We start from the raw sequence: 143,791 nt of genomic DNA on the forward strand, positions 1-143,791 counted from the left end.
GGTGGCAGAGGGCAGAGCGAGCCAGGGGGCACTGGCCCTGATGAGTTGGAGAGAGGCCAGACCCCCAGGTTCCCTGAGGAACAGGCTTCACAACCCCAGCACTGCAGGGCCATTTCCATGGGATGGGCCCCTTGCCTGTGACAGGGATGTGATGGTGGGCAGTGGCACAGTCCCCTTGCTGAATTCCTAAGGGCTGGCCACTGCTGGCATGGGCTGGGGACGTGTTCAGATAGGAAAAGCAAAGCCAGTGGGCCTGCAGTGTCCCAGTGTTTGTGAGCCCCAAATTCAAATGTTCGAAACTAGCCCACAATGCAATGGTGTTAGGAGGTGAAACCTTTGGGAGATGATTAGGTGATGAGGGTGGAGGCCTCATGAATGGGATTCGTGTCCTTAGAAAGAGACCCACAGAGCTGGCTAGTCCCTTCTTCCAGGTGAGAGCACAGGGATGTATCACCTATGAACCAGGAACAGGGGCCTCACCAGACACCGAATTTTGATTTTGGACTTTCCATGCTCAAGAACTGTGGGCAATACCTTTCTGTTGTATATAAGTCACCTAGTTTATGGTATTTTGTCAGAGGCTGGAACAGACAGAGGGTCCTCACCAGGAGACATTAGAGGAGGGCTGGAGGGACCCAGGACACCCATCCAGGGTTAAGCTACGGATTCTGGAGTCACGATTTATTTGGCAATCTTGGGCTTCATCAGAACCCAGAGATAACCCAGTCTCATCAGTGGTGATGCTGGCCAGCTCTGAGCCAGCACTTGAAGAAGATCAGATAAGAGAGTAAGTGGAGAAGCAGATGTGGGGGCTCCAAACTGGCCTGGGGGGCTTTGGCTTTGAAAGTTGCTTCTACCCAGAAGTGGCCCCAGGGGGGACACCCTCCCAGGCTACCTTGGGCACTCACTAATTTGCTTTCAAGGACACAGGGTTACAAGGCCATCCACGGATCTCAAAATGCACAGATTAGTTGTGTTTGGGCATGTGGACCTGAATGACCTTTAGCCAGAAACAGTAACTGGCAAACACTTTTCCAGCCTTCCCACTGTACAGGACACTCATTTCAGGCGTCTCTTCAGGATCCACACCCCTGGCTGCGTTTCCCTGTCGTCTTTCTACCTTGGTTTTCTGCTTCGAGTGAGAAGCAATATGTGAGTCATTTTGTTGTCGTTTAGCAAATGTGTTTTAAGCCCTGACTAAGTCCCAGGCCCCCTACCAGGTCTTAGGGTGGATGGCAGCGAATGGCTTAGAGTTGGTTGCTGCACTCCAGCAGGCCACAGTCTAGCGCAGCGCTTCCGGAAGAAACGGAACGTGAGCCTCATCTAGCTAATGGGGGCACGTGTGTGCCCGTTCCCCAGCCTCCACGGCCCCAGTCAGCCTGGGGAATAGGAGGCTCCTGAGCTTCCGGTGACCTCCTGCTCGTGGTGGCACGAGCATGTCACACAGGCAAGGTTTCTAAACATAAAGGACTCGCCTGCAGAAAACGGAAAGAAAGGGGACCCTCTGGACATTGACTAGGGTAGTCTCCTGGCTGCTGTTTATTTTTATGTGGGTGAAGCAATTAATGTCCTAAGTAAAGATTCAGCGGGTAACCATTTATTAGCTGAATGTCTTGCTATGGTGACCAGCAGTGACCTGCTTTTGTTAATGTGTATCAGACAATTAGCGTCACACTGTCATTACCCTAATACCATTCTACAAATGCTGTTCTGGTGTGCTGGAGAGCAATTTTGTGAGGGAATTCTATAGCAAGTAATAGAAAGTAAAGTTGAGAAGTACTCGTCTTTTTGACTGCGATTTGGAAAGATGCCTCTTTGTGGAATGAAACCATTTTTAGACTGGATTTTTTGTTTAATTAATAAAAATGGTTAAATTTGTATTAGTCAAGGTCTTTGCAGCGCAGAGCGGTTTGGTCTTTCGTTGGAGTAGCGTCGGTTTTTCGCTCCGCGCCTGTGGCCTCAAACTTCAGCACTGGGGAAAAAGAAATAGTCCGAACCAAGCCGACAGCTTGTAAATCCCCCAGGGAAAAGCCCTCCGCAAGGAGCTGGCCACGAAAGCCGCCAGGACAGCGCCCCTCTCCAGGGGCGGTGAAGAAGACTCATCGCTACAGGCCGGGGGCCGGGGCGCTGCGAGAGATTCGTGGTTATCAGAAGTCGGCCCAGCTGCTCATCCGGAAGCTGCCTTTGCAGAGCCAGGTGCAGGAGATCGCGCCCGATTTCAAAACCAACCTGAGGTTTCCCAGCGCAGCCATCCGTGCGCGGCAGGAGGCTAGGAAGCTACCCGGTGAGTCTGTTTGAAGATACTATCCATCCACGCTGAGAGACACTATCTCATCCATGAGAAGATACTATCTCATCCAAGCTGAGAGAGTCACCATCATGCCCAAAGACATCCAGTTGGCTCGCCGGATACCGGGAGAGAGAGCTTCAGTGAAGGCAGTTTTTATGGCGTTTTGTAGTAAATTCTGTAAAATACTTTGGTTTGTGACTTTTGTAAGAAATTGTTTATAATATGCTGCATTTGTACTTAAGTCATTCCATCTTTCACTCAGGAGGAATGTGGAAAGTGAGTGTCCACTGACCTCAGGGATGTGAGCACTGTCGCTCAGGAGTGACAAGCTGCTAATATGCGGAAGGGATGGATGATATTTCTTGCTTCTTACGATGCATGTTTCTGTATGTTAATGACTTGTCGGTTAGCTATTAAGGTACTAGAATTGATAAATGTGTACAGGGTCCTTTTGCAATAAAACCAGTTATGACTTGATCCAAGTGTTTAACAATTTGGGCTGTTAAGTCTGACCATACATCGCTGTGATAGAATGTGGGCTTTTTCAAGGGTGAAAGTACAAGTCTTAACCACAGTGTAACTTACAGTTTCCTTAAAAAAAAAAAAAAAAAAAAAAAAAAGTAAACTTGGCAGCTATAGAATACACTGTGTCCATTTATAACTATTTAATACATTGTAGTGTCAACATTTTTAAATTAAATGTTTTACCTTCACAAGTGAAAAAAAAAAAAAGGTTGATATAGTTTGGCTGTGTCCCCACCCATATCTCATCTTGAATTGTAGCTCCCACAATTCCCAGGTGTTGTGGGAGGGACCCAGTGCGAGGTAATTGAATCACGGGGGCGGTTCCCCCATACTGTTCTCACGGTAGTGAATAAGTCTCACGAGATCTCATGGTTTTATAAGCAGTTTCCGCTTTTATTTGGCTGTCATTCTCTGGTCAGACGTGTTTTCCGCCATGATTGTGAGGCCTTCTCAGCCACGTGGAATCATGAGTCCATTAAACCTCTTTTCTTTATAAATTAGCTAGTCTCAGGTATGTCTTTATCAGCAGCATGAAAACAGACTAACACAATCATATTCTTAGTTAATAATGTTTGCTTTTCTCTGATCAAATGGGTTTGAACTTTAACTGAAGAACAGGCTGTTTGAGCAAATGCATAGTTTCTAAGGAGTTTAAAACTATTTGAAGTAAATGTAACAATATTTAATGGAGGAAAATAAGTTATGGCTTACAAGTGTTATTGGGAAAATGTTCACATTTTGGGGACTATCATATGTAGAAGTGTTAAAGTAAATTAGAATGGAGACCAGACCTGAAGAATCCCTGGGCGGACAAAACCAGTTAGGCCTCATAAATGACATAACCCTTGCTTGCTTTGCAAACATAAGCAAAACTTAACTTGAGCTATTTGTTGTAAATACCTATACTGAAGAAAAACAGGATTTAAGCTCAACTGACCAGGACAGGCATCAAACTTATATAACCAGGGATCTTCCAAGAGAACAGACCAAATGAGGTAGCTGTGCAGCTGGAGCCACACACTGTGCTGCTTTCCTCTGTGTCCATCCTATGGAAGCCTTCTCCTTGCTCCCCCCAGTGGAGCTCCTTAACCATGTCTGGTTTGGAGCTGCCTAGTTCATGAATTGTTGTTTGATCAAATAAATTCTTTAAAATTTATCTGTGCCTCAGTTTACTGTTCAACAGAATGAGTTTTTATAGATTTCAGCATTCAAATCAGTTTTGTGAAAGGCTCATAGATGTGTACTGATATCTTATTAATGTTTCCCCAGTGACCAAAGACATTAAGCATCTTTGCATGTACTTATTTGCCACTGTATGTATTATTTGGTGAAGTGTCAGATCATTTGCCCATTTACAAAACATATGCTTTATTATTGAATTTTGATAGTTCTTCACATATTATGAATATTAAAACCTTTACCAGATATGTGATTTATAAATATTCATCAACAGTCCATTCCTTCACATTGCTGAGTAGTATTCCAGTATGTGATGTCCCACAGTGAGTGATGTCCATTCCTCTGTGGATGCTGAATCTCCCTGAAGTTACAATTTCTTTTTAAAAATTCCCTTTGATGCCTAGGATCATGTTTTCTTGAAGAGGCTTTCATTGTTCTTTCATGATGTAGATTTTTCTATGTACCAGGCGCTCCTTGCTCACTGGTTCACATTTTCTAAGAAGGACCAGAAAGGCTGAGCAGGAGAGTTCATTGCAGGGGCACCATGCCACCCCCAGCTTCCCTGCAGCTTGAGGCAGGAGGTAACCAGCCATTATGGGGCAGGATCCCTGAAGACCAAAATGTGGAGACTTTATTTTCTTTCCTGGGATGCCAACACCTAGTTCTCTGTTTTTCCCCATTTACTTAATTTTTGTGTTAGGACAGACCACCTCCTCAGCCTACCTTTCTCTTCCCCGGCAATGGGCACATGGCTCATTTCTGGGCTCTATGTGCTCTCTGTGGGGAGTGGGAGTGCAGAGGACACTGCTTTCTGCTGCGGGCACCATGTTTAGTTGGTCTCACTTTGAGGTGCTCATATCCCTCTGCCTTCTGTCAGCCCAGGTGTGAGGACCCAGGGTCTCGGCTGGGCGCGTGCTGTCATGGCCTCTCTGCTCTGCCACATCAGGCCCATCTCCACCTGTGCTGTGATCTGTCTGCAGTGTTGACTCTCTTTCACTCTCTTTATGGGGCCACTCCCCCACTTCAACTCCTTTTAGGTGATTTCAACTGGGGTCAGGATAGAGAGGGGAGAAGGAAAGGTGTATGTTCAGCTCATCAGATTTAACTGGAAGCTCTCAAGGCTACTTTAAAAATCATAAAAGCCATTCCCAATAAGCTTGTTTGTTTTAAAGGAAATCTCCTTTCCAAATCACTGTAGATAGTAAACAAAGAAGTTGAAAAAACCAAATAAAAACAGGAAACACGATGAAAGAATGTTTCGATGTAACAATTAGTAAAAGAATTTGAGCTACCTTGTTAAATGGCAAAGTGTATTTATTATGTTGTTAAAGACAACTAAAACAAATGGCATTTAAAAACTCCAGATGAGACGATAAAGCAAAGAAATGCCAGATGAATTCATCAAGATAAAAAGCAGTATGGCAATGTTTTTATCAAAGTAGAATTCAAGTCATGAAGCATTCAACAGGAAGATTATTTTATACTGATAACAGGTACAGGCTATGAGGGAAAAGCTTTGCAAAGCAGCAACAGCAAAACAGAAAGCAAAAAACTATTAGAAGATTAGCTATGGAAGAAAAATAAGGCTGTAGAGAATCTTAACAATATAATTATTATGTTTCAATCGACAAAGAACAGGATAAATCTTAAAAAGTGGTCTTATTATTGTTACAGAAGGTAATCATTCTTTACACTACAATGGAAAACTCAAAATCCACAAAGGAGAAATTTCACAGACAATAATCACTACTATATCCATACATGGAGAACAGAACAAAAAACTAGGTCTAGACTAGAGGACAAAGAGAAACCATGTCAGACCAGAGCATATTGATGGCTCATGGTGAGTGACCCATGGCCTAAAGGTGCCTGTTTAGGGCCCAGGAGCCACTTGCACAGGCAAAGCAACTTATTCCATCTAAACCACCACCAGCACCCCTCCCTGCCTGGTGATGTCACCTGGGGGGCTGGGCTGGAACAAGTCCAGATGCCTTTGCCCCGCCTTGGAAGGGCCACGAGGAGCTTCCTCCTCTATCCCCAAGTTCTCCACTTACACACAGCACCTGACAACGAAGGTTGGCAAGTTTCCCCTGGGCCATGACTGCACAATGGCTACCCCCGGCCTCTGTGGCCTCTGAGAGAGGGCTCCAAGACATATCCCAGCCCTACAGGGGGAGGAAAGCAACACTGCTGTTGACTTTGAAGGGATCACTGTAGGGGCTATAGAAGGGATTGTGACATTTATTGTTCTGAAAATGCCATCAAAGACAGTTGTAAACTCTAGTCTTAGACACACTTGGCAAGACATAGCCAAAAGAGGTAAATTCGAAATTAGAACAAATGTCAGCAGTTATGACCTGGAGTTTGAAATTCTGATCTGTTACACAGTAGGATACTTCAACCTCCATTTCAGTTTATTTAAGTACTTATTAGGTAGCTTGCAAAATTACTAGAAAAAATATTTCTAGAGGACATCTTGAAAATGATGAAGTAGCAGGAAAATTACAAAGATATAACTTATTTACAAAGTCCCTAGAGAAACACCATTGGAAAGCTTCAAGTTGAAGATAATTTCGTTGAAAATGCACTTAAAACAAAAATGGAATTAGAATTTTTCTGAACTTTGGATACTCTTCAAATTTCTGGAGGTACCACCTAAAAATAAGAAAAAAAAATTTAAAAAGGGAATAATTCTGTCACTTAGACATTTAACAGATGCTAACAAAAGTGACGATATTTTTCATGACAAAAGACTACTCAGTTTTTAAATGTAGTAACAAAAACTTTGGCATTTCATACTTATAGTTTAATTTTGCCTATATTATGAAGAATTAAATATATCTAATCATAAAGTGTGATTCAGAAGAAGTAGCCCATAGAATTCAGCTTTCTATCTGGAAGGAAAATTACTGACATTTGATGAAAATACTGAACAGCACATTGTGGAGCTGTCTTTTCAGTCCCTGGGGAAAGCATGCAGGCTGGAGGAGGGGCAGGACCAAGTAGGTGCTTCTGAATCGCTGCTGGTAGACTCTTAAGAGTTTTCTCCAGTCTGCAGTCGAGAACTACTGGCCTAGCCCAGGGTGTATAGAGTGGGCACCCAGCTGTGTACCAGGAGGCTCAGGAACAGCTCTTAGTAAGGATTCAGTGAAATCTGGGAAAATGTAGTACGGCGTTGTCCACAATTCAGCCTTGTGCTCAAAACAAACAGTATTTTCAGTTTTGATATAAATTGTATCAACAAAGGCATGCTCATTTGTTTTGGGGGTAATAGCCAGTTGGGAAAGGTGGCAACTAAGTGGATGGAGTAAAAATTAGAAATAATTTGACAAGATGGAGAAATAGTCATAAAAGGGAGTTTCTATAAACACGCAAAGATTAACAGACTAAAAATCATAAGAGAAAGCAATTAGCTCACTGTTCATGTGGTAGAAACATATGAGAATGAGAAACTGAGAGGCAGCTGGCAAAACCCTGCTGGTCTTAGCTAAGTTTAACACCGGAATCCACAAATAGAGAATTTGAACATACTGGGCGGCCACGTTTACTTTTTTATATTCTGTGTCCCCAAAAAGGCATGTAAAAAGAACAATTCTAAGAAGTTGGTCAGGACTTCCAGGTCAAGTATCACTTCCCCTGGCATGAGGCCTTGAGACTGCAGCCTTTCCAGCTATGCGGCTCAGTGGTGGCATATGGACCCAAGTGCCCAACACACAACATGGCCAAGCCCAACAGCTGGTGTGAAACCTGTGAAAGTGGACTGCAAACATGTTCGCTGGTTAGAGGCTGAAGGTTTTCACAGCTGGTGTGAAGCCTGTAGAAGTGGACTGCAAACATGTTCGCTGGTTAGAGGCTGAAGGTTTTCACAGCTGGTGTGAAGCCTGTGGAAGTGGATTGCAAACATGTTCGCTGGTTAGAGGCTGAAGGTTTTCACAGCTGGTGTGAAGCCTGTAGAAGTGGACTGCAAACATGTTCGCTGGTTAGAGGCTGAAGGTTTTCACCGCTGGTGTGAAGCCTGTAGAAGTGGATTGCAAACATGTACATGTTCGCTGGTTAGAGGCTGAAGGTTTTCAAAGCTGGTGTGAAGCCTGTAGAAGTGGATTGCAAACATGTTTGCTGGTTAGAAGCTGAAGGTTTTCACCGCTGGTGTGAAGCCTGTAGAAGTGGACTGCAAACATGTTCACTGGTTAGAGGCTGAAGGTTTTCACAGGCCTGCTGGGATCCAGGCCATCCACCCCTTGCAAGTGCCGAAGAGCTTCCCCACGGGCCAGTGGCACTGGATGCCGCACAGGGTCATAGCGGGTGAGCTCCTCTCTCCCAGAAACTGCCCGTGGAAGACGGGCACCCTGGCCCGAAAAGTCAAGGGCAGAGTGCATGACAGCAGGAGAGCCTGAAATGGGCAAACACGAGAGGGTAGGTGGGAGATAGGAGACACAGGACTGCCGCAGGACGCCGAGAAAACACTCCTTCCAGCCAGGCTGGGCAGCAAGGCTGGGCTCCGTGACATCAGAAAGAACATGTGTGAGGTCAGGATGTTCTCACGTAATGAAGGGATGTTGGCTGAAGAGGTTAAATGTATTTCACAGAAACCATTATATGGAAATAAAATATTTATTGTTAAATGATTAAATTTTTCTCACTCCTTAGAATACCTTTAAATTTTGCCTTTAAAGAGAATATTTGTTAGCAACCCAGCACAGTTGACTGTTTCTGACCTAGAGTTTAACTATCAATGTAATCATTTATGAATTTAAATACTAATTATTTTAGAAAGAATTTCACTGTAATACAGTTTTGTTTTTAGAACATTATAATCCAGCCAGGCGTAGTGGCTCACGCCTGTAATCCCAGACTTTGGGAGGCCAAGGCGGGTGGATCGTGAGCTCAGGAGATCAAGACCATCCTGGCTAATGCGGTGAAACCCCATCTCTACTAAAAATACAAAAAAATTAGCCAGGTGCCTGTAGTGCCAGCTACAGGGAGGCTGAGGCAGGAGAATGGCATGAACCTGGGAGGCGGAGCTTGCAGTGAGGCAAGATCGCGCCCCTGCACTCCAGCCTGGGAGACAGAGCGAGACTGTCTCAAAAAAAAAAAAAAAAAAAAAGAACATTATAATCCATCAAATGGAGTGCAAGGAATAGATCCTTGGCATGTTTTCTTTTGGAATACGTTTATTTGATGGCTTAATTAGTTGGGTTTATGAAAATATTTTTTAAAAAAGAGTTTTTATTTTATTCTCAGCTTGTAAGTCCTACATTTCTGAACATAATTCTGCAAAACTGAATTGATTAATTCTTCAGGACTTAAAACTGGTTTCACACTGACACCAATTTAAACAGCAAATGAATGACAAAGAGCTCTTTCAACTCATGAATTCTTCTGCAAAGAGTATCTTTGGGTTTTTGTTAGCAAAGACTTTTATTTAGATAACTGAATTACTTATTTTCCATTTCTATATGTTTCATATTCATATACTGAGAGGGGTTTTCCTGTTTCCTGATTTCATTTGAGAAAACATCTTTACCACTGACTTGGTGTGCCCGTGTTCAATCTTACGCTGATCCATGTTTTTTTAAATGTCAGTGTTATCTCATTTTTTTTTTTTTTAAGAGAAATGAGCCATTACTGCTTCTTTGCATCAAATATTAGGAATGGAGAAGGATGGCATCTTCACCAGGAAGCGTAGCCCAGGCCGGGTGCAGTGCTGGGAGCAGCGGGGGCAGAGGGGAGGAAGTCAGACTCTAGAATGTATATTTAGAGTGATGACGTAGTATCTCAACCGAACCTGTGACAACAAAGTCATCTGGCAAAGGAGAAAACAGAAGGGTTCACAAATCATACTCCTGCCCTTACTTTCCCAGTCAATTTTAAATGGCCGGAAGGCCAGTATATCAGTTCCCTGTGGCTGATAGAACAAAGTTACCCCACACTGGGTGGCTTATAATAACGGCCATCAATTCTCTCCCAGTTCTAGAAGCCAGAAGTTGGAAATCAAGGTGGCAGCAGGGCTCTGCTCCCTCTGGAGGTTCAGGGAAGGTTCCAGTCCCATCTCCCCCAGCTCTGGTGGTGCCACGTGTTGTTCCTGGGCTCGTGGCTGCATCGCCCCTGCCTCTCTGTCCAGCTTCCCGTGGCCTTCCCACTCTGTGTGATCACCTGGTGTATGTCTGTATCCACGTTTCCCCTTCTCATCTCAACTGAATATGTTCCCCCGTAAGGTTGCTTTCACAGGTACCAGGGCTTAGGACTCCCATATGACTTTTTGGCGAACACAGTTCCCAGCACAGAAGGCCCATTCCTGGCCCACAGTGTTTCTGCTATGCCTGGCATCGAGCCTCCTTCTCAAACCCTCTCTGCCTTCGGCACTCACTCAAGTTTCTGCAGACCCCGCTGTTTTTCTCAGCAGCTACAGGATTTAGGTAGGTCGTGGCTCTGATTTTGTTCTCCTCACTCTCTATGCATGAAAATACCAGGTCCCTGGCACAATGGAGTGTCTGGAAAGAATGAAGGGTGCTGCCCTGAGAGCTCTCATCAGCTCTCACATTTATGCTATCACTTCTTCAAGTATTAGACAAAGAGGCCAGCCACGTTGGCTCATGCCTCTAATCCTAGCACTTCAGGAGGCTGAGGTGCGAGGATTACTTGAGTCCAGGAGTTCAAGACCAGCTTGGGCCATATAGTGAGACCACAATTCTACAAAAAATATAAAAAATTAGCCAGGCCTGAGGCCGGGCGCGGTGGCTCAAGCCTGTAATCCCAGCACTTTGGGAGGCCGAGACGGGCGGATCACGAGGTCAGGAGATCGAGACCATCCTGGTTAACACAGTGAAACCCCGTCTCTACTAAAAAAATACAAAAAACTAGCCGGGCGAGGTGGCGGGTGCCTGTAGTCCCAGCTACTCGGGAGGCTGAGGCAGGAGAATGGCGGGAACCCGGGAGGCAGAGCTTGCAGTGAGCCGAGATCTGGCCACTGCACCCCAGCCTGGGCGACAGAGCGAGACTCCGCCTCAAAAAAAAAAAAAAAAAAAAAAATATTAGCCAGGCCTGGTGGTGTGTGCCTGCAATCCCAGCTACTCGGGAGGCTGAGGTGGGAAGATCGCTTGAGCCCAGGAGGCAGAGGTGGCAGTGAGCTGAGATTGTGCTACCGCATTCCAGCCTGGGTGACAGAGCAAGATGCTGTCTTTAAAAAAAAAAAAAAAACAAACAAACTAGACAAAGAGATACTTCAGATATGACCTTTCTTCTTCTTATCTCCAATAATCATCCTTTGCATCTGCAAACACGTGGTGAGGCTGGGAAGTACACCTAGGTACTTTTCCCACTATACCATGCTATCAATCTATTCTTCTTTTAGCTTTTTCTCTCTGTCCTCAGTCCCAAAAAAGATGATAAACTCCATGAAGAAGGACAGAGTTACACATTTTTGCACACCTCGTAGTACTGGCAGCTTTGGAGATTTTGGTTAGATGTTTTGAGTGGATGAAGCGAGTGGCTCAGGGCACACGGTAAATGTGCATACCAGGCTGGCCACTTGCTAAGCCCAGTCTCCATCATTTATTGTCAGGGACACACGCCCGTGTCAGGGCAGGTAAAGATTCCACGCTGTGGCTGAGATCTCTTCCTGTCAATGAGATGGGGCTCCTGGCAGGCCTCAGACTCTGCTCCTTGATCCTCAGTTTCCTCAACCATTGGGTTAGAAAGATGTTCTCTAAATTCACTTCAGCCTTGACATCCTTTGATTTCTTTCTTTCTTTTTGAGACTGAGTCTTACTCTATCAACCAGGCTAGAGTGCAGTGGCACGATATCAGCTCACTGCAACCTCCACCTCCCAGGTTCAAGTGATTCTTGTGCCTCAGCCTCCCGAGTAGCTGGGATTACAGGCGACTGCCACCACGCCTGGCTAATTTTTGTATTTTTAGTAGAGATGGGGTTTCACCATGTTGGCCAGGCCAGTCTTGAACTCCTGACCTCATGTGATCCACTGGCCTCGACCTCCCGAAGTGCTGGGATTACAGGTGTGAGTCACCGTGCCCGATCCCTTTGATTTCTTTATGAGTGTGTTGGTCAAATGGCTCACAAGCCCTTTGGGGGATCAGAGGAAAGGCAAGGACCTGGTCTCTGGAAAATGTCATTTTAGGGGGCACAGGGAGCCTCTGTAGCCCATCAAGGACCCCAGGTTCAGAGCCATGGCCTGAGTCACCACATAGCTAGAGAGCTCTGTGTGCACGAGTTCTGCCAGTGTTGCCGGGCTCTGGGCTTCACCTTTCTCTTCAGGGCTTCCTCAACCTGCAGCATTTACACGCTGGCCATTGGCTTTGCTCAGTCAGGGTTCTGTTTTAATCAATGTTTCCCACTCAGAGCCCTGAATCCCCTGCTTGGTGTCCAGCTGCACCACTGACTCCAGCAATGTCAATTCAGAGAGGCTAAGGACGTGGTATAGAGAACAACTCTGCTTATGTGGATCTGACAATTCCTTAGAGCTGGGTGATTCTACAGCTGTTGGTTTGGTTTTGTACTTGTTTGGCCAAAGCACAGAATAAACTGGAATTCAGCAATTTAAATGAACACTTCAAAAATCTATCCTGAAAAAGGGTAATAATATAGTCAAAGAACAAATTACAAATGGTAAAAGTGTTTCAAAACTTACTGATGATGCTCTTTTGCTCTACCAGATAAAAAACAAAATGTGAAGAAAGCAAAAGCCACGCCTTGGACAGACCAGCTGGCCAGGGCATAGCCACACCACTCCACGATTTCTCCAAAATAGTTGGCTGCAGTTACGTATTCAAATAAGCCTCCTAGAAGAAAACACGGACCAAAGTAGTACATTTACTACAAAATGAAATATGGACTTCAGAGATGCTAGTGAATACTTACCTGGAGAACATAAATTCAAGAACGGAAAAATATTTCCCTTATAGGATGTTAATCAATAAGACATATCCAGCGTTACATGGTTTACTAATTCATATCACAGCTTCTGATCATCAACTACATATATATATCAATACCCGTCTATGTGAATACATACATGTACAGTTACAGTGGAAGACAGCACTAAACCACTGCACCTGTTGATGGATCATGCAAGCAGAGAATACAGAGTAACAACTAACAATGAACTAGCAAGTAAAATGGACCTAAATAGAACCCTAGAGCAATGAGTGACGAAGATATTCACTTTCAAGCACAGATTCATTCATTCATTCATTCATCACATCTTCACAAATGCGCTGAGTCAGTATTATGGGCCAGGCCCTGCCCAGGCACTTGGACAGACCCCCTCCCCACATCTAGAACCATAAACCCCAGTGTCATGAACAAAGAGAGCATGCAGCACATGGAGGGGGAGGAGTAGTGAGAGGCAGGACACAGTAGTGAGGGGCCCTGGAACTGGGATGGGGTGGAGGAGGTCACCATCACAGAGTGACTGGGAACAAGCCTCACAGGGAAGGTGAGGGTCGATTCGAGGCTTGCAAGTGAGGGCCAGCCTGGCAGGTGCTGGGGGTGCTCTCAGGAGTGCTCCAGGCAAGAGAAGAGATGCAGCAAAGGCCCTGAGGCGGAGAGCAATGGCTGGCACACTCCAAGGACCGGACGAGGGGTGGGGAGAGGGGTCCTAGCAGAGAAGGAGGGCAGGAGGCCCCTCCTTGGGACTTGGGACTCACCCTCATGCTGTAGCTTTGTGGCTACTCAAGGGTGTTCTAGAGAGGCCTGATGTATTCTGCCCTGGGTTCCGGTTGGGCACTATGTCTGCAGAGCTGAGAAAATTCGGAAGGCATATAAGGACAGAGCATTTTTTAAAAAATTAGGCCGGGTGCGGTCGCTCACGCCTGTAATCCCAGAACTTTGGGAGGCTGAGGCAGGTGGATCATGTGAGGTCAGGAGTTCCAGATCAGCCTGGCCAACATGGTGAAACCTTATCTCTGCTGAAAATACAAAAATTAACTAGGTGTGATGGTGCCTGCCTATAGTCCCAGCTACTCGGGAAGCTGATGAATAAGACTCGCTTGAACCCAGGAGGCAGAGGTTGCAGTGAGCCGAGATCGTGCCATTCATTGCACTGCAGCCTGGGTGACAGAGTTAGACTCTGTCTCAAAAAAAAAAAAAAAAAAAAAAAAAAAAGACAAACCGATTACACCCTAAGTCATAAGACCAATTGCAACAAATACTGCAGCATAGGGTAGAGACTAGTTCTCTGAGCACACTGCAACTTACGTGCACGAGGGCTCTGGCTGGAGCTGAGATGATCTTTTTTTTTTTTTGGAGTTTTGTATTTTTAGTAGGGACGGGGTTTCACCATGTTGGCTAGGCTGGTGTCGAATTCCTGACCTCAGGTGATCCACCTGTCTCAGCCTCCCAAAGTGCTGGCATTACAGGCATGAGCGACGGCGCCCAGCCTGAGATGGTCTATTTTTTAAAAAGAAAAAATGGTTTTGCTGAGCCTAAGACCGCAAAGTGCTTTTCTTTTTCTTATTGAGGGAAGGTGGGGGTGTGTAGATGTTTGCAATATTGAGCTCTCTACTACTTTTCTGTAAGCTTGAAATAATTCATAATTGTAAAATAATACTGATACGGTTTGATTTTGTGTCCCCACCCAATCTCATCTTGAACTGTGATCCCCACAGGACAAGAGAGGAACCCAGTGGGAGGTGACTGGATCATGGGGGCGGTTTCTTGTGCTAGTGAATTCTCATGAGATGTAACTGTTTGAAAGTGTGAGGCAGGTCCCCCTTCGCTTGTTCTCTCTCCTGCCGCCATGTGAAGGTCTTTGCTTCCCCTTCGCTTTCTGCCATGATGGTAAGTTTCCTGAGTCCTCCCCAGCCATGCGGAACTGTGAGTCAATTAAACCTCTTTTCTTCATAAATGACCCAGACTCAGGTAGTTCTTTATAGCAGAGTGAAAACAGACTAATACAAATAGCAATATTCATTGACAAGTAAACTTTTTAATGACAATATAATACATAAAAATATCAAACTTAATGCCCAGTAAATAGAATGTCATTCACAATGTGTGGGCATATGCACCTGCAAGAATGGACCCAAACCATTCACAGCACTGTTCCCTCTGAACCGTGGAGCTTAGTCACTGTCACTTTCTTACTCACCCATTTCTGTAACTGCTTCAACTTTCTGCAAGATGACATTAACGATCATCTGTATTTCATCAGAGCCCTGGGCAGCTGAATCCCAGAAGTGGAAGGACCTTTGCACCCCGTCCTGCAGATGCCAGTCACCCAAAGGGCAGACAGCCTGTGGGGAGGGCTGGGGCCATGATGCCTTCCCGCATGCAGCCTGCTCAGTGAACCTTCTCTCGGAGGGTCCAGTGTGGGGCACATTATTTGGTGGAACCATATGGGTGGACCAGTAAGCATGTAATTAGACTGGAAAACCTGGAGATGCCAATCTGCCAAAAAATGTCGTCTTGAGACACAGGCTGCTTACAGATGCCGCATTACAAAACCACAAACTGGTCGTCACACACAGCCCACAACACTTGCCCTAAGCCCCAGTTCAGCCTGTATATACCGACTATGGGCATCCTATCTGTGCACCTCTCTTTATCTCTTTATTTGTTGATTTTGTCACTTGCTCCTTTGACGCTAACCAGTTACAGCACCATTATTAACAGAGTCCCGGGAAGCGTTTCTGAAAGACCTCACGTAATCACTGGATGTAGACGGCACACCTGTGTATTAGAAACCACGAGTGTGTCACATAAAAACACCATGCAAATTAAGAGTCTGCAGTGAGGGGGGCCAGTCACAAAGCCGACCATGGTGGAGTCCTCATGGGTCTCAGCACCCAGATTACCTATACCTGTAGTCTTCAAAACCTGACAGATTTTACACGAGGGACTCCAAAGCTAGGATAAAATTTTGGCTTCCACATTCCTTGGGCCTCTCATGGTGCTGCCTCTAAGGCCTTGGCACTGAATGTTGCCCTGAAGAATCTAACAAACTTTCCCTTATGAGCCACTCACGGCATGTGCAGATGATCATCACTGTTTCCTGTCGACTTTCCCTGGTAGAGGGTGTGCACTTGCAAACGGCAGACGCTCTTGCGTCTTGTTTTACTTCACAAAAGCTTTCTTGAATTAGTTTTAAAAATATGTTCTGTTCCAATGCTTTGGATTTCTTCATGGACTTCAGCACGCCTAAGATGGATATATTTTCCCTACTTCTCCAGCTATCACCAAAAACGTCATTCACAATAAGAATTTTTTTTTTTTTTGATAGGGTCTCCCTCTGGAGTGCAGTGGCATGATTGAGGTTCACTGTAGCCACGAACTCCTGGGTTCAAGTGATCCTCCCACCTCAGCCTCCTGAGTGGCTGGGACTACAAGTGTGCACCACCATGCCTGGCTAATTTTCTTTCATTTTTCTTGTAGAGATGGGGGTCTGGCTATGTTGCCTAGGCTGGTCTCAAACTCCTGGCCTCAAGTGATCCTCCTGCCTCAGCCTCCCAAAGTGTTGGGATTACAGGTATGAGCCACTGCACCCAGTCTAGGTATCATATTCTTTGCTTTTTCATTTCTATCTTCTGACATGCTTCTGTGGTGTTTTTTTTTTTTTTTTCCCCCTGGTCTTGTGGGCCTTTTAATTTAATGATTAGAAATAAAGAATTTTGATCTTGTCTGATCTTGAAAGCTAAGCAAGGTCGAGCCTAGTTAGTACTTGGATAGGAGGAATTATAAATTTTAGAAGCATTTTCTTCCCTAAGTCTCATGTGTCCCATGTCATCTGCACCGACGTCTGGTGCTACTTCCTGCTGGCTGAGAGTCGCAGCCAAGCTTCTACATCTCCTTTGGCCTATCTGTTCTCAGAGATGCCATTGATGGCCATAGGCCATCGGGAAGCTGGGTTGATTACTAGCTGCAGGAAGGAGGCTATGCACTGTAGGGAAATGTGGCAGGGAGGGGTCTCCCTTTACTGAGACAGAAAATAAGCTAAGTTTGTAGATTGCAGGTTTGTTGCAGGTGTTCTTCAGCTGATGGGTGTAGACCCTGCAACTGCTCCATTCACATTTTATTTTTATTTTTTACTTTTTTGAGACAGAGTCTCACTCTGTCACCCAGGCTGGAGTGCAGTGGCATGATCTTGGCTAACTGCACCCTCTGCCTCCCAGGTTCAAGCGATTCTCGTGTCTCAGCCTTGTCTCAGCCCCTTAAGTAGCTGGGATTACAGGCATGGGATGGGGTTTTACCATGTTGGCCAGGTTGGTCTTGAACTCCGGACCTCATGTGATCTGCCCACCTTGGCCTCTCAAAGTGCTGGGATTACAGGTGCAGCCACCATGCCTAGCCTCCATTCACATTTTAAAACTCATGTTGGAATTTTGATTACAATTTTCCTCTGCTTTGTGAAACACGTTTCTGCTCAGGTAAGTTTTGCTGCTTCTTTGCTGTCCCACTGTTTTGACTGCACAGATTTGGGGATTGTACCTTTTTTGTTCTTCAGGTTTCAATATGTTGGATTAGAAGAAGGATCAGACATGAGAGCAGGAAATGGAGGGAAAGAGGCTGAAAAGTTTTTTTGGCATCTCAACTACTGTGGGACAGTGGACAGGACCCTCTGTATGAGGCACGTCAGGCCTTTCCATGACCAGCCTGGCCCAGGAGGGCCCTCCCATGGGATCCTGCCGTCTCTGGGGATGCCCTTTCTTTTGGAAGTGGTGTTTCTCAAATCTGCCAGTCTGTGGCTTCTGGCATCTTCTGCACCTTTTCATTCTCCCTCCCCCAGGACTGTGCCCTTTCCCTTCTTTGTCTGGCTCATGGCAGCCCCTCCTTAGGACAGGGCCCTCTCCTTCAGGGGATGAACACTTGCCAATGAATCTGGAATCATGCTGTTTCCCATGCAAGGGTGCTAGGCATGAAGCAAGGGGGCCACCATCCAGCTTACATTGCACTCTCCCAGCCACTGTACCTGCCAGAGGAAGTGGCTCCTTGGGATGACCCCATGAGGGTGCAGTTTGCTTATAAGCCCAACACCAAAGAGGGGATTCTTCCCCAATCCGCCCAGGGGCTGAATGGGTGATCAGCAGCCTGTCTAGGACTCTGTCATGTTTTCTCTTCTCTGCCGCTTCTATCATACTACCATCACGTGTGGAGCTGGCTTTGCTGATTCCAGGTTCTCAGGGTCACAGTTTTAGTAATTTGGGATTTGGAGCGTTGTTTGCTTTTGTTGCTATTCTCATATGGTTTCTCGGAACATAAGTGGAAGAAGTTCAAACTAAGTGATGTCATGCCCTTTCTCCATTAAAGTTTTAGATTTCTGTACTTTACATTTTTTTTTTCTGAAACTCTATTGGTTTCTAGTCCTTTTTATGGTACATTGCTTCTTTACTCCTAATTGTAATTACTCGTTATAAAAAGCATTTAAAGTACTCACTTTATAATGTTTCTATTAATTCTAACATCTGAAATCTTTCACGTTGAATTACATTCTCCCTCATGGTGCTGTACTTCCTTGTGGGTTCTGTACCTCTTACTCTGTGGAGTGTGGCACATTGGGTTCTTTGAGACTCAGGTTGAATGCAGATCCCCTTGGGGATCTGGGCTTTTGCTGGCCAGGAGAGTCCACCACCACCCTAGGCCACGGAAATTAATTCACGGCTTGAGATTTTTCATACTATACAAGTAGTGCGAATCTGGGTTATAAACCAGCATGGGGGTTGGTGCCTCGTCACAAATTCTCAAAAGACACGCTCCAGATTCCATCATTCACCTAGATCTTGTCCTCTGATGATTACTTCCTTTCTTGATAGTATACTGATGCATTTAAGAAGATTTTCAAAATATTTCAACATTTTAAACTGTTTTCAGAGGAGGGTCAAAGTATCTATTCCATTATACTGCTAGGAACAGAAGTGTCAGACACTCCTTGTAAATCATACATTCTTCCTCATCCTCTCTTTCCAAGCACAGATATAACTGTAGTTTCTGCTTTGTTTAATAACTGTTCAGTTAGCCAGATTTGGTTCTTTTGTTATTCTAATAAGACAATAACAACAGCACTTGTTATTAATAATGATGACTTATACTGAAAACTTGTAGCTAATAAATACCATGCTACTACTTCTTAGAGCTGGCAACACTAAAATAGACAGGCACCATGGCACACAACCTTCACAGAAATTCTTCACTTTCAGTACGTACCCCTTGGTATTTTGTATCCAGTGTCTCCTGGTTTTCTGAGATTCCTTAGGATATGATCTGAATGGATGTTTATCAACATACCCGTTAACCACAAGCCAAAACCTAAAGGAAAAAAATTGCAAGATGACTGTGGCTAATAAACCATAAAATTTCACTACGAGCCCCAGCCTGACTGAACAGTATTATTGCAACCCTTCATATTACCATTGTTAATGCAACATATTAGCCGTAACTGATAGTAAAAACCATCAAGCACTGTTGTCAGGTATGCTAAGCAGGACTTTGTTTTTCTAATAATACAAATACATCATCTAATGTATTCAAAATATTTTGACCTGATCATCACAATGTACATTTTCAGGATGACAGGTATGGATAGAAATCTGACTTGGGCACAAGGCTCCTTTCCAGGGACCATCAAGGAGTCAGCCCACCAAACAGACTCATCCCACTTATTTCTCACAAAATCTGCATGAGGCAATGCTGCCATCTCCACCACATGGATCAGGAGGGGTGATGCTCCTGTGCTGCTCTGTCACCACTGGCTGTACACTGCCCCTTGAGGGGTGGCAGTTCCTAGGAGCCGATCTCTGGTCTTCTCTTATTTACGACCTCATTTGAACAAATTAATGCACATCCACGTTTCCCCTACCGCAGAATTCCTGCAGGCTCATCAATCAGCATTCCTCGGTCAGTCCTTCTTCCTCGGTTCCTGACAACAGTCTACCATGGCTGGCTGCACGGCTCTCCCCAGAATCCCACGGTATCCCCAGTTTTCTCTCCTATTCTAACAAATCTGCAGGGATTTTTCATCACTTAAAGGAGAGTTCTTAGTATTACATCAATTAATTCCATCAAGAAAAGGCAAAAGGCCAAAACAGTGCTTTATAAAAGAAATATTGATAAAAAGGGGTTAACTTGATGGTTCTGATATACTTTTTAAAAATGTGAAAGACAGATGCTGCATTAATGCTGGCATTTAGTTCAATATTAAATCAATGTACATGTGGGGCATCATTATTATTTGAGTCATCACATCAGTGACATTGAACACTTTTTCACAGTTAGAACAAGGATATGGAAAACCTTCTGGTCTATAGCAAGGGTTTCAAGATTTCTTCCTTCTGATTTTGCCACTGTAATCAGCTTTTTTTTTTTCCTAAGCAGTTCATACCACGTTTTATAATAGGTTTTGTAAGTCATTTATTGGATCCATACGTTTATAGTTGATTTGCTACCTTTTGGGGATTTTAGTATTTCACTCCTAGGTAATTGGGCTTCCAATACGAGGTTCTAGAAAGAAATCATGTTGTCTAAATAACATGGCTACTTTATGTTTCTTCTAGGAGACAAGCTCCCTTTATTGCTTAGATTGGAAGAAAACTAGTACTTGTGTTCATCTAAGCTAAATATTTAATTCCATGTATAAGAATCTTAAAATCTAGCTGGGCACAGTGGCTCACACCTATAATCCCAGCACTTTGGGAGGCCAAGATGGGTAGATCACTTCAGGCCAGGAGTTCAAGACCAGCCTGGCCAACATGGTGAAACCCCATCTCTACTGAAAATACATAAATCAGCCAGGTGCGATGGTGCACACCTGTAATCCCAGCCACTCCGAGGCTGAGGCACAAGAACTGCTTGAGCCTGGGAGGCACAGGTTGCCATGAGCCAAGATTGTGCCACTGCACTCCAGCCTGGATGACAGGCTGCCTCAAAAAAAAAAAAAAAAAAAAAAAAAAATCTTAAAATCTTTCTATAAAATAGTTTAGATTAACCACTTTTGCTGTTTTGGAAAACTTTTTGTTAGAAATTTGCTGGGCACGGTGGCTCACACCTGTAATCCCACCACTTTGGGAGGCCGAGGCAGGTGAATTACCTGAGGTCAGGAGTCCAAGACCAGTCTTGCCAACATGATAAAACCCTGTCTTTACTAAAAAAATACAAAAATTAGCTGGGCATAGTGACATGCACCTATAGTCCCAGCTAATCAGGAGGCTGAGGCAGGAGAATCTCTTGAACCCAGGAGGCAGAGGTTGCAGTGAGCCGAGATTGCACCACTGCACTCCAGCCTGGGCGATAGAGTGAGCCTCCATCTCAGAAAAAAAAAAAAAAAAAAAAAAAAAAAAAAAAAAAAAAAACAACAAAAGCAAAAGAAAAAGAAATTTATTATTATTTGGTTATTACTTCATAGTAACTACAGTAGGCATAATTACTTATTTATGTAATTTCATGTCTGTTCCCTCATAAAAACAACTCTAGGCAATAAATATAACACACGAAACATAACCTAGATTGTCTTCCAATTGGCATATTTTTTCCTTTTCAAATCCTTCTGTTTAATTGTAGAGAAGTCAAGAGGTCTGTATTTCTTGGTGTTTGGAATCTCTGACCAGCTTCACAGTCACCTCTACATGATGCGAACCATCCGCAGAGCTACTTTAAATAGGAGGGTTCTTTTGTTGTTGTTCATCATAGAAGTAAGTTCCACGAGACTCTCTAGTAAACATTTAAAATCTATATCTTCAGTTAAAAAGAAATTCCCTTTCCTCTTATTTCTTGTTGCCACTTGTGGACACTCAGCTTGGCGAGGCGGCAGAAATCACTACTCTGCCATTCACTGCGTCTAGATATCTTGGGCCCGCTGTGTAACTCTTCTGACCTTTCACGTCTTATGGGCATCCTTTCTGCCTCAGAGAACATGGGGAGGCATAAATCGTGTGATTTGCATAGGAACTCAAAAGCCTGTTCTTCCTCTTGACAGGTGGGGCAGAAGAAAATAAAGTCAAAAAGCAGGTAAACCAAGAAGATATTTGGGGGTACTGTACAACAATTTAGTACCAAACAATTTAGTCTAGCATTTCATAGAGGCACAGATTTCTGGGGCTAGAAAAGGATCTTGAAACGCCTTCTCAGCCAACCCTCCTTTTGTAGAGGAGGGACAGGTGTCTCACTGTAACGATCCTCAGGTATGGTGAAACCTTGGAATAAAATTCTAATTTGCTGACAAAAAACATGACTGAGAAATGTGAAAGGGACCTCTCAGGAACAAAGTGCTATCCAAGTGTTAGTTTATTTCTATGATTATAAATTAATACTCATGGAGAAGCAGAAAAATGCAATGTCAGGTTATTTTATGTAGCTTAAGGGGAAGCACTGCAGGGTAGTTTCCAAATCTGACAGACTAACTTTTAGCATGCTGCCATTGTGAGTAAGCTACACCTCAGCATGGTTTAATATCTAAATGCTAGGATAGACTGAACAAATACATAGAAGAACCTTTTTTATATACAAGACTCCCGAGTTTTTGTTTTGTTGTTGTTGTTACTTGAGACAGAGTCTCACTCTGTCACCCAGGCTGGAATGCAGTGGCACAATCATGGCTCACTGCAGCCTTGACCTCCTGACCTCAGGTGATCCTCCCACCTCAGTGCCTCTGAGTAAGCTGGGACCACAGGTGTGTGTCACCATGCCCGGCTACATTTTTGTATTTTCTGTAGAGATGCAGTTTTGCCACGTTGCCCAGGCTGGTCTTGAACTCCTGGATTCAAGTGATTCTGCTCACCTCAGCCTCCCAAAGTGCTAGGATTACAGTGGGAGCCACTGCATCCAGCCAGATTATGAATTTTTAATGCTCTTGCAAATATCGTTGATGGCTGTGTTATTTTCATTTTTGCTCAGAACTTATAAAGTTATAATTAGAGGTTGAAAATGTACATTAATTCACATTAACTGATACAAATAAAAAAATTCATCAACTTCATAAATCTAAAAGTTGATTCAAGTTCATAGAATCACAAAAGCTGCACTGTAGGAAGATAACCCAGGCTGGGTTTTTCTCATGTCACAGAAGGAACCGCAGGAGGTTTGGGTCCTGTCTTAGATTAAGTGGTCAATGAGTGGCCAAAGTGTCTCAATCTTTAGTTCCTGCTCATTCTGCTACAGTGCGCTGCTATTTTTGGGTTCTTGGCCTGACCAGGCACCTGTGCTTCAGTGCCTGCCCATGCGGGGGAAGGTTCCCATCACCTGCGTCACCTCCCTGCCCCGAGCTGTGCTGAGACAGCTGGGCTGTCCCATGGGGACTCCGGGGTCCTGCTGCTCTCTCTGCTGTGAGTCTTTGTTCTCACAGGAAGCTTGGACTTCTCATTAGAAACCACTGGGACATCAACATAAAAGCAGTGATGTGAACAAGGCGGAGTTCACTGCTGTGGACACTCACCTATTAGAAAACGGGGATCTGTTACCCAGTCATCAGCATACACTGCCCAATGGCTCAAGTATCTGCTTTGCAAATAGCCGTTAAAGGTACAGAACATAATCGCCATTGTACACGCCAACAGTGGCATAGGCTTTCCTCCTCGCATCAGAAATGGGTAAATTAAGCACCTTAGGAAACAAGAAACAGGCACAAATTTTTTAAAAATTAAAGATAATCATTTCTGTAATCCTGTCTTAAATGATTTGGGTTTTAAATCTTACTTTCTTGTACAAACGTCATCCTCAGTAACATTCATACTGATTTATTATATCTAAGCTAAAAGTGGATTTTGACTTTAATTTTATTTTTTGAGACAGGTTCTTGCTGTGTTGCCCAGGCTGCAGTGCAGTGGCATGATGATGGCTCACTGCACCCTTGAGCTCCAGGGTTTAAGCAATCTTCCTGTCCCAGCCTCTCGAGTAGCTGCGACTACAAGCATGTGCCACCACACTATTATTATTATTATTATTATTATTATTATTTTGTAGAGACCAGGTCTCACTCTGTTGCTCAGGCTGGTCTCAAATGCCTGCCTCAAGTGATCTTCCTGCCTTGTCCTCTCAAAATGCTGGGATTATAGGTGTGAGCCACTGTATCCAGCCAAAAAGCAGACTTTTAAATAAAGCATTACCACGTTTCAATTATGTTCATCACAGTGTATAAACTCCAGATTCTACTTACATACAATATAAAACAGAATACGTTGAATTTAGGAAAACTAGGGGCTTCAAGAGGCTTTCAAAATTTCCACTATCCTAAAACCATTAACTAGTCCTAGTCTGAGCAATAAGATTTGGAACACATCATCACATCATCCATCACCACTGCAATGGCTTCCATTCACTGAGCACTTTCACCTGCTAGCCCCGCCCCCCACTCCCCCTGCGACTCCCCGTCCCCCCACCCCCCTCAGCTAACCCAGCAGAGGCACTCTTATCCACATTTGACAGAGGATAAAATTAAGACTCAGAGTGGTTAAGTAAGCTGCTCGAGGCCACGGGCTAGTGAGTGGCTGAGATTAAACGTAAATTGGGGCAATTCAAATATCATGTTCTGTTGTACCACACTGGCTTAGATGCACTTTACTAAAGGTTTAATGAGTGAAAATAAAAGGACAAGAAATTAGAAAATTATAAAGAGAATGCAAAATGTTATTCTCTGTTTGAATTTTCTTTTTAATATCAGTGTATAACACACTGAAACAGGGGACATCACTACATATCCTACAGATCTTAAGAGGATAATAAGGAACTCTTTTTTTTTTTTTTTTCAAGACAGGGTCTTGTTCTGTCACCCAGGCTAGAGTGCAGTGGGGCAATCATGGCTCACTGCAGCCTCAACATCCTAGGCTCAAGTGATCCTCTTGCCTCAGCTTCCTGAGTAGCTGGGACCTCAGGCACATACCACCACACCTGGTTCATTTAAAAACTTTTTTTGTAGAGACAGGGTCTCTCTGTGTCTGGTCTCTAGTTCTGCTCTTGAACTCCTGGGCTCATGTGATCCACCCAGATAATAAGGAACTATTATGAACAACCTTATGCCAATAAATTTGACAACTTGATGAAACAGACAAAGTCCTTGAAAGACACAGATGACCAAAACTGACCCAAGAAGGAAGAAAGACAACATGAATAGCACTGTTACCAATGAAATAAATCCAGTTTAGATTTATGAAATTCTAGAAAAGGCAAAATGAGACTCAGGGGAGAGGATTAACTACAAAGATTAACTTTCCCTTTTTGGGTAATATTACTGCTCTCTATATATTAATAGATAGTGAAGGGTGGGCAGGCAAGATGGCTGAATAGGAACAGCTCCAGTCTGCAGTTCCCAGCGAGACTGACACAGAAGGTGTGTGATTCTTGCATTTCCAACTGAAGTACCTGGCTTATCTCACTGGGACTGGTTGGACAGTGATGCAGCCCAGGGAGGGTGAGCTGAAGCAGGGTGGGGCATCGCCTCACCCGGGAAGTGCAAGGAGTCAAGGGATTTCCTTTTCCTAGCCAAGGGAAGCCGTGAGAGACTGTACCAGGAGGAACGGTGCATTCTGGCCCAGATACTGCGCTTTTCCCACAGTCTTCACAACCAGCAGACCAGATTCTCTCCAGTGCCTGGCTCAGCAGGTCCCACCCTGATGGAGCCCAGCAAGCTAAGATCCACTGGCTTGAAATTCTTGCTGCTCCACAGCAGTTTGAGGTCTACCTGGGATGCTAGAGCTTGGTGGGGGGAAGGGCATCCACCATTGCTGAGGCTTGAGTAGACGGTTTTACCCTCACAGTGTAAACAAAGCCCCAGGAAGTTTAAACTGGGTGGAGCCAACCATAGCTCCCTGGAACAGAGCACCTGGGGGAGGAGGCAGCTGTGGGTGCAGCTTCAGCAGACTTAAACGTCCCTGCCTGACAACTCTGAAGAGAGCAGCGGTTCTCCCAGCACAGCGTTCGAACTCTGAGAAGTGACAGCCTCCTCAGGTGGGTCCCTGACCCCCTGTGTATCCACACTGGAAGACTCCTCCCAGTAGGGGCCAGACACCTCATACAGGAGAGCTCTGGCTGGCATCTGGCGGGTGCCCCTCTGGGATGAAGCTTCCAGAGGTAGGAACAGGCAGCAATCTTTGTTGTTCTGCAGCCTCCACTGGTGATACCCAGGCAAACAGGGTCTGGAGTGGACCTCCAGCAAACTCCAGCAGACCTGCAGCAGAGGGGCCTGACTGTTAGAAGGAAAACTAACAAACAGAAAAAAATAGTATCAGTATCAACAACATCAAAGACCAAAGGTAGATAAATCCAAAAGATGGGGAGAAACCAGTGCAAAAAGGCTGAAAATTCAAAAAACCAGAACGCCTCTTCTCTTCCAAAGGATCACAACTCCTTGCCAGCAAGAGAACAAAACTGGACAGAGAATTAGTTCGATGAATTGACAAAAGTAGGCTTCAGAAGGTGGGTAATAACAAACTCCTCTGAGCTAAAGGAGCATATTCTAACCCAATGCAAGGAAGCTAAGAACCTGGAAAAAAGGTTAGACGAATTGCTAACTACAATAACCTGCTTAGAGAAGAACATAAATGACCTGATGCAGCTGAAAAACACAGCACAAGAACTTCATGAAGCATACACAAGTATCAATAGCCAAATTGATCAAGTGGAAAAAGGATATCAGTGATTGAAGAGCAACTCAATGAAATAAAGCGAGAAGACAAGATTAGAGAAAAAAGAGTGAAAAGAAACAAACAAAGCTTCCAAGAAATATGGGACTATGTGAAAAGACCAAATCTACGTTTGATTGGTGTACCTGAAAGTGACGGGGAGAATGGAACCAAGTTGGAAAACACTCTTCAGGATATTATCCAGGAGAACTTCCCCAACCTAGCAAGGCAGGCCAAGATTCATTTTATGAGGCAAGCATCATTCTGATAGCAAAACCTGGCAGAGAAACAACACACAAAGAAAATTTCAGGGCAATATCTCTGATGAACATCGACGGGAAAATCCTCAATAAAATACTGGCAAACCGAATCCAGCAGCACATCAAAAAGCTTATCCACCACAATAAATCGGCTTCATCCCTGGGATGCAAGTCTGGTTCATCATGCACAAATCAATAAACATAATCCATCACATGAAGAGAATCAATGACAAAAACCACATGACTATCACAATAGATGCAGAAAAGGCCTTCGGCAAAATTCAACAGCTCTTCATGCTAAAAACTCTCAATAAACTAGGTATTGATGGAACGTATCTCAAAATAATAACACCTATTTATGACAAACCCACAGCCAATATAATACTGAATGAACAAAAACTGGAAGCATTCCCTTTGAAAACTGGCAGAAGACAAGGATGCCCTCTCTCACCACTCCTATTCAACGTAGTATTGGAAGTTCTGGCCAGGGCAATCAGGCAAGGGAAAGAAATAAAGGGCACTGAATTAGGAAAAGAGGAAGTCAAATTGTCTCTGTTTGCAGATGACATGAACGTATATTTAGAAAACCCCATCGTCTCAGCCCAAAATATTCTTAAGCAGATAAGCAAATTCAGCAGTCTCAGGATACAAAATCAATGTGCAGAAATAAAAAATCACAAGCATTCCTATACACCAATAACAGACAAACAGCCTAATCATGAGTGAATTCCCATTCACAATTGCTACAAAGAGAATAAAAAACCAAGGAATACAACTTACAAGGGATGTGAAAGACCTCTTCAAGGAGGACAACAAACCACTGCTAAAGGAAATCAGAGAGGACCAAACAAATGGATAAACATTCCATGCTCATGAGCAGGAAGAACCAATATTGTGAAAAATGGCCATACCACCCAAAGTAACTTATAGATTCAATGCTATCCCCATCAAGCTACTATTGACTTTCTTCACAGAATTGGAAAAAACTACTTTAAATTTCCTATGGAACCAAAAAAGAGCCCACATAGACAAGACAATCCTAAGCAAAAGGAACAAACCTGGAGGCATCATGCTACCTGACTTTGAACTATACTACAAGGCTACAGAAACCAAAACAGCATGGTACTGGTACCAAAACAGATATATAGACCAATGGAACAGAGCAGAGGCCTCAGAAATAACACCACACATCTACAACCATCTGATCTTTGACAAACGTGACAAAAACAAGCAATGGGGAAAGGATTCCCTATTTAATAAATGGTGTTGGGAAAATTGGCTAGCCATATGTAGAAAGCTGAAACTGGATCCCTTCCTTACACCTTCTACAAAAATTAACTCAAGATGGATTAAAGACTTAAACGTAAGACCTAAAACCATAAAAATCCTAGAAGAAAACATAGGTAATACCATTCAGGACATAGGCATGGGCAAATACTTCATGACTAAAACACAAAGACCAATGGCAACAAAAGCCAAAATTGACAAATGGGCTCTAATTAACTAAAGAACTTCTGCACAGAAAAGGAAACTATCATCAGAGTGAACAGGCAACCTATAGAATGGGAGAAAATTTTTACAATGTATCCATCTGACAAAGGGCTAATATCCAGAATCTACAAAGAACTTAAACAAATTTATAAGAAAAAAACAAACAAGCCCATCAAAAAGTGGGCAATGGATATGAACAGACACTTCTGAAAAGAAGACAGTTACGCAACCAACAAACATATGAAAAAATGCTCATCATCACTGGTCATTAGAGAAATGCAAATCAAAACCACAATGAGATAGCATCTCATGCCAGTTAGAATGGTGATCATTAAAAAGTCAGGAAACAACAGATGCTGGAGAGGATGTGGAGAAATACGAATGCATTTACACTGCTGGTGGGAGTGTAAATTAGTTCAACCATTGTGGAAGACAGTGTGGTAATTCCTCAAGGATCTAGAACTAGAAATACCATTTGCCCCAGCGATCTCATTACTGGGTATATACCCAAAGGATTATCAATCATTCTACTATAAGGACACATGCACATGTATGTTTATTGCAGCACTGTTCACAGTAGCAAAGACTTGGAACCAACCCAAATACCCATCAATGATAGTCTGGACAAAGAAAATGTGGCACATATACACCATGGAATACTATGCAGCCATAAAAAAGGATGAGTTCATGTCCTTTGCAGGGACATGGATGATGCTGGAAACCATCATTCTCAGCAAACTAACACAGGAACAGAAAACCAAATACCACATGTTCTCACTCATAAGTGGGAGCTGAACAATGAGATCACATGGACACAGGGAGGGGAACATCACACACCAGGGCCTGTCGGGAGGTGAGGGGTTGGGGGAGGGATAGCATTAGGAGAAATATCTAATGTAGACCATGGGTTGATGGGTGCAGCAAACCACCATGGCACGTGTATACCTATGTAACAAACCTGCACGTTCTGCACATATACCCTAGAACTTAAAGTATAATAATATAAAAAATTTTTTAAAATAGATTGTGAAACTGAATTGAGATTTATGAAATCTAGACAAGGCGAAAATAGAGTCAGGGTGGAGACTGGCTGCAAAGACACAAAGGGAGTTTTTTAGAGGAATACGACTGTTCTATCTCTTGATTTGCAGTGATGATTATACAACTATATGCAATCACCAAAATTCATCAAACTACAGACTTTTTTTTTTTTTGAGATGGAGTTTTGCTCCTGTCGTCCAGGCTGGAGTGCAGTGGCGTGATCTCGGCTCACTGCAACCTCCACCTCCCGGGTAGAAGTGATTCTCCTGCCTCAGCCTCCCGAGTAGCTGGGATTACAGGCATGCATTACTACACCCGGCTAATTTTGTATTTTTAGTAGAGATGGGGTTTTTCCATGTGGGTCAGGCTGGTCTCAAACTCCCGACCTCAGGTGATCCACCCGCCTCTACCTCCCAAAGTGTTGGGATTACAGGCCTGAGCCACCGCACCCAGCTCAAATTAGACTCAAAATGGGTGATTTTTATTATTTGTGAATTATACCTTAATAGAGCAGGAAAAAGTTTAAAGCTTGTTATTTGTTTCCATTCTGACCATTTGCGCCAGGGTAAAATCATAATTAGTCATTAGTTGCGGTTATGAACATCAACAGTAATCACGTGATAATAGTAGTGTAATGCTGGCTGTGCATCCTCAAGCCACTCTCTCCCCAGCACTCCTACTCAACTCCTGGGGAAGACATTCACATAAGTCAAAAGCAGCCTCCAAGGTTCTCATCTCATTCAGGCCAGGATCCCTAGGAAGACTTCATACTGATTTACAGCAAAGTACATGTTGGCCAGTAAGTGTGCATTCAGACGTTGTGTCGTCAGTGAGGTGGGTATTCTCCTGGAAGTTATAGTGTTGCCAAGCAACGAATAAGAACAAGGAATCCCAGCAATTTCTCTCTGCGTCTTGGAATCATGATTTAGATCCAGGCAGACAATGGGTACCATGGGCTGGCATGTGGGATGCAGGCACACTGCAAGTGCTTGCATACCAACATTTCCTGTAGAACAAGCAGAATTTGGTTTTGATGGAGATAAGTGTGTGCTTCTTGGACTGTCATAGGCTCCCTCAAAAATAGGAGGCAATCTTGACTTGTGATCAGACATCTTTCTTGCATCTGCCCATTTGTCAACCAGAACAGGAGGACTTGTGTTAGACCTGGATGGACAGAATTAATGGCAGAAGACACAGTGGCTCTCACTCTACCCCTCAGTGTACCAAGTTGAGAAGCACCAAGAGCTGGCAGCCCACTTCTGAAGTCAGCTTAGGAGATTCTCAATGTGGCAAAGAGCAGAAAGGACACCGGTATGCGAAAGTTGAGAGAAAACTTCCCTGACAATTAAGGCCTCAAGATATTTCCCCGTAGGCAAACTGCAGGACAGAGCTGAGAAAGTGTTCGAATTCTAAGTCTGAAGAAATACAGAAAAAAAGAGCAAGACATAAAAATTGTGGGGAATATAAGGCCTGGATTTGGTTTAGAAAAAAGTCTGTTGAAATAGACAGGACTCAGTTCATAAGAGGTCGGGCCTCTGGACCTGAAAAAAATCCATCCTAAATTCAATAATGGATAACAGGAAGGCAAGGTGAAAAAGAGGAAGAGAAAATATTAGCAAGCTTGAAATGCACGGAATTGAAAATGGTCTAAGACACTTCTGCATTGGATGTCACCCATTTAAACAATGGACAAATGCAGTGTGAGAGAAACAACGCCCAGGAAACATTCTGCGTATGTGCTGGACGTTCCCTCTGAGAACCTTGTGGGTTGAATACTGACCTGAAAAATGTCAGCTGGCAATGACACTAGAACTGTGTCAAAAGAATATAATAGAGGATAATATTACCAGACTCTGCACTCACCAGCCTATTCCCAACTCACAGAAAAGCACTGGTCAGAGACATTAGAACATTTAAGACAGGGAGGTCGAGGCAGCAGAATTTCTTCACAAAACAAAGGAAAATGAGGCTGCAACCAAAGTAGGTTATCGGGCGGTTCATGGGCTAGTGAAGGAAGGAAAGCTGCACATCGATGGTGAATTAATCAACACGGCAGCCAAAGAGGCGTGTCCAGAGAATACACACTTGTTTCTCACCATTAGCCTTTCGGGGAGAACACTTGCTAGAGGAGTTAAGGACACTGGGAGCAACCTCGATAGTCAATTTAAACAAGGCAAGACCAGGTGCTGTGGCTCATGCCTGTAATCCTTTGGGAGGCCAAGGCAGGCAGATTGCTCGAGTCCAGGAATTTGTGACTAGCCTGGCAACATGACAAAACCCCCTCTCTACAAAAAATATGAAAATTAGCTGCGTGTGGTGGGACATGCCTGTAGTCCCAGCTACTTGGGAGGCTGAGGTGGGAGGATCATCTGAGCCTGGGAGGTGGAGGCTGCAGTGAGCTGAGGATTATGCCACTGCACTCCAGCTTGGGTGACAGAGTGAGATCCTGTCTCAAAATAATAATTAAAAAAAAAAAAAAAAAGCACGGCAGATGATGAGCATTCTTTGTTGGCTCTGGGTGAGTCTACGGATGTTACTGACACAGCTCAGTTGTTTATTTGAGGAGTTCACATCAAGGCTGAAGTGAATGAAGGATTAGGCTCTTTAGATAGTCTGTGTAGAACAACTACCGGTGAGAATATTTTCAAAGATGTTGAGAAAACACAAATTCAGTAAAATCCAAAGTGCAATCTGCTAAGCCGTTACAATTGATGGTGATAAAAATGTATGGGACAAAAAAACAAACAAATTACAAACTTAGAAAGCTTGTAAAAATGTAAGGTGTTTCATGCTATTCTTTGTATCAGCAGGTCTTTTGCAGAAAATCTATTGTACGTGATTGAGCCCATAGTGTCAACAATGAATGACAATCCCTCTCATGGACTCAACCATCATCCGTTCTCTAACTTTTTGTCACAAATAAGCTGACTATGCTGATTTGTCCCACGTAAATACACCAGTTTGATGGCTTAATAAAGTTTTACCGCATTATTTTGAGCTCAGAGCTGAGACTGAAACTTTTCTGAACAAGAACTGCCCTCACCACCATTATTGAGTTGTGAAGGGCTTTGGAAAGTAACTTTTACTGAAGACTTGATAATAAATTCAACCTAAAGCTGCAAGGCAAAACAGCACTCGTGCAAAACTCATACTGTGTTAAAGTCATTTTGATGACAACTGACATTGTTCCAATCACAAGTCATATCAAACTGCGTTCTGTACTTTCCATGCTATTAAAATTAAAAGAAGTGAGATCTCCATGCTCACATACATTTGCAGAGAACATACATTCTAAGTTTAAATACAGTGTGTTTGTGAACCTGGATTTCCATATTTCAAAATCCATTCAGCTGTGCAGTGGAAGAGTTGCCATCTAATCTTCCACAGGAAGATATGAATCTGCAACGTAATACGATAAGGAAAGGCAAAGATCAAGAGAAGAATCTAACGGGATTCCATGAGTGCCTTCCAAGAGATGACCGTGCTCAGTGAAAATCATATACATGTGGACTGACGTCGACGCTTCCATTTACAGAGATAAAATACGTACAATCTCATTACAGATCAACACTATGAGAGGAACATTTACCATAGATGTTGATAATAGGAAACACTAACTTAGAATCCTAGTAAGTGAAATGCTATCCCTTACCAAAAGAATTCTATTCTTCTCATTAGACATATATTATTTTAAAAAATGCACTAAGATAATATATTTTGAATTTACCACTGAAACTTTTTGTGAAAATTTGTTTTCTCTCATCATAAATACCTACCCAGTATCTTGGCCCACAAAGCTTAAGATATGTACTACCTGGCTCTTTCCAGAAAAGCCTGCTGACAATTAGTCTGAATTAGCACACGTGTTATATTTTGGAGACATCAACTTGACTTCCTTAGAAAGTGCTCTCGCTCAGCGCACTGGTGCTACATGGCTGGAGCTGCTGCAGTCTAGGTTTGGCTGTGCCCTGGAAGTGTATCTGCATTTTTGAATGACTTCTGATCTAGCACATGCCTTGGATAAGACATTCACAAAGAATCTCAGTATAAGATTTATCCCTCTTTTTTGTCTCATGTGAATGTCTCAGAGCTGCAAGGACTGGAAACCAAGCCTTACAAAGATCAACACCAGTCTTTCCTGGTGTTCTCTGATTCCTGCCCTGGAAGAGGACACCAGTAACCCACGGATGCCTATAGGCCTGTCATAAAACCGCTGAAGTCAACAAAGCGGTGGACAGGGGAGGGGAGGGGAACGCTGCCTCTGCCTCCAACCGCTAGAAGGTGAGATCTTCTTCCCGACTTCCCTCTCTCTAGAGAGCTCTGACTTGGACCTAGGCACTCTGCTCCGAGGAAGCGCTCTGCCCCTCTCAGCACCTCCTGGAAGGCTTTTCTCGTTTTGGGCCATTCTCTTTAGCTTTACTCAGTTTCCTTCCTTGGAAATCCATTGTTGTCGGCAAAGATTTTCCTTTGACTGTGGCCAGTTTGGAACTCGCATGGGGTAGGGTCGGGAAGAAGGTGTCTGGGCATGGCTTTTACCTGAGTCTTTGTCTAGACTCTAAAGGGACAACAGCACTTCGGAGAGGGCAGTGGACTCCAAGCATAAATGACAGGGTCCTACTTAGGGCCATGGGGCCAATTTCAGATAGCAAGGAAGGTGGGCGCACCTGCCTGGATATAAATTACTCATGGAACTCACAGCACATCAGTGTGCGGCCCAGACTACCCCAGTTAGGACAGGCGTGGGCACTCACAGCCCTTTCTCCTACACCGTCCCATTCGCACACAAAGTCACCATTCCACAGAGGAACAATGGGAAACAACTATCCTCTCTCTTTGAGAAAATAAAGGATTGAACAAGGTGACAATCCCTTAGGATGGAAACCATATTAAAGAGAAACTATGAAGCACTTGGATTAAAAAGAACGTTAAGTAATGGGTTATAAATCTGTTTTCTGTTCTGATTACAAGCTAATGAATACAAAACAGTCAGGTCTGGGAAGCTACACAGAGATTCTGTTTGCTGATTCATCACAGTAAATGTAAGATTAAATCTGACACTTCGTTCTCCGTCATGTTAGTTTTCCTATTTTATCTGATCTCTTTCCATGTAAAGAACAAGACTTTGGCCTGGTGTGGTGGTAATGCCACCACTTAGAAGCCAAGGCAAGAGGACTGTTTGAGCCCAGAAGTTTGAGACCGGCCCAGGCAACACTGGGAGACCTCATCTCAATTTAAAAAAAAAAAAGAATGAGACTTGCGTTTCATCAAGTTGTTTTTATAACCCATGGAAACTGCAAACCTTGGTGTCTGTGAGGCCACCAGGAATGGGAGACATGTTTGATGATGGAGCTGAACTGACAGCATTAATGAGCCAGAATTTCTTTGGTGCTTCAATGGCCAGGATGATTTGCAGTTGCCTTTTGGTTGAGTTTACAAGCTTAGATATAATATAAAAGTGCATCTTATAGTTCCTTATAGAAGTGTTTCTATAATTCCTAATCCTATACTAAATGCCCCCTTTTTTTTTTAAACACTGCAAACCTGTGACTATTATCCCTATTTTACAGATCAGAACATGGAAGCTCGCAGGAATATGGTGACGTGGCCGGACAATATCACAGTGGCAGGGCTGGCTGGCAATGTCCCCTTCCCAGGGGCTCCAGCCACCACACCATGAGGACCCATTGAGACGTAGGAATGTCTGGTTCGAGCATATGAAATTGTCACTGTCAGTCATTTTCACTAAGTGTTTCTATTAAGTCAAAAGAAATACCAACTGCCAAAAGTAGGTTACAAGATGTTGTATGTGTTTGTATGTGTGCATTTCCACTGCTTAGAAAAAAACTTATTAAAAACAATGAAAGATATGGGAAAAAGATCATACCACAATATTGTCAGCTTTATCTCTAAGATGAAATTATAGGCACCTTTTATTTCTTTCCTTGAATTATTTTCTAAGTTTTCTACAACAAGCATGTGTTTCACCTGTAAGTCTGTTCACATACAATACTGACAAGTGTCCGAAGTCCTGGCACCTAGCACTCAGAACACATGGAATGAGAGACATGGAGAAATTCAGTTTCCTGGGCTAAATTCAATTTCCTAAAAAGGCTCAGAGAGAATCTGGCGAAATTAATAAACAAGCAAACACAGATTATCCATCTAGGGAAAAAGAAAGTACCCTATAAGCACCCAAGAAGAAAAATGGATTATCGAAAAGAACAAAATCATTGGGGCTGCTTCCCTGTCCATTCTTACTCTCCGGGAGGACTGTGGGGTGGCACCCACATAAGGGCACTGAGAACTCCGAGCTTCTCAAACGTCTACTCCTAAGCAGCACTCCAGTGATTTCTCCAGCTATTCAAACCAGCAGAATTACCCATACAGTATAAACCCAAGTAACTGGTAAATAACTGTTCATACTCATCTGCTCGACGTGATCTGCTCCAAAGGGGAAAGACTCAAAATATAATACAGTATGCATTCCGGGGATGAAAATGCAAACTTGGAATGACTATTCTTTCAAACGTTTAAAGTAAGATTCTTGGGTTTTGTCATCTTGGAAGCAAGTTCTATGCCTATTTAATTCACACAGTGAACTAAAAAAGTATGTCTTGAAATATCTTCCCAACAAACTGGGAATAATAATCCCTTGGTTGACTGGTAACCAATAGGCATTTATTCAGCAAATGATTTGACTTTCAGAGCAACTGGACGTCATCTTTCAGGACAACCTATAATGTTGTACCCCCAAGTTTGGTAACAATGAAATAGAGAATTTGGCTATATGGGAGTAATTTAGGCCATGGTGGACTTAATCATTTTTAAATGTTTCAAACTGAGAGTGGTTAATTTTAATAATTGACTTTATTGCTTTTTTCCCTCAAAAACTTGAGACCATTGAAATCTATAGCACTTCTTAGATTTGGGTCTGTTCCTTTCGCCTAGCCTTTCCTTCTGTAAAAGACTTTTGAAATGATGGCCAAATTGCACAGCTGCCAACAAAGCATGCTTAAAATAAGCACTTGACCATCACTATTTCACTTTTCATCATTCTACACTTTTGAATAGAAGTTTTTCTTTTCTCAGATTATTCCAATCTATGAGACAAGGGCGAAGGATTCAGTATGCCCTTATTAAAACAAATTAATTAGAAGGCCATTAGGCTGAGATGGTGTCTTGTGTCTTACATAAGCACATGGAAGCCTAACAGTGGAAGGAAACTTAAACCAATCAGAAACTGCAAAGTGACTTCTAATGAGAGATTGTGCCAATCAGAAACCACCCACTAATCTCTGGGACTTTCCACTCTGACCAATCAAATGCTTCCTTTGTCTTGCCTGTGCAAACACATCTTACAAAATCGCTTTCCTACATGCCTTCTAGGTGGAGCTTACACTGCTTGTGGTTTGGTGCTGATTCATGAATTGGTCTGCTCCAAAAAAATGCTACAACTTTTTTTTTTTTTTTTTAAGATGAGTTTCGCTCTTGTTGCCCAGGCTGGACTGCACCTCCACCTCCAGATTCAAGTGATTCTCCTGCCTCAGCCTGCCAAGTAGCTGGGATTACAGGTATGTGCCATGACACCCAGCTAAATTTTGTATTTTTAGTAGAGACAGGGTTCCAGCATGTTGGTCAGGCTGGTCTCAAACTCCTGACCTCGTGTGATCCACCTGCCTCAGCCTCCCAAAGTGCTGGGATTACAGGCATGAGCCACTCTGCCCAGCCTAAAAAAACTACAATTTTAATGCACCTGAGTTTATCTTTTAACATACTTCACCCTCAAAGTTCCCTGCTGTATTTTAACATTACCCACAACACATTTAAAAGTGAAGCTGGGCTAGGCTCCCCACAAGAGCCCATTAATAGAATTACATATGAGAAACAAGGAATAAAAGTAGGTGCAATTTTTTGAGGCACCATCGTCAGAGATAAAGACAGAAGCAAAGTCCCACAAGGTCATGGACCTGGCTGAGTACAGACCTGGTGCAGATGTCAGAAAGAGGAGACCTCAGGGCACCTAACTGTCTGCACTCTGGGCACCACTTGGCCACCAGTCCTAACAGAGGCAGTCACTGAGGGCTCCTGTGGCAAGCAGCACCTCCTGCTCAGGCTACTCGGAGTTATTTGTTAAACGAATGTGCAATGAAGAGACAATCCCCTAACTCACTGCTGATAGTGGCGAAGGAAAATCCATGAGCAAAGCAGCCTGGGTTCAGGGAACACTGAACAAACCTGCCTGGGTGGAGAGAAAGAGCCTGAGGTCAGGCAGCAGTCTGCAAAGCCACCCAGCAACTCCAACACAGTTCAGAGCTAACGCCCTTGACTCCAGGAGACTTTTGCTGTGTCTAGCAAAGCAGGATTTACAAACGATGGTAAAGAAAGACCAGTGGGGAAGAGTGAAAAAGCCCAGCAAGAACCTACAAAGGCAATGAGGACCTGGGTTACAGCACCAGCCCAGGGAAACAAAATAGAGGGCTAGAGAACAGGGTAGATGCAGTGGGGCGTCACCGTAACCACGGAGCGGAGGGCAAAGGTGACAGGAGTAAACACAGGCTTCGGAAGGCCCTAGGGAGGCCTGCCAGGAGGCTGGGGAAGGCACCTGCCTCCAGGGGCTGCCACCGTGCCAGACGCCACTCCATGCGCTGCATGACTAAGGCCCCAGTGAGACGCTGCTGCCCCTGCCCCCAAGAACCCAAGCACCCTGGGATCAGAAGGAGGAGGCCTCAGCACAGATAGGATGCAGGCAATCGTTGTTGCCACCGCGAGCCCTAAAGATGTTCCTGAAAATGTCCTTTGCCCTCCTGGGGGAACTGGTCAGGACCACAGCTCGTCCTGCGTCACGGCTATTGCCCCACCCCAGCCCTGTCCCCTTCCAGGCAGCCTGTCCTTCCTTCCCTGGTGTTTGTGTCCAAAAGACCCCATAGATTCTCCACAACCTGTCTTTTACTCCTCAACTAAAAGGCAATGTCTTGTCACTATATCCCCAGCACACCACCAGGTCCAGACATCCTCACTGGCACGTAGGTCCTCAGTGTTTGCTGAATAAATACATGAAAGTGCACTATTCCCTCTATCCTTTCCTGCACTTTTCCTCCCTCCTGAGCTGACTGTTCTGTACTCATTGTTCCTGGAACTGTCAGTTGCTCTGGCAAGAGCTGTAGCTCTGCTGCTGCCTTCAGGCCTCATGGACTGTGGAAAGTCCCTGGACTGGGCTCTGGTCCTCGCTACTCCCAAAAGAGGCTCCAGCTCCCCAGGGCAGGGCCCAACCTCACTCCTGCGAAATCTCACAGCTCAGCACAGGGCCTGTGTGCACACCTGTCAGGTTTTTTAAGGTGCTACTGGCTCTGCCTGGCCAGCGCCTCCTCAGGCTCCCCTTTCTCCTGCCTCTGAGTCATCCTTGTACCCACAGCCTCCTCTCACTGGGTCTGGTGTTCTCTGCAGGGCCCTGTGCACATAAGGGGCTCCAGGACGCTTCCAGGGGCTGCTGGGATGGTTTGTGCTCAGTGCTAAATGCTGTTTCCACTCTGGTTCTCTTCCAAGTGCTCATGACTTAGATCAAATGACTGTTTAATAAATTAGTTGCTTGGGTAGAATGGAAAATGTTTATCTCTTCTATTTGGAAAGCGTAATGTCCCCAAACCACACAGGCTATGTACACAATAACATGTACAACCCTGCCCCTTCCCCCCCCCCAAAAATAGCCTAGCAGTTTAAAAAAACTATACCTGACCCAGCCAATCCTCGTGGAGCAGCTTTTAAACTATTAGTATAGGAAGTGGGTTTTCGTCCTAGCAGCTCCTCATCCAACAGCCTCAGGGAAGACAGCAGCATGCTGTGTCTCCATGCTTTCCTCTGTATGAATGAGCTGTTCAAGTTCTATCATTCAAGGTGACCCTGGCCCTTTGGGAGGTTGCATTCATTTTTTTGCTTGAGTGAATGTAGGTACAATTAAACATGATGTCTCAAGTTAAAAAGCTTCCATTTGGGATGTCAGGCAAAACTTTGTAAAGTGCTCCTTCATTTCCAATGCCACAGTTTTGCTGGCACATGAGGCTGGCAGCAGTGTACATGAATGACACACAGAGTACATGTCTGGATGTGCATTCACACATGTGTAGCAATGGTTGATCCTATTCCAAAAAAAAATTCTTTGCTGGAATGCATGACACCAGGAAAAGAACAGAGGCTTATAAAGACACACTGAGTTCTTCCTATCTCGGTGGGAAGTGAGTGTTTTAAGGTGGGACCCCGCATCAGAAAGGTTGGGTAAACAGCCCATAGTCACATAGCCAGTGAATTCAACTTCCTTGGCTGCAGAGACATCCTTTTTAACGGTGAAGCTTTCCAGAGCCTGAATGAAAACATTTAAAATTTGATTCTGAACTTTTGACCTGCCGTTTGCTTTAGCTGTGTAAAAGCCAAAAGACCTGGAGAGAACCCCAACTTATTAGAAGACTTGAAGATTTCAGACACAGCCAGTTGTCAAATATTCAAAAAAAAAAAAAAAAAAAAAAAAACACCTTGAAAGATTTAGAAGTCATCTTTAAGACTTGATTTCTTTAAGGTTTAAGGTTGTTGCCTGGAAAGCCCCCCCCACAATCCTGGGGTCCCTTGCATAAGGTGGAGATGAAAGTGTGAAAGTGATCAAGCCTATATAGAGAAACTGCTAGGCTATTTTAGCATACCAGGTTTCCAGTTGCAGCTGATCACTTGGCTCAGAGAAAACAGCTCCACCATCACCAAAGATACCAAAGGGGGAACCGGCAGAAAGGAGTAGAAACCAGTAGCCCTCAAGACTGAAGACCATCAGCATTAGACTCTAGGTCACCCCCCCCCCCACGCCCCCGCAGACGTGATCTAAGGGAACAAAATCTAGTCTTCATTTTAATTTTATATTTTTACTTTTTAATTCTTTATTTTTATTTATTTAATTTTGAGACAGAGTCTCGCTCTGTCACTCAGGCTGGACGGCAGTCGCGAGATCTCGGCTCACTGTAACCTCCATCTCCCGGGGGTTCAAGCTATTCTCCCATCTCAGCCTCCGGAGTAACTGGGATTACAGACAGGCGCCACCGCACCCGGCTAAGGAAACCAAACCTAGGACCACCGAGTGGCTTTTTCCAGATCAGTTTCATCATGAATTTTTCCATCACTCCCTTCTAGTCCTTTGCTTCCCGCCCTTTCTAGACGAATCCCTTCTGGTTTCCAAACTCCCGGGGCCGGGGGACTCGGGGAGGGGACCCCAGGGGCGGCAGCAGAAGGGGACCCGTGCAGATGGGGGACGCCCCGGGGGTTGGCAAGGAGAGGGCATCTGGGTGGGGGAGGCTTCGGGGAGAGGGCACCGGGCAGTGAGGGGAGGGTCGGAGAGGACGCCGGGCCGGGGGTTGGGGGCCGGGGACGTTACCGATGCCCGTAGTGGACGAGGAACATGGCCAGGAGGATGCAGTTGGGCGCGCTGCGGAGGCGCGGGGCGGACTCGCTGGCGTACTGGTAGAGCGGCAGAGCCAGCGAGGGCAGCTCCTGTACCACCCAGGCGGCCCGCGCCGGCACTCGGACCCTAAAGCTGGGCGACGCGTGGCGGCCGTACGCCAAGTTCGTCTCACGATTCCGCGCTAAGACCGCGCAGCCCACGGCGCACTGCAGGTAGGCGAGCGCGGCCAGCATGCGCTCCTCGGCCAGCAGGCGCTCCTCCGCCACCGCCGTCGCCATCGCCGGGGCTGGGCAGCGTGCTCCATGCCCCAGAGGCCGCGGCAGGCAACATATAAGGCGGCGGCGCGGGGGCGGGACGGGCGGCTACCCGAGTTCGGCACTGCCGGGACACTGCAGACAGGGTTCTCAATCCAGGCTTCTCCAGGGCAGCCGGGGCTGTGGGCGCGGCCCCGGGGGCGGGGCGAGCACCTGCGCAGGGAGGGACCTGCAAGCGCCCCGCCCACGCCGGGCCGCCGTAACCCGGCGCCGCTCTGCGGACGGGCGGCCTCAGGCTGTCCGCGGAGGTCCCTGAGACCGCGTGGGAAACCCGGGCGCTTCGCTTGGAGACGCCTTCATGGCTGCTTCCTGGAGCCTTTTTCCGCCTCAGAGCTGTCCGCGGTTTTCCCTCTCTCGCTGCTTTTAGGGAAGACGGGTTGTGCGCTTTAGGCTTATTCTTGGACGGTCCCCAAAGGCCCCCGAAAGGACCAGGCCCGGACACGTGGGGCCTTGGTTTCCGGCCGGAAGTCCCGGGTGCTGTAGGGCTTGAGGTCTGGCCGTGGCCGGCAGGTTTTTGCGTGCTGCGTGTGCGGCCGCGTGGGCCATGGGGCGGCGGTCGCGGGGCCGGCGGCTCCAGCAACAGCAGCGGCCAGAGGATGCGGAGGATGGCGCCGAGGGCGGTGGAAAGCGCGGCGAGGCGGTAGGAGTCGGGACCCGGCGGGCGGGCCAGGGGCTCCTCGTGGGCCTCCCGGACCCCGAGGCCTCCGAAGCGGCGGCGAGGGGCAGCTCCTCGGGCCTCGGGGTAGACGTCGCTTTCCTTTCTCAGGGCTGGGAAGGAGGCTACCCCGAGATCGTCAAGGAGAACAAGCTGTTCGAGCACTACTACCAGGAACTCAAGATCGTGCCCGAGGGCGAGTGGGGCCAGTTCATGGACGCTCTCAGGGAGCCCCTCCCGGCCACTTTAAGAATTACTGGTTACAAAAGGTAGGGGGGCAGTGCCTGATTTTTTGGGAGTTGGGGCCAGGATGCTGGCGGTTAAAGGCGATGGTGTTTTCTCCAACAAGTGTTACAATGCCAGAGAACCGTGGCGTTTCAGCGGTTTGGATTCAGGAAGCATTGAGGTGGGAGCACAGGGTCCAATGAAATGGTCACGGAGGTATTGCAGGTGCAAGGTTAGAAGAGGAAATGAAAATGGGATCTGAGGAAGATTCGGTTCCTGGGGAATCTTCCAGGAGGGAAGCTGAGGGTCTTACCTTTTGGAACGTAAGAGAATTTATAGAGAATGCATAAAATCCCTTGGTCCTTCCCCCCTCCGGCCCCGCCCCCCGCCATCTTTGTAGTTACATCTGTCTAAATGAGTCGCAAGTAAAACTAAAACTGTAGGTATACTTAGGAGAGAAGGAATGCAGTGTTGCTTTTAGGGATCAAACAGTGTGGATTGCTTAAATTTTGAAGGGATACAGTGTAAAAGTAGTGACTGAAGAATGTGTATTCTCCATGCAAAAGTTGGTTTTAGTTTTAAAATACTTGCAGTCTTAAATTTAAAAAGATACAATGTATTAGCTTAGCTTTCCAGATCAATTTGAAACTTTCTTGTTTTTCAATAGCCATGCAAAAGAGATTCTCCATTGCTTAAAGAACAAATATTTTAAGGAATTGGAGGACCTGGAGGTGGACGGTCAGAAAGTTGAAGTTCCACAGCCACTGAGTTGGTAGGTACCACAATGCTTCATGCCGATTATTTGCTTGGGATATTAATCTCTATCACTTGAATTATATTTCTTGGTACTGCATTTGCTGTTAACATGAAAGAGCCTGGGTATACTTGGCAAACATCCTAATGTTTTAGTACCTGGTGCTTCTATCAACATTACATTGGTATCCAAGTTTTCAGGCGATTTGCAGCTTTGTGAGTCACTGAGTTCAGCCAACTCTTCCTAGTACATCCAACCTCTTCCTTTATGTCACCACTTCTGCCAGCTCCATGTTACAGCCCTTGTTTTCTCATCAGAACTGTTGCAGAGTGGCTTCTTTGCCTTCAGAGAAAGGACAGACTTAGCTTGACAGCAGTCTCCTGGTAGGTGGTCTCTCAGTGTTTTCCATTACAGACAGGTTGCTGTCTGCTGTCCTGTCTGCTGTCAGGTTGTCTCCTGGTACTTCCCAGTACAGACTGCACCAGCCAGTGTAGCATTTCCGAGTCTTGGCACCCATGCGTACTACTACTCCGGGAGCCACCTCTTTCTTGACTTGTCCTGCAGGTGCCCTCTGGGTTACTTATTCCTCATGGTTCAGTTCTAGTCTCAGTTGTGTGAAGGTGATCCCTTGTGCTGACAGCATCTTGTAAAGATGCTTGGAGAACTCCGGAGGCGCCAGTCCTTCGGTTAACTTGTAAGTGGAAAAGCCGGTATTATTAACTTTGAAGTATTGAGTTCTCAGAAAAGAAAAGTAATGCACGAAAAGGTGAATTAAGCCTTGTTTGTTTGTTTTGAGATGGAGTCTCACTCTGTCGCCTAGGTTGGAGTACAGTGGCATGATCTTGGCTCACTGCAAGTTCCACCTCCCGGGTTCATGCCATTCTCCTGCCTCAGCCTCCTGAGTAGCTGGGACTACAGGCGCCCGCCACCACACCAGGCTCATTTTTTGTATTTTTAGTAGAGACGGGGTTTCACCATGTTAGCCAGGATGGTCTCGATCTCCTGACCTCATGACCCACCCACCTCGGCCTCCCAAAGTGCTGGGATTACAGGCGTGAGCCACTGTGCCCTGCCGAATTAAGTGTTTTGCATCAACTTTTGAAGTTTTGACTCCTCCAGTACGTAGTGTTATCTTTCCTTTCAAGATAACCTTTAGTGTTCGCAAATCAAAGTCAGATTTTCATTAATCGTGGGGTACAGATTTGCTTGCTTTTCTTTCATTGGCTATTTGGATTTTCATTGTCTATCACAGATAAGCTTATACATTCACAGTGAATACTGACTGGCCAAACATTAAGTCAATATTCAACCAGTATCAAGACCAAATATCACCATCATGGAATGTATTTCTGGGATATAGGAATAAATATGACCAACATCGTGAAACCCTGTCTCTACTAAAAATACAAAAATTTGACCGTCATGGTGGCACACACCTACAATCCCAGCCACTAGGGAAACTGAGGCATGAGAATCACTTGAACCCAGGAGGTGGAGGTTGCAGTGAGCCAAGATCATGCCACTGCACTCCGGCCTGGGCCACAGAGCCAGACCCCATCTCAGAAAAGGAAAAAATAGTAGATATGCCACATCTCAGATTTTTAAAAGCTTGAAGGGTACAGTGTAGGAAAATGATTCAGGTGCTAGGTTGCTGTTAGTGGTCACTAATTGTCCACTGTAGTGAGGTCAGTGGAAAGGGTAGATATTTTTCAGCCTCTAGTTATGGCATTGCTGAGAAGAGGTAGCCTTCATGAGATCAAGCTTTTCTTCCTCCTAGTAACTAGTAACTAGGTTGTAGACTTTTCTCAAGTCGTTTGAAGATTACATTGACGACACTGATTATGTTCTGCTTGGAGTAGAGGTCTGATACTGTAGTAGTCCGTTTTCATGCTGTTATAAGGACATACCCGAGTAATGTGTATATAAAGGAAAGAGGCTTAATTGACTCGCATTTCCACATGGCTGGGGACTCCTCAGGAACCTTAAAATCATGGTGGAAGGTCTCTCTTCACAGGGTGGCAGGAGAGAGAATGAGTGCTGAGCAAAGGAAGAAGCCCTTTATAAACCATCAGATCACCCCCTGAAAACAAACTCACTGTCGTGAGAGTGACGGTTCACTGCAGCCTCACAACGTGAGGGAAACTGCCCCCGTGATTTAATTATCTCCACCTGGCCTTGCTCTTGACACTGGGGAATATTACAATTCAAGGTGAAATTGGGGTGGGAACACAGAGCCAAACCATATAAAATATTTTAAGAAGACAGGATTATGATTCTCCTTGGGCATGTTTGTATTTTTAGCAGTGATGGATGTATGTGCTGCTTCACACAATCACCTGGAAACGTTTGTTTCTAAAACCTTGTGTTTAGAAGCACAGAGATGGGGTAAGAAATGCTTTTAAGATGAAGTTCCTGTCCAGGAGGAGGGTTTCAGCATGCGTCTGTAGGGAAGAGGTGTGTTCTCAAGGCACGTCAATGTGGGCGTTTTCTTCTGCAGGCTCCAGCAAACTAGGAGAAACCATGCGATGTTAATAAGCCTTGCTAGTTTTTTATTACTCTCTGCAAACTACAGTTAAACTTTGATTGGATCAGCCCTTTTAACATTTAATAGCTGCTTTTCCACCTTGTTTGTTGAACAACGTGTCTGGGTATGTGACAAGGTAATTACCAAACTCTTAGAATCTGCAGGTTGTCTGTAGTTGAAGAATGAAAGTGAATCGCTTTCTGCCAACAGCCAGTTATGTGTTTGTTTGCTTTAATTTTCTGAACGCACAGCTGAAGGGTATGAACAAAACATTGTATGATTTGGGTTTCTAATACTTGGCTTTTTCCAAGTAATGTATGTATTAATGTATGTATCAATAAATTTCCAATGATAATGTATCAATGATGGTTTCTGTATTTTATTTTGAGACAGGGTCTCACTCTGTCACCCAGGCTGGAGTGCAGTGATGTCATGACGGTTCACTGCAGCCTTGACCTCCCAGGCTCAAGCGATCCTCCCACCTCAGCCTCCCGAGTAGCTCAGACTACAGGTGCATGCCACCATGCCTGGCTAATCTGTTTATTTTTTCTAGAGATGGAGTTTCACCGTGTTGCCCAGGCTGGTCTTGAATTCCAGGGCTCAAGCGATCCTCCTGCCTTGGTTTCCCAAAGTGCTGGGATTACAGACGTGAGCCACCATTCCTGGCCAATGCCAGTTTCTTGGCAGCTTTATTCTCTGAACATTTATTTATTCAAATTCACCTGTCAGTTTGAGGATACTAAATCTCTCAGCAAGCAAGTAAAGCAGAAGCTCTTCAGGACTTCTGGTAGTTTTCTGTATTGCTCAAGATGCAGAAATAGATCATGTAATACTCTTCCCAGTCCTCTGGTACATAGTGAAATATAATTTAGGAAAGTGTTTTTTGGAACTACGTTTTCTAGAAGGAAAGTTGTGTATAGTACCATAGCTTGGGCCAATTTCATTTTTTTTCTTATATTCGTAGACTCAGAACAATGAGAAATTATCCGAAAGCATTAAAAAAGCATTGTTTTGACAACCAATTGTTCAGAGTGCATCTTATTGTCATTCTATTTATGTGCTGTATATGTATTTATTTATTTTTTGAGATGGGTCTCTGTCGCCCAGGTTGGAGTGCAGTAGCATAATCTCAGCTCACTGCAAACCTCCACCTCCTGGGCTCAGGTGATCCTCCCACCTCAGCGTCCCAAGTAGCTGGGATTACAGGCCCATGTCACCACACCCAGCTGTTTTTTCATATTTTATGTAGAGATGGGGTTTTGCCATGTTGGACAGGCTGCTCTTGAACTCCTGACTTCAAGTGATGCACCCACCTTGGTCTCCCAAAGTGCTGGTATTATAGGCATGAGCCATTGCACCTGGCATATTTATGTGCTTTTTAATGTCTAGATTGAGGATGGTTTTCATAGGTGTTGTATATATTTACAGAGTTCTTACCACTTGAGAATTGTTGACGTGCAAAGATGACAGTGGTTCTTTTAATTTATCCTTTAAAAGGCCCAAATAAGATTTTTTCTTAAAAGATACGAACTAAATTTGAATTAAGTAACTAAAAAATATACCTCTTTAAGATCATTTTGTTTGATGTTAAAATCTATACAAAGATTCGATAAACCTTTTTTTTGGCTCATAAAAAGATGATGCTGTTCCTCAAGCTATATAAGAAACATAATTTAAAAAAATTTCTTGTAGAAACAGTGCCTCGCTTTGTTGCCCAGGCTGTTCTCTGTACCCAGAGGAAACGTACATTTATCTGTTAGTTTCTTATTTGCATTTAACTATTAAAGAGTTCCTGAGGCTGCTTTCCATTCATAAGATCAGCAGCCTTCACAATTATAAATACTGTAAAATTTTGATCTTGTTGTAGTACATTTACATTTTGACTATCAGAAATTTGACGAATAAGACATGTAAGGGTATATTTGTTCAAAGTGTGTCTAGACTGCTTATCTATATTTAAAAATGAAAATTCAGCTCTTTACAATAAATCTAAATGGCATGTGGTGTTCATATTGATATTTTGGTGGTTTGGTAAGGTAATAACTTACATGATCATACTAGCTTTGACACAGACAAGTTCAGGAAGACTAGATACTGTATGAGCTGGCATTCGGCTGTTTGCAAATAGAGGTTATAGTGGCACAGCAGATATTTGCCCAATACGACAGCAAATGCCAAATTTGCATGTAACCTACTATTTCGCCTCTAATGAGTCCAAAAGATTATTTAAAACAATTCTTTTTTTAAATTGCCTTACGAATATGATTTTATTTTGGCTTTATAGTTTTGAAACACATTAAACATCGAGGAGGGAACTGGGCTATATGAGATAGAATCAAGGCACCGGGGACCTTTGGAGGGTGGCCGTGGACAGATTCAGCCAGTTACATCTTCATTATTTGGTAGAAAATGCTTTTCAGAAATATCTTGTAATATTAGGACTTGAGCAGTGTCTTAGACTTTTAAGTTCCGAGTTTGTTTCCATCAGATAATTCAAAGTTTAAAAGCAGTCAAATATGTTTGTGTTTTCCAAACGTTCCAATCTGATTTTCATCGTTTTCACTCTGGCTACAGTTTGACACATGGAAACATTGTGAGCCCGCATTGTTACATTGAGTGTATTACTGCATCTCAGATTTAGTGAGAATTGCTGAAACTGTAGTAAGATTTATGGCCACGTGACATGTTACACTTGGTTTGGCACTGGATTGAGCATGGTGCGGTGTGACATCAGTGTGCTCGTTCGTACCGTGCAGATTCCTGTGTAGGTGCAGGCCAAGTTTAAAAGCACATCCCCGCTGGGTACAGTGGCTCACGCTGTGATCCCAACACTTTGGGAGGCTGATGTGGGCACATTACTTGAGGCCAGGAGTTGGAGACCAACCTGGCCAACACGGCAAAACCCCATCTCTACTGAAAATACACATCTGTGATCCCAGCTACTCAGGTGGCTGGCTGAGGCATGAGAATTGCTTGAATCTGGGAGGCAGAAGTTGCAGTGAGCTGAGATAACACCAGCCTAGGTGAGAGAGTGAGACTGTCTCAAAAAAGAAAAGGACAATGTCTTTAGTATCCCCCATTTCTCCCCCAATTAAAAAAAGTAATAATAATAATAAAAACATTGATGTCATCATTTATAGAAAGTTCAAATATATTCACAGAAATGATGGCAGGAAATGCTTTATTCTTAATTATATATAGGTAACAGCCTAGGAGCTCAAATTAATACATTAGTGGTTTCCAAGGTAGGGATTTTTTTGGTATGTAAAATATTTTAGTACATTATTGAACTGGTATTAGAAATAATGAAAAATATATTTTAAAAAAACTCTAATCAGATGTTTGTGGAACACTCTGACACTGCATCATTTTGATTCTGTGCGATCTGCACATTAAGTAAGTCATCTTGTATCTTTTTTTTCTGATGACCTTACTGTTGTTACCTTATACTGGTCAAGAGCAGAGGAGTGTCCACTTTCCATCTGATCTTGAACGTTTCATCATTATAATTTTGCAGTAATATGCATATATCTTATAATCCCCCATGACTCCTGTTTCTGATTGGCACATGGTGTAGCTAGAGCCATGTTCCTTATGCCTACAGGGACATCTCTGAATGTTGCTGACTGTCCTTAGAGGATTGTGAATAGGAACAGGGAGAACAACATTTGAAGTCTCTTTTGGCATGTGACTGATAGAAGCACAAAGTTGTCAACAGAGGACTTCACTGTTTATAATCCATAAATGTTTTGCTTCCTTTTTGGTCAGGTATCCCGAAGAACTTGCCTGGCACACAAATTTAAGTCGAAAAATCTTGAGAAAATCGCCACAGTTGGAAAAGTTTCATCAGTTTCTAGTTAGTGAAACTGAATCTGTAAGTTGATTTCTTTAGATTTGCTAGTTTCCTTAAAGCTGTGAATGCATAGATGTAGCATAGTTCTGTTTTTAGGTTCTTGTCACTAGAAGCAATAGGTGGACATCACAGTAAAGATATCTGCAGTGCTTGCACCACCTGTGATTTCTGACTATTTGTATATCCGTTGCCTTGTTTGATTTATCTAATCGTGAAATTTGGTAAGGATATCAATCCCAGCTAGTTAACTTCTTGTTTCCTCTTGCTCATGTATTTGGATGGCTCTAGGGTTGGGAATGGCTGTAGGGTTGGGGTGAGCACTGCACTGTCATTTCCTTCTTAGGTTCACATTTCAGATGCCTGTTGTCCATAAAAAGTAATATATTTTTAAGGCCATCTTGGTGGGGAATACGTTTTTGGTTTTGTTTTTTAAAATCAATCTATTTTACTAAAAATGAAGCTTTTGCTTTTACTTTTTGTACTATGTATTTTTTCTTAGCACACATTCTTCTTGGTAACCGCAAAACACCTAAGAACCACAAAACACCTAAGCCGAGCTTTGGTCCTCACAGGACGGCCTCTGTCTTCACATTCTCTGTTGCCACCCACATTCCTTGAGTGCAGTTCAGGTGCTGAGATTTTTACCTTTAGCGTCAGACCATCCCCGGCAAAACAGCTATTTGCTCTTGTAGTAAATAATTCAATGAATGCCCGTAAAGTTTGGGTATTTGTTTGTTTTTTTTGGAATTCTTACTCTCACATTTAAAATCAGAGGCTTCTTCCTTCCTATTTTCTAAACTACTACTTTCTAGTAAATCTGTGTGTCGCCAGATTATGGTTCTTTGTCACTTTGGCTTTCTGTCATTTAGGTAACCGGCTAAACTGGGCTTGTGTCTGCCCGGCTTTTCCTTCCTGAATAGTAACAAGAACCCGGAACTAAGTGCTGCCACACACCGCGTTCCATACTTGAGACCAGTGCAGGAGAGGATTCTCTTGCTCAACTTTTAATGTAGATGGAAGGCCAAGTAAAGATCAGTAAGCTGCTAGAGAACAGCCCAGGTTTGCACTTGGAAGAGAGCAGGGGGTTTGTGGGGTGTGATACACATGGATAGGTTGGAAGAGCCAGGTTTTGGCATGTTTGGAAGATGGAGGAGATGGGAATTTAGTGTGGGTAGCAGATGGAGGGAACTAGTGAAGGTTTTTGATTAGGAGTCAGCGTGATGAGAGTTCTTGAGATGAATGGCAGTAACCTCTGGGTTATGAAAAGCTGGCCACGAAACGTCTACACGGGGTGATCATGAATCCGGTGACTGTCTGCCGGGATGTCCCCGTCTTTCTTAATGCTTTAATTTAAACCTTGGATGGAAACAGAAGGCCACCATGTCGGGATCACACGCATAACTCAGAAGCTTGGAATCAGTGTGCCTAGTGAGTGAGTCATTACAGACTCATGCTGGCCAGAAACCCATGAGGTGAAAATTAGCAGCCATCAGTGTGAAAGCCTGTATTGACAGTCACAGCCTGAGTGATGGCTGCCTGGGTGGCTGTTCATTTCCAGAAGGCCCAGCTTTTGTAGGGTTGTGATGGAGCAAAGCCTTAGCTTCAAGGTGGTTAAAATAGAGGTGTGGTTGAGGCTAGTGCTGAGCCAGGGCAGGAGGATTTTGTCTGCACCTGAGCAGTTCTGCCTTGTAACAGATATCCTGGCCCACTGGAGAAGATGGGGGGCAGGGACTGTGGTGAGGGATTTTAGATATTGATGCTCTAAAGATGGAAAGATGGAAGCAGTGGTTGATGTCTTCATCTCTTTGAAGGGTAGTTGTGAGAAATAGAAAGTAGACATGGGCTATGTCTGGAAATAGTGGAGGACTAAGAAACAGAATTTTAGGCAAGAGGGAAAAACCATCTGACAGTCACTTTCTGTCCTAAGTGGATGCTGTCTGCTATCGAAGGTTTTTGTTTAAATATTTAATAGCATTTCTGTCTTTGAGAGCTGCCCCTGTAGCTTCTGTGCTCTCCTGTGACGGGGAGTTGGGATTCTGTAAGCTTCAAGTCCCTTTTCTTTCATAAAAGTTGGTATTTTACCTGAATTTCTAATACTTGAATGGTATAGCTACCATGTGTCCACTAGTATACAGGTCCATCCTCATTTAGTGTTCTGTGCGATAGTACGAGTTCTCTTGTTCTATGTAACATTTTGTGCTGTTTTCCTGTTGCCTTTGAAACAATGACAAAGATTGAAATTCTCTGCATTTTTTGTTTGTTTGTTTGTGTAATTGCTGCTACCTTTTTTTTCCTCAAGGGAAATATCAGTCGTCAAGAAGCTGTTAGCATGATCCCACCACTACTCCTCAACGTCCGGCCTCATCATAAGGTAGCGCACAGCAACTAGAAACGTGTGGGCGGCAGCTTGTTAACAGTGTCATGCCTGTTTGTTTTGTTGAAACCATTTTTTCTTAATATAATTAGTCCTTTTTTTCTCCTTTTCACTTTGGATAAAGAATGATATGTACATATCTTAGTTTCTTTTTTTTCGTTTTTGTCCTACTTAATTTTTATGGTTTAGAAAACTATTTTCTCCCCTTTAGTTTTATTGATTTGTTTACTATATGGATTGTCTTCGGTGATGGTGATTGGCTAAATTAGGTTGAAAATGATAGTGAACATGTATCAAGAGGTCATCGTATGGCAAGCATCGCTCGGTGCTCTTTTTTCTTTCCTTTTTTTTTTTTTTTTTGAGACAAAGTTTCACTCTCGTTGTCCAGGCTGGAGTGCGATGGCGCAATCTTGGCTCACCACAACCTCCGCCTTCCGAGTTCAAGCAATTCTGCCTCAGTCTCCCGAGTAGCCGGGATTACAGGTGCGCGCCACCACACCCGGCTAATTTTGTATTTTTAGTAGAGACGGGTTTCTCCATGTTGGTCAGGCTGATCTCTAACTCCCGACCTCAGGTAATCCGCCTGCCTAAGCCTCCCAAAGTGCTGGGATTACAGGCATGAGCCACTGCCTCTGGCCTTGCTCTGTGCTCTTTAGGTGAATTAGTTTGCTTTATCATTCACACAACCATCCAAGGGCGGATACTGTCACCATTTCCATTTTTCCAGATGAGGAAAAGGAAGCAAGGAGAAGTAATTGACCTGATGTTACGGAGCTGATAAGTGGCTGAGCTGAGATTTGAGCCTAGGTAGCTCTGTTCCTTAGCATTATATTCTCATGATTCTTACTCGTTCATCTCTATGTTTAGTCTCACTGGCTTCTAGTTCCATTCTGCTCCCATCCTCTTTGGAGACTGGACCTATATCATTCTGTGATTTTGGGGCAGTGTATATTATGGAATCCCTAAAAGTAAAATATGTCATTCTGTAGACTCTGTAAGGAAGTATATTTAGATCTGGGAATAGAAATTGAAAAGCTAGAATTGCTTTAAATTAAATGTAGAATATTTGGTTTTTTAAAAACATGAAACAGTTTCTTGCTTTGTTAATAGATCTTAGATATGTGTGCAGCACCTGGCTCAAAGACCACACAGTTAATTGAAATGCTACATGCCGACATGAATGTCCCCTTTCCAGGTATGCATTGGACTTGTGTTCAGAAGGGTAGGAATGCCACTTTGGCAGATTGTAGACAAGGAAAAGACTCTAACTTTGCCTGCTCATTTGGCCCTAAAGTCTCCTGTGACAAGCAGATAGATGTGTTTTCTGTCTACCGGAAGTAGAACTGGGCATCTTGCCTGCCACCGTCAGTAGTACTCAAACCAACACACTCATGCCTTGGGGGAGCTTTATTTCAGAATTATGTGTGTTTTCTATAAAAGCAAATGGTGTTTCTTTATCAAGCCTCCTTATGGAAGATAGATTTCCCTCTTTGAATTCTTAGTAACAACTTCCCCCTTCCCCCACCTTTGCTCATTGTTATTACTATTACTATTATTGTTATTATTATTACTTACTGCCTTACATTAAGGGTGGTAGTGTGTAGTTGTTGAAAGCTACTGTCAGACTCCCTGGGTTCAAATCCCAATCGGCAAGTTACTTACAGTGTTAGACATCCTATATGAAATGGGATGCATCAGTATGTAGCTTGCCAGGTGCTCAGGAAATGGCAGCTGTTACAGTGACACCGCGCCCCTTTCTATTGAGTGGAAACAAATACCTCTCGTGATGTTTTAGAGTCAGCTTTCTTCTCGTCCTACCTTTGTTCAGGCAAACTTCTCTAGTTCTGTTTTAATAGGCATATTTGTTAGGTCTGTTTTTTGAAGTCTTCTTTTTTACGTTATTTAAAGATAATGCCTTGGCTAAAAAACCTGCTTCACTTTTCCCTGTTTTTAGTTATTTTCTCCACATTGGCAGTAAAGAGCCTTGGTGTCCCAGCAGCAGCAGGTTTTCCTCTTTGTTTTGTGGATGTTTTGCGTTTTATACTGTTTTGAAGAGTGGCTTTGATGATAAATGTTGTCGGTATATTTGCCTTTTTGCTGGGGGTGTGAGAAGAACCAGAAATGAGCAGAGGCACACCCAGTAGAATTCTCAGCCTGCAGAGCCTCCCAGGAAGAGCTTCCGCGTTCAGGTGCTCGGGGCCCCACCCTGGGAGCCTGACTCACACTCAGAGCAGAGTCCCGGCTCATGTTCAGGATTTTAAAACATTTGTAAGGTGATTTTGTTGTTTCTCATCTTTTTTTGGTAATTAATTGTTACTAATAATAGAAAAGACATTTTTGGCGTGGTAATTGGCACAAGTGAATAATTGTTGAATAGATGACTTCTGAGGCTTTCAAAATTAAAATTCGAGTGTCCATAAAATCCATCCAGAGCCACCTGGTTCGTTTTTTTGAACCACTTAACATAATTCTAGAAAACCTTGACTGTGGGTCTTAAGTTTGGTGGATTGCTGCTTCTCACTGGCTGACCTTTAGAGGTCACATATTTCAGGATGTGACTCCATTAGGCTCTGTTTCACCTGACACTGCAATTCTGTGCCTCCAGAGGGATTTGTTATTGCTAATGATGTGGACAACAAGCGCTGCTACCTGCTCGTCCATCAAGCCAAGAGGCTGAGCAGCCCCTGCATCATGGTGGTCAACCATGATGCCTCCAGCATACCCAGGCTCCAGATAGATGTGGACGGCAGGAAAGAGATCCTCTTCTATGATCGAATTTTATGTGATGTCCCTTGCAGGTATTTCTCTTATTGGCCAGAAAGCCCAAATCCACTAAAGAAATCAAGTCAAATAGAGACTAAAATGAAGTTGTGCATGAACATGACACATTTGTACGTGAGTCTTGGGGTGAGGAGAAAAATAGCGTGAGCCAAAACCAAAAGATGGACACGTAGAGTCTTAATGAGAAGCAGCACAGCAGATGCTGGATAAAGAACAGAAAGGGGTGGTTGCGATAGCCTGCAGAAAGATAAAGAGAAAAAAAACAACTGAGAAAACACCTAAGAGGAAAATAGAATCTTAGACTCATTGTGGTGTGTTTTGGGATGTTATTGCTTAGAACAATTTGTGCACCCCAACTATTTTGTATTAGTTCTTCCAATGAGTACAGTATATAAAAAAAACTTTGTCATAGAATAATATGCAGTCACATTGGATTTTATGGTATTTAGTTCAATGAGAGAAATTTCGAGCAGGGTGCAGTGGCTCACGCCTGTAATCCCAGCACTTTGGGAGGCCGAGGCAGGTGGATCACGAGGTCAGGAGATCGAGACCATCCTGGCTAAGACGGTGAAATCCGGTCTCAACAAAATACAGAAAATTAGCCGGGTGTGGTGGTGGGTGCCTGTAGTCCCAGCTACTCGGGAGGCTGAGGTGTGAACCCAGGAGGTGGAGCTTGCAGTGAGCCAAGATGGTGCCACCACTCCAGCCTGGGCGACAGAGTGAGAGACCCCATCTTAAAAAAAAAAAAAGAAAGAAAGAAAAAAAAAAGACATTTTGGAGTTCAAGCCCTTAAGAAATTCATTTTACTTGTGTATGTATACCTTTCTTGAGATAATACGTCAACATTTTAGATATTTAGTTTATATTTATAAAATAGTTTATTATTTATTAAGCTAGTTTTATTAATAAACTAAAATAGTTTATTTAGTTTATTATTATAAAATAATACTCATGGTATAACTGAGTAACAGTTTTTTTTAAAAGGGAAGAAACACAAGTAAAGACGTCATCTGTTCCGTTCCCATAGGAGGTGCACAGATGATGATCCCAAGTGATAATGCCTTCTGAATGACATAAGTTTGTCAAGACCAGAGTCCAAAAGCTGCCACAAAACTTGTTAGCACAGAATGCAAGGTTTAAATACGATACCACATTATGGAAGAATGCCATTTTGTTTCAGTAAGTGGCAGAGTTACTGCTCATGGCAGAACTCAGTATGAAACTTGCAGCTGGTGGCTCTGAATATAGCCGAGTGTTAAAATATCTGGAAAAAGTCCTCTTGAAAGTAAAATTTAAAATAGGTCATGAACTGAAGTTTTATTTCCCCTAGGTTGCAATTTTTCAGTATTCCTTTGGGTCTCATGTTTTCCCACACCTGTTTTTTGATCAGAAAGATAAACTCGTTCCTTGTATCATATTCTGAGATCTGAGAACACAGTGACCTTATGAGCAAGAGGTTGCAAGCTGGGGAAATTTCTGAAATTGTGGTGGGATTTCTACCATGCAAGCCACTAGTGTACAGCCAGGAATGCCATTGTAAAATGGGGAGTACATCTCATGGGACACTTCCATCCTGCAGACCTAGTCCCTCCTGTACACGGGGCTAGACCACCAAGGAAAATCAGCATTTACAGAGGAAGCCAGCAGAAACGCGTTACCTTCTGGGGAAACAGGATAGATAAAATTAGGCACAGAAAGTAACAAATCCAGTCTTTATTATGAAATACACATGGAAGTAACTTCCATTAACAAAAACGTGAAAATAACTTCCATTAAATAAAAGTAGAAAGTCAGAAATGTTTAACTGTGATGGTAGGAAAAATTTAACTAATATATTAGCCTAACTGTGGAAAATTTCTTATTAGTCATTATTCATGTCATTCGGATTAAAATATCGTTGTTGATTAACTGAGGTTTTCAATAGTATTTTAGGGACTGTGTCCTAGGTCTGCAAATTAGTCTTGCCTAGTATTTTTTCCAAATGGAAGCACATTAATATCTCTTTAGATAGTGAAAGGAATTTGCTGTTCAAATCCATTATTTTCTGTTTGAAAATTGAGGTATAATTTAAAAGTATAATACATTAGAAAATCCCGAAAACAAAAACGGAAAGTTAATTGTAGTTGGTGAAAATGGAGATTGTTTCCTAATTGATATGTGTAATGCTTGTTTTGTCACTTAGCTTGAATGTGACCTATCTTTTAAAGTGCAGTCATCCACCTGTAGGGAGCTTTACACTCTTAAATACCTTTTTTTCCAGTGGAGACGGCACTATGAGAAAAAACATTGATGTGTGGAAAAAGTGGACCACCTTAAATAGCTTGCAGCTACATGGGTGAGTAAAACTTCATCACTGCTGACGCCGTGTGACAAGTAGATTAGCACAGATTTATTGTTATGCAACTGAGCATCCAATCTTTGATTATAGAGCTGTAAGCATCAGAGGATGGGCAATGGCCACCTTCAGCAGTTTGATCAGAAGTTATTTGAAAACCTTTCAGGAGCAGTAACTGCACATTGTAGACCTTTCAGATAACATGTTGATGAAAATTGCCTTCTGTAAAAATTTCCTGCAACAGGTCAAACATGTATTTTTCCATGAAATGACCATTTATCTCTTGATGTATGTGTTACTAATCTTTACTCTCTGTTTTTGTTCTCTTGTATCATTGTTTTGCTAAGAGACATTTTGATCTCTTAGAAGTATTTTTCGGTTGGTTTTTTATGATGGGGAACTCTTCATTGAAGAACATTTGGAACATTCTTAAAGAGAAATCTCATAACACAATGATCATGTCTGTTAATGTTTGGTATATTGTATTGTTTTTCTGTTTATGGGGATTTTTTACGTACTTTTTTCAAATACTTTTGATTATGCTGTCTATAGAGCTTTGTACATGACAAATGCCATGGTCTTGCATGTAGGGCTGTACTGTGCCTGAGCCAAAGAATACTAATTAGCATCCACCACCGCCAGTTATAGCAGGAGGCCTCACCTCCGTAAAATACTGTCTACTGTTTTGCGACACAGAGACAAGAGTTAGGACTGGAATGTATGATACCAATTTTTCATAGAAATACCACATATTTAGAAAGTATGGAGGTTTTTTAAATAGTGAAATTTCATCTGATACGTTCAATTCTGTTGTTACTGAACTTTATGCTTTGCTGGTTGACATATTGGGAAAGGTTAACAGACCAGTAAGAATATTTATATAATACATTTTTTTATTAACATGAAATACTTCATATAAGTTTACTCTAACTTCACTTAGATCCCTAGAAGATTTTTTTAAAGTATAATTGTGTTATAAAAACTTGTAATGAATATGTGACGTAAGTAGGTGCTTCTAATATGTGTGCTTCATGGATATGTTTGGCCTTACAGTCATCTGATATCTCCCCTTAGCTTACAGCTGCGGATTGCAACGCGCGGGGCTGAACAGCTGGCTGAAGGTGGAAGGATGGTGTATTCCACATGTTCGCTAAACCCTATTGAGGATGAAGCAGTCATAGCATCTTTACTGGAGAAAAGTGAAGGTAAGCACACTTGATGGATCTTTTATTAATAGCATATGCTTTTCAGAAACACTATTTTTCTTTGTGTTTTGTATTCACGTAGACCTTTTCCTGGGAATTTGTTTATATGATGAACCTCTAACTTATGGTTATGGGTTAAGGAGATGTCCTAGTTAAAAACACGTGGATATGTGGATTTGCTGTATTTTGTGAATTGATTGGAATTTGGAGGTTTGGAAACAAAAGGAGCTTTGGCTATTTTTTCCTAAGTTTGAAAAATTGTCAGATCCTTATCACTGTTTTTTTAAAATTTTTAATTGTGGTGTAATAGACATAACATGAGGTTTACCATCTTAATCATTTTTGAGCCTGCAGTTCAGTCCCGTTAGGTATATTCCCATTGTTAATCATCACCACCATCCATCTCCAGAAATCTTCACGTTGCAAAACTGAAACTCTGAACTCCTTTAAACCGTAGCTGCCGTCTCTCTTCCCTGCCCCTCATACCACCATTCTATTTTTTGTCTGTGTGAATTTGACTACTCTAGACCTCACAGAAGCGGAATCATACTGTATTTGTCTTCGTGACTGGGGGCTTATTTAACTGACTGCAGTGTCCTCAAGGCTCACCTGTGTTGTAGTGTGTGTCAAAATTGCATTTCTTATGAAGGCTGAGCACTATTCTGTTGTTGATGTAAACCGTGTTTTGTTTACCCATCCGTCTGTTGATGGACATCCGGGTTTCTTCCACTTTTTGGCGGTTGTGAGCAGTGCTGCTGTGAGCACGGTGTACAGATCTCTCTCCAAGACCCTGGGTATGATTCTTTGGATAGATGTCTGGAAGTCGAATGGCTGGGTCATAGGATCATATAGTAATTCTGTGTTTAATTCTGGGGGGACCCCACCATGCTCTTTTTCACAGTGGCTGCATCATTTTACGTTTCTGTCCCCAGTGCACAAGGGCTCCAATTTCTCTACACATTCAGGGACACTTCTTATCTGGGGCTCTTTGTTGTTAGTAGCCATCCTAGTGGGTGTGAGGTCACCTCATACAGTTTTATACTGAGGGACCGACAGATAATACACAATATTCTGAAACAGCAACGTATTTCTACAGTGTATTGATAGAAAATATTTCTCCTTTTATGTTTTGCCAAAATGTTAACTTTTTCCATCATATTCTCCTTAGAGTCAATAATGAGAAATTTCAAACTTACCGTGTTTCCTGTACCCATGTGTGTGAAGTCAGTTGGTGCGTAGCCAGTGAGACAGGCATTTCCTGGGCAGTGCCCACCCACTGCCATCTTTCCAGTGAGGCTCGCCTCGGTGACTGGCTGGTCTGGTTGTGGATGCAACCACAGTCGTTTAAGCTGGAATTTACTGTTGTGTTTATTTTCCTGTGCTTACGTAGACCTCTGTAAAGATGTCATTTCTGGGTGATGTGTTTTGCATGGTCATAATTGCCATGGTGTTGGTGATACTTTATTTCAAAAGGTGTGTGAAGGGAAGCGTGGAGGACATAATGGTTTAGTTGTAGTGAAATTACTCCTTCAAGTGTGATTTGGGATCGGTTGTTAGGACTGTTGAATCCTGCTCAGATTTTTGTGTTCATTAGCTAGGAATTTAGAAAACCATGATTCCAGGCACCTTGAACAGCACAAACACCTCCTATTTCCCTTGCCACAGTCTGCTTTCAGATCCCTGAGAAAGAAAATGGATTGCATTTATTAATTTGCATGCCTAGTTGCCATTTACAACTCAGACTTGAGGGCGAGCCCCAGTTCCTGGCGTTCTCACTGCATTCTTTGCTGGTGCGCCTTGTCTTTTTTAAAGACAGCTTCTCCCAGTTTCTCGGTGAGCAGCTTTCTTTACTTGGGGTGAGCGGTCACAGCCCATCTTGTGCTGCTTTACTTAAAATGTTTGTAGATTCTTTAAGCATTTGCTACTCTCCTAAGTCTCTGTTGCCTAGTTAAGTACTCTAGGTGGTTAATTTTTCCCCTTTTTCTGTTGTAAGCTTGTAGCTGGGACCAAAAGCCAGGTCTCCTAAGTTCTTAGGCGAGAGAGGCTCTTGTCCGCACAAGCCTGTCCTTACTCGTGGCTGGAGTCATCCTTTGCAGGCAGGACTTGCTGACCTGAGTCCACCAGGCTTTATTTTCCTCACATTTGAGATACTTGCCGTTTGCCTGTCTCATTACCACGAAATTGTCACCGTTCAGAGAACATGCTGTGTGCTCTTTGGGCTGGCTGTGCTGTAGGACTGGGTTACTTGCCTGGAGCTCTGGATGCTTTCTGCCACCCTCTCCTGTTTCCTGAACATGCCAGTGTTTGAAGGAGTGGCTTCGTGAGGGGTTGTCGTCTGAAAGCAGGTTGAATCCAAGTTCTAGTTCTCATTCCCATGGGTCTCTCTTTGCAGCAGCAGTGGGGAAGCATCATTCTCCTGAAAACCCACTGATCTCTAGTCGGGGAGGAGTGGACAGAACCTCACACACAGTGCACCGCATTTGAAAGTTAAGAGTGAGCAAGCGTGACCCAGGCACGGGGCAGTGAGGAAGAGCTGCAGGGTGAAAAAGAAAACGGGAATGCTGGTGATCAAGATTGTGAGGAGGGACGAGCAGATGTGGGATTGTCCTGGGGTACTGATGGGTTCGTCTTCATCCGATCTGAAGCCTTTCTTGCTTGTGGATTTTCATTGGTCTGTCTGATTTTCAGGCTGGCCAGATGGTTCCTTTTCTTGTATTTATAATGTTACTGCTGGTTTTCTGAGTGAATGCAGCTTTCTGCGTGTGGGGGGCTTCAGACCACATTGGAGATGCTTCCTTCCGTTCCTCTGTCAGAGGCGGTGTGCGTGGATATGGCTCTATCCAGGAAGGAGCAGACCTTGGCTGAGCCTTAGAGTAGGTGGTTGCTGGTGATTTTGACTGGAGTGGCGTGCATTCCCCACCTGAAAGTGCTCAACAGCTTTACTGGAGAAAGGGCAACATGGGGCAGCACTGGCAGCTTCCAACCCAGGTGCTGGGATGGGGAGGTAACACTTGATGCCTGCCCTGCTCGTTTATGAGGCCCCTGGACAGTGTTTGATGGAGAAGCCCGTCAGTGTTTGCCTGCACTGTCATTTAGTGTTAGCTTTTAAAAGCCAGAGAATGCAGAAATGATGGCAGCAGTCAGTCCAGCGCTTGCTTCAGAGGTTTCTTACTGCCGCTGTCCGTCTTGGGGATTCTTCTGCTTTGTTTTTGTCATTGTCCCATTTTCGTGTTTTCTGGGAGATTTGTTGAATTTTCCTCTGCTGAGAGGCTGTCACGTCAGTATCTGTGCTAGTAGCTGGTCTCACCAGTTTCCTGTAATGGCCTCACCTTATAGCTTCTTGTTGTGTCACTGGTATGGACACTTAAGGCCAGTGTGTGTTCACAGCTATTATTGCATTGTTTTTGAGATTGGGCTGACTGTATTCTGATGGGCAATTTTAGGAAACTTCCTGGGACCACAAACTTGAGGTTTAAAAATTCCCACAGTTCATTTTCAGCATTGCTCTGGGATGTTAGACATGCCTGCATGAAGACCCACAACATCGCCCTGGTGTGCACTGGAATGGGGAGATGGAGCAGGCGTCCTGCAGCCCAGCCTCCTGGTTATCTTCTTGTGGAGTTAGTCTCGCGTTCGTGGCAGGACTCCTCAATGCCCTGTCGTTGGAACAACTTAGATGTGTCATTTACATATTGGTAACGTTCGCTCGTTTTAAGTGTACGGTTCAGTGATTTTCAGTAAGTTTACCTAGTTGGCAGCCCCTTACCACAGTCCAGCTTTAGGCCATCCCTGTCACCCTAGCAGACCCTTCCTGCCCAACAGCACTTGCTCCCCGTTCCAGCCGAGCCACGTCAACCACTCATCCACTTTCTGTCGATAGGTTTGCCTTCCCTGGACATTTTCTGTACATGGAATCATAATATGTGATCTGTGTCTGGTTTTTTCACTGGGCATAGTATGTTATACTTTTTTGAAATACAAAAGACGTCCATGCTTTTGCTACACAGGTGCTTTGGAGCTTGCTGATGTGTCTGATGAACTGCCAGGGCTGAAGTGGATGCCTGGAATCACACAGTGGAAGGTAACCTTTCCTCGAGAACTTTCGTTCTAAAGGGTAGGTGCAGCATCACCGAAGTAGAGTCAAGTTTCAAAGCATTCACGTATGGGTAACTTGAATAAATACTACATCTGCTATGCCAATTAGAATCCATTTCAGAGTGTTATTTCATGACACATTTCATGACAAGTGGCATGTTTATTCCTGGCAGTGGAAAAGTTTTCTTTACTCCATGTACAAAAATAAACTCCTTTACTCTCATTCCTGTAAGGGTAGCTTTGCTTTATTTATTTATTTATTTATTTGTTTTTTTAAATTGGGCTGGGATTCAAGCCTTGTTTCCAATATGAAATAATTCATTACAGTTTTAGGCCAGAAACAGCCTGGGGCTTGTTTAAAAAGAAATCACTGGATGGAAAATGTTATTTTATCATGCTTGTACTGGTTTTTAGAATAAATGTATTTCATCTTTGTTTTTAACAGAATTTATGTATTAATAATTTGGGGATTTTCTGTAAAGATTGTTTTGTTTTGTCTTGGCAAATAATCTTGCTGTCTTTGGAGCAAATGAGAATGACCATTTGTTACCTTTGAGAGAATGGACACTCCTACCCTGTGATTTTTGTTGCTGGATAGTGCTAGTAATCTGGAATGTACCCTGTGGTTCTGCAGGTAATGACGAAAGATGGGCAGTGGTTTACAGACTGGGACACTGTTCCTCACAGCAGACATACCCAGATCCGACCCACCATGTTCCCTCCGAAAGACCCGGAAAAGCTGCAGGCCATGCACCTGGAGCGATGGTGAGTTGGTGGGGCCTCCAGGTGAGGGGAGGGGGAAGGTTAAGCCCCGTCCCTGGTGAGCTGGTGAGTCTTGTTGGGGTGAGTTGGAGGCAGCAGGTGACATTGCTGTGAGGCTTGGGCTATGCCAGGGTCACCCCCATGTGTGTGAACTTCCCCGCCAGTATGACTCTCTTGCCTGTTAGTTGCTGGCATTGAGCATTTAATAATAGTGGAATTGGCTGGAATGTAAATGGTAATGCTTAGAATACGTCAGGAACCTTTTTTTTTTTTTTGTAAGACAGAGTCTGACTGTCACCCAGGCCGGAGTATAGTGGCTCGATCTCGGCTCACTGCAACCTCCCTCCTGGGTTCAAGCAATTCTCGTGCCTCAGCCTCCCAAGTAGCTGAGATTACAGGTGCCCGCCGCCATGCCTGGCTGATTTTTGTATTTTTATTAGAAACGGATTTTCACCACATTGGCCAGGCTGGTCTCGAACTCACGACCTCTGGCGATCTGCCTGCTTCGGCCTCCCAAAGTGCTGAGATTACAGGCATGAGCCACCGTGCCCAGCCTTCATGAACTTTTTAAAGATTACAAAGTGGGCCGGGTGTAGTGGCCCATGCTTGTAATCCCCAGCACTTTGGGAGGCCAAGGCTGGTGGATCACTTGAGCTCAAAAGTTTGACACCAGCCTGGGCGATGTGGCAAGACCCCATCTCTACAGGAGAAAAACAAAAAAAACAAAAAAAACTGGCCAGGCAGAGTGTTGCATGTCTGTATGTAGTCCTAGCTCCTTGGGAGGCTGAGGCAGGAGGATCGCCCGAGCTCGGGAGGTGGAGGCTACAGTGAGCCGAGATCATGCCACTGCACTCCCACCTAGGCAACAGAGCCAGACCTTGTCTCAAAAAAAAAAAAATAATAAGTTTACATATTGGCCATTCTATGAGTGAGGGTTGAAGACATGGTTTTTCTCTTGCATCATCTTTGCAGTATTTGTCTTAATAGTAAAAGAATGCATTTTTGATTGGTTCAGAAGTGTGAATTTTGTATATATATATATATTTAGCCTTAGGATATTACCCCATCATCAGAATACTGGAGGGTTTTTTGTGGCAGTATTGGTGAAAAAATCTTCAATGCCGTGGAATAAACGTCAGCCAAAGGTGAGTTTTTCTTTTTCCAAAATGACATAACATTTGAGCTTGTACATTTAAGACAAAAACTAGCCGGAGTGTAGTAGAAGTGCAGAGGAAAGAAGAGCTTCTTCCTGTGGGCAGCAGGAGAGCTGAACCTGAATGAGGGGGAAATTCATTTAAATATCAAGTTTTCCAAAAAGCAGAAATTTCTCATAGGTGATAGTTACGTGGAGAAGTCAGTGTTTGGGGGAATGTATTCCTGCCACACTATAAATCCAGTTATTTAATAAAAGTTGAAAAGACGAAAAATTGCTCGGTAGCTCTGAATCGGAAGCCCCAGATGTCTGTGCTCCAGTCCTTGTGAGTGGCTCATTTCACCGATTACAGATAGCAGAGCTCTGCTGACCCCAAGCCAGCCCGGGTTCACCTTGGCTGCGAGGAATGGTGACAGCCTTGTCCAGACCTGGCTAGAAAGATGCAGTCCGGCCTGTTTGCAATGGATCTAAACTGCCTGCTGGTTGCTTTCCAAGGCGGGCCAGGAAGCAGAGTGGTGAAGAAAGAGTGTTGCCTTCATCCTAACACACAGTCCTTTGTAATGCATGCTGTCTCATCTGTATCACGCCAGCATTATTTATTCATAAATCTGCCTTCCATGATGATAGAACCTGACCTGGAATCAAAGTCTGGAAGTCTCTATTTTTTTAAAATCCATGCTTGAAAATTAGGACAAAAAAGCTCAGCCTATGGAGGAACAAAAAGGAAACAGTTCCACAAAGAGCTCCAGCCTTTTTCTGGGGCACAGTTTGTGCAGATTAACGTTGGAACATACAGCCTCAGACTGGCAAAGAGGGCGACTGCACTTCTCCTGCCGTCACCAGGGTTTTTCTGTCCGGGTAGAAAGTGTTTTACTTTGAGGCTGAAAGTCTCACAAGGTGTCTTAACTCTGATGGAATGTTATTTTCATGGAATCAGTCTAAGAAATTATATTGTAAAGTATTAGATACTTTGCATTCACTCATACTAGGTTTCAGTAGCTTGTGTTTTAGACTTTGCACTTGTCACATTTTAAGTGGTCAGTGCCCACAGGCTCGTGACTGCCAGCTGCACAGCACAGTGCGGTCACAGGAGCCTGTCCTGGAGACACATGCTTTAGGTTGGCCTGCATTGGGGATTACATTGACGTTTCTGACGTGTTAATACTTATGTAGAAAGGTTTTTGACATTTTTTTCAGTTCGTCCCTTATGTATAATCTTACTTTTTAGAACAACTTATTGTCATTTTCTCATTTAAGTAATATGAATACTTCTCTGTTTCTGTTACTATGTCAGTTTCTTATTCATTTAGTTCAACAGATCTAGTGCTAGCCTGGCCTGTGCTGCTGTTGGTCCTACTGGGAACGCAGGTAGAGTCCCCGTGGTCAGGACGCCGTGATCTTTTGCGGTGCTGAGGCCTGTGAGCACTCGGCTAGAAGTCAGGCCAGGGAAGCTGACACTGACCTTGGTATTTGAAGGTCCAAAATGAGGTGGTTGAGGTAGAACAGAGATGGGAGCACGTGCCCTTGAACTCAACAAGAACGCCCCTCTGGGAGAAACTAAGGTTGGACGGGAGGGGTGTGTGCCCTCACTGACCTGCTCACAGGCTTGGGGTTCATCTGTTTTGTTTTTTGCTTTTTTACATTATATTAACATGGAAATAAAATGTGTTCCCTGGGATGCTCCCGGCTTCTCTGCTTAGTAGCTTTGTGGCTCTGAATAAAATGAACTTGCCTGTGCTGAAATAATCCTATTTTTTAAACTTACTTCATAGGGACTGAGGAATTACGAGTTTTATCAATTTTGTGACTTGTTAAAAAGGACACGTATTTTTTAAAGATCTTTAATAAAAGTAAAACATTTTGCTCATTCCCAAAGCCAAATGTAAATTACACCATGGCCGTAATTCAGAAGTTCATTCTTTGGCAGGTGTTTCCTTGGAGCCTGGGGCACTCTGTCTTGTAGTTCCTGTGGCAGTTTGTCCAGGTGCCCAGGAACAGTTCCTACCCTCCTTTCTCGTTACATATATACTTGTCTTTTTGCCACGCCGGGTATTTTAGAAATCGTGCTTGGTGCACTTTGTGTGCTTCAGTGTGCCTTACCCAGAGCAGAATGCATGATAAGCATTTTTACACGACAACAAGCTGGTGGTGTAAGCCTCTGCTAAGGAACAGGCTATATATGCTCTTTGTGGGATAAAGGTAGAATCAGCTTTAACTCCAAAGAAACTGTCCATGAATTTTGTTTATAATAGCAAATAGATTTAAAATGACACTTTAAAAAAATTCTGTTGTCTTTCTCTACATATAATGTTGTAGGAAACATAGAACTGATGGATTTTGTGAGTTTGTTATTTTTAACTTTTCATAGCAGCACAAAGAATGCTGCTCTTTGTGTGTCAACGAAATTGTTCTCTATGACAGCTGCAGGGTAAATCTGCAGAGACCAGAGAAAGCACACAGCTGAGCCCTGCAGGTCCCGCAGAAGGGAAACCCGCAGATCTCTCTAAGCTGGAAAGTCCGTCATTCACAGGAACTGGTGACACAGAAATAGCTCATGCAGCTGAGGATTTAGAGAATAATGGCAATAAGAAAGATGGCGTGTGTGGGTAAGAAAGGGGGTTATGTCTTGATCTAACACTCTGGTGTCTTCACAGTCCTTTTGGATTAAATGGGATCCCAGAGCCACTTCTTGGTGGGTTTGAGGGGGCAGTGTATGTGTGGTATCAGGCTCATGCAGTGTGAGGGATGGACCCTGTGGAAGCTGGAAGGTGTCAGCATCTGCTGCCGCAAACCCCATGTTGCACAGAACTGACGGAAAGGAAGAATGTGCTTTTGGTATTGAAGGTTACCACCCATTACAGATTGATTTGTCTCCTCCTGATTCTCTTTTTAGTCCTCCTCCATCAAAGAAAATGAAGTTATTTGGATTTAAAGAAGACCCATTTGTATTTATTCCTGAAGATGACCCATTATTTCCACCTATTGAGTAAGGATTCAGCCTTTTTAATTATTCATTTAAAGAAATTTACTGTAGAGTATCAAATGCACAACTGATCACATGTAACCATTGTTTTGTATGTAGCTGTCTAGCTTTTTTTTAACCTTTTTAACTGCATATTAGAGTAGGATGAAACTTTAGAAGTTATTTACTCCACCTTTCAATTTAAGGAGAAAGTAAACTTTGTGAACATGATAGATTAAAAGAACTGATTATTTAGATTATGAATCTAAATTAGTTGTGATCCTGAACCTAAATTGCTGAGTTGACTATATAGACCAGTGGCCAAGGCTGTCTAGTTCATTTTCTGTAGAAAAATGAAAAGCCGCGTGTGTGGGGGCTAATTAGGGACGACATAGACAGAACATAGAGGAAAAGGGTTTAGGATAAGTCTGACATTCATTTCTTTCTTATTCATTGAATTTTAGAATCTATTTACCAGGGCGGTCACTTACTGTCTTTTGCATAACTGGTCCTTTGCATCCATTTGTAAAAGTCTTAAAAAGTAAGTCTCGGCCAGGCACGGTGGCTCACGCCTATAATCCCAGCACTTTGGGAGGCCGAGGCGGGCAGGTCACGAGGTCAGGAGTTCGAGACCAGCCTGACTAACCTGGTGAAACCCGTCTTTACTAAAAATACAAAAAAAAATTAGTCGGGTGTGGTGGTGTGTGCCTGTAATCACAGCTACTCAGGAGGCTGAGGCAGGAGAACCACTTCAACCCGGGAGGCAGAGGTTGCAGTGAGCTGAGAACACGCCACTGCACTCCAGTTTGGGTGACAGAGCAAGACTCCGTCTCAAAAAAAAAAAGTCTCAGAAGTAGTGTTATCAGGTCGTTGTCATTGGAGTAGCGGCCGAGGGAGAGAAGCTGCACTTGTTAATTTAGGTTTCTGATCAAGTCGTGCCCCAAATAAATGTTGCGTGAGGGTTTCAGGTGGAAGTGGATGAAGTTCAGAAGCTGGAGTCCAGAACAGAGCCCAGTGCCCTTGGACCGCACTGCAGTTTTAGGGATTGAATTCTAGAGGAGGAGAATAAGGTGTTTAGAAACAGTCTACCAGATGTTGAAATCCTTGTGTGTAAACAACACCGTTTTTGTGTGCAGGAAATTTTATGCTTTGGCGCCTTCATTCCCGAGGATGAATTTGCTGACTCGGACGACAGAAGGGAAGAAGAGGCAGCTCTACATGGTTTCTAAGGAGCTGCGGAATGTGCTGCTGAACAACAGCGAGAAGATGAAGGTGCCCGCCTCACAGACGCCGAGTGCTGTGTGATTCAGGATGCGTGTGGCTTCTCACAGCCGCTTAGGTTTCATTTGGAGCAGACCTTGGCATCTGCCCTCCCCACCTGTAGCGACGCCTGTGGGTCCCTGAGCCTGCCCTGGGGTTTCAGAGCTGTTGACTGGCACAGGGCTGAGTGGTTCCTGCCAGAGTCCCACATCTGGTGGCCTGTGTCTTTTCTGTGCCCCATTCCCACAGCCGGGTGAGCCTTGGTGTAGTTCTCACAGCCCGCCCTCCTGGGCAGAGAAGGTACCGAGGGCCTAGAGGCTGCGAGTACTGCTGCCTCGACCCTTGGGATTTGTCCTTTGAGACACTTCCCTTAGAATTTGGCCATTTAGGGGCCCTTCTTTCATTTGCTTTACTGCCCTCTAAACTACGTAAACACAAGTTGCGAGTATCTGTTGTCTCTTACTAGGGTTTCTCAGTGGGTTTCTGCTTCTCCTCTCCTTTCCCATTCCATGACGGCTGCTCCATGTGGCCCAGCGTCCTTACAGGAGATGGTCCTGTGTTCATCTCTGTGTGCTTCATCTTATATTTACTTACTCATCTTTTTTTTACTTAAAGGTTATTAACACAGGGATAAAAGTCTGGTGTCGAAATAACAGTGGTGAAGAGTTTGACTGTGCTTTCCGGTTGGCACAGGAGGTAATTTTGGAAGTGGATTTGAACAGCAGTAGCCACAGATGACTGAAGCAGTTGGGAGTAGATGGGCTTTCTGGTCAGCCAGATGGTCTGAGTGGCTCAGGGCTTGGCTGGCACCTACCAGCCACTTGACCCTCAGAGGTTATTGAGCTCACCCAGGGTGCTGGTTTCCCCTCGTAGGGGGCGGGTTCCACACCTGTCCAAGGGGAGGGGCCATAGTGAGGGCTCGATATGCCACCATAGCCGGAGAGCAGGCTGTTGTTGTTGGTGAATGACATCATGGTATCCCTTCTCTTTGTTCACACAGGGAATATATACATTGTATCCATTTATTAATTCAAGAATTATTACTGTATCAATGGAAGATGTTAAGATACTATTGACCCAGGAAAATCCCTTTTTTAGAAAACTCAGCAGTGAGACGTACAGTCAAGCGAAGGACCTGGGTGAGTAGTTTGAAATGCATAGACACATAGCTTGTATTCCCTTTTAAAAGGATGGCAGAAATACAGGTGGTGTACTCTGGGGCATATTTATCAGTCATATTTTTCAATTTGTTTATGGCTACATCAATTTCCAGAGGGCTCTGTAGATCCCTGATTGACAATTCAGAATGCTAAGGGTCAAAGCCATCTTGGGGTTGCTGTACTTCCCCAGGCCCTGGTGGCGCCCCGCTGCTGCCCAGCAGCCTGTGGTGTGTCTGTGTGGCGTGCGGGGCTGGCCTTCGCTCACCTTGCTGGGCCAGAGGTCTGGGGAGAGGAGGGGTCGGCCTGTGAGCAGCCCTAGCAAGGCCCGCAGCCAAGCTCTTGACCCACTTGCCTGTCAGCACGTCGGAGGTGAGTGGAAGTAGGTCTCTGTGCCTGGGTAAATTTGTTTTTGTTTTTGTTCCCCCCGCCCCAAGACGGAGTCTCACTCTGTCGCCCAGGCTGGAGTGCGGTGGTGCGATCTTGGCTCACTGCAAGCTCCGCCTCCCGGGTTCAGCCATTCTCCTGCCTCAGCCTCCCGAGTAGCTGGGACTACAGGCGCCCGCCACCACGCCCAGCTAATTTTTTGTATTTTTAGTAGAGACGGGATTTCACCGTGTTGGCCAGGATGGTCTCGATATCCTGACCTCGTGATTGTCCGCCTCAGCCTCCCAAAGTGCTGGGATGACAGACGTGAGCCACTGCGCCCAGCCGGTAGATTTGTTTTTTAACGTACACAGCCTCACAAGACTGGCTAACATGCGGATTTTAATCGCCTGTGTTAGAGCAAAGTCAGAGTCTTGCCAGCGGTTCTGACTTTTCTGCTAGCCAGCCGGAGTAGATTATTGGTCGTATTGCTGCTTTTATATTTCATCAACTTCCACTTCACATCACTCCAGTGACCTTTTCCCCTAAGCATAAAAATCATTTCTCCAAGCTCTTCTAATTTTGTTTTTCTGTTGTCTTCATTCTTGGTTTTTAAAATAATTTGCTGTTTAATAATTTTGGCTCAATTTGATCACAAGTACATGAATCACTTCTTGCAGTTATGTCTCTTACTTGCGTTTAAAACTTTGCGTTCCTTCAGGATATAAAACTTGCTCTGTGGAGTCTGTCTCCCTCTGCCCTCTCTAGGCAAGAACCACAATTTAAAGTAGAGATTCTTGTAAAGGATAAGGGAACTGTTTATACTGGTTTTCTTTTAATCCTGCACTTAGATGATTGCAGTATTGTTTTAGACAGTTTTTATGTATTTCATGCCATTCTGGGAGTTGGTGTTACATTTATTTAATCTTGAATTTTGAAGAATGAACCAGCAGTTAATCCCCGGCCTCCTTGCTTCTCAGAGTGGCTTGTCAGGTGACAACCCCTGAAGTCCCTGAATGGCTTTTGCCTCGGTCCTCTTCCAGATCGTCCCTACTGCGTCATTTGGACTTGGTTCATGTGTCCAGACGGCCTCTTCTCACCATCTAGATCCTTGAGGCCAAGAATGTAGATTATTTGTTGTTCTCTTTCTTCAGAATACCTAACACATCACTAGGTGCAGAAACGTGCTCAGCGCACACATCCACTACCTGGAAAACCTGGCAAATGTGCGTCTGTTTCTCTTGCAGCAAAGGGAAGCATCGTGCTGAAGTATGAACCAGATTCTGCGTAAGTCAGTACAAGCCCTGTCCTTAGATGCACACGCCTTGTCATTAGCTACAGTGTTCTCATTGGTGAGGAAAGTGACTTGGGAAGGTGGGGACCTTCTTCAGGCCTTTTATGATTGTTCCTCAGAAGTAGCCTTGTGAAAACTTCAGAACCAAAACATTCCTATAGGTCAGCATGAAGATACTGTTTCATAGAACACTCAGCTCAGGCTAAATGAAGTTTTACTTATAGAGAATAAAATGCATAGTACTTATTTTTTAAGCATTAGAAACCAGTGAAAATTTCTGTCTTGTACAGAGTAAGTGTAAAGATTGGACAGTTGAGTGAGGTTCCGTTCTTTCATCCTCATGGCTGGTTCAACCGTGTGTATTGCTGACATGTTATTGCATCAGGAGTGCTAGGGCTGGAGCATGGGATTTGCTCACGCTCGCACTCACGGTCCCCACGGGACCACTGCTCCATGCGGCTTGCATGTATTCACCCTGCATCCTCATGGGGGTCCTTGGGGGAGCAGGTGCTGGTTCTGGCAGCACTTGCCAGAGGAGGAAGCCGGGACAGAAAGTTAAGTGGCTTGCCCAGAGCTCCTCAGCTCATGAATGGCAGAATTAGGATCTCACCTGCAACAGCTCCTTCTTGGTGACATGAAACACCATTTCTGAGAGGAGGCAATAAAATGGGGTCCAGGGCTAACTGGGATTTGGGGGAGTGAATAGGTAGAAGCACTGTACAGATTTCTTTGGGAAGTTAGTGTTGGACCGGGGATCCAGTGCTAGCCTGAAGGAACCACCACGGTGCAGATCCTGAGTAGGAGCAAGCTGGGGGTCGGGGCGGGCCCAGCCAAGGAGGGAAGGAGGAGGGACAGGTAAGAGGTTGGCAGGGAGGCCGAGGGGCCGCATGTCCTCAGGGTTCAGGCTGTCAGGCTGCCATGTGGAGAGAGGACAGGTAGGGGCTGAGGTGGGAGGGGCAGGCACTTGGTGAGGGAGCAACAGATGGATGGGCTGTGGAGGTCAGTGAGGCCATGCGCATGGGCACCCTGGGGACCTGCTGGAGGCAGATGGTGTCTGGATGGTGAAGGGGCAGGAGCATCTAGTGATTGATGGCTTCTGGGTGTTTTTACAAGAGTTTGAGTAAAGACACAGAAATGGTTTTTAAAATAACAGTCCCATGTGGCCCACATAGAAAACATTGGGATATTTTAAGGTGTGGATTCACTTTTCCATATTCGAACTTTTTCTACTTGGTAAAATACACAGGTGAAAAGTCAACTTCAGGAATAATGATTTTTTTTTTTTTTTTTTTTTTTTTAAAGAAGATGGGAGTTGGGAATTTCTTGTATGTTCCTCTCACTTCTTGAAACCAACGTAGTGCCCCTGCTTTACATTAGGAAAAATGGAAAGGTGATTAAACATGGCCGTTAGGAACCTAAAATCTAGCTCAGAGTCCCGTATGAAAGAAATCAGGTAACTTGAGAGAGGTTGGAAATAGTGGCTTCCATCTCTGTTGGGGCATTGATGCCAACCGGCTGGACAGGTGGAGCCTGGAAGGTAGGGAGGGTCGGAGCAGGTTCAGAGAGGCGGGGATGTTTTTGACTGTGGGTAACACTGCATGCTGGGAACGGAAATGAGCACTGTGTGCCCAGCAGGGCTCAGATTGCCATGTGGGGTCCCTACAGAGCAAATCACGCAAAACGCTGAGCATCAAAAGGATGGGTGGTCCTGGGTCCTGCTCTGGCAGCCCTGCTAGGGGCCGAGTCTCCCAGCCTCTCAGGAGCCTCAATTCACTTAGGAAACTTAGAGGTGAGCTGCAAGGAGCCTGTCGAGAAACGCGTCTCATTTAGTGGGGTGAGGTGACACAGGGTGGGGGGACAGTAAGTTAAGTTTGAGCAGGAAGTATGTAGAAATTCCAGCACTGAAAGTGTGTGTGAAATCTGTAGATTTGGGGCCTACTCCATTGTGAACTTAGAGGCAAGGTGAAAGTGAGGGTGAGAATCTTTTCAGGACACGAAGAAGGAAGCTAATCTCCCTTTGAGAAAACCTGCCCCTTGGATCACAGATGAAAATGTCCTCCCAGTAGTTTTGGGAGTTTTGTGGGTATGGGTTTTCTGTGGTTTTCTTTTTTAAGCAGTTGCATGTTATATATCGTTCGATTTAGTTATGGGAATGTTTAATGTTCTACATGAAGCCACTTTCACTTGCAGGAATCCAGACGCTCTGCAGTGCCCCATCGTCTTATGTGGATGGCGGGGAAAGGCCTCCATTCGAACTTTTGTGCCCAAGAATGAGCGACTTCATTATCTCAGGATGATGGGGCTGGAGGTGTCGGGAGAAAAGAAGAAGGAAGGGGTTATCCTCACCCATGAGAGTGCAGCCAGCACCGGACAGCCAGAGAATGAGGTGCCTGAGGGACAGAGAGCAGGAGAGCCCAACAGCCCAGATGCAGAAGAGGCCAACAGTCCGGACGTGACAGCAGGCTGTGACCCTGCGGGCGTCCACCCACCCCGGTGAGCAGGCCGGAGGCAGTGGGGGCCCACATCCCTCACACGCAAAACTGGCCTCTTTGTGTCACTGGTGTCTGAAACCGAATCCAGAACAAGCCTGTGGCCTGTGCAGCATATATTTCTAATGACTGCAGACTGGTGGGACGATAGGAGCCTTCTGAATGACCAGGACTGCTTTCTTGTGGAGCGGATGAAAACATATTCTTTTAGCGTGTTAGAAATCACTCGTTTTACTTTGTTTCTTTGGCCAAGCTGGGTCTAGTCTTTCTGTTGCTGGGAATAGACTTTCAGAAGTCGTACTTTTATCAAGAAACAGAACTCCCCTTGCGGAAATTTCAGGTCTCTTGTTAAGCCTGTATTGGTCTTAAGGTCCAGTATTTTTTTAATTATTACTTATAGAAAGAATCTACAAATTCCTGGGGAAGTGTGTTATAAGCTTTAATAATTACATTGAGTTACACATTAGTGGTGTGACATTAACATGCGGTAGGGTTAATATCTGAGGCCTCAGATGACTGTGCCTTTTGGAATAAAGGGTAAAATAAACTCCAGAGTAAGAGCTGTATTGTGAATTGTCATACTTATTATTGAGGGGGACTTACGTGCTTTTATTGAACGGAGTGCTTTACAATTTTTATTTTTAAATGGGGTTGGGATCCTTGAAATATTTAAATAAAGTCATTAATGATAAAATATATACGTGTGATTCTTGTTTTCGCTCTTAGGAAGCAGAAAGAACAAACTGACTTTCGGCTAAATGGCAGTGTTAGAATACATCCTGGTTTTCTCCAGTGAAAGCAGTTTTACTGTGAAGGCTGCTGTCTCCCTGTCTGCCTCATTTTGTGTGTTGATCTGTACAAACACCGACCACACACTGCCTTTGGTGGATTTGTCTCTAGAGTCTCCACTCTGAAATACTTTGAAGCTCTGTGTCGTGAAGAGCTCCTGTTTCTTTTTCGCCCAAATTCTCCACTGAACATTTCTCTGCATTTGCATTTGCATCTTCTGGTGTGTTTGCATGTCACTCATTTTTTTCTGAACCCTTTGACAGTAAGTTGCAGACGTGTTCCGTTACCCCCTTGCTCCTATGTATTTCCTGGAAACAGAGGCCCTCTTTGCAGCTCGCAGCATAGGCGTCAGAAATGCAGATGCAGGTCAACCAGCAAGCTTGCTCCAGCGGCCCGGTAATGTCTTTTGCAGTCACAATGTCCAATTTTTGTCTGGGGTGACACCTGTTGCCTTTGGCGGTCTTGTCTCGAGTTCAGTCCGGTCTGAAACAGTTCCCAGTCTGTCTTTTATGACTGAGACAGTTTTGCAGGATACCGGTCAGGTAGTCTGAATGTGCTTCAGTTTGGGTTGGTCTAACGTGTCCCTGTGATTAGTGCATTTTTGACAGGAATACCACAGAGGCGGTGCTGTGTTCTTTTCGCTGCATCATGTCAGGAGGCTGATGATGTTGGTTTTTCTCTTTACAGTGGTGGTGAAGTTTTTTTGTTGTTGTGTTTTGTTTTATTAATATGGTGTCTGCCTGCTGAGTTTCTCCACTGAAAAATTTGTAAGTATTTTGCAAGGAGACATTTCAAGACTATATTCCTCTCTCTCATCAAACTTTTAGCTGCCAGCCTTAGTGTTTCTTGATAATTTGCCTTAGCCAGTTTTTACTGCGATAGCTACAAATGATTTTTCCCCGTTTTTCATCCTTCTACATCATTAGTTTTCATTCTACTTAGAATAAGTACTCCTCTGTCCTTCATTCATTTCTATCAGTGTGGATTCAAGGGTTCTATTTGATTCCATCATTTGTTTATTTTTACTGTCATTTGTTTTGGTTCTCAGGTTGTCCCGGAATTGGCCAGTGGGAAGTGTTTCCAATCAGTTTCAGTGTCCTTGTACCTGCCCCATTATCAATAAAGGATACTTGCTGGTCCAGGCCCTGGACTGGGGACACCGGGCACGGTGGGGACCTGGGGGCCACACAGGTGTGTGGGGATGGGGTTAGTGCTCTCGGCATCCTTGTCCTCCCTCAGCCCCCAGAACGTTTAGGGGAGTGAGATCTTGGTCTATAGAAGGAGATTGTTGGAAGATACTTCTCTGGGGAAACTGTCCAGCTCCAGAAAAGCCGTAAGACAGCAGCCTTAGGGTTCCTGGGAAATGGCCCACTCTTACCACCCTGTAGCTACGCTCAAAGCGAGGAGTCACTTCCGCACTCAGCACTGCCTGTGAGCACCTTGCCTTGTTAGAGTAGACAACCCCGGGTAACCAGACACTTGAGAGCAGCCTCCAGCATTGGACATAGAGGTCAAAGACAACAGAGCAGCAGCTAGCAAGTACAGACCACACAGGGAGAAGAAAACTTAAAACTTGATAAATAAGGTGGACAGTTACGGTGCATGGATAAGCCTGAGGAAACATTCAAGAGAAGACTGTTCCTAACATGAAGGGTTTTCTTTCTCTAACTTTAATCAACATTTTGGTAAGGGTCTTCCGATTCCCAGAGAGTGCACTGCAGAAGAAAAGACACGGGCTGAAGAAGGATTTTTTGCTTCCGCCCAGGCAGGCTTGTCTGTGATGAGGGCTTCTCTGAAGTAGCCAGCCCCATGGGCTGGGAATAGCGGTTGCCTTCTGGTGGGGGTGCTTAAATGGGAGAAAAACTTTTTACGGAAAATTCTTTGTTTCCTTTGAACTTTGACATACCTGTTGAGTAGATGAATAAAGTAAATTTCCTAAAAAAAAGGACAACTTTGAGCCAGCAAGTCCACTTCACAGGCCCGCAGATGAGTCAAATGCATCTATAGAGTCATTTGATGCAATGTTGTTGATAATAGCAGAAACCCAGAAGCCCTCAGCATCCACGACAAGGCACTGGGATACAAATGGTGCAAAGCCCCCAAGTGGACACTGTGGCCAGCAAAGGGGCTAAAGCAGCTCACTGTGTCCTGGAGTCCAGTGACCACGAAGAAAAAAAAGCGAGGTGTAGAGAAGAATGTGCATTCTGATGCCATTGTGTAAAGGGGGAAAATACGCAGGCTTAGAGACAGACGTGCTTTTGAATTTGCGTTAAGTAACTGGAAGGATACAGAAGAAATTGACAGTTGCCCCCCGTAGAGGAGGGGATCTATGTGGACTGGGGCCAACGTTAACAAGATTTTGAATACAGATGCTCTTCAACTGACAATGGGATTCAACTGACAATGGGATTATGTCTTGATAAGACCAGCATAAGTTGAAAATGTCCTACATCAAAGTGCATTAAGTACACCTAGACCACCTTCAGCATGCTCAGAACAGTTCATGCCACAGTTGGGAAAATCCCCTGCAGAGGGTCGGTTGTTGACCCTTGTGATCACGTGACTGATGGAGCAACCCAGGACCACTGCCCAATGTCACAAGGATATCGACTCCAGATCACCAGCCCAGGTAGAGATCAAAATCCAAAGTACAGTTTCCAATGAATATGTGTTGCTTTCCTACCACCATAAAGCCAAAAGGTCATGAGTTGAATTGTAAGGCAGGGGCCCTCTCTATTAAAACATGGTAATCTTAGATCTATTCAGTTAGGAAGTGAGTAATGATTAAGTGCTGCAAAAGAGATACCTGTGTCTCTGTGAGCCCAGAGGACAAAATTCTTACTGGGCATCCACAAGTCTGGGATTGTATATATACACGCTTCACCATGGCAAATGGCGCTCCATTGCCTAGCACTCCTCAGGAGTGGGTTTGGGATGTCTCTGTTCTTGCTCACTTTGGCGAATGCTGAGCAGCCTGGGGTGGAGGGTGAGGGGCTTGACTGCTGGCTCTGCTGCGGTGGACTGCGGGCCTCCACAACAGCCCCCTTGACCCACGCCTCCGGGGTTCATTTCTGGTGCATTCTCGTGTGTGTGTGGGCTGCAGCTTGTGACTTGCTTCTAATTCATAGAATGACGATGGGGTGTCACTTCCAATGAGACTATATAGAAGACTGCGACTTCTGTCTTGGTGGTGATACTCTTGTGCTGTGTTGGGGTCCCCAAGACCCACCCCTGGGTTTGGTGAGGACTTCCAGGACTCAGCGCATAGTCCTACTCTGCTATGATTGATTACACAAAAGGCTTGTGAATGAATGCAGCAAAGGGAAGGGCACATGGGGTAACATCTAGAAATAAACAGGTGCAGGCTTCCGAGAGTCCTCTCCCAGAGGAATCAAACAGGACACACTTGATTCCCCCAGTGAGTTGTGATTACACATGGAAAGTGTTGTCTTTTAGGGAAGTTCATTAGAGACCCAGTGCTCAGGGAGCTTACAGGGGTCATGTGGGCACCTTCTGTCTCGCACCTCCAACATTCCAGACTCTGGCAGGGAAAGCAGGCACTCAGCGTATTGTTTGCATAAACGGTTTAGGTACAGTGAACCACTTATCAGTTGGGATGGTGGGAACACTTCCCAAAATCCAAGTTCCCAGAGGCCAGCTAAGGTCCAGTCTTGCATTCAGGCCTTTTTAGGGAGCGTGGCCTTGGGCCTGCTGGAAAAAGTCCTCACACCTGCCTTACTGCGATGAAGTAAGGTGTGGCATTGGAAAAGCAAGGAACTGGGGCCCTTAGTCCAGCAACTGCCTTGGACCCTAATCCAGCCAACAACCCCTTACACGAGCTTGGAAACAGATCCTGCCCTAGTTGAGGCTTGAGTCGACCCCCTTCTTGAGAGATGTTAACTTTAAAAATACAAAACCACTGTATTAGTCTGTTCTCATGCTGCTAATAAAGACATACCCGAGACTGGTAGTTTATAAAGGAAAGAGGTTTAATTGACCCATGGTTCTACATAACTGGAGAGGCCTCACAATCATGGCAGAAGGTGAATGAGGAGCAAACTCACGTCTTACATGGTGGCAGGCAAGAGAGCTTGTTCAGGGGAACTCCCATTTATAAAACCATCAGACCTTGTGAGACTTATTCACCACCATGAGACCAGTGTAAGAAATCACCGCCCTCATGATTCAATTACCTCCCACCAAGCCCCACCCACAACACATGGGAATAATGGGAGCTACAATTCAAGATCAGATATGGTTGGAGACACAGCCAAACCATATCAACCACAATGAATACATTTAGAAAACAGAGGAGACTTTATTTCTCACAAAGGTTTCAGCCTGCCTGGGAAGCAGAGCCTCCAGCCAAGACCAGAGAGAAACATGTTGGAGGAGGAGAAGCTGGGACAGGAGCTTTAAGGTTGAACTGGTTGGCTAAACATGCATATTGAACAGGTGACAGGAGGAGCTATGAATATTCGTGATGGTCCTGGCACGTGTACGGGACAAACATTCGTGTAACATACCACCCATGTTCACTTTGGGATGGAGACTTAACATTTAAATGTACTACAGTTAGACCCTATATGTCAAAAGGTCTTTTCAGGACACGAAGGCGTCCAAGTGTGCGGCCAGCCAGGACCAGTTCATGGTCAGGAGAAAGTTACTGAAATCAGTCTCTTTGTACTACAGGCTCTTTGTAGTACTACAAAGAGATTTCAGTAAGTTCAAGTCAAAGCTGCAGTTATGGCCGGTGGAACGGGGTCAGTTAGTCAGTGTCTCCGAGCTGGATGAGCTGGAATTGTTTAATGTATCTCAAGGCCAGTGCTTGTTTAGTTGCTAGAGAAAAAGAAAAAGCCATGGTGGTTAGAAGAACGGGTAGGGATGTGTGACTTAACCCTTGCCTGGCATGGCTTTGGGTCCTGTTTACAATCTGGTCTCTTACTGCCACAGAGTCCATTTGCCAGTCTTACGTTCTCTATTTTAACATTAATGTTGGTCAGTTGTGTCTAAGCCACAAAAGGGAAGGGGTAGAATGAGGTGTGTCTGACCTCACATCTCATTATGGCTGGGAGCTGAGTTTTAAGGTTTTTCTGGGGTCCTCCTGACCAGAAGGAGTCCATTCAGTCAGCAAGGGGCTTAGAAGTTTATTTTAGTTTACAGAGACGTTGAAGCAGAAGACCTAGTTAAGCCCTGCCAGCATTCCTGACTACAGGAGTTGTGAGATATTAAATATTGTTTCAAGCCACTACATCCTGGGGTAATTTGTTACAAAACCATAGATGACTGATACAGTCCCTTCTTGACTGTATGGCCCTGGGCAAGTTTCTTAACATCTCTGGGCCTTTATTACCTCATTATAAAATGGGCAGATGGTAGCACCTACCCGAAAAGGTGTGCTGAGGCCTGAGTTAGTGAATATGTGTGTTGGGAAAAAGCTGAGTGTTGGAAGAAGCTGAGGCAGGACTTGCATGTCCGACATGATGTAAAAGAGTCTTGGAACATGTCTGGGGTCCAGGGTCTAAAACCCCTTTTGGCCTTTGGAACACCAAGCTCTGTGCTAAAGGGTGGAAGGCTACCCTGACGAACCGTAATCTAAGCCCAGGGCATAAAATCCCTGGTGGCTTGGATAGAATCCAGGGCTCATGGCTCTGGAATGTGTCTAGACTTGCTGGCTCCTTGCTCCTTGCTCTCCCAGGATTGATTGTATCTTGAGTTAAAAGAACGTGCTCTCCATTATCTCAAGTAGCAGAGCAAATGCTAAACCATCCACACCTGTAAATCATGTGCTTTATGCAACGCGCCCTTTGACCCCCACATTCTCGCTGCCTGTTTCTCTGTTGGATTACCAATAAAAAGCGTGGGCTCCCAGAGCTCGGGGCCTTCGCAGCCTCCACGATCGCGATGCCCCCCTGGTCCCAATTTACGTCTCAAACTTTTTCTCAATCCTTTGACTCTGCCAGACTTCGTCGCCCCCATGACCTGGTGTTGGATCTGATCACCCCAACATATGTGCAGTGCACTGAGAACGGCACCCGACAGCTCGTGTTTCAAGGTGGGGGCTGGCTGGCGTGCGAGGTGCTAAGATTGCACATTTACTGATAATCATTTATTTATTTGCTAGCAAATAAAACTTTTTGATTGGGGGATCCAAAGATGAGGTGGGTGAAGCATATAGAACTTACATGTCATCTTTGCTCACATATTCGGCTGCTGCAAAATCTTCAGTACTAGCAGAAACTAACATAGTCATTGAATCACAGCCCTGAGGACCAAGGAGCATCACATACTTCATATATTCTTGTTCTAATTTCCTTGTGTCGGTCTGGGAAGAGGTGCCTCATGCCCTTCTGTTGAGCTGTTAGTGGCAGGGCACCCCGGAGCTGGTTGCAGCAGGAAACACAGAATTGCATTACTGCTTTTTAATGCCAAACACGAATTTCTACTACCTACCTCTCACTTCCTCAATGCCAAGCTTCAACATCAAAGATTATGGTTAAAGTACCTTATGAAAAACTAATAAAAACTAGAAAACATTGGCCCTGTGCTCCAGGTATCCAGGCACCTGGCAATTGATGCAAATTTGTGTTCTAATTAGGTAATTAGGTTATTTATAAGATCCCTGTTGGTATCAAGAGAACGACTTCACTTTTTACAATTAAAATGGAAATATCTGTGGTATGCTTTTCCAGGTGGACTTTGGTTACAACAAATGACATTTTCCAGTATCAAGATCTCTAAAATTTCAACCCATTTTAAACGACTACTACAATATAAAGGGTCCAGAGAATGTACCAATGGGATATTACCAGAACCAATATACAGATAAGCCTCTTCATATCGCCTTTCACGAGCGGCACTGCCCATTTGTCTGTTATGGTGTGTGTTAGAACTTGTTAGAGAAATCAGTGTTTGGAAGCCAGGTTCCCTGGGAAACACTCTGCAGAAACAAATCTGCAGATTTGCGTGCAGGAAGTTTGGATCATTCCCGGCAGCCGAGTGAAAGACGCAGGGTTGGGTGGATGGGGCTCCAGGAGACACGGGGCTGTGCTGCAGGCATGACAGGCCCCAGCGGGTCCCATGGGGCGCTCTGGAGCTGCATGATTTGGCAGAGTTGGGGTGAGAGTTGACACCGCACCTCCAATATCAACCAGTCATTAGATGTGGGGTGTGGGCTGCCCTGGGAAAGATCACGACCTTAGGCAGGGAGACTTTCTGCAACTGGAGGAACTCTCAGAGTGTCTCAGCTCCCAGCTGACACTGTCTCAGCTCCCGGACAGCTCCAGCCCTGAATACCTCCTTATCTGCTGCACCACTTCAATACATCTGTTCACATGGTTGAGTAATGATGAGAAAGACAGAAACAGGAAGTATAACGTCCAAATCACTAGAAAAGAAAAGTTACAAAATTGCATCAGTCTAGGGAAAGAGAAGAAAGGGAGAAAAAAGGATCGAAGGCAGTGGGTGGGCGGTGGCTCACGCCTGTAATCCCAGCACTTTGGGAGGCTAAGGCGGGCAGATCACGAGGTCAAGAGATCGAGACGAGACCATCCCGGCTAACACAGTGAAACCCCGTCTCTACTAAAAATACAAAAAAAATTAGCCGGGCGTGGTGGCGGTCTCCTGTAGTCCCAGCTACTTGGGAGGCTGAAGCAGGAGGGCAAGAACGCAGGAGGCAGAGCTTGCAGTGAGCTGAGATCTCACCACTGCACTACTCCAGTCTGGGTGACAGAGCGAGACTCCTTCTAAAAAAACAGAAAAAAAAAAAAAAGGTTAGAAGGTTAGAAATAGCGAGAATGCATACTAAACAGAAAATGCAAAACAGCTCACAAAATGGAAATGAAACTGACATACATAGGCAAATGCTAATGCAAGATGCAGGTGTGGACACTTAATTTTAGTTATGTTTTGAATAGTTAAACACAGAGTTCAATATTTGAGAGATTCAGCTCTGTGAAATGCTCCCTCCTACCCCCTTCCTCAGCTGCATCCTCTGTGAGCAGCCAACAGTAACAGTGTCCCGTCCATCCCTCGAGATATTCTGTGCAGATAGGTAGATATGATTTACTCCTGTTAAAACTTTTTTTTTTTTTTTTTTTTTTGAGACAGGTTGTCACTCTGTCGCCCAGGCTGGAGTGCAGTGGCATGATCTTGGCTCACTGCAACCTCCGCCTCCCAAGTTCAAGTGACTATCCTGCCGCAGCCTCCCCAGTAACTGGCATTACAGGCATGCACCTCCACACCCAGCTATTTTTGTATTTTTCATAGACGTGGGGTTTCACCATGTTGGCCAGTCTGCTGTCAAACCCCTGACCTCAAGTGATCTGCCTGCATTGGCCTCCCAAAGTGCTGGGATTGTAGGCATGAGCCACCTTGCCCACCTCTGTTAAACAAATATTGACATCTGTTCAGAATGTTTTGTTCCTAGGATTTGTTTGTTTAATCATAGGTCTGACAGATCATTTCCTATTGGTACATAAGTAGTTTCATTCTTTCCAGAGTGGCAGAGGGTCCCTTGTTTATCCAGACCCCTGTGAATACATATGTGGATTTCTTCCAATCCTTTGTTATTACCTGCAAAGCCTGCAATGAATAACATTGTACCTTTCATTTCAAATATTGCACATGTGTGTGCATTTGAATAAATTCCTAGGAGTCATATTTATTGGTCAAGGAGTATGTGTGTTTTAAATTATGATAGGTATTAGGTATGTCAATATATCAAAAAACCATACTTCATCGCAAGCCACAGTAAATGGGAGAACAGGGAAACTTTCTACATTTGATATTTATAAAAGGAATAACCTGTCAAGAACACGTGACAGCACTTAACCTTAAAGCACCTTACAACAATCACCACAAATACAAAATAATTCACGAAGAACGTAAAAAAGCACCGTACAACAATCACCACAAATACAAAATAATTCACAAAGAACGTAAAAAAGCACCATACAACAATCACCACAAATACAAAATAATTCAAAAAGAACTTAAGAAAGCACCGTACAACAATCACCAAATACGAAATAATTCAAAAATAACTTAAGAAAGCACCTTACAACAATAACCAAAAAATACAAAATAATTAAAAAAGAACTTAAGAAAGTACCTTACAACAATAACCAAAAAACACAGAATAATTCAAAAAGAACTTTAAAAAGCACCGTACAACAATAACCAAAAAATACAAAATAATCCAAAAAGAACTTAGAAAAGTACCTTACAACAATAACCAAAAAATGCAAAATAATTCAAGAACTTAAAACAACACCTTGCAACAAAATATTGGAAAAAGCAAAAACTGTTACCTATAAAATAAGAAATAGACAAATCTATGATTATATAAAGAAATTTTAATACTAGCATCTAACAGAAATTGACAAAATACAGAGATCTGAGTATCAATTAACAAGCTTGAGTAAACAGAATAATGAGATAGAACACACAGTATGGATGATCAACCTCAGAAGCTTATTCTTTTGAAAAGACCAATAAAATAGAGAAATCTTTGTTAATTGCTCAAGGAAAACAAAAAGAAAGTTCATTACACTAATGGAGAGACTCTTACACTTGCAAGAACATACTGAGTCCACTTGCACACCAATGGATTTGAAAACATACAAGAAGTAGAAATATCCAAGTAAGCACAAGTTAGCAGCGTTGTTCCAAGAAGAGAAAAGCCTGAGTAGGAATAATAATCATAGAAAAACAGAAAAAGCATTTGGAGATCTACCCATTTTCATACCATTTATCCCCTAGAAAAGAGGCACTAGGCCAGGGAGGTTTCCAGGTAAGTGTTACCAAATTTTCAAGGAAGATCTAGTTTCTATGTTAAACTCATTCTATAGAAAAAGCTGGAAATGTCCCCCTGCCATTCTGTGATGCTAGCATATCCAGGAGACTCATGGTAGATGAAGGTACCCACAGTGGAAACGCTAACACTCTTACCATCGCCGACATAAACAGGCCTCATAAAACATCAGTGGCACAAATTGAGCAGTGATTAAAACAATGAGCCTGTCACGATGCCTTCATGAAACATAAGGAAGTATACTCTCATATGATGACATGCTTATACATTTATGAATCATTTGTATGATAAAATAAATAGGAATTTACATCTTTAATATGACATAAGGAATTATAAGGAATATTATGCAGTTAAAGAAGAACTAAAATATAATTATTGATACACTAAAATCCAAGATTCATTCCTTATTTTTAAAAATAACGAACAACAGCCTGTAATCCCAGCACTTTGGGAGGCCAAGGTGGGAGGATCACGAAGTCAGCAGATCGAGACCATCCTGGCTAATAAGGTGAAACCCCATCTCTACTAAAAATACAAAAATTAGCTGGATGTGGTGGCGGGTGCCTGTAGTCCCAGCTACTCGGGAGGCTGAGGCGGAAGAATGGCATGAACCCAGGAGGCAGAGCTTGCAGTGAGCCGAGATCGCACCACTGCACCCCAGTCTGGGTGACAGAGCGAGACTCTGTCTCAAAAAACCAAAAGAACAAACAAAACACAAAACAATAAACAAGAGTAAAAGGAAACCTATTTAACTTGATATCTAAGAGTATGTACCGGAAATCCTTTATCAAGCATCATACTAATGGTAAAATGTTTTAATTGTTAATATTTTAAATGTATTTAAAAATAGAGACAGGGTTTCTCCATGTTGGCCAGGCTGGTCTCGAACTTCTAGCTCCAAATGATCCACCCACTTTGGCCTCCCAAAGTGCTGGGATTACAGGCGTGAGCACTATGCCTGGCCTTAACAGTGAAATCTTAAAAACAGGAACAAGGTAACAGATATTGCTGTCAACATTCCACGTCTGAGGTGCAGCCTTGGGAAGATAAGACTAACACTGTCCCTATTTGCACGTCAGATAATTATCTATGTAAGAAAATAAACTGAAAAGGCATAAAAGCTCCCAATAGCTTAATAATCTTATAAGGATGAAAGACATCGTAAGGAATTTTTTAAAACAGTGACACACTGGGAGAAAGTATTTGCTGTGTATGTTAGACACTCCACATCCATAATATGTAAATAGCTTCTGCAAATCAATAAGAAAAAGATGAGTCTTTTGAGAGAAAATTTGGCAAAGGAGTAATTTGCAAAAAAAAAAAGGACATACAAACGGCCAATAAACAGCTCCACTTATACTAAAAACTAAAAAATGATAATATGAATGAATTTAAACTTTTACTCTTCAAAGTGGTACAAGTTTAAGGAGTAGTGACATCCAGCCAAGAGGAGGCTACAGGGATATGGGTACTTTTGGATTAGCTGGGTCTTCTTGGAAAGTGGGCTTTCCATGTGCTTCTGATCCAGAGAGGTGGCGGTGTTTGTGTTTGATCAAGCTGCTGACACTGCTGTGCTGACATCCGGCGAAGTGAAGGTCTGAGTACAGAGAAGGTGGCTACTCTTAAGACTTCAACCGCAGTAGTGACAAAAAGCCAGCAAATCAGATGGATGACGACCTTCACTTACAGCAGCTGGTCCTCCCATGGTGCTGCTGGATGATGGCCAAGTTCATACCTGGTCACGGCTGTGCTGGCTGTGACGTCTCCAGAGGTGGCAGTCATGGCAGAATCTTTCACTAGTGCAAGATGCACAAAGAATCAGAACAAAAACTGCAACTCTGTTCTTAAGCAACACCTGAAAGTCCGAGACCAGGTTTTTTACCTGCACTCTTTCACCAGCTGAAATTAATTCTTGGAACAATATCTTCTGCTTGTTCTAAACTCACGCAAGAGAGTGGCATCACACCTTTTCTGCACCATGCTTTATATTGACTTGATTGTTTTGTTTACTGTCTGCCTCCTTCCCTTTTGAAAGCAAGCTCCGTGAGGACAGGGAAGTTCGTCTCCATTCCCGGTGTTAGCCTCAGTAAGTGTTTGTTGAATGAATGTTGGTGAACAAATCCCCAGCATCTAGTGTTCTGTGTGATCCCAGACTAGTCCCAGCTAGTGCTGATCTGCGTTGCAGTTTGGAAGGAAAGAGGTGGGACCAGCGCTCTGGCCATCCATGCAGGATGTGCGTGGGGGGTCTTTGATTTGCCTCCCTCCCTCCCTCAGTGGTCAGGGAAGGGCTTTTGACCAATCCGCCGGGGACACCTGCGTAACCAGAGTAGCTTCAGGCAATGCTTGTTCACCGTCTTCTACCTGAACCACAGGTCCCGTCTTGGAGCCCCCTTTTTTCTTAGCCAACATTTGCCAAGGGCTTAGTGTCTCAATTCAACATGGAAACATGCTCCCTGGTGGTATCATGACCTGGCTCGTCTTCCGTGAAGACGCTGAGGTGCAGGCAGAGGGGCTTGCTGGGGGATGGAGCTGGAGTTTCTCTCTTGCCTCACAAGGGCAGCATCTGGAGTGGCCATCACTCTCCTTGGATGGCACTGTGGCTTTCCCAACGGCTTTCCGGCTCATCCTTTAATGTTCACACAAGATCTGTGAGGCGCTTCGGGAAAGGAGTTTTCATCTGCCCCAAGAAATTAGGGTCACTTAAAAAGATTTGCATTTAGGGGCAGCCCAGTGGGAAACCCAGGTTTCCTGATTTGGAGTCCACATTTTTCTACCAAAACGTGGTGAAGCGATTTTTTAAAGATGAGGACATTCCAAGCAAGCTCAGGCTCCTTGCTGTGGCCAGGAAGCCCCCACCCCGACCCCAGCGCCAGCGATGGCCCTACCCACACGACTGGCCCCGCCCACTCTTCTGGTGCCACGCCCCCGGGTCGGTCACAGGAGGGGTCCTTCTGACTCCCAACCAGGGACTTTGCACATGCTGTTCCTGTGCGTGGAAGGATCTCATCCCCTCGCTCCACCCCTTGCATCCCCAAAATCACTTTGCCAAGCCTCTAGTCGCTCAGGTCTCAGTTTCAATTTCCCTTCCCCCAGGGGCCATTGCTTAACCTGTCCACACTGAGCTCCTCTGGTTCTTTCCATTTGGCAACTTGTTGGTTTCATTCATGGGACTTACCGCAACTTGCAGTCCAAAGTCCCTGTGTGTGATGACCTTCTAAGGCATCTGTCCTGTTAATGGAACACCAGCTCCATGAGCACGTTCTGTCCACGGAGGCTTCCGGGTGCCTTGTGCCTGGTGAGGTCGGCACGAGGTGTTCAGGAAATACTACATAGTAAAGAAGGGGGTCCCTGAGGGCTCCCACATGGATGTGATGAACGCTGTGCTATTGCTGACAGTTTCTACGGGAGTGAACGAAGGCGGCCGAACGCCGAAGTAAAAGACAAGAGGATCTGTTTTAAAAGAAGGGGTCGGGGGCTCCTCGCTTCTAGTGAGCAAAGGCAGCTCTGAGCTTCCACAGCCCTTCGCATTTATTAGGGAGAAAGAGCAGGGAGGGAGAGGTAATGGTTGGTCAGTTGCTTAATTAATCACAGGTGCACATAATTGCGTTCTTCATACAACAGGCTTCAGATGTTCCTCTAGGTAATCAAAAGGAACAGGGCCTGACTGCCCTCAGCCCTCCCTCTGGGGGCAGATGCAGTTGTCAGTTTTCCAACATCCTGCTTTCATGAGAACATTTTTCCATTCACTGATAGAGCCTCCAGTGGTATACTGAGTTGGTCATGACCCCCATTTTCTTGGCCTGTAACACTCTGTAGGCTGGGGGTTAGCTGCTGGGCTGGGAGCCTGGCCAGGCTGGTTGTGATGCTGGCTGGTGGCAAGCAAGGAGGAAGTGTTCGTGCGCCCAGCAGATGTATTTATGTGGCCCCTGCTGTGCACCAGGCACTCTGGGGTGCAATGCTGAATCCATCTTACCTGGTGAATACAACGTCTCCAAGAGGCCAGCATTAGATGGCGCTCAGTGCTCTGAAGGACAGAGCCTTGTCCTAAGGGAGCCACAGCACCTAAGGGAGCTGACGAAGCTGAGGCGCTGCCTGGGGAGGGAGGTAGAGAGTAGAGGAGCAAGGCTGAGTGCCAGGGAGGAGGAAGGAGGGGGTGGAAGAGAAGACACGGGTCTGCCTGAGGGCTGAGGCCAGGTCTGAGGGAGAGGGAGGGCTGGGTAGCAAGCAGGGGCGGAACACCCACTACCCACGCCCTAGCTCCACTCCGCTGAGTCTACACTAGGACGCTCACCCACTCTAACCCTGCACACCTGTGGATGTCTTAGAGGCACTTTTCATGCTGTTCACATGTGAGGAACTTGGGATTCAGGATGGGCCCCGTGTACTGCAGCCACCTCAGCCAGCCCAGTGGCAGAGCTGGAGTGAGCTGCGTGTAAATACCTCCAAAGTCACCACACGCTGATCTGGGACATCATATTCTGTCTTCACCACCCAAAGCAAGGTTTGGCCAAACAAGCTTCTCTAGAGTGAACTTTCTGGATTTCCTACGAGTTGTAAAAAGTAAAAAAATAAAACCTCACTAGCACTGTCTGAAATCATTCCTTTTTACATTCTGCTTAAAATCCACATTTTTAAGCAATTCCAAATGGAACTGGCTTGATTGCATCCCCTTTCAGGACGCTCCTAAGGTAAGTGGGTGCCGAGTGGTTGCCTTCCCTGTGAATTTCAGGGATGGATGGCTTTTCTCCCATGCCCTTTGGGGACTGGCCAGTACTTGGGCACGGTGTCTGGTGTGAGCTGGGGCAGCAGGCGAAGGTGGCCACCTCTCAGGAAAGGAGAGGGGAAGATGACTCACTTTGAAGCTGGCCTGGGGTGGGCCTGCCCTTTTCATTGCCTGCTGGCTCATTGTTTCGGTTTCCTGGGGCTGCAATCACAAAGCAGCACAAATTAGAGGCTTACACAACCGAGATGGATTGTTTCTCTGTTCCGGAGGTGGGAAGTCCAAAGTAAAGGTGTGGGCAGGGCTGGTCCTCTCTGAGGGCTGGGTGGGGAGGAACAGTTCAGGCCTCTCTCCTTGGCTTGTCCATGGCTGTGTCCATGGTCACACTGTGTTCTCCTTGTGTGTGTCTCTGTCACCACATTTCCTTTTTTCTGTAGGGACACCAGTCACATGGGCTGATGCCTCACCCTAACGACTCGATTTAATTTGGTAAAGACCCTCCCTCCACATGAGCTCCCATTCTGAGGTACTCGGGGTTAGGATTTTAGCACAGGCACTTCAAGAGGGACACAGTTCAGCCTACTGCACACATCCTGGGGCCAGGTGCAGGGAGCACACATTGTCAGATGGAGGATGGACCTGGCCATCCTGAGCAGCTGGGCGGGGTGCTGTGGAGAGCCCAAAGGCCAGGCTGATGGCCTCTGGTCCAGCACAACTGCATGGGGCTGACGGGGATTTGTGATGCTGACTGTTGTGATGCTTTGTTCACAGGAGGCTGGGTGATGGCAGTGAGGGGAAAAGACAAGGTTAGCTATGAGCCCAGCACCTCAAGAAGGAACTGACCCAGGGATTTTTTTTTTTTTTTCATCATCTCAAAGAAGAAATTGCTTATCATGATGTAGCAGGACGAGCCACAGACAAAGCTCCTCAGACACCGGATTAAAGAAGGAAGAGGTTTTTTATTTGGCCGGGAGCTTCAGCAGACTCGTGTCTTAAGAGCCGAGCTCCCCGAAGAAGAAATTCTTGGCCTTTTTAAAGGCTTACAACTTTAAGGGGTCCACATGAAAGGCTCGTGATACATCAAACAAGCGTGGGAAATGTGACTGGGGGGCTATATGCATCAGCTAACAGAACAAAAAGTTTTACAATGCTTTTTTAAATACAGTGTCTGGAATTTACAGATAACACAAGTAGTTTAGGTCAGGGGTTGATGTTATTATGATTACTTTTTTTTAACTCCTAGGGCCGGGTGGTGGTGCCGAGGTTGTCTGGCTATTTATCTTACTTTTCTTTCTCTCTTTTTGCTTTCTCTTTTTCTTCCTGTCTTGTGAACTAAGCAAGGTAGGGGGAGGAGGGCAGCAGGAGTAGTAGTGGTCTCCTTCCTTAATGAGGGCCGGGTGCTGGGTTACCTTGTCTCTTGACCTTCCAGATCCTCACTGCGACCTGGAAATAGAGACACTCACTGTTGCCATACCCTTGGCCTTCCCATCATCAAGGCTGGGCAGAGTGGTTTGGCCTAAAGTTTTGATACTTAGGACAAAATTAAAGCCCCAGCTCATCTTCTCATCTTCCCCTTCCAGGGAGAACACGGAGAGGATTGGACCTGGAGAGAAGAAGCCAACCAAGCATGTTCCAGGGTACTGGCCATAGCACCCCAGGGCTCACCAACCAAGGGGAACTGGAGGGTAACAGCTTCGTGGAAAAACTTCCTCCCTCTTCCTTTTTCCCCTCCTTCTCTCCCTCGGTCCTTCCCTCCAGTCTACCACTGCTCTCTTTTGCAGCACACAGTCTGGATACTGGCAACATCCTTAAATACAGGGCTTGTCCTGGAGTGGCTCCCTGGGTAATCAGACTAATTCTCAAATCAATATGTATCATGTGCATACTATACCACATATGACATGTGTGATGTATATGTATATGTGTTAGGTAACATCCAAGATACCATGGAAAGACAAGTCCCTCACTCCCTGCTGAAATTTTTAGCTGCGATGTGACCTCAGGAGTGGGGACTGTGCGGCGGGGTCGAATTCCTCAGGGGAGAGACTGCCTTGTACTTTTATTAGGGGGTAGAGTTTAAAAGCATATGTATTTAGCATTATGAATATAAATTCTAGTTCTATGAATATAAATTCTACGTTTGGAAGAGGAAATTACAAACTTAGAAAAAATAACATAAACTGCAGCAAATTAAACTTAACAGATTTTTTTGTCTTGTGGAGCATAGAAAACCCACCTCCAGCGGTGACGGCACCCCTTACCCTCATTTACCCCCATCCAGAGTCTATGGGGGAGGTCAGCGTGGGGAAAGAGGTGCTCAGCTTCGTCCAAAGCGGTTTCCAAAGGTCCCAGAACCCCGGGCTGTAGACGCAGAAGGCGGGGGCGGCGTCCACACTCGCGCACCGCAGCCCATTGGCTCTCAGGGCCCCACCAGGCGGGACCCTTCCCTCTCCTCTGCCACCTAGAAGGGACGGAGCACCTGACGCGCGCATCGGGGGCAAACGTCGCAAGTTTCTGTGACGTGAGGTCTTTGCAAGCTGCCGGGGCTTTCCACCCACAGGGACACGCGGCCTGCGCCCTCCTAGGCGTGCAAGTGGGGCAGGGAACTGGCGCCCTTCGAAGCCCCAGTGGCCCGGAGCCGACAGCGCGCAGGAGGAGGAGCCGCAGAAAGGGGCCCACGCCGCAGAGGCGCTGTTGTCGAGGACCCCGCGGGGTTCCACGGCTGGAGCTGGCGAGCCCCGCCGCGCCGCCCCATCTCTAACGCGCACCCCGGCCGCTCCGCTCCCTCTGCCGCTCACTCCGGCCAGCCCGGCCCCCGCGGCCCCGCGTTCCCAGCTTCCCGCGGCTCCTCCGTCCAGCAGCCAGCAGGGGGTGCTGCCGGGCTCCGAGGCCCGGGCCCTGGGCGGCGCCGCGGGGAGAGACGCGAGTCCCGGGCTGGGCGCTGTCGTAGGTCGGGAGGGTGTGCAGCGTGACTGCGGCGAGCCCCGACGCCTGAGAAGCCGGGACCTGCTCTCCGGGGAGCGGGAAGGGGGCGGGGCGGAATTCTTTGGAGACGGGCCTGGGCGCTGGGGAATCCAGCGGGTCCGGAGGACCCAGCTTGGCCCTTGAGGCGCTCGGGCCTAGTCCAGGCCATACAGGTGTGCAGGGCAGGGACCAGCTATAGGCCACATGCACCTTAATATGCAGTGAATAAAAAAGACCAGTCGGACCCGGGGTTCATGACTCCATCTGAACAAACCGTCCCCGCCCCACATAGCATTCGCCCCTCCTGGGTCCGTCCTGTCCCGTTGGTGGGAGCAGAGGCAGGGAGGATCATAAGGACTCTCCCCTCCAAGGCGAGGACTTGCCTGACCTGCTTAGGCAGCACCAGCCTCCCAGGTGCAAGTGGCTTCGCCCTCCCCTAGCTGGAGTTAGAGTGTGTGTCCATGCTCCGAGTGCTGGACACCGGGAGGTACCCACCGTGTCAGCAGAAGGACGCGTGAATCTATTTGAGATAAGGTACCAAAGAGCTGCAGAGCATGGCTCCTTGATGCAGAGGCATTAGGAAGCGAGTTGTTTCCTTGCGATGGATGATGAAGGACTCCATTTTACAGAGGAAGAAAGAAAACCCCTTGCCAGTAAATCAGCCGCCTTCCAAGTCCAACCTAATTGACCAAAGTTAGGTTATTGATGAGGTTATTGATGGACTGGACACCAGTGAGCTGAGAACAGGCAGTAGTTAATCCCCAGTGTCCACAAAGAACCTGACGGCCACTGTCCCTCCATGTCCCCTCCCAGCCCAGGAGCCAGCCAGGCACCTGGGCACCGTTCACGGGGTTTCCCAGCAGGGCTGTGTAGGGGTGAGCACAGGGTGGCCCCTCTCCTTCACGAGGCCTTAATTTCTTATTGTAACATGTGTCCTTCTCACAGGGAAAACTGAACCCAGGGTGAGCTTATTCAAAAATGTGTTTTTCTATTCCCCTCAAAAGAAATTGGCAGTAAATGTGTTTCTCTTTTTTACTCTCTGGAATTTTATCTGTATTTTGAAATTCCTGCCAAAACCCAGTCTTAGGCGATGCATTATTTAAAAATCAATTGACTTTCAACTAGAAATGGAATGTGAACATTATAAAGCAGAGGCTACTCTTCAACTCTTTTCCTGGTTTCCCGGAGAAACTAGGCAAAGAGATGATGTGGCGGTTGGTCAGAATCTGGGGGAGACAAAGGGTGGGTTTCCTGGGGCCTGTGCTTCCTAGGGCCAGGTGGCTGGGTGACCTCAGGAGACACCCGACGGTGTCTCAATTCTCTCACTGCTGAAACAGGAGGGTGGGACCTATGGATTGTCCATATCCCTTCCAGCTTGGATCTGTCATTCCACGGGTAGGTGCTGAGAGCCTGCAGGTCCCACTTGGCAGCCTTCTGAGTTATCTGCTTGGGGAAGGTTTCGTGATACATGGTTTGTATCCTGTCCTTGAGTAAAGGGTCTTCTCGTGAATCCCTCAACTCTTCTCGTAACCTCATCCTACTGTCAACATACAGATCAGTATGAAAAAGGACACTGATTTATTTCTGTTTTATTTATTTTTATTTTTTGGAAACGGGCTTTGATCTGTGGCCCAGGTTGGAGTGTAGTGGCATGATCATAGCTCGCTGTAACCTCAAACTTCTGGCCTCAAGGGATCCCCCACCTCAGCCTCAAAAAACTCTGGGATTACAGGCATGAACCAGTGCACCAGGCCCTGATTTGTCTCTGAATCATGAAGTTTTGCCAGTTGTCTTGCAGATAGAATGCTTTAGCCTGTGTTTGTGTTGTAATCTGAAGCTAATGATTGTAACCTCTTCGGGACATCCTGGTACTCTCCGATGGAAAGGACAACTCCAATGTAAGGAGTGCCCTCCCCTCCCTGCTCCTAAACTTTCTCATAGAACTATTTCGACCCTGGAACAATCCTCACATTTGGCTTCCAGTAAAACTTTCTCAAATTATTTCTGCCTCAATAGCCTTAATTTTGGCTGACAGTATTTAGCAGTTTAGCTGCAGTACAGTTAAATTTTATACAGTGTGTGTGAGAAGGGAAAGTGTGGGGATTTCAAGTCAGCAGACTTGCAATCTTGGAGTGGGGAAGGCTTTTAAAATTTTGACCCCAAATCCAGATGTGTATATATATACATTTATATATATATATAAAAAATAAAATCAACCACACAAAAATCTTCTGAATGAAAAAAGACCCAAAAAATAGTAATGACCAAAAAAAAAAAAAAAAAGGAAAGTTATCCCAAATCAAGGGACTAATTTCTTCTTTAATAAACAAAGAGTGCCTCCAAATCAAACAGAAAAAGATCAACAGAGAAAGAGGTAAAAATATATATCTCTATATATACACTAATGGCCATTAAACATGTTGAAATATGCCCCATTTCATTAGAGGGTGCAAAGTTGAACAATGAGCTTCCTCCCATAGCTGTATTGACCAGGTACCCTCATATATTGCAGATGAGGGAATGCATTGATTAAACCTACTGGCTGGCAATAATTATCGAATTAAAAACACTCATACCTTTTGACGTAGGAATTGTACTTCCAGGAATTTATCCAACACATCTTTTGGTAAGTGTTTGAGGCAGACTTGCAAAGTTAATCACACAGCATCACAAGAGTGAAGGATGGGAAACCACCTGCTAATAGGGAACTGATTGAAGAAATTACCACGTATCCACAAAAGGGAATGGCATCACGCACTTTCTGAAAGAGTTAGGCAGCTCTGTATTTGCTGATGCGTGTTTCTAATACATCTCGGTGAACACAGAAAAGCAAGGTGCAGATGGGCAGAATCTCTGGTGTCTGTCTACTTTACACGGATGTCTCTGGAGAGACATGCAGGGAACCTGATCCAGGACTCCTCTCTCGAGAGGAGACTGAGTGCCTCGTGGATGGCAATTAGAGGGGAACACATTGTATACCTTTAAATTTTGTTCCACATCTGTGTATTACTTGTTAAAAATAAATAGGGCACTTAAAAACAGTAAAGTTAACTCCTATGGGAGAACATTTGTGTGGTCAGAATGAAAACGGGTGGCTTTTGCACAAGAATTGGAGTAGATTTCCTTCTCTAAGTCAGTCTCTGATGAAGGAGTGGCTTGTGGTGAGGAAACCCGTCCTCAAACTCTGGCTGGGAACCGAGACTGCCCGTGCACAGCAGCAGAGGTTGCCCATGCCACGCTCACCACGGAGCCCTGCTCATGAGTCGCATGGTAGAGGGAATTGCCTGCTCTGTGGAACTGGTTCCCATGCCTTTTAGAGGGATGTTGAATGTACACAGAAAATTCACGTCCTGTGTATCTACGACGCCATCTGGGCCTCACCAAGTTCGCCTGAGGAACCGACCTCCCGGCCACTGGGGCCTGGCTTGCAGCACAGATGCTCATATGGTTTGACTGTGTCGCCACCCACATCTCATCTTGAATTGTAGTTCCCATAATTCCCAAGAGTTGTGGGAGGGAGCTGGTGGGAGATAATTGAATCATGGGGTGGTTTCCCTCATACCGTTCTCATAGTAGTGAATAAATCTCATGAGACCTGATAGTTTTATAGGGGGGAAACCCCTTTTTCTTGATTCTCATTCTCTTCTCTTGTCTGCTACCATGTGAGACGTGCCTTTCACCTTCTGCTATGATTGTTGTGAGTCCTCCCCAGCCACGTGGAACTATGAGTCCATTAAATCTCTCTCTCTTTTTTTTTTTTGTAAATTGTCCACTTCCGGGTACATCTTTATTAGCAGCATGAAAATGCACGAATACAGCTGCCTAAATTTATCCACATGCTTCAGGGATCCTCTGAGTTCCCTGTACAGCCCCGGCAGGAGGTGTCATCCACAAAAAGTGGAGGTGGTGCCTGCCCACTGAGACTGTAGGCTGGTAACACACTGTCCTGAAGAGAAAAATGTGGATGGAGGCCACTGGAGAGACATTAGAACCTGCACATTCCAAAGCATGGCCTCCACTTCGGCCCACTTAGGTGATTCCCGCAATCTCCTGTCGATGGTCACCACCAGCCCTTGCACAATATCTCCGCTTGTGCCATGTACCCGGTACTTTCAGGAGACTTTCCTTCCTACGGTGGGAGATAACTTTGGCCGGAATTTGCATTTCTCCAAAGAAAGAACACATTCCAATATTCTAAAAGCCTCCGAGACACGCGGGAAGTACCAAGAGGATTGATTTCTTTGGAAGCGAGTGCAGTGGTTTATGAGATGTGCTTGCAAATATATGGAATGCCCCCTTTGGTCACCCCACCTCCCCACCGTGGCATCTGTGGTGACATGGAGGTGACTCGGAGGCAGTGTAACTTTGGGGCCTTTCTTTCTCCGGCCTTTCTACACCTCTGCACCTTCAGGACTGTAGCTTTAGGAAGCCACGGGTGGCAGAGAGCTCTCAGATGATCCTCCCGACAATCACAGAAGCTCTTTCACCAGGCGACAAGGACGGATGAGGGCACCGACACCACAGGCATTGTGCAACGCATTTCTAAAAACTGCTTTGGAAAGCAGGCAACATTTTCCCAAAGGAACAATGGAAGTAATGGATGGTATAAAGTGATGGGGGATCGCCTGTCACACCAAGGACGTGGCAGCAAATAAGTCATGGCTAAAACCAACGAGATGTCATGGACAGAAAAATATAACAACTATAAACTTCCGTAGTCACAGAAGAATATCATTATCTGCCAACACTCAGAATTTTAGGGCTCAATTAGCCCTCCCTGTTCATTTTAGAGGATGGATGGGGAAGGGCGTTCATTCTGAGTCACAGAGCTGGGACTGCACGGCAGCAGCCCATACTTCGGTCGCCTTCCAAAGCTCATGGTACCTGGCTCCCCAGTGAAGGGTGGGGCACAGCAGATCCGGGGGCCCTTGTGCCACTCCCCTATACACCCCACCTATGCACAGAGACACTGTTCCTGAGGACTGCAAATCTCAGCTTCTCTGAAATCAATACCCTGCTATAACACATGAGAAACGTCCAATGGATCTTTTTTTTCTTGATATGATATGGACAGGTTTTGAGGTGAAGGGAGCTGGGGGATTATTTGAATAATCCTTGTCCCTTCTAACTGAACCAGGGTAAAGAGGAACTGGTGGCTCTGGTCATGTGGGGTTTGTAGTCACGTGGACAGCAGCGTTTTCAAATACAATACATGAGGTGGGCCTGACGGCCAGTCCTGCATCCTCTGCTACTTGGGAGAGTCACATGGACACCTGTTCAGGCCTCCGTTTCCCAGCCATACATGGTGTTGGACAGGGAGCGAGAAGAGCTGAAACCATCTCTTGAGTTCTAAACCTGTGGTCTCTTACTTTGGTTGGGAGTTTTGGAGGACAGAGTTCTCATTTTTGTCCGCGTATATTCAGAGGGCCCATGGGCAGAAGGTTGAGAGCTCACTATGTGTGTCTTGCTGTCTGGGGATGACTCAAGCACCATTGCCCTGTGTCTCTTGAGATGCCAGTCAGTGTCACCTGTCTGGGCAGCCCAAAATGGCAGGAAGAATGATGCACACTCTAGTTGGAAGGTTAATTTTTCCTTTTCTATTTTTTGAGACAGGATCTCACTCTGTTGCCCAGGCTGGAGTGCCATGGTGCAGTCACAACTCACTGCAGCCTTGACCTCATCGGCGCAAGAAATCATCCCCACTCAGCCTCCCAAGTAGCTGGTACTACAGGTGCGCACCACCATGCTGGAAGGTTAATTCTGTATTTTGTGATCATCAGTTTCATGGGTCAACTTGACTAAGTTCTCACATCCACTTATTTAATCCAACACTAATTCAGGTGTTGCCTCGAAGGTATTTTGTAGCTGAAGTTAACATCAATCAATTAACATCTGCAATCAATTGGTTTTTAAGTCAGGAAGGCTACCCTAGAAAATGTGGGTGGGTCTCATCTCATCAATGGAAGACCTTAAGAATAAAACAGGTTTCCCAGAGAAAGAAGAAATTCTGCCTCAAGGTGGCAGCAACAGCTCCTGCCCTGGAGTTTCCAGCCTGCATTCCGGATGGCCTGCCCTATGGATTTGAACTTGCCAGCCCTGATAATCTAGTAAACTAATGCCTTTAAACAAAGCTCTCTGTCTCTGTCTCTCTGTCTCTCTCTCTCTCTACATGTCTTAGGGGTTCTGTCTTGTGTTTCGCCACTGCAACCCTGGATCATAGAGTGTACCCAAACTGGTGAGCATTCAATATCCACTTGTAGTTTAAGGTACATCCTGTTTATTTCTTTTCTTTTTTCTTTTCTTTTCTTTCTTTCTTTTTCTTTGTGTAGCATTTGGCATCATTTAGGAGGAGAGAGATACAGGAAGGGCAAATGTTTTTTCTTTTCTTGTTGCCATGAGTCACAAGAAATTTTGCTCAAGGAGGAAGTGAGTGTAGAGAAAAAGAAACATTGCAGGGCATGCTGGCCCTTGAAGGATGCCAGGGGTGGAAGAGATGAAGCGACTGGGTGAGGCTTTGAGAAAAAACTTTACTCTTGAGTGCTGGGTGGCTAAGATCTGTGAGAAACCAGGACTTTCTTGGAACACTGTTGGGCTCTTTGACTAATGGTTTTGAGGGACAACACGGCTTTGCTTCTAGGAATTGTGCAATAGACTCTCCCCCACAGCTGGGTCTTACAGGTCCCCTATCCACCTGCTTTGCTATTGAGGGAGGGCTGAAGTGAGGCTGGAGCCCAGGTCCCCTGCATACTCCATGAGATGACTGCCTGGCTTTCCCTCACATTGGGTCCCCCCTGGAGACACTCCTGTGGGCTGCCTCCTTTCCTGTCCAAATTAGGGTTACCTGAGAGGACCTGCTGCCATGGCTACTCCCCAGAATAGCGCTGACTCCTCTGGGTTTTATAGATATGGAAATGGCACTGTCACTGGACTTGAAATGTGAAACACGCCCCCAGTCAGCCTGGTGGTGTCGCTCAGAACACCAAAGCTGATGGTAGCCTTCCCAGAGGGCGGGGTTCCAGTGGCTACTGCCTTGATGCTGGATGCTGTTCTAACAAGCTGTTTCCTTCCTTCCTTCCTTCCTTCCTTCCTTCCTTCCTTCCTTCCTTCCTTCCTTCCTTCCTTCCTTCCTTCCTTCCTTTCCTTCTTTTCTTTTTTTTTTTTTTTTTTGTTTGAGACAGAGTCTTGCTCTGTCACCCAGGCTGGAGTGCAGTGGTACAATCTCGGCTCACTGCAACATTTGCCTCCCGGGTTCAAGTAGTTCTCCTGCCTCAGCCTCCCGAGTAGCTGGGATTACGGGTGCGCACCACCATGCCTGGCTAATATTTTGTATTTTTAGTAAAGACAGGGTTTCACCATGCTGGCCAGGCTGATCTCAAACTCCTGACCTCATGATTTGCCTGCCTCAGCCTCCCAAAATGCTGGGATTACAGGCATGAGCCACCATGCTCAGCCTACTTTCTTTTTTAAGACATAATGTTGGTATTAGAGGACAAGACACATATTAGTCTATAGATAAATCATAATGCCAGACTTTTACTGAATAATATTTTTTTTTTAACATGACTTGATTTGCAGTGTATGCAGAACATGGTAAACACAAGCATGCTATTACGGGACCTGAGTATGATTTTAAAATATAGTGAAGTGTGGCCAATGATTCATTGAAGATTCATTTCACTCAGCAACGAGGGGAGCAGCAGGATGGTGGAGCTGGTTTAACGGGCATTTGATTTATGCAGCCCATCAGAAAAGAGACGCTGGGATATCTTGGCTGTGGACATGCAAAATTGGGCCATCACCTACTGAGCGTAACAGCATGGCCTCTGGGGTCATCCTTTCTCCTGGACAAATGTATTTGCAGTTTATCAAGTTAATAGCTGTCATCACAGAGGGTGGGCTCTGATCAAGTCAAAAGCATTCCTTGAGCACAAAAGTTGTTGGCAGGTGTGCCCAGCAACACTCAGCGTGTTCCAGCCTGGGGTCACTCTCAGCAGGTCCCTCCCTGACTTCTCAGCTCATAGCCCTTGATGCCTCAGGACAGGAGAGGGGAGAGAGTCACTTGCTGTCTGTAATTGACTCAGTCTGCCATACAAGGGGAACACCCAACCAAACGATGTGGCAACAGCACGGGTCCAGCCCGGCTGTGTGTCCTCAGCTTCCCATCTGAAATGAGGAGGAAAGGGGAGCACACGATGTTGCTATGAGAATCTGATTCATGAGATGTATGTGACCGTGGGGCCCTTCAGCAGTGGTCAGGGCACCTGTCTCCAGCTGCGGTGGCTTTTGGAGAGCACAGATGTGGTGCACATTTCCTGCCAGCTTCTTGAGCTGGGTCTGCCTTGGGACCCCTCCTTTGGCGGCCCGTGGTGCGTGTGCGCCCTGAGCACTGCAGCAGCTCCCTGACCCTCCACTCCCCCTTTGACATCTTGGGGATAGTGGCCCTGCTGCCAGGAGCTATTCTTTCATCATCCCTGGCCTGTGGGTGAACAATGGCTCTTAACATGCCTACGAGGAAACCAGGGGAGCGCCAGGAGGAGTGACTGTGAGTGACGCGCAGAGAAGGCTGGGCCAGAAATGCTGACAAGAGGAGTCTGGATGTGGCAAACGTTCAGCTGGGGAAGCCAGGGGTTGCCAAATTTAGCAAATACAAATGCAGGGTCCGCAGTTCCGTGTGAATGGCAGATCAGCAATGCAAATACAGCTTTAAAGCATAATATGTCCCATGCAATATTCTGGGCACACTTTTGCTAAAAAAGTATTCATTATCTGAAATTCAAATGTAATGCCCAGCCTGCCTGTGTCTTATCCGACATCCCCACCTGGAGAACAAGTAAGGGCAGAAAGAGGAGTAGAGCCACGGAGCAGGGAGGGGAGAAAGGGACAGAAGTGCTTTGAGAGGATTCCCCAGGGTGGGGACGTGGGGCACAGGGTCAAAGGACAGTGTGACCTTCAGAAGAGCAGCAAGGAGGGCAGAACAGAGCAGTGTCAGCCAGGCCGCCCCCTGGAATGTGCAAGGCTGGAGGAGAGCAGTCCGAGAGGCATAGTTGTAGAAATAAATGAAGACCAGCCATAAGAGAGGAGCTCAGGCTACTGACACAGAGCTCGCTGTTGATAGAGCTCAGCCACCACCGCTTGTGTTTTAGCAGACACGCCAGGGATCCTGTGGACTCACGTCTCGCTCTGCATCGCACGTGCCACACGAGGCACTGTGGGACTTGCTGGGGACACCAGCAGAGAAGCCCATCAGTCAGGGTGGAGACACCTGCAGCTATCTCAAGCTTTCAGCTTTCATAGACCAACACAGTTCTCAAAGGCCATCGTAGGGACCAAAACGTGATTGCCAAGAAGGATCGTGAAACACACCTTTTCTGGATCATCAAGATCTTCAAGAGAGAAAGGGCCGTTTAACACCAAGAGAATCAGAAGTACTTAACCTGGAAATCCAGGGCAGACCTTCGCCCAAAAAGGACAGTGGGCAGCCCTCCTCCTCACCTATCTCGGTCTTTATTTATCTGGTCCACATCAAAGGCAGTGAGTGGTTCCCCACCAGGGACGATTTTGCCTCATGTAATGTCTGGAAACATTTTGGTTGCTACAACTTGTGGGTGAGGGTACTCTTGGTATCAGGTGGGCGAAGGCCAGGGATGCCCCTGAATGTCCTCAGTGCACACAGCAGACCTGTGGCAGCAGTACCCAGGGTGAGAAACCTGCTCCGAGGCCAGGAATTGGGAACCCCGGCTCCATTCATGCCCGGTCTCAAAATGTGACGCCCTTAGCCAGCCACCCAGGCTGTTTCTCCAAGGCCTTTGGAGCCCTTACGAGCAGAAGCCGTGTGCAGCAAAGTAGGATTGCAATGAGCATCGCTAAATAAAAAGAATGTGGGACGGTCACCTGCCCAGAGCCAGGGACGCTGCCCTCACGTACTCAACTGTGGCAGAACTTGGTGGAGCGCAGGAGTGACAGGTCAGTGCGGTGACCCAGGACCTCAGCCGCTGAGGTCAGCTTAGGCCCACGGATCCCCCGATTTAGTGGCTCTCAGTCAGACTTCCACGAGAGAAGCTGACCGTGAGTAGGGATTTGCTGCAGGGACTGAGCCTATGCCATTTGAGAGGCTGGTGATGAAGCCCACAGGGAGGCGGTCAGGAAGGGAACCCCCTAAACACAAGGGGAGACTCCACGAAGATGAGCTGGGCCCCCGCAAGCCAGGACCTCCTGAGGATGGACTGGGACCCGCATCCGTCCTCACTGCCTCTGACCTCGGTGAGAGGGTGTCCTGCAGAGGCTGGGCCTTCATCCCGGGGTTCACACAGCCTGCTGCGGGTGTGGGAGAACCGCAGGCCGACGGGGAGGGGCGCCGAGTATGGAGCAGATGTAGATCCGGCTGCTGCTTCATGCAGCAGACCCTCCAGGCTACAGAGAGGTTGACTCCCTCCCCTAAAATTCTCAGGAGAGAATATCCTTTGCTGTCCGCCCCACCAGGACCACAGGGGACGGAGCATTTTGGGCAGTGTAGTTCAGCCCAGCCAGCTTGCTCCCCGCAGAGCCATCACCCCAGGCTTCTCCTGTGCGGGGTCGCACACACTGGGGGCTGTTGGAGGCCGATACCTGTTTCCCTGTGAGACCAGGAAGCCGGCACTGTATAGCCCAGTCGCGAAGCGTGGAACTGCCACCTCGGGGTCTTGGCATCCCGCTTCAAGGCTCGGGTCCTCCCCGCTGATCTGAGTCCTGCGTTTTCAATGTTGCAATTCAATGTTCCAAATCCCAAAAGGCTTTGTGTTTTCTTTTAAAAGTTTCCTGTGAGGATCTCTTGAGCTCAGGAGTTCGAAACCAGCCTAGGCAACATAGCGAGGCTCTGCCCCTGAGATGTGTACTCAGGATGGCTGGTGAGAAAACAGGCAGGACCTGGGCCTGTGAAGATGTCACTCAGCAGGGGTCTTCAGTGCATCTCTAATGTGGTTTATCCCCTGTTTCCAGAAGAGAAACCCACTTGTCCTCCATTGGGTGTGCTGTGGAGAAGCAGCTCGGGCCTGTACTGTTCCGCCTACCCTGGCCTGTGCCTCTGCTGGTAGCCTTGGCTAAGGCCTTTCTTCTTGACTCTGTCCAATGTGTTCTTTGGAAACGTGGATCCCCAAACAGGAAACATTTTCCACAGGGGCTTGACCAGACTTGATACAGGGAGAAACTGAGTGCTTGTGTTGATTCATTTCCATTCTGTAAGTAACCGTTGATTTTTCAAGCCCTCTCTGGGCTGCACACTGTACTGAGGGCTGGGGGTTCAGGCCTGTGGGCCCTGAGGCTGCTCCCCACGCATGCTCTAAGGGAGGCAAACACCACAACAGACAATTTCCATGTCATCAGTCAACAGGCTGTGGCTGGGCTTGCAGCCTGAAATGGGGTTTTGCAGAAGTCTGCTTTCTAGACTTGTATGTGTGCCAGGTAGTAACGTGCAGAGTTTGAAAAGTTCAGTATTGCTAAGGGTTTTATACAACAGCTCTGCTCCACTTTGAACTCTCAGCTTTTTTTTTTTTTTTAATACACCTTTAAAATTTTAATTGATATGTGTATTAGGGTTCTCTAGAGGGATAGAACTAATAGGATATATATATACACACACATATTATATACATACATATAAATATAAAAGGGGGAGTTTATTAAGTATTAACTCACATGATCACAAGGTCCCACAATAGGCCGTCCACAAGCTTGAGGAGCAAGAGAGCCAGTCCAAGTCCGAAAACTGCAGAACTTGGAGTCCGATGTTCCAGGGCAGGAAGCATCCAGCACCGGAGGAAGATGTGGCCTGGGAGCCTAGGCCGGTCTCGCCTTTTCACATTTTTCTGCCTGCTTAATATTTTAGCCACCCTGGCAGCTGATCAGATGGTGCCCACCAAGATTAAGGGTGGGTCTGCCTTCCCCAGCCCACTGAGTCAAATGTTAATCTCCTTTGGCAACACCCTCACAGACACACCCAGAAGCAGCACTTTGCATCCTTCAATCCAATCAAGTTGACACTCAGTATTAACCATCGCAATATGTTATTCTTTTGTCTCTTGATTTATTAATTTAATTTAGTTAAGTTTCTGTTATGGAAAATTTCAAGCATACAAAAGTGGGGAGAATGGCACAATGACCCTTCCTCATGCAGCTGTCACCCAACTCCAACAAGTGACAACTTTGGCTAATCTAGTTATGCCTATGCGGACAGGTCCCCTGAGGCGCACACACACACACACACACACACGACACTATCATTTTCAGGATGTGTTTTATCTTAACACAACTGTGATGTGATTTCTCTCACCTAAAGGAAACTGCAAGGCAGAGTTGAATTCTGCTGTGCTCCAGTTTAAAAACAAGTTCAGGATCTTAGCAGCTTTAAGGACACATTGTGTTGCTAATGTACATTTCCAGGAGACTATCAGCTCCAGGAGGCAGGAGCTCGTGCACAACTGTCTGTGTCTTAGCACCCTGCGCTTAGGAGTACTCCATGAGCACTCATAGAATGCGTCTGGATGTCCTGAAACAAGCCATTTCCTCCCCATTTGCACGAAACCAATTTCTTTCCAAAATGCATTCCACTCCCTGCAGGGCTCTACTTCTTGCTCTAATAAACTGAATCCCCTTCAACAAAGTCAACTGCTATTTTAATTTTCAACCTGTGAAAAGTTGTTTCCCAAATGATTATCCAATCTAGTGGTTCTCCACCCTGGCTGGCCATTAGAATCACCCGAGTGGCTTTGAGAAAACCTTGGGCCCATCTTAGAGAACCTGAGATGATAGGTCTGGGTGGGTGGGTCCCTGGGTGGTCTTGATGGGCAGCTGTGGTGAAGAAACTACAGCCCAGCCCATTCTCAAAGCACTGACAGTATCCAGAGGGCAGACAGGCTGGTTAGTGGAAAAAATGGCTCTGGATGCCTGAAATCATTTGCTTGACCCAGTTTTCTTTCTTTCAAGCCCAGGCAACAGCTGGGGCTGGACTGTTAAGCCAGTGAGCTCAGCCTAATTGGAAATCACCAGGGGCCTCATTGTCCAGCGAGGTGGAGCAGCTCGTGCTGGCCCTTCCAAATGCGTGTGTCTTACAAGTGATGCTCCCCAGGTGTTACGCACACCCAGGGCCCTCCGGAAAAGTCAAGACTCATCTTTATTCCTTCAGCACCCCAGACTAAAACCTTCTTTCCCCCAAGGCTCCACAAGTGAAGTGGAGTGCCTCAGTGTGCACCGGTCATCACCCGGGTACTTTCGGGTACATGAGATGGTGTGAGACGTCTCATGTGCAGGGGAAGGTGTGATGGGCAGAGTACTAAGATGGCCTTCAGGATTCCCGTTCCCTGGTGGGTATGCCCTGGGTAATCCCCTTCCCCGGGTGGCAGGCAGCCCTGCAGAATGTGATGGGACATCACGCCCATGAAAAGGCTGCCAGTCAGTTGACTTTAAGTTATCAAAAGCAAGACTACCCCGGAGATCCCAACCTGATCAGGTGAGTCCTTACAAGGGACAGTCCCTTCCTGGAGCCAGAGATGGCACATGTGAGGGACCCTTGCCAGGGGCCACATGGCAGGGGCCTGCAGGTGGCCTTTAGAAGCTGAGAGTGGTCCCTGGCTGGTAGCTAGAAAGACAACAGAGACCTCCATCCTGCTAAATTCCCTATAATCACAAAAAGATGGAAGGTGGATCTTTCCCGGTGAAGCCTCCAGATGAGGACAATTTACTCAAACCTTCCTTTCAGCCTGGTGAGCCCCTGAGTCCCAGGCTCCACAGACACCATGAGATAATAAATTTGTGGGATTTTTTGTTCGTTTTAGTTTTATTATTGTAGTAATATATATACACACATATATTTTATATAAAATTTATCAGTTTAATCTTTTTTTTTTTTTTTCTGGAATGCAGGGGTGTAATCTCGACTCACTGCAACTTCTGCCTCCCATGTTCAAGTGATTCTCCTGCCTCAGCCTCCTAAGTAGCTGAGATTATAGGCATGCGCCACCATGCCTGGCTAATTTTTGTATTTTTAGTAGAGATGGGATTTCACCATGTTGGCCAGTCTGGTCTCGAACTCCTGACCTCAGGTGACCTGCCTGTCTCAGCCTCCCAAAGTACTTGGATTACAGGTGCAAGCCACCATGCCCAGAGCAGTTTAATCATTTTGAATGTACAATTCTGTGGGATTAAGTACATTCATGATGTGCAACTATCATTACTGTTTCAAAATATTTTCATCATCCTAAACCAAAACTCTAGGCTATTAAACAATAACTCCCCATTCCCATCTTTGCCCAGCCCTGGTCACTGCTATTCTACTTCCTGTCTCCATGAATTTGCCTATTCTAGGTCTCATATAAGTGGAGTCACCATATTTGATTTTTGTTTGTGTGATTGGCTTATTTCACTTAGCATAATGTCCTCAAGGTTCATTCATGTTGTCGCATGTGTTGGAATTTGATTTCTTTTTATGGCTAGGTAATATTCTATTGCATGCTGCCCTCGACCCAGAACGACTCTGCAGGTCCACAGGCACCATTCATGCCCAGGTGGGCCGTGGTCCTGGGCTCCCTGGGCCCTCGTGCCGTGGACATGCTGAAGCTTGGTTGCCCATCTTCAACAAGTAAGGACACAAACATTTTATAGTGAACATTTGGGGAAAGTTTTTGATGCAACAGGTACTTTGCTAGAAATATCATTCTCAAACATATATTTGAGGTTGTTCTATTATATCTTTATTTGTATGTGACAAACTAAGTCTTGGGAAGATGGAGCAACTTGCCTAAAGGGACGGGCACTGTATCAAAAGATCATGTTGCCATGGCGACAGTCTGGGTCACCCCACGGCAAGTTACACTCTCAAGCTAACTAGACTTCTAGGGAGACTGAAGAAGGAGCAGGCTCTTGAAGAGAGGAGCCCAGTGAAGGCGCTACACCTGAGTTTCTGGGTTCTAGTTCTAGGCTAACTGGACTTTGTTCAGTTCTTAATGTGAAAGTTCCATATAAAACCCCTGCTCCTCAGCGCTAGAGCCAAAAGGAGCAAAATTTTTCTTGTAACAAAAATGACTTAAATAAAATAAACCACCTTGTAACTCTCTCTTGCTATATTTTGCATTTTTTTATTGCATAAGAAATTCCAATGCATTGCAAAGAGGCTGGGAAAAAATAAAAGCAAAACGAAATAATTCCTATTTTCTTATTTTATTTTAAATTGACAAATAATAATTGTATATATATGGGATTCAGTGTGATGTTATAATATATGTATACATTGTAGAGTAAATAAATCAAGCTAATTAACGTATCCATCACCTCACATACTTACCTTTTTTTGTGACGAGAACATTTAGCGATTTTGAAATATGCAATATATTATTATTAATAGATCACAAAAACTTATTCCTCCTGCCTAAAACTTTGTACCCTTTGAACAATTCTTCTTTTTAAACACAGGGCAATTAATACTGTTATTTGTTCCTTATTCATTTAACTTTTTTAATATCAAGATATGTTACAAAATGTGATTATTAGCACCTACAGTTTTGTTATCTGCGTGAACACTAGTTCATTAACATCTTTTTGTAGTTGACTAGGTTTCATTGAATAAATGAGCCATAATTTATTCATTAGCATATTGTCAACTGTCTGTGTTTATGCTGTGATCAGCTTCATTGTTAACGCACAGATTGTTTTAATAGATTGTTCTCTAATGGAAACCCAGGTGGTCACTCTTTCTTCCCAGTGCGCCTGTACATGGAGAAAAGAACCATATCATACCAATTCAGTTAAGCCTGTTGTGTTTCCAGAAATATGTCAGCAGTTGGCAAATGCTCGTTGGTTGATAAACTGATGGACCAGTTCACTATAAGGTGCATCATGCTGCTACAAAGACACATGCACACATATGTTTACTGTGGCACTATTCACAATAGCAAAGACTTGGAATCAACCCAAATGTTCATCAGTGATAGACTGGATTAAGAAAATATGGCACATATACACCATGGAATACTATGCAGCCATAAAAAAGGATGAGTTCGTGTCCTTTGTAGGGACATGGATGCAGCTGGAAACCATCATTCTCAGCAAACTATTGCAAGAACCGAAAACCAAACACTGCATGTTCTCACTCATAGGTGGGAATTGAACAATGAGATCACTTGGACACAGGAAGGGGAACATCACACATCGGGGCCTATTGTGGGAGGGGGGAGGGAGGAGGGATAGCATTAGGAGATATACCTAATGTAAATGACAAATTAATGGGTGCAGCACACCAACATGGCACATGTATACATATGTAACAAACCTGCACGTTGTGCACATGTACCCTAGAACTTAAAGTATTAAAAAAAAAAAAAAAAAAAGATGACAGAGAGTACGTGAGATTGCCACATGGAAAAACGTTTCTAACCCTGGCTACAGATTAGACTTATTCAAGGCGGCTCTTCATAATTACAATGGCTTGGCCCAACACCCCTAAGATTCAAATTTAATTGGGCTGATAGGTCCCTCATAAGCATTTTTATAAAAGATCCCTAAAAGATTTTAATTTGTGTCCCAGCTGAGGAACACTGACATACTCAGTCTCCAAAAAACATTGCTTGTGTATATATTAACAACTATAAAGTGCCCCTCTTGTCACATTTTGAATTCCTTCCCATCTTGCTCACTGGGATGAACAAGTTTGTTTGAGGAGGCCAATAAGTTGATTTAGAAAAGTTAGTTTATTTGAGAGAATTTTCCTCCCTCATTTGATGAGACAGGTCTCACCTTAAAACCAAAACTAAACAAAGACAGTACAAGAAAACCGAATTGTAAGCCCACCTCATTTATGAAGATGTATGGAAGGATCCTAACAAAATAGCAAGCTGCACCCTTCAGTGTAGAAAATTGAAAATTAATATCTAGAAATTGCCTAGAAATTCAAAGATGATTTAATATTGGAAAATGTAAAAATCGTTACTGTTTTGAAGGAGGAAATCATCTCAGTAGATATAGAAAAAGCATGTGATAAAATTACCCAATTGAAATGAGAAATAAAAACCTTCTTTTAAGACTAGGAGTAACAAACAGTAAATGTTCCTAACCTGACCAAGAATTATCTAAACATACACACAAAGAATCATTGTAATGATAAAATATTGGAAGCACTTACTTTAAAAATAGCAAGATACTGATGTCCTATATTACTGTGCTTCTCTTTGACATTATATAGGAAAAGGAATTAATAGCATATGATGGAAAAAGAGAGAAATTTGTCATTATTTGCAGGTGATATAATTATCTATAGAGATTACCCAAAATTCTATACATTATTATAAATAAAATATGTTTAGCAAGGTGGCTGGATATAAAATCAATATACAAAAGTCAATAGCAAAAAAGTTACAGAAAAAATTATAGAATAAAATGCTGCAGATTGTCTTGAAATAAATCTAAGAAACCATTTGTAAGACCCACACAGAAAATCCGTATACACAAAGACTTTGAAGAAGAACCAAATAAATGGATATATATCCTGTGCTTATGAGTAGGGAAACTTAATATCATAAAGATAATTCTCTTCCAACAGATCTCTAGATTTAACGCAGTGTCAATAAAAATCACAACAGTGTTGGATTTTAACATGTGTAGAGAAGATCAAAAGGATGAGAATAGCCTTGAATCTTCTAAAAATGAAATACGGAGGAGGATTTGCCTATCAAAGTTAAGACCTATTTATTAAGCTGCATTAGTTAAGACGGTGTGGTGGTGTATAAGGATAACAAATTGAGCAGTGACTCAGAATAGAATACTAGAGACAGAACCACAGAGTAGAACTACTTGATATATGACATCAGTGGGATGAAAGATCTTTGGCTGAAGGGGAGACTGTGTAGCCAACTGTGTGGGAAAAGTTAGTTTTCCATTGCTTATGTAGAAAAAAGTAAACTGGATCTCTACCTCACAACATATACAATAAAAATTTGAAACAACAAAAGCAAAACATAAAATTTTTAGAGGCAAATAGAGGTGGTTATTTTCCTGAGCCTGGGATAGGAAAATATTTCTTAAAAGAGGCACAAAAAGCCTAAACTCTGAAACATTGATGAATTTTGCGAGTTAAAGAAAACACATTTCCCGCAGAAAGTACCAACACAAACTATATGAAACAGACTTCTAAAAATTAATAAAAAAAGACAATTGAATTTTTAAAAATCTGGTAAAAAATATGAACAAGTATTTCTAAGAAGAAATACAGCGAGCCAATAAGCTATGAAGAGATGATACATATCACTGGTAATCAGGGACATTCTAGTGACACACTAATATAGCATGGCATACCAATTTTGATTGGCAAAACCAAGAAATCTGATAGTACCGAGTATTGAAGAAGAATGGATCAAGAGTATATTTTATACTTTACTGGTGGGAACTTCAATTAGCACAACCATTTTGCAAATCAATCTTGTAAATTTGAATATTAGCATACCCTGCAATCTGGCAATTCCATTTCTAGGTATGTGTACCTAAGAGAAATGCTTGCAAATGCATGTAAGCTATGAAGAAGAATGCTTGTGGCAGCTCTGATTTTAATAGCAAAAACCTGGAAACATCCCAAAGGTCCATACAGATTTGAGTCTATTCATATAATAAACTATTATACAGAATTGGAAAGGAATGAACTACAGCCAGATTCAACACATGGATGCATCATAGTAACATAATGTTGCATGAGAAAGCAGGTCTCAGAAGACTCATATAATATGATATTCTTTTATATAGTTTTAAAAATTGTGATAAGAACACAACATGAGATCTATTCTCTTAACAAATTCTTAAATATACAATACAATGTTGTTAACTATAGGCACAATTCTATACTGCAGATCTCTAGAACTTAGCCATCGTGTATAACTCAAATTTCATACCCATCACATAGCAATTTCCCATTTCCCTCTTCCCCCAGCCCCTGGGGGTTGCCATTTGTCTTAGAACATTTTCTGTTGCTTGTAACAGAATACCTGAAACTAGGTAGTTTATAAAGAAAAAAATATACTTCTCAGAGTTAAGGAGGCTGAGAAGTCCAAAGTCCAGGGGTCGTATCTGGTAAGAGCTTCTTGCTGGAGAGGGCTCTGCAGAGTCCCGAAGCAGCACAGGGAATCCCATGGCGAGGGGCTGAGTGTGCTATCTCAGGTCTTTCTTCCTCTTGTTTTAAAGCTACCAGTTTCCCTCACATGGTAACTCATTAACCCATAAATCCATTCATTCATGAATGGGTTAATCCTTCATGAGGGCCAAGCCCTCATGATCCAATTGCCTTTAAAGGCCCCACCTCTCAATATTAAGTTTCAGCATGAGTTTCGGAGGGGATGTTCAAACCATAGCACCATTCTACTGTAATCGTCTATGTGTTTGACTATTTTAGATACATTAAATAAATAGAATCATGCAGTATTTGTCCTTCTGTGACTGACTTATTTCACTTAGCATAAAGTCATCAAGTTTCTTTCATGTTGCCTCATATGACAAGATTTGTTTTTCAAAAGGCTGACTAATATTCCATTGTGTGTATGTGTATACATATAATTTCTTTTTGATAAACATTTAGGTTGCTTCTACATCTTCGCTATTGTGAGTAATGCTGCAGTGAATGTGAAAACGTAAATATCTCTCTGAGATCCTGATTTCATTTCTTCTGGATACACACTCAATCGAGGAATTTCATATGGTAGTTCTGTTTTTCTGTTTTTAACTTTTTGAGAAACCTCCCTGCTATTTCCCTCAGTGGCTGCACCATTTTACATTCCCATCAACAGGGCACAAAGTTTCGAATTTCTCCATATTCTCATCAACACTTGTAATCTTTCATTTTTTAAAAATGACAGCCATTCAAACAGGTGTAAGGTGATATCTCATAGTGGTTTTGATTTGCATATTCCTGATGATTAATGACATTAAGCATCTTTTCATATACCTGTTGGCCATTTGTATATGTGCTTTGGAGAAATGTCTATTCAAGTCCTTTGCCGGTTTTAAATTGGATTATTTGTGTTTTCGCTATTGAGTTGAAGGAGTTTTTTATATATTTTTGATGTTAATCTTTATCATATATAACTGTTTACAAATACATTCTCTAATTCCATAGGCTGCCTTCTTACTCTCTAATTGTTTCCTTAGCTATGCAGAAACTTCTAGTTTGATGTAGTCCCATTTGTCTATTTTTGCTTTTGTTGCTTGTACTTTTGGTGTCATACCCATGAAATTATTGCCAAGACAAAGGTAATAAAGATTTTAAGCACTGCACACTGTCACCAGGCTGGAGTGTAGTGGCATGATCTCAGCTGACTGCAACCTCCATCTCCCGGGTTCAAGCAATTCTCCTACCTCAGCCTCTTGAGTAGCTGGGACTACAGGCACAGGCCACCATACCCAACAATTTTTCCTGTTTTCTTCTAGGAGTTTTATAATTCCATGTCTTACATTTAAGTCTTAAGTTCATTTTGAATTGATTTTTTTAATGGAGTAAGACAATGGTCTAATTTCATTCTTCTTCATTGAGTTACGCAGTTTTCCCAACACCATTTATTGAAGAGGCTATCCTTTCTCCATTGTATGGACACTCTCGACAAAGATCAGTTGACTGTATAGGTGGAGTTTATTTGGGGTTCTGTACTTTGTTCCACTGATTTACATGTCTGTCTTTATGCCAGTACTATAGTGTTTTAACTACTGTAACTTGATAATATATTTTGAAATTAGGAAGTGTGATGCCAGCTTTTTTCTTTCTCAAGATTGTTTTGGCTATTCAAGATCCTTTGTTGCTCCAAATGAATTTATAATTTTTTTCTACTTCTGTAAAAATACCATTGGTATGTCCATAGGGTTGCACTGAATTTGTAGATTGCTTTGGGTAGTATACATGTTTTAGCAATATTAAACCTTTCAACCCATGAACATGAAATTCCTGACCATTTATTTTGTCTTTTCTTTAATTTCTTTCATCAGTGTTTTGTAGTTTTCAATGTACAAGACTTTTACCTTCTTGGTTATGGTAATTTTAAGTATTATATTCCTTTTTGGTGCTATTGTAAATGGAATTTTCTAAATTTTCTTTTCAGATAGTTTACTGTAAGTGTATAGACATTCAACTGATTTTTGTATGTTGATTATATATTCTGTAATAAATTTGTTTCTTAGTACTAGCAGTTTGTGTGTGTGTGTGCACACACACGTCTGTGCTTGTGTGCACACAGTCATTAGAGTTTTCTTCATATAAGATTGTGCCATTTGCAAAAACATATAACTTTACTTCTTTCTTTCTGATGTGGATGCCTTTTATTTCTTTTTCTTGCCTAAATGCTCTGGCTAGGATACATGTTTTTGAAAATGCACAGCTAAACAAAATATGCTTAAGCATATTTACATATATCATAATGCTTTTTTTTAAAGCAAAGAAATAATAATCCCCAAATTCAAGATAGTGGTTGCCTCTGGGGAAATAGGTTAAGTGATCAATGGGAAAAATGCACATAGGTGTGAATTATCTGCAGTGTTCTCATTCTTGAATTGGCTGGTGGGTTCAAGAACGTTCATTATACAATACAGATAGACAGATGCACATACCAAAGAGAATAATAATGAACCAATGATGATATCATAACCTGAATTAAAGATTATGTCAACCTAATTCTGTGCATCTGAGGTCCAATTAAAAAAAAAGAAGAAAAAAGAGAAAAAAAGCCCCTTATTTTAATAGAGCTGTCAAGAAGTTTAGGAGTAAATGATGCACTGTTTATTAATCCAGTGAACTGCCTTTACTTTCAAAATCCATCTTCCAAGATTGACAGCCACTCTTGATTCAAGAGGTGTATGACAAAAGCTTTAAAGGTCTTGCAATATAATGCTACGTAAGTCTTTTAAACAATCTTGATTATCCCCACCCCAAGCAAATACATCTTTTGTTCCATGCTACTCCTAAGTTTAGATAGAGAATCTAGATAAAGCATGCAGCTGTCTACAACTTCCTTGAAACTCTTGTAGTTTTGTCTTTCTGGCAACAAGAAGGAATATTGCATTCTCCAGGGCTTGGTATAGTTGAGGCCCAGTACTCTTGCTCTGTAAATGCTCACCGTTTGAAGAAGAGACTGCTGACATGCAAAGAAGTTCTTCCTTTCCATACAATAAAGCTGTGCTTTGCCTGTTCCCTGGTATTGGGTGACATGTTCTGACCCCTCTTTAAGGGGTTTCGAGGTGACTGACTTCTTGCCATGGAAACATTAACCTTCTTGGTATCAGGAAGTCTTTTCCACAGTGATGCTATTAACCTAGTTCGTTTGTATTCGTGTGTGCATGTTTCATTCTGACTTACATTCTGTATTGAAGTTATTTCATGATTAATTATTAAAGTAACCCTGTTCATGCTCAAATATTGGGTCCTTGAGCAAACAGTTTTATGTTGCTCGAACAAAGAATCTGGCAGAAAATACTGCATTAATGAACAAAGTGAATAGACTCACTTAGATATTTATTATGAGTGATTTGCAAATGGACATTTTAAAATTTAAAGACTCTTTAAATGGTCTAACTTTTTTCCACTCTAGCACACAATATTGGTGATACCTAGTGGTATCTCTCAAAAGAGATTCAAAGTGATTTGTCAAAAAAGAGTAGAGTGGTTTTCCTAAGAAGAGGTACAACCTATTTCTATGAAAGTGGAATGCTTGAGTAGTCTTATTCAAAGACGGATAAGTGGTGAACTCTATTTCAGTTTAAACAACGCTTATTAGTGTACCATTTGTACCACTTCTTATTGCTGAATATCTCATCACCCCAAACTTTGTGGCTTAAAGCAAAAGATTAATTTTATCATTATTTTTACTCATATTATTCCCCCTCCTCCTCCTTTAGGGAGTTTACTGAGCTCAGCTGGTTGGGCCTTGCTTGGGGTCTCTTGTGTGATTACAGTTGCATGATAATTAGGGGCAAGCATCATCTCAAACGTGTCCTCACTTGCACGTCTGGTGGCTGGTGCTGGCTGTTAGGCCTCAGCTGAGGCTGTTGGCCAGAGAACTTCCGCGTGGCCTCTCCATGTAGCCTGGGCTTTTTCACAGCATGGCTGCTGGGTCCCAAGGTACAGGAAATGGAATCTTGTTTTCTTCAAGTCCTAGTCTTAAAAACTGGCCCAGAGGTCATGCCATGGCTCCCTTGACAGGAAGTGAACACAGAAGGAAGGGAACAAGTGCACTCCAGGGAATGAACATTTCCACGAGTTCTCAGGTGGGAAGTGGCTTTGAAGTGGGCAGTGAGGGGGCCTCTGCTTCTGTCTGCTGAGTAACTTGAATGCCTGACATGGGGGTCAACTGCTACACCTGCCCTTTTTGAGGCTGATTCCTAGTCACCTTCTCTCCAGCTCTCTCACCTGTCTGCTGCTGAGAGGTCAGAGGCCCCCAGTTGACAGTAGGAACAAGGAGACTGTCATGCAATTGGGTGTTGAGGGGGTCAGTTAGGACAATGAGCCACACTGAAAGTGACCACCAATCCTTTATGCACTTACTCTGACAGGCATCGGCTCCTGGGGTTCATTCCTTTTCCCCAAGAAATGCACCAGGTGAGGGTCAAGGGGACCAGCACCGATGGGAAAGTTTTCTCACAACCCAGGGACCCAACACTGAGGACTTCTCCCTCTTTATGGACCTGGTGGCGGGAGAGGGGAGGGGAAGGGGCTAGGAGTGGAAAAGTTCCGAGTCAGCTTGGAGAAAGTGCCTCAGCCAAGGTCTCTGAGGAGGAGGTTTTGGGTGGAGCAGCTCGGTCAAGGAATTTGGGTCTGTATGTGAGTATGTCTGGCCCCGGAGGACTTGAGTCCTTGGCTGCTGTGACCCCCAGGAGAGTGCAATGCACTTACTGTGCACCAAGCTCCACAAGGGGAGGGCAGCTGCCCCCAGGAGAGTGCAATGCACTCACTGTGCACCAAGCTCCACAACAGGAGGGCAGCTGCCCCCAGGAGGCTCCTGGTGAAGCCGTGTCACTGCCTGTGGTTGGGCCTGAAAGAGCACACGTAGGGTTTTGGCCTGAAGCTGGACTCCTCAGGGCCCAGAACAAGCCCCACCAAGCTGAGGTTGCACAGGACAGACCGGGAAGGGGCTCCAGCTCCGAGTGACTCAGCAGCACTCACCCCTTCCTCAGGCAGGAACTGGAGGCAGGTGGGCCACACCCTCGGTCCTCGCCAGCCACCCACTGTCTTCTGGGGTGTGGGCTTAACAGCCCCGCTATGCTCAGGATTTTACTCACAATGTTCCACCTCCCCAAACCCTTTTGAAGGATCTTCCCCCAGCTTCCTCCCCTCACCAAGTTACAGTGTCCACTCCTCACCATCCTAAGAAGACAAATGCTGCTCCCAGTCCTCGAGCTCTTGGTCTTCCTCCCCTGGCAACATGAGAGCGTCACCTGCTTTTCCACCCACCCTTCCTGGCCACATTCACTCCTTAGCTCATGGAGCCCAGCGCCCCTGGCCTCCATTGCAGTATCAAGGGTCCCCAGCTCCTTCTGATGGGGCGTCTTCATGGGCAGGGCAGACACTGCCTCAAGCCTATGCAGTATGCACTTCCCTGCCTTACAAATGGACACCCAACCTCATCGGAGGCAGCACTATGTCCTGTGAAAAAGTGAGTGTTTCTGGTGCCCCTGCAGCTGGGAGGGAAGGGTGCTGACTCCATCATGAGCAGCTCCTTGGAGGAGCAACAAGGTTTGCCAGGTTCCCCCATGAATGCCACCTGGTGCCTGCTCAAGCTATCACAGGTTGGGAGCTTCAGCCCAAGGGCCCTGATGCAGCTGATGCCTCCTGAGAACATCCCTGTCTGTTTGTGCAGCACCAGTCATGGAGGAAGTTTGGCAGCCAGGTAGGGTTCACCTCTTCAATTTGTTGCCATCATGGACTGTCAAGGCCAAGGCACGGTTCCCAGGGAAGCCCAGCTTCTGAAGACTGCTGGAGGGAAGCCCTTGGAAGTGAGTTTGCAATGTCAATTGCTCTTTGGAGCATTTCTGAGCTGTGCTGCAGAAAGGCCATTCTTTTTCATCTTTGCCAAGAATGCCACAAGCTCTTTTGGAAAAACAGTTTCTGAAAGGCTCATCTTCGCCAAAGCCCTAGTGTCTAGACAGCCAGCTTGCCAAGATCCAGAGCCTGCATCGAATGAGAGGGAGATGGCAGATGCAGGCTGGAAGGCTTAGGGAGCTGGTCTAGGTGCTGACTCACTCCTCAAACTCCCCAGGCAGAGAAAACAATAATCTAAGTAAGTACTGAGGAAATAAGATTGAAGTAATGAAATCAAGAACATTAGCCTGTACCCTTAATGAGAGTGCAGCGGTTTCCACTATTAAAGGTACCACTAGAGGACAGGTTATGTGACTGTGTTAAAAAACAAAGCCCAAGAAACACACTTAGAATGATAAAATGTTGACCAGCCGTGGCGGCTCATGCTGTGCACTTTGGGACACCAAGGCAGGAGGATCACTTGAACTTAGGAGTTTAAGGCCAGCTTGGGCAACATGGTAAAATCCCATTGCTACAAAAAAACACAAAAATTAGCTGGGTGTGGTGGCATGCACCTGTGGTTCCAGCTACTCAATGGGCTGAGGTGGTAGGATTGCTAGGAAATTCCAGCTGAAAGGAATCAGAAGTGATAACATTAATAACCAATGGATAATCCAAAATATCAAATTTAAGGTTAAAAGCGCTACACATGCAAAGATAAACACGAAACATTACATAAAGATAAAAGGTTTAGTTGACGAAATGATATAATCATGTATTTGCATGTACTGAACAACAGAGCAGAAATACATAAAGCAAAAACACTTAAAGATGCAGAAAGAACCTGATGAAAAAATACAATGGTGAGGAATTTCCATTTACCTTTCTCAGAGTTACATCTAATTAATATCAAAAATAACCAGGATATCGAGGATTTGAAGAATGCCATTAGTAAACTTGATGTAATAAGTAAAAAGGAGCCACAGATCTGTTGAAAGACAATGTACATTTTCTCCCCCTAGGTCCAAGGAACACTTATAAAAACAGTGTTTTTCCAGCAAGAAGATTTTAATACATTCCAAAAATTGAAGCATACAGGCAGCAGTCTCGGATCATAAACCAATGAGGTTGGAAATAGGTAGTGATAAATAATTTAAGATAGTTGGAAATAAGAAACACATTTCTTGATACTGCTTAGGTCAAAAAAGAATTAAAAGGAAAATTACTATGTAGAAACCATAAAAAGAGAAAAATTCTTGCTAAAATCAGTGAGACAGAGAGAGAATAACACTTTCAGGAAATGTGTCATCTCTAATTCCTTCATGATTAAAGAAGAAAGAGGAAAAACAAGAATACTTAGAATTCATTTCACAAATTTTGCAAAATAACAATGTAAACCTTAAGAAATTAAAAGAGAGAGGATTAATATAAAACTTAAATGAATGAAATGGAGAACGAGAAAGACAATTCCGAAAGCTGTGTGGGACTTTTTTCAATACAGCCCAGTCTCTTCCATGCAGATTTGTATTTTAATGCTTTCCACGTCTGATGTTCTGTGGGAGGTAGTGTGGCCTGGCTGCCCATAGGAGACCCTGGCATTCCTGGGCTCCTCTTCCACCCTCTGGATCTGAAAAGGAGCCAAGCTCTCCCCAAGTGTCTTAGGGCAAGCCAGGTGAGGGGCCCTGGTCCCACCCTGGAAGGGGGAAAAGCATCCGGTATCTGTTGGGCATCTGTAACTGAAGCAGAACTTGTGGATGCCCAAGTTTCTAGTGGAGGAGTGCTCCTGGGGAAGTTGAATAGTCTGATTCATTCACAGCACTGAGCTTCCCAGCCAGAGAGGAGGACAGGCGCGGGGCTGGGCTGGGGTGGGTCTTGCCCTGCTGTAAGGAGTCTGCAGATCTAAGTGTGCGGCTCTGCTCTGCTCACTGGTGTGGAATGCGGAGATGCCGTCTTCTCCTTCAGCCTTGAGGAGACCCCGGTCCTGCCTCGTGAGCTGTGTGAGGCCAGGTGTCCCTGCGGGGACTGTTCCAGCAGGCCTGATCTGCTTACCTCCCTCCCTCGTCCTTCTTGGAATTCTTATTTTTACATGTGCACACGGGCTTGTATGATTCTATACTGATTTATAAACGTGATCACGTTATACCTATTGCTGTGTGTGTGTGTACACAAAATCTCCCTTTCACACTTTGGGAGGCCAGGAGTTCAAGACTAGCCTGGCCGACATGGCAAAACCTCATGCCCACTAAACATACAAACAATTAGCCAGGCGTGGTGGCGCATGCCTGTAATCCCAGCTACTGGGGAGGCCGAGGCATGAGAATCACTGGATCTGGAAGGCAGAGGTTGCAGCGAGCTGAGATTGTGCCACTGAACTCCATGCTGAGTGACAGAGGGAGACTATCTCAAAAAAAAAAAAAAAAAAAAAAAAAAATCTCCCTTTTAGCTTGGCTTCTCTCCCCTTCTCCCTCCCCAGTGCCAACGGCCTCCACATGCAACCCACATTCATAAGATCCCTCTCTCCCTCCCTCTGCTTCCTTCGTTCCCTCCCTTACTGACTTCCTGCCTCCCTTCTTATCCCCTTTCTGCTCTCACCCTTTTCCTTTCCCTCCCCATCTCCCTCCCTCAACCCTCGCAGGATGACAGCGTCACTCAGCCCAAAGGTGCCAGAGGGTTAGAGTCTCGGGACGATGAGGACCTTCTCTCCTTCTCTGCATTTTTGCCAAGCCGTCTGGAATGACACTTTCCTTCACGTTTATTTACGAACTGTCATTTACTGGCGGGGGAGTCGTGGAGAATTGTGCAGGTATTCAGGGCCCGTGGCTGCTGGGGACTGGCTGTGTCACTCTGCCCGGTTCCCCGCTGTCCCCACGCCACGGTGGCACAGGGCTCTGTGCACAGGATACGGAGGATAAATATTGAATACGTTTATTGACTTCTCTCCCTTGCCAGACAAGAACAGCTATTTGGGAATTGCGTTCATTTTTCTGGATAGAAAATGTAGAAACGTTCCAACTGTGGAGTTAGGGGAGCTCTAGAGCCTGTCTGGCCTGTGGCTTCTGACCCTGACTGCACACCGGGGAGTCTTTGCATGCTGATGCACAGGCCCATGGAGCAGGGCCTCTGGGATAGGAATGCTCACACGTTCCCCGGGTGGTGACAGTGATCAGAGGTCATGGGAACTGCGGATGCCCAGAGACCAATGCTGATGTCCAGAGAACTGCTCCATGGCGTCCCAGAGGGTCGACTCTGCCCTGTGCAGCGCTGGACACAGGTCTGGAGTCTCACGTGCAGCCCTGGGACAGGTGGGTACCAGAGCACCCCTCTCCCTGGACATCAAGGCGAGCATGTCAAACAAAAGAAGTGTCTTCAGCCTTGGCTTCCTTCTAGCTGACTGCAGAATGCCTGTTTTTAACCAACGATGAAATGAAAATGCATCGTGGCGCCAGAGCTGAAAGATGGCCCAGAGCTCTGAACATGCAATTGGATGATGTTGGCTGGGATCAGAATAGAGGCTGGGGATGGCTTTCTGAGCCCTTTTTATTTTTCATGCGTTCACGGATTTTGCAAACAAGGATGCAGATGGCAGAGACCAGCAGAGACGAGGCTTGTTGCAAAGGGGCCCGCCTGGCTTTGAACCTGGCTACGCTGCCTGCTTACTGTGTGTCACTCAAGTTTCAATCTCCTCTGTGCCTCACTTTCCTTATTTGCAAAAGGAGACTAAAGGGAGTACTGCACAGGGTCACTGCCTGGGTTGAATAAGTTAATCTGTGTGAAGTCATGAGCAGTCGGATGGTGGCATGCCCTTGTGACCGTGGGCCATGGCCCAATCCACTCCTCTGCTCCCCGTCAGCTCTTTCTGCTTCACTTCTGGAATATTCCTGCCAAGAAGTCCTATCCCTGCAGCTGTTGGTGCTGAAGGTCTCCAGATGGCAGAGTACGACTGGTTTCCTTCACAGACTCACTTATTTGACGCCTGCTGTATGCAGGTGCCGGAGGTGCTGTGGATATGATGGTTATGGGACACAGATGAGGCCCAGCTTCCGTCGAGGGGCTTCCTTTCAGCATGGGGGCAGGGGCGGGGGGAAGTAGGTGAACACATAAGAGAAAAATCACATCGTGCCAGACACCATGCAGAGCCCAGGGAGTCAGCCAAACAGCAGCCGTTTCAGCCAGGCTGTTCAGAAGCCTCTCGGAGGAGGTGACCCTGATGCCCAGAAGCACAGTAAATCTGCAAGGCCAGGAAGGATGGCCCTCCAGGCAGAAGGCACAGCCTGGGCAAAGGCGTGGAGAAGGGACACAATTTGTGTATTTAGGGGACTCAAAAGGAGGCGACTTGGCTGGTACAGAGGAGGCCAGTGGGGCTTGGGCAAGATGTACCAGCCAGACGGATCATGGGGGCTTCCTGGGCTGGCAGGGGGGGTCAGCACAGTGTTCTGAGCATCATGCCAGGGAATAGGCAGTGAGCCGAGGCTACCAGCTGTTCAGCTTTGGATGAGTCACCTGCTGTGTAACCTGGGCCAAGCCTGTGGTCATGTTGGGTCTCAGTCCTCACCATGCTATGTGAGGGTGAAATCGGGACCATGGACCCCTCCCACACCCATACGCCATGCTTCCCATACAGGCATGTCTTCCAGATCATCACCAACCTGCCTCATTAGCTGCTGAGCTGCTCCAACTGCAACACGTAGCTCACTGCAGTGGAATGTAACACAATAAATGTCTACTGCAGACATTGCTGTATTACTATATCCACTGTCTACTGCAGACATTGCTGTATTACTGTATCCACTTTCCGTCACCCTGATAGCGGAAAAGTATCCACAGGACACCATCATTACCCCCCAGGGGGCCACCATGATCTCCAGGACACCAAAAACTATCTTGGCGTCGTGACCTATTTGTGCAATACTATTTAAGGACATGTAATGAAAAGCCCAACGGTGCAGTAGGAGTTTAGGGAGGGTAGTTTTGTGAGTTCTCATGGATGTGGAATGGTGTACACTGAAACGATGAGGGGAGCAGCCCTTGGTAGGCGGAGAGGAGAGCAGACTCATTGAAGGGAGTCAGTTAGGGGCTGGGCCTGGAACAAAGCTGAAGAAGCAGCCCAAAGAATGCACACCATGGTGACCAGAACCCCCAACCCCATAGAGAGCAAGGATGGTGGTCACTTCTGGGGAGCGGGCGTCGAGAAGACATGAGAGGCTGCTGAGAGGCTGGGAGTTTATTGCCCTGGGGCATGACATGGGGACCTCAGGCATGGGCTAGAGGCAGAGTCTCATGCTGGGGAGGAGGTGAGCTGGGAGGGGAAGTTTTGCGATGACTGTGGCCGAGTCTCAGCCTGGATGATGGAGGCTCATGGGTGTCAGTAGTCGCTCTACCCTGAATATTATTCAGGGGTTGTGTAAATGTTGGTGTGGGACTGGTGGGACAGCAGCTCTGCTGCTGATGTGGTCTTCAGGGGAAGCCCAGAACAGCAGTCTGGGCTGTGTGGAGCCCAGAACAGCAGTCATGAGGTTGGAGGGCCTGGGCTTAGAAAGCGGCATCAAGAATGAGTATTTGGTATAGTTAAAAGTCACTTCACACTTTGGGAGGCTGAGGTGGGGGGATGACTTGGGGTCAGGAGTCCAAGAACAGCCTAGCCAACATGGTGAAAACCCATCTCTACTAAAAATACAAAAATTATCAGGGCATGGTGGTGGGCGCCTGTAATTCCAGTTACTTGGGAGGCTGAGGCAGGAGAATCTCTTGAACCTGGGAGGTGAAGGTTGTAGTGAGCCGAGATGGTGCCACTGCACTCCAGCCTGGGCAACAAGAGTGAAACTCCATCTCAAAAAAAAAAAAATGTCATTTCGTGGAGAAATCGGACCTCATACACTGATGGTGGGCATGTAAGTTGGTGAAGCCACTTTGGAAAACCATCTGGTAGCTCCTCTAAGGATTCAGCACAGTTACCACATGGCCCAGCAGTTCCCCTCATAGGTATATGCCCAAGAGAAATGAAAATACATGTCTGCACAAAAACTTGCACAGATTACAAGTTACAACAGCATTATTCATAATAGCTAAAGGGTGGAAGGAATCCAAGTGTCTATCACCTGACGAGTGTATAAACAAAATGTCGTCTACCTATACAGTGGCATAGTATTTGGCCTTGAAAAATGAAATACTGATACATGCTACAGTATGGACAAATCTTGAAAACATTACGCTAAGCGAAAGAAGCCAGTCAGAAAATGACAAATATTGTGTGATTCCACTTGTATGATGTGTCCAGAAGAGTAAAATCGATAGATGCAAAAGTAGATTCGTGTTTGCTTAGGAGTCTGGGGGCAGCTGAAGGGCCGGGGGCATGGCTGAAGATAAAGAATTTCTTTCCTGAGGTGATGAAATGTTCTAAAATTGATTGAGGTTTCACATATCTGAGTATACTGAAAACTATTGAATTGTACAATTTAAGTGGGTGAAGTGTATGGCATATCTCAATAAAGCTGTTTTTTAAAAGTCCTTTCAAAGGAAGCATTCACCGAATTTTTGGACAGACTTGATACGGGAGATGAAAAAGAGGGAAGAGAAAGCCCATTGGGCTATAGGTGTAGCATGTTGCATGTAGGAATTCACCCTGTTCTTGTTCCAATTCTCCTCCCTTTTCTTTAGGAGGGTTCCAAAGTAAATGGTGGCGTACAGAGCGAGAGGAGAGGGAGCCCAGCCCAGCCAGGACACACACAATCGTGAGATTACCACTGAAAGGTAATTGTGAGACTGAGACTTTGAAGGGAGAATGCAAGCATTTGAAAGCTGGATGGGGAGAAGGCATTCCGCCTCCACTCTGAGTATTGCTCAGCGTACATATCTCAGGCCTTCCCCATTCGTCTGAGATGTTTTCTAGATTTGGGCAGGAATACACTTTGAAAGTGGCAGTAGATTAAATGGCCTGGAAGGGATGGAGCCCAAGTCTAGCTTTGTTGCTGCTTGCTTTATGACTTGGAACAAGTCATTTCATCTTCCACCCATCGCTTCTAGCTACATTGGAGGTCACCGACATCATAGATTTCTTTGGAAACTTGTTCGTGCTTAGAATGCAATAAAAAAGTTGTTGTATTTATATCCATCAGGTCTTTGGAAAATGCTGACTGCTGATAAAATGGCGATGTCAAGGTTATAAAGGTTCCTCTCTGATGATACATTTTACAGAACAGCCGCAGAAGAAAAGAGAGAATGCTTTTATTAAAAACGAGACTCTTAAAGGAACATGCAGGGAATTTTCCCCCAACGTTTTCCAAATTGCAAGTTTTCCTTCCCTACTGCAGCTACGAACAAAGCCCAGTAAGTGAAGTGAAGAGATTTTCTTCTTGGGAAAACAGAGTTTCCTTCTGATATAATCTTCTTATTTCTCTAACATCCCCTTTGATGCTGCTGGGGTGGAAATCCCCAGTAGTAATCAGTGTTCATTGGCGCCGCCCCCTTCTACAGACAGAAATATTGAGAGAGGCAGGAAAGTAGAAGCCCTCACTCGTCTCTCGTGTTTCCTTCTCAGGCACCTTGGAGCAGGGGTCTACTAGGCTGGCGTATTAGTTTGTTCTCACACTGATGATAAAGTCATATCTGAGACTGGGTAATTTATAAAGGAAAGAGGTTTAATTGACTCACAGTTCCACGTGGCTGGGAAGGCCTCAGGAAACTTACAATCATGGCAAAGGGAAAGGAAGACACACATCTTACATGGCAGCAGACAAGAGAGAATGAGAGCCAAGAGAAAGGGGAAACCCCCTACGAAACCATCAGATCTCGTGAGACTTATTCACTACCATGAGAACAGTATGGGGAAAACCGCCTCCATGATTCAATTGTCTCTCACCAGGTCCCTCCCGCAACACGTGGGAATTATGGGAGCTACAATTCAAGATGAGATTTGGGTGGGGACACAACCAAACCATCTCAGCTGTGGTCATTTGGCAGGTGTCTGCCCTAGGCCCTGCCTGTGGGCCGCCTTCCATCTATGTTTAATGTGACAAATGAAAACCAAGAGAGAAGCCAGATGCAAAATTTCCTTCACATGCATTGGCCTGGGCAGGGAGATTAGAGAAGAAAAATGAAACTTCAGATTGCCAACCAACACAATCGCGGCGAATGATTCTAGAGTCAACGGGGGTCAGAAAAGATGAAACTTACCCGAGCCACTCAGCTGACCCTTCTGTGTCATAATGTACCTCACATCGGATCTGCCTGGCTTTCCTTTCCTCCTCCTGCCTCCCTCTTCCTTTTCTTCCCAGGTTGCTTGTAAATGACCTGAAGCCCCCCAACAATGAGGACGCTAGGAAGGCTGCAATCTGTGAGATGGGAGTACAAACACTCACCGTGCTAACTGTGGTGGCTCAGACTGGAGTTTGGGAGCCTTGGAGTCGGGAACCTGAAAAGAATGAGGGTGAAGTAATTTAGGAGCTCTTAGGAAAAGACCACAGTAGCTATAGTAGACAGGTGGGAAGATAAGGAAAGACAACCTCCAAGGACTGAGGCACTGGGCCCTGCACGTAGCAGCAACCTGGGGGTTCGTAGAGTGAAGAGATGGTCCTCAGCCTTCATGACTGGAGGTGGAAGTATTGGGGGAGTCTATTTAGGTTCCACGAACTGAAAAAAGAGAGAGGAAGGAGCAGAGTCTTCTGTGCCTAGGGGGAAGGATTGGAGCTGGAGGTCAGATTCTGAAGTACCCGGGTCCAGACCGAAAAGTGCCCAGCTTCCTCAGGGACGAAATAGCTGAGCTGGGCTGGAAGGGCCATGTGCCCCAGGTGGCCTGGAGTGGGGAAGAGAAGGGCCTGTGGCTGCTGCATACAGTGAAGCCTGCACTGCAGGGAGCTGGAGTGGAAAGGGAAGGGAAGCGGCAGGTTAGGGACTCAGTCATCCCAGCCCCAGGGCTCAGTCACCCCTGCACTGAGTCTCAATTGGCCCAGTGCTGAGGCTTGGCTGTGAGGTGAAGTCTTTGGGTGTAAAAGAGGAAGTGGCACTTTGGGAGGCCAAGGTGGGTGGATCACCTGAGGTCAGGAGTTCTAGACCAACCTGGCCAACATGGCAAAACCCCATCTCTGCAAAAAAACAAAAAACAAAAAACAACAAACAAAAATTAGCGGGGTGTGGCAGCAGGTGCCTGTAATCCCAGCTACTTGGGAGGCTGAGGCAGGGAGGATTGCTTCAACCTGGGAGGCGGAGGTTGCAGTGAGTGGAGATCACGCCACTGCACTCCAGCCTGGAGTCTGGGCCACAGAGTGAGACTCCATCTCCAAAACAAACAAACAAAAAAAAAAAGAAAAGAAAAAAAGAGGAAGAGAGGAGGTAGGATCCCATGCACAAGTGGCACACAGAGAATTCAGCCTCCTGCGTGGGAACTGAAGGCAGCGAAGGGGCACACAGGCAAGTAGGTGGTCAATTCTGCGGCAGGGTTGGTTTTCTCTTAATGAACAAGCGGGTTGGTCAGCTGAGAGTGAGAAGAGACGCAGTGGAGGCAGGAGCCTGAGGCAAGGAGAGGCATGAGGTTGGGTGCTGGGCAGTGCCAGGGCCCGGTGGATGTCCCCGGCCGTGAGGTTGAATGAGGCTGGCGTGGTAAGTGCTATTTTTCTAGCTATATTCAGCTGCCCAGACGTAGGAGCAGAGTTGGGGAAATTGGATTTAACTGGCTTGGGGATTTGCCAGGAGCATGGATGTGGGTGATGACGTGGGTGCTGATGTCCTCAAAAATTGTGGAGGAAGAAGCAATGTGTGTGGCGCACGGTCTGCAGGTGCAGACTACTGGGGGCCTTGATAAATACAGGTTCTGATTCTCAAGACCGAGGCGGGGCCGGAGTCTCAGCATTTCCCACAGGCTCTCAGGGAAAGCTGTTGCTGCTGGGCCCAGAAGCCCACTTCACATAGCAGGCTTCGGGGATGACAGTGGTTAAGAGGGCAAGGCACAGAGCTCTGAGGACCTGGGCAGGGGAGTGGTCTTCGGGGGCAGCTGTCACAGTGAAACTGCAAAAGAACTGACATAACGAACTCCATTTTTGTTTAAGGGATCTCTACCCCCATTCCTGCATGTAGGCTAGGATAATTTTAGAGCACTGAGATCATATGCAAAAACAGCAGTCGAGGAGTTCTAAAAACTAACTCTGGGATAAAAGGGAAAGTATGTAAACAATGATGTTTTGTTTAGGGTTTATAGGAGCACGGCCACCTGATCAAGCACAAACACATTCCCCACCTGCTTTGACTCTCCCTGGTGCCCCGGTGTCCGCAATTGTCAGTTTCCTTTTGCTCCCAATCCCCGTTTTTTCCTTATGCCCTTAACCTACAAAAAGCCTAAAATTTGAACTGACTTACGATGGTGCTTTAGGACGCTAGTCGGCCATCATCTTCGTTTTCTGGCTCTCCGAATAAACCTGCTTTTCCTCCCACCAACTCTTATCTCTTGACTTTTGGCTTTTGAGTGGTGAGGAGCTGAGCCTGGGTTCAGTTACACCATGAGGAGTACAGGGCACTTGTCCCACTCCCCTTAGTACTGGTGGAACTGGGTGTGAGAGAGAACGAAGGACTCAGGGCAATGCGACGCCTTCTAGGAATGGTCAACTTTTCATGGGAGAAAAGAAGGAAAGACACTTCAGAGCAGAAGGGAGGTGACAAAAGGTCCTGCTGGAGGCCTGGGAGGTCCTAGGCTCAGGGAAGGGGCACTGAAGAGCCCACAGGAGGACCAGGAGAGTGCAGGCTGCCGAGGCCACAGAAGCAGGGTGTGGGCGTGACACTGGCTTCCCTAGACTCCCCAGCTTGTCTGCAGGATGTGCCAGTGCTGGTGCTGGGATGCCCATTTCAGCTCCTTTGGAGACAGGTGTGGGCAGTGGTGGAGACGAGTTAAGGGAGGCAGTCCAGGTCAGGGAGTTGGATGAGTTGTGTCTGGGAGGTGCTGGCACTGATCTTGTGGAGAAGGAGCCAGGCCTCACAGGATCACGGAACCCTGTGCAGGGGACCCAGCAGGTATAGTGATGGCTGGGTAAAGGGACCCCAACCGTGGGCACAGAGCCAGCACAGGTGTGGTGTGGGTGGCATGAGGGACGTGGTCTCAGGGGAACCAGAGGCTCTACATCCCCAAAACGTTTCACCATTGCCATGTGACTTGCTCTTTGGTGACGGTTACTGACGATTCTAGTGAGCGCACCAATGATGTCACGGAGTGTGGATTCGTTTCCTGGGGGAGCTGTAACCAATCACCATAAATTGGGTGACTTGAAGCCACAGAAATTTGTTCACTCACATTTCTAGACACCAGAAAACTGGGATGGCAGTGTCGGCAGGCCGGCACCCCCTCTGAGGGTGGAGGCAGTGGCGGGGTTCCTTCCTCTTCCTCCAATTTCTGAGGGTGCTGGCTGCCTGTGATGTTCCTTTGCTGTGGCCACAGGGCTCCAATCTCCACCTCCATCTTCATGTGACTGGTGGTCCTGTGTCTCTGCCTGCAGACTTCCCTCTCCTCTTAGGACATCAGTCATTGGATTACGTGTCTGGTATGATACCTTAATTTGATGACATTCACAAAGACCCTATTTCCTAAAAAAGGTCACATCCACTGGTAAAAGGGGCTGGCGCTTCAGCATATCTATTGGGGGCACGATTTGCCCACTGCAGAGGGAAGTTATGTGAAGTAACCATGACTCATTTGCCCCTGAATTCACCGCTTCCCCCTTTAGCTTTCCCACTGGTTACTTAGAGCCCAGGCAGAGGGCCCATTTGGAAGGGCTATGGGATGAAGGCAACCAGGGCCAGGGATGGAGGCCAAGAGGGCGCTGGAGGGAATGGGGCTGGGGCTGGGGTTGGGGTCAAGGACCAGACCCGGGGGAAGTTTCATGGACCAGAAAGGGGGTGAACAGGTGCTAAAGATGCCTGTGAACTCCATCCTGGTGAACTGTTTGCCCTTTTGGTGTTTCTGGAATGCAAGCACCCAGGGATGCCTGGAGCCCAAGACTATTTTATGTTCTGAGGAGCAGGGAGTGGATACATTACAGACTGGATAAAATACTTTTCTGCATGGCCGAGTTCTGGTGAGGGCCCTCTTCCTGGCTCGTAGATGGTCTGTGTCCTCATGTGACCTTGCTCTCTCTCTCGTGTGTGTGTGTGTGTGTGTGTGTGTAAACATGGAGTTAGGGAGAGAGAGACAGAGGAGGGATAAAAGAGCTCTCTTGCTTTTTCTTATAAGGACACCGGTCTCCCTATCAGGGCCCCACCTGCATGACCTCGTCTAAACCTAATCACCTCCCAGAAAGCCTGCCTCCACATACCGTCACACTGGGGTTTAGGGCTTCCACATATGAACTTTGGAGAGACACAAGCATTCCATCCATCACAGGGCCCAAACGGAAGGAAACACTTAGTCCCATTCATTCCAACCCTCTTCTGTCCCTTTTTGAAGATGTCATGGTGACTTTGACAAGATCTAAGTAGAATAAGCAGAAAGCATCCAAGGTCCAACCACAGCAGAGGGCAGGTCCCTAAGCCAGGATGCCGTCGGGGATGTGTTTCCATTTCAGTGTGCTACTCCCTAGGAGGGGAGCTCTGTGCAGGGAGCTGGTGAGGAGGGACTGCCCTTCCAGAGGCCGTTTTTGACATCACCCCCAATAAGTGAGAGTAGATGAGCTGGGGTGGGGGCTGGGGCTGGGTTTGTGACCCTTGGCTTGGCAGACTCTCCCCGTTGAGCCCCACCAGGACTGTGGGTGCAGAGCCACACTTCAGGATGTCCTCCTTTTGGCAGAGTGGTGTCGGCCAAGTTCCTTACATCAAATTCATCTTCCTACATCTGCGAGCCCACTGAGGTGCTCAGCAGTTGCCCACTTCCCACCCTAGGGTGCCCACCTGTGCCACTGCACATAAAGTGACATCCTCCCACTGTGACCTCTGTGGCACTGGGGCTCCCTCTGCTGTGCTCCATGCACTCTGAGGGAACCATGGAGTAGTCCAAGGACCAAGGGAGGACTCTGGCACAGCCAGCATCTCGGGTCTTCGGTAGTCCTGTCCGGGGGGGGGGGCACTATGCATTTGTTGGTAAGGACATTCCTGCTTTACCTGCTGCACAGGGTACCTGGCCCTCACATCTGGTTGGGAATTTCCAAAGTGGGCAATTATAAGACATATGCCGCATTTTCTTTTGGCCCTAACTGGGAAAACTTTTCTTCCCTGTTTCCTTAACTGAGCCTGCCAGATGGTCCCACCAGAATGCTCTGAACGGCTTCATGTCTCCTCCAGAAGAGGAGCCAGTTGGAACCCAGAGTGTCTGAGAGCAGCTTGCTGTGCTGAGCAGGTGTGGCTGAAGGAGCTTTGTGGGGCGGGGCCCCACGCAGCTGGAGAAGGGGCGAGGTTAGGACTGCTGAGAAGAACTAACAACCCCAAGGCCATCTTTTCTTACGTTGGTGAGCACTGGCCATTGCAGAGTCTCAGCAGGAAGACACCATTCCCTTTAGCCACCTGCATTTCCACTGGGATCACCCCTGCTTCGCCATCACCTGGCCTGACAGGGGCAGCTGGCCAGGTGAGCTGATCCACACCCATCTCTCTGAAGGTGGGGTACAGAGGCTCACAGCCCCAAAGGGACTCCCCCCGAGGTCTCCAGGCCATGGTTCTGGTTTAGGATCTATTTGGACATAGTTGGGTCTAAACCATTGGTTCCCAACCAAGGGCAATTTTTCTTCCCCAGGAACATTTGGCAATCTTTGCAGATATATTTATTTTGCTTGGGGTGTATGTGTGTGTGCGCGCGTGTGTGTGTGTGTGTGTATATATATACATATAAATTTTTTTAAATTGAAGTGAATTCATTCACATAACATGAAATTAACCATTTTAATGTGAACCAGTCAATGGCATTGAGCACATTCGAGCACATTCATAATGTTGTGCAACCACCACTTTTTTTTTAGATGCAGTCTTGCTCTTGTCGCCCAGGCCAAAGTGCAGTGGCACGATCTCAGCTCACTGCAACCTCCGCCTCTTGGGTTCAAGCAATTTTCCTGCCTCAGCCTCCTGAGTAGCTGGGATTACAGGTGCCCGCCACCATGCCCGGCTAATTTTTGTACTTTTAGTAGAGATGGGTTTCACCACGTTGGCCAGGCTGGTCTTGAACTCCTGACCTCAGGTGATCCACCTGCCTCAGCCTCCCAAAGTACTGGGATTACAGGTGTGAGCCACCATGCCTGGTGCAACCACCACTTTTATCTAGTTCAAAAACATTTTCAACTAAAAGAAAACCCATTCCGATCAAGCAGGTACTCTGTGTTTTCACTCTCTCTAGTTCCTGGCAACCTTCAGTGTGCATTCTGTCTCTATGGTTTACCGTCTTGGATAGCTCATATAAATGGAAGCACACACTGTCCACACTTCTGTATCTGGCTTCTGTCATTTAGCATTATATTTTTGAGGTTCATCCCCATTATAGCATGTATCGATGTTTCATTCCTTTCTATGGATGAATCATATTCTATTGTATGGATAGACTGCAATTTGTTTCCCCACTTATCCATAGATGGGCATTTGAAGTATTTCTTCCCCTTGGCTATTGCAAATAGTGCCGCTATGAACATCTATGTACATCTGAAGATATTTTTGATTGTCATAATTGGAGGGGAGATGTGCTACTGGCAGCAAATGGGTAGAAGCCAGGGATGCTGCTAAACATTGTACTGTGCACAGGAGAGTCTCACACAACAAAGAACTATCCAGTGCAAAATGTAGGCAGGGCCGGGGTTGAGAATTCAGTCCTGGCATTTCCATGTAAAGGTTATAACTTATTGGACCACAAATCCGCTTTGTCGAGAAGGTTACTTTTGTAGAAATTCGTATCCTTGAGTATTCTTTGTCTCTACTGGCAAATCCTGTTGACTCTCCCTTCAAGGTATGTCCATAGTCCCACTGTCCCTCCACTTCCATTTGCTGCAGTATCCAAGCTCCAATCATCTCTTGTCTGGATCCAGCAAAGGCCTCATACTTCAGCCCCCCACACTGATGCCTTCAGTTTGCATGTGGCTGTGCAATGGTGGCCCAATTCCCTAGGTGGCCCTCAAAAACCCTACATGGCCAGGCTGTCCCTTCTGCATGCTCTTCCCCTGTCCTCTTCATGTATTCTGCTGTAACACACTGGCCTTCTTCATGGTCCTGGAACATGCTCTGCATCTTCCAAGGTGGATTCTTTGCTTTTGCTCTTCCCTTGGCCTTGAAAGCTGTTTCTTCGAACATTCACATGAGCTGCCATTGCTTTCGTTAGTGTAGTCCCTGCTGATGTGCTGCCTTCTCAGAGAGGTCTTCCCTGTTCAAGCCTTTCTCTTTTTCCCCTTGCTCTGTTTTGTTTTTCAGAGCACTTATTGTTACCTAGTCATAAACTGTTATATTTACTTGTGTATGTTTCACTCTTTTGTTGTCCTTCCTGCTAAAATGTAAGTTCCATCATGCAGGAACTTTGTCTTTGCAGGGCTCTCAGCTCCTAGAATAGTGTCTGCCACATAAACACTCAGTGAATACTTGTAGGATGAGCGAATGGTTATATTTTGTGAATGAGTTCAGGCTCCCTGAAACATTACACTGTCAGGGATTATGGTCTGCTGGAATACAGTGTTGAACTCAAAGGTGTGTGCAAAAAAATTCTCAAGCAAGTAAACTAGAGGTCACAGTGTCCACCTGCTAATGCTTGTTTGTGTGTGTATTTTTAATGTAGAAGAGTCTCTCCAACTCTTACTCAGAGCGTGTTTAAGACTGTGACTTTTGATAAATTTCCAACAAATGTTGCAAACTGCTTTTCCAGGCTGCCGCAGGCTGGATGCAAAAAATCAGAATGGATCAGACTTGGTAGATTAAGACCTAGGGCCGCAACAAGAGATGAGAGCAGCTCGGAACTATCTAATGCAGGCCAAGAACTCAAAAGCTCATAGCCACCTGCATGCTGAGGAAATTGCTTGGCACACACCAGCACATCACCTGCAAGGGGTCTGGGCAGTGCTAGGACAACTCCCACTCCTGAAGCTCACACTGAGTTACTATGGTGTTTATAACTAAGGCAGAGTTCTTTACTCAAAAGTATGGTAATGTATACCCATATTTCAGTGCTTTTATCAAAGATGGCTAAAATTCTTAAAGTTTTGTTTAAACTTTAAGATTTTTTGTGGACTGGAAAACAACCTCTGTGGAGAACAAACAGTTGCCATAAGTGAGCTCATAAGTGCTCGTAGACCAGGATAAATCTAAGGCTGGCCCTGACCAGTATTTCTGCTACTGGGGAAGTCCAAGACTGGGATCCCTCAGGACTAGCTTCTGATAGGTAGGAGAACCAGGGAAATCCTAGGAAAACTCAGCTGCTGAGAAGCTCTCTTCCTAGCTAGACTGGCTCAGAAGAAGGTCTACACCAGAAAGTTTCAAATTCTGTGCTCACTTGCTTAGAACTGTGAATGGAACATGGCCCATGTCCAGTCTCTGTTCACCACTTCCCCATCCTCACTCTATACTATAAACTCAGGCACTTGTACAGGTATATAGCAGCACATGTGCATGACAATCACTACTCTTATTGACAGGTGCCAATTAGATCTACTGGGGATCACAGTGTATTGATTTGAAACACCAGAGTATGATGAGAACAAATAAAAGAACAAGGGTACAGAGTAACCAGCTTCATTGAGCCACTCATCCATTCATCCAGCCAACCATCCATCCATCATCCACCCACCCAATCATCCATCTATCCATCCATCATCCATCCACCCAAACATCCATCCAACCATCCATCCATCCATCATCCATCCAACCATCCATCCTTCCATCCATCATCCACCCACCCAATCATCCATCTATCCATCCATCCATCCATCCATCCATCTATCCATCCATCCATCCATCCGTCTCTTTATCCAATCATCCATCCAAGTATTCCTTCCTCTATTCATTAAACAACTTCTCGCTGAGCACCTACCGTGTCCAGACATTGTGCCAGCCATTTGATAATAGGCAGTGGACATGACAGATCAGGGTCCAGCCTTAATGACACTTAGATAAAATGCTAGAAATGAAAGGAAATGAGGAATTATTTCTCTCACTCTTTCCTAATACTGATGGAACAGTGAGGCCCAGAAAGATGATCACCCATCAAGAAGGAGGAGGTGGTGGAGCTGGATGAGAATACACATGTTTTGACTTCCCACCTGGCATTCTCAGAGGCTGCTGTGAGCTCACTGGCACTCTGCAGGCCATGACCCAGCCTGAGTTTTTCTGAAGTCATGTAATGAAGAGATTGCCGATGCTCTCTATTAGGGTTCTCCAGAGAAACAGAATCAAAACCAATAAGATATATATATACATATGTGTATGTGTGTATATGTGTGTGCGTGTGTGTGTGTGTGTGTGTGTACAATGTGGGGGTTAGGGGAGTCAAACTCTGAGAAGCTGAAGATCTGTTTATAACTGTTGACCTTCCAAAACTTTTGACTCCCAAAAAACTTAACTATTAGTAACGTATTTTTGACCTGAAGCCTTACTAAAAACATAGTTGATTAACACATGTTTTCTATGACATATGTGTTATATATTGTATTCTTACAATAAAGTAAGCTAGAGAAAATTTTATTAAGAAAATCTTAAGGAACACAAGATATATTTACTAATCATTAAGTGGAAATGGATCATCATAAAGGTCTTCATCCTCATTGTCTTCACATTGAGTAGGCTAAGAAGGAGAAAGAGAAGGATTAGTCTTGCTGTCTCAGGGGTGGCAGAAGTAGAAGAAAATCTGAGTATAAGTGAACCCATGAAGTTCAAACCCATGTTGTTCAAGGGTCAAATGTAGGGGCATATGTGTGTGTACACATAGAGCTTATATGTATTTAATGATCTGCAGTTAGCAAGCTGGGCTCAGAGTCCAAAAGCAAGAAAAAACTGTCAACCCAGTTTGAAGGTCATCAGGCAGGAAACATTCTCTCCTACTCAAGGAAGAATCAGCCATTATGTTCTATTCTGGCCTTCAGTGGATGAAGCTCACCACATTAGGGAGGGCAATCCCCTTTACTCAGTTTATTAATTTAAATATTAATCTCATTCCAAAGCACCCTCAAAGACACACCCAGAATAAAGTTTGACCAAATATCTGGGCACCGTGTAGCCCAATCAAGTTAACACATAAAATTAACCCTCACACACTACAAGGAGCTGCAGACCTGTCCAGCAGGAAGAGGTCACAGGGAATGAGAGGCATTGTTATGATGGGGGAGGTTTGGGAGCTGTGCTGTAGAAAAGCTAAATGGTCACCCTGAAAACCAAACACAGCATCCTTCCCTTCCTGATGGGTAATGCTGTGAGCATCTGGGATGAGGGAGGAACCAATTTTCTTTTTTGTTGTTGAAGGGAGAGCTTTTGGGTGAGTTTTATCTTGTGTGTATGGGCTATTTTCTATTGTTCCTGAGCAGAGTTCTTTGAGAACCTGCAAATCCATCACTAGATGATGACAAACGATACACACTGCAGAGGGAAGAGAGCATTTCACATCTGCACACTTTTTTTTTTTTTTTCTTTTTTTGAGACAGGGTCTCACTCTGCTGCCCAGACTGGAGTGCAATGGCTTGATCTTGGCTCACTGCAACCTCCACCTCCCAAGCTCAAGTGATTCTCCTGCCTCAGCTTCCCGAGTAGCTGGGATTACTACCACCAAGCTAATTTTTGTATTTTTAGTAGAGACAGAGTTTCACCATGTTGGTCAAGCTGGTCTCGAACTCCTGACCTCAAATGATCCTTGGCCTCCCAAAGTGCTGGGATTACAGGCATGAGCCACTGCACCCGGCCTCACATCTGCACACTTCTAATGAGAATCTGCTCTGCCTTGAAATTAGGCCTACTAAATTTTTATTTTTTCAATTAAAGAACAGCAGGAAAAAAATTGCTCTTTGGTGACTCTGGTGGTGACTGAACATCCTAAGCCTAAATTGGAGGGTTAGAGAGCTGAGAGTGGCTGTTGGCTCTGGCTTACATCTTTTTCCTGAGGAGAGCAGTAAAATACAGCAGAATGCTTCAGAACAGTCACCTGGTGATCAGGTCAGGGGACCTGTACAGGGGAGAGACCAGTTCTTTGCCCCAGAGACTGAGTGACCACACTCAGAGGCCCTGGACTATTTAAAGACTGATGTTCTGCACCCTTGCACAAAGGGCAGGAGTGGAGCAGGTCATAGTCAGATGTTGCTAGACATGGTATTCTGTAGGAACAAGATCCAGTGAAAACTATTTAGCTGGTTTTTGCCTCTTGGTAAAATGTCTGCTTGTGGTGAAAGTCCAAGTTTGGAATAGCCCAGAGAAAGGAGAATCCCACCTTTAGTGGATTCTTGAGCCTCAACACGAGTGATGTTGACACAGAGGTATGGGACATTGGAGATGGGAGACAAGAAATCTGGGTCCTGAGGTCCCTACAGGGGCCTCTTCTATGGCTCTGGGTTGATGACTGCGGGCAACAAGTGACAATCTGGATAATCTGAGCTAATAGCAGCTGCACTGGAGGTCTCTGTGGCAGGCTAACATGCCAGGTCACAGCCTGGGTTAGGAGACTTCTTGGGGAGTAAGACACATGGGCATGCCAGCTTCTGAGCCCCTTAGGTTGTTGAGGCCTGCATTTGTAGGGAGCCCACAGACCAGCCCTCTCTAGATTCTCTGGAGGAGAAATCGTTTCTCTTGATCACCAGGGAAAGCAGCAGGTCCAGGGAGGAATGGAACAAATTTCTGCTCCCAGCTTGTGGACTCAAAAGAAGACAAGGGACCTGGTCTTGCCCAGCCCTGGATTGGCCTGTCCCAGCACCATCTTGGTTGCCTTCTTGGCTCTCTGGGTCCTACAAGGCAAAGACTTATTGACAGGACCCTCAAAGGACAAAGAGGCTCTCAGGGTCACCCACAACCAGAGGCGGGGATTAACCTTAACCTGGTGAGATATAAAGGCATTTAGCAAGGTGGTGTTTGTGGGTAGAAGGCACAGATAAGCAGATTGTTGGGTAGAAGCATTCTATGGGGAACATTTAAAACATTAGTGACAGATATGTTAGATACTAGAAGTTGATATGAATAAATAGAAAATAATCCGTCTCCAAGCTGGGATGACAATATTTTAAAGATGATAGTTCTTAAATTAAGTGAGATATCCAATAATTGATTTTTTTGGAGGAACTTGATAAACTTATTATAAGGGACAGGCAGATTGTTGAGTAAAACATGTCCAATAGAAAGCCCCTGGCCAGGGCTGTGGAATGGGGAATGATGGCATCAAAAACCTCAACCACAGCCAGGACGGGGCCTTGGATGGAGGCAGGATGTGGAGTTGGAGGGCTGAGGCACTGTTTACAGGGCTCTTGGCCTTGGCTGGCGAGGACTGGACAGCTCAGTGCTGAGTTACTTTGCACTATTCAATTTCTTGTGTTTTATCATTTGTCCTTTATCCCTTGTCCAAATTGTCTTTAAGTCTGTTGATATGATTGTGGCTTCTCTTTGATAATAAGTACCCAAGGGAAGGGACCCTGTATCAGATCCAACCACTCATGAGAGAGTCAACAGTCATGTTTGTTTTCTGCTCAACCTAACTTCAAAAATCAATGTGACAGAATTTTTCACTTCCTTAGTGACCTCAAATAGGTTCGACACATTCTTCTGATGGCCCGTCATTCACTTATGCATTCCATAAATATTAATTGAACTTCTTTGCACTTTGCTTGGTACTATGGTGTTAAAAGATGGGTCAAGCATAGATTCTGTCTTTCCAAGGAGTTAGATACGTGAATAATTTTAATACAAGATCAGTATTTGCAAACTATTCAATCATCTTCCATGGAAAACCAATGGAATCAACAAATGATTACAATAAAAAGAAAACTTACCAATGTTGATGGATACCTGATCAGTTAAAAAGAATCCAGTGTTTTTGTACGACAGAAATAACCAGCTAGAAAAACAAAATATAAAATATCTAGAAATCATTTAAGAGTATATGAAACTTCTATGGGGAACATTTAAAACTTTAGTGACAGATATGTTAGATACTAGAAGCTGATATGAATAAATAGAAAATAATCCCTCTCCAAGCTGGGATGACAATATTTTAAAGAAGATAGTCCTTAAATTAAGTGAGATATTCAATAATTGATTTTTTTGGAGGAACTTGATAAACTTATAACATTTGTCAGAATCTAAAAAAACTCAGAAAGGAGTGGGAAAGGGGACTTGTCCTACTCAGTATAAGGACATTTGGTAAAGATGTAGTAATAGAAACAATATGGTATTTTCGAAAGAAAAAAACAGCCAAGGAAACATAGGACAGAGCTCAGAGACAGAGAGAGAGATCCTGAGAATCTCACATGGGAATAGAATATACAACAAAAGTGGTGCCTCCTTAAAATAATAGAAGATAATGTAAGTGATATCTTTGTAATATAGAGGTGGAGAAAGACCTGTAGATCCCTGTTTTAATTTAATTTAATTTAATGTAACTTAATTTAGGAGAGCTAAGTAATTAAACATGAGGCCAAAGTACATAAGAAAGTGGCAGTCTTTTATTGCAAATATGCATACACTCTCAGACGAGGTTCTCTGGTCCTCAGGTGTGGGGGGCCAGGGAAGTCGCGCCGGCGCTCTCGGGTGATGTTCTCCGGTCCACGAATGTGGGGGGCCGAAGAAGTCACACCGGCTCCTGCCGGCAGCAGACTTTTATGCATTGGTACTGGAAGGGGGAGGGCAGTGGGCGGGATAAGGGCGTGATAGGGGCGTCTCTGTAGGCGTGGCCAGGTAAGTTTCGATCTCTTCGGATTGACATCACCTGGCGCATGCTCAGTTGATCTGCATCTTCCCGGGGTGGGCTGCATTTTCCCGCGCGCGGGAAAGTTGGTGAGGAAGAACCCGGAAGCAACATGGATTATGCCTTCTTGTTCACCTTCCTCCATCTTGTCCCTTCTCCCTCACCCAAACAATCCCAAAATGCCATAACTGAAAAACCTACTGATGAATTTAGTATTACCGTGATAAAGATTTCTGTTCAACGCTGCCTGGGAGAAGATATGTATAATGTCTAAAACCATTGAGTGAAAAATAAGTAGACCATACAAGGAAACATTGACACTAACAAGGAAAGGGCAAGAACCCCACTAGAAAAATGAACAAAGTATGCAAAGAGGCAATTTACAGCAGAAGAAACATCAAAGACTTGCAAAAAGAGAGAGTTGTTTAAACCCACTAGTAATTAAAGAATTTGCAAATTGAAAGACACTATCACTTTACACCCATTAAAACTCTCACTTTATACCATTAGGCTTGAAAACATTTGCAAGTTGGATAATAATGTCACTTGTATCTAGGGATAGAACTTTCTCCAGGGTGGCGATGGGGGTGGAGGGTGTGGAGGAGAAGTATAGACTAGTGTACTCATTCTTTAGAGCAATCTGTCAGAATTAGTGACATTAGGTATACACATAGCTATGCCTAAGCAGGTCTGCTCCTACAGATGGATCCTAAAGAGACTCTCACCAAGGTTCTTAAGGTAACCTGCATGAACATGTTCATGGCAGTGTTCTTTATGTGGGTGAGAGTCGGCTCCAGGGAACAGATGGGTAGAACATGGAGTAAGCACCTGTGATGGTGCAGTGTCCTCTGTCAACCTGGGAAGTTCCAGTCCCCAGTTATTCAGTCAAGCCTCATGAAGGTGTTGCTCCAAAGGAATTCTGTAGGTGTAATTAAGGTCTACAGTTGTTACTAGAAAGGGTTCCCAATCCAGACCCCAAGAGAGGGTTCTTGGACCTCTTGCAAGGAAGAATTCGGGGGGTCAAGAGTAAAGCGAAAGCAAGTTTGTTAAGAAAGTAAACGAATAAAAGAATGGCTACTGCACAGGGAGAGCAGAGGTGTGGGTTGCTTAACTAATCATATGTATAGTTACTTCTTGATTATATGCTAAACAAGGGATGCATTGTTCAGGAATTTCCTGGGGAAGGGGTGGGCAATTCCTGGAACTGAGAGTTTCTCTCCTTTTTAGACCATATAGAGTAGCTTCTGGGCATTGCCATGGTATTTGTAAGCTGTCATAGTACTGGTGGGAGTGTCTCTTTACATGCTAATGTATGATAACTAGTGTATAATGAGCAGTGAGGACGACCAGAGGTCACTTTCATTGCCATTTTGGTTTTGGTGGGTTTTGACTGGCTTCTTTACTGCAACCTGTTTTAACAGCACACTGAGCCCTGGCTCCCATGAGCTGCCTCCTGATGCCTCTGTCATGCCCCCCCCCCTTTTTTTATGAGATGGAGTTTCGCTCTTGTTGCCCAGACTGGAGTGCAATGATGCCATCTTAGCTCTCTGCAACCTCTGCCCCCCAGGTTCAAGTGATTCTCCTGCATCAGCCTCCCTAGTAGCTGGGATTACAGGTATGCACCACCATGCCTGGCTAATTTTGTATTCTTAGTAGAGACAGGGTTTCTCCATGTTGGTCAGGCTGATTTTGAACTCCTGACCTCAGGCGATCTGCCTGCCTTGGCCTCCCAAAGTGCTGGGATTACAGACGTGAGCCACTGCGCCTGGCCTATGGCACTTCTTAACACTTCAGCAGCAAACACCAGGCAGCTGTTGCCACTGGCCTCCTAGCTCCTACTGTAGGGCTTGGGGGTCAACTCCCCCAGGACTTACCTTCCAAAACCAACTTTCTTCATTTTGTATTCTAGGTACAAGACAGTGATTTACTTCTCTTTTCTCCTTTTTCCTACTGTTCCTCCCCACATTTTCAGAAAACACTTCTGTCTCCTGTCCCTTCTTGGTCAATCTGCTTTTGGTCAATCCCTGTTCCTGATCGTCTTTTCTCATCTCCCCACGATGCAGAAGGTGGTGAACCCAGGAGCTGAGGAAGGAGGTTTCCAGTTCGTTTACATTAAGGGCCTTGGGGGAGAATAAAGCTCAGAGCAGGAGGGAATAAGGAAACATTTCCTTTTTGTTTGTATTTGGTTGGAGTTTCTCACATTTGAAAACACTGTAGTATCCATGAGTTGGCCTTGCGGAGGGTGTTCCTAGGTAGAGATGAGAATGGGGAGGCAAGCTCCCAGGCACCAGGCAGGAGGTGTCTTGTTAGCTAACTGGGCAGAGGTGGAGGTGCAGTGTCATCTGCGGCTCTGGAACTCTTCCAAGGCCTACTTTCCCTTCACTCAGCCTCTTAAGTAGCATTTCCCCTATTGTGGGGATTGGACCCCAGAGTCCTCCAAGGAATCTTAATTGGTTGCCTGCATCTTTGGCTTTGCTGTGATCTAATTGGAGGAGGGACTAGTTTCTGATACTCATCCTTTGATTTATACATATGCGTTTTTCACCTCTGGCCTTTAGATGGCCTCAGCCCCAGCTACCATATGCTCCTGCAGTTTGCACCTTAACTGATGGTAGTTCAGCTGGGGTGCTTGTTTTATGGGAGTTTTGATTGATTTACCTGCCCTCCCACCTTCTTTTTAATTCAATGGAATCTGAGGTTAATATGAGGTTTTTGGAGAGGTTATAGATAAAAATACCAGTGGCAGTTACTCAAGTCCAATATCCACTGTTAGCTTCCTCGAACTCCAATTCTTAACCTATATTCTTGCCAACCTAGCTATTGAGTATAGGTTTGCCTTTCCCAGAGAATTAACTGGACAACTGGGGAGTGTCTCAGGATAGCATAGGCCAAGGTAGGGGAGTAAAAAGGAGGTTGGGCAAAAGGGAGGAGTTTTCTATCCTGTCCCAGATTTCACATACAATTTGATATCCTTACTGTTGCAGGAAGTCAGGGACCCTGAACGGAGGGACTGGCTGAAGCCCCGGCAGAAGAATATAAATTGTGAAGATTTCATGGACATTTATGAGTTCCCCAAATTCATACTTGTATAATTTCTTACGCCTGTCTTTACTGCAATCTCTGAACATAAATTGTGAAGATTTCATGGACACTCATCACTTCCCCAGTCAACACCCTTGTGATTTCCTATGCCTGTCTTTACTTTAATCTCTTAATTCCATCATCTTCCTAAGCTGAGGAGAATGTATGTCACCTCAGGACCCTGTGATGATTGCATGAACTGCACAAATTGTTTGTAGAGCATGTGTGTTTGAACAATATGAAAGCTGGGCACCTTGATAAAAGAACAGGATAACAGTAATGTTCAGGGAACAAGGGAGATAACCTTAAACTCTGACTGCTAGTGAGCCGGGCAGAACAGAACCATATTTCTCTTCTTTCAAAAGCAAATGGGAGAAATACCGCTGAATTCTTTTTCTCAGCAAGGAACATCCCTGAGAAAGAGAATGCGCCCCTGAGGGTAGGCCTCTAAACGGCCCCCTTGGGGGATGGCTGTCTTTTATGGGTCAAAGCCAAAGGGATGAAATAAGCCCTGGTCTCCTATAGCGCTCCCAGGCTTATTAGGATGAGGAAATTCCTGCCTAATAAATTTTGGTCAGACGGGTTGTCTGCTTTCAAACCCTGTCTCCTGATAAGATGTTATCAATGACAGTGTGTGTCTGAAACTTCATTAGCAATATTAATTTTGCCCCATCCTGTAGTCCTGTGATCTCGTCCTGCCTTCGTTTGCTTTGTGGTATTTTATTACCTTGTGAAGCATGTGATCTCTGTGACCCACACCCTATTCGTACACTCCCTCCCCTTTTGAAAATTGCTAATAAAAACTTGCTAGTTTTATGGCTCAGGGGGCATCACGGAACCTGCTGACACGTGATGTCTCCCCCAGACACCTAGCTTTAAAATTTCTCTCTTTTGTACTCTTTCCCTTTATTTCTCAGACCAGCCGATGCTTAGGGAAATAGAAAAGAACCCACGTTGAATATTGGGGGTGGGGGTTCCCCTGATATTTGGTGCCCACCATGTCTTTTCTACTTCCCTATAAATAGGTATGATCTTTATTTCCACTGTATAGTCTGTTCTATCTTCTGTCTCCTATTAGGCCCTGTTTCTTTTCTCTTTTGTTGATATCTTTAATTTTGTCCCTCCATCCTTAATCCCCACCCCTCCTCACCATGCAACAAATGGTTTAATCCAGGTACCACTAGGGGCTAGTACCACAGAGGCCTCATTGGGGCGCCCTTATATCATACCACCTGTTTCTGTGGACAGGGAATGACTGGCACTAAAGGTACCTTGCAACTGACTCATATTATCAGAGGATCCTGGTCCTTTCTAAATCTCTAGCCTTTCTTCATATCCCTCATCACGTGTTTTAGGATGTCTGTGGGTAGCCATCAAGGCAAAAGAGAACTTTAATTTCCTTGTTCCAGCCCAGAATTTTGGGAAAGAAAGAAAGAAAGAAACAGAGAAAAAGAGAGAAAGAGAGAAAGAGAGGAAGAGAGGAAGGAAGGAACAAAGGAAGGAGAGGAGAGAAGGAGAAGGAGGGTCACAGTGATGTAGGATTGGAACCTTTCTGCCCTTTTGGCTTGCAGACTGCCTTCTATCCCAGAACAGCTGACAAATCTATGAAGCTGAGATTCTGAAGGACCCAGGTTAGGGTCTTCCTCTTAGGCCTCAGTTCCCTTCCTTTTCCAGTGGCAGCCTTAGCTCCCATGGCCCTGAAACACACACATTTCTCGCTTCCTTTCCCAGAAGCCTCTAGTCCCCCAGAGCACCCAATGCATCCTTTTTACAAATGGAAGAACTAGGATGGCTTTCTAACGTCTCTTAGAAATGAAGTTCTTTCTCTGTGCAGCCTTGCCCCATGGAAAAGGAGTGAAGATGTTTCATTGTCTTGAAACATCTTCAATCCTGCACAGTGGGGCTCAGAAACCACTTCTCCAGGCTTCTCCCTCCCCCACCCCCACAGGAACAGGATCTGGTCTTAGCTTCTGGGCAATGGGCTGCCTTCCCTCTACTTCCTACCAGATCTTCTGCCTTCCTTTGAGCTCTGTTGGGCTTGGGGATCTTAGTGTTTTTAAATTTCCCAGTTCATTTTTTCCTTCTGGCCAGTTTTTTTGAAGGCAGTGGGGGCAGGGGTACAGTGTTCTGTTTTGTTGTTGTTGTTGTTTTTGTTTTGCTTCTAAGAAAGCAATTACCTTTATTCCTCTCCCAACATAACAATCGTGGTAACAGAATGTGATTGCTGATTTACTGATGTATTTAATGTAAGTAAAAAAAGGAAAAAGAGAAAAAACCCAAATATAACTATTTACATTGTAT

At 45.1% G+C, this 143,791-nt stretch overlaps 2 protein-coding genes and 1 long non-coding RNA gene across 9 annotated transcripts; 2 read left to right on the top strand and 1 right to left on the bottom strand.

Moving 5' to 3' along the window:
* Window positions 1-5,283: 5,283 nt before the first annotated feature.
* Window positions 5,284-41,300, bottom strand: SRD5A1 (steroid 5 alpha-reductase 1). 6 transcript variants are annotated; one of them, XM_007961171.3, is made up of 5 exons: window positions 40,748-41,300; window positions 23,368-23,534; window positions 19,149-19,250; window positions 12,640-12,790; window positions 5,284-6,649 (listed from the first exon to the last, which is right to left on the bottom strand). In XM_007961171.3, exons 1-5 carry the CDS (start codon window positions 41,050-41,052, stop codon window positions 6,583-6,585), a joined length of 792 nt encoding a protein of 263 aa, XP_007959362.2. In that variant the 5' UTR covers window positions 41,053-41,300; the 3' UTR covers window positions 5,284-6,582. The 6 variants fall into 6 exon arrangements, with proteins under 6 accessions (XP_007959362.2, XP_072870945.1, XP_007959363.2 ...); XM_073014844.1 differs by having other exon boundaries at window positions 5,284-8,082; XM_007961172.3 differs by having other exon boundaries at window positions 5,284-8,384.
* Window positions 16,163-40,392, top strand: LOC140711531 (uncharacterized). The gene is made up of 3 exons (XR_012092824.1): window positions 16,163-16,476; window positions 36,816-36,911; window positions 40,306-40,392. It is a non-coding gene; the product is annotated as an uncharacterized lncRNA (long non-coding RNA).
* On the top strand, window positions 41,277-74,028 carry NSUN2 (NOP2/Sun RNA methyltransferase 2). Of its 2 annotated transcripts, none has more exons than XM_007961175.3 (19): window positions 41,277-41,728; window positions 41,855-42,012; window positions 42,636-42,740; window positions 49,015-49,120; window positions 51,399-51,470; window positions 52,584-52,668; window positions 54,079-54,271; window positions 56,515-56,589; window positions 57,664-57,794; window positions 61,802-61,875; window positions 62,524-62,654; window positions 63,700-63,796; window positions 66,226-66,410; window positions 66,698-66,790; window positions 67,903-68,038; window positions 68,642-68,722; window positions 69,027-69,165; window positions 70,797-70,836; window positions 73,034-74,028. In XM_007961175.3, exons 1-19 carry the CDS (start codon window positions 41,633-41,635, stop codon window positions 73,338-73,340), a joined length of 2,304 nt encoding a protein of 767 aa, XP_007959366.1. In that variant the 5' UTR covers window positions 41,277-41,632; the 3' UTR covers window positions 73,341-74,028. The 2 variants fall into 2 exon arrangements, 1 of the variants encoding a protein (XP_007959366.1); XR_489919.3 differs by having other exon boundaries at window positions 41,503-41,728; window positions 70,797-70,901; window positions 73,034-73,139.
* Window positions 74,029-143,791: the final 69,763 nt, after the last annotated feature.

The sequence above is a fragment of the Chlorocebus sabaeus genome, chromosome 4 (assembly GCF_047675955.1).
Source record: "Chlorocebus sabaeus isolate Y175 chromosome 4, mChlSab1.0.hap1, whole genome shotgun sequence".
NCBI classification, from domain to species: domain Eukaryota; kingdom Metazoa; phylum Chordata; class Mammalia; order Primates; family Cercopithecidae; genus Chlorocebus; species Chlorocebus sabaeus.

What these genes read in the sequence shown, in the direction of transcription:
- SRD5A1 (XM_007961168.3), bottom strand. Translation starts at nt 41,052, where the DNA reads ATGGCGACGGCGGTGGCGGAGGAGCGCCTGCTGGCCGAGGAGCGCATG. An exon ending in CTCGTCCACTACGGGCATCG is followed by an intron (nt 23,535 to 40,747) that starts GTAACGTCCCCG and finishes TTGTTTCCTAAG; the next exon opens with GTGCTTAATTTACCCATTTC. An exon ending in TGGATACAAAATACCAAGGG is followed by an intron (nt 15,399 to 19,148) that starts GTACGTACTGAA and finishes ATTTTTTGGCAG; the next exon opens with ATTGGCATCTCCAGGTTTTC.
- NSUN2 (XM_007961175.3), top strand. Translation starts at nt 41,633, where the DNA reads ATGGGGCGGCGGTCGCGGGGCCGGCGGCTCCAGCAACAGCAGCGGCCA. An exon ending in CATGAATGTCCCCTTTCCAG is followed by an intron (nt 52,669 to 54,078) that starts GTATGCATTGGA and finishes CTGTGCCTCCAG; the next exon opens with AGGGATTTGTTATTGCTAAT. An exon ending in CTGGAATCACACAGTGGAAG is followed by an intron (nt 61,876 to 62,523) that starts GTAACCTTTCCT and finishes GTGGTTCTGCAG; the next exon opens with GTAATGACGAAAGATGGGCA.